Below are 122,709 nucleotides of genomic sequence, written 5' to 3'. Positions count from 1 at the left end.
CTCCACAGCGTCTCCAGACTCTCTCACGTCTGTCACATGTGTTCAGTGTGAACCTGCTCTCATCTGTGAAGAGCACAGGGCACCAATGGCGAATCTGCCAACCAAGATGTTCTCTGGCAAAGGTCAATCGGGGCTGCACGGTGTTGGGCTGTGAGCACAGGCCCCAATTGTGGACGTCGGGCCCTCATACCATCCTCATGCATTCTGTTTCTCACTGTTTGAGCAGAAACCTGCACATTAGTGGCCTGTTGAAGGTCGTTTTGTAGGGCTCCGGCAGTGCTCCTCCTGTTCCTCCTTGCACAAAGGACCAGATAGCGGTCCTGCTGCGGGGTTGTTGTCCTCCTGCGGCCCCCTCCACGTCTCCTGGTGTACTGGCCTGTCTCCTGGTACCTCCTCCATGCTCTGGACACTGTGCTGGGAGACACATCAAATCTTCTTGCCACAGCACGCATTGATGTGCCATCCTGGATGAGCTGCACTACCTGAGCAACTTCTGTAGGTTGCAGATACCACCTCATGCCACCTCTAGTGGCGAGGGCACTAGCAAAAGGAAAAACTAACCAAAGATCGGCCGGAAAAGATGAGGACAGGCAAATGGTCTGTGGCCACCACCTGCAAATCCATTCCTTTTATAGGGGTTGTCTTGCAAATTGTCTAATTTCCACCTGGTGGAAATTAGACAATTTACCAACAGGTGAAATTGATTCACAAATCAGTGTTGCTTCCTAACTGGACAGGTTGATATCTCAAAAGTGTGATTGACTTGGAGCTACATTGCATTGCTTATGTGTTCCCTTTATTTTTTTGAGCAGTGTATATTTCCCATACACTATACCATACACCATATGTGTGTCGGCCCTGTGATGGACTGGAGACCTGTCCAGGGTGTCTCCCCACCTGCCGCCCAATGACTGCTGGGATAGGCTCCAGCATCCCCCGCAACCCCGATTGGGATAAGCGGCTTGGATAATTGATGAATATATGTGTGTGTGTGTGTGTGTGTGTGTGTGTGTGTGTGTGTGTGTGTGTGTGTGTGTGTGTGTGTGTGTGTGTGTGTGTGTGTGTGTGGTGTGTGTGCGTGCGTGTGCGTGCGTGCGTGCATGTGCTTGGCTGTGTGATGTTGGATTGTTGATCAGTTCAAAGGGATGTCTCCATGGAGCTGAGTTGTCTCGGTCAGAGCTGCAGGTCAGAGGTCGTGAACCCGAGGCTAAACTCTGAGCCTCTACCTCCCAGCAGGAGAGGCTGACAAACAGAAAACTCTCCTCAGCAGATCAGCAGTGGCAGATCTGCCTCTCTGCTGCAAGGCTCTGAAAGGGCAGCATCACCGCGCTCATTACACATCGGGGCAAACTTGGGCTGTAAGACTTCCTTTACAGACGATTTCCAAGGTTGGGGTTTGGCAAGTTTGGCAGGGCTTGGGGGCGGGGGGTCAGGTTAAACTCACTCCTTTGGTAGAAAAGAGTGAATTTCTGTCTAAATCAAGATTAGACAAAATATGATTATATTGATTGAACAGCTTGGCCGTTTGACAGACATGTGGATAACAGGCCAAAAAAAACGTCATTTCATGCTGAAGACGCAGTCCTTACTACAGGTTTATGCTGTTGTTTGTTGTGCTTCCTCCATCCAAAACTTTTATTTTCATTCACATTTGAAGGATCATATCAAACCCCAGTATTTCTTGCCTCAGTACGGTTGAATGCCGTGATTCGCTGTTTTCTCAGCAATCGCAGCGGACACTCAAGACCTCATCAGCTCCCAGGGTCCCAGGGTTTGACAGTCTGGTCTGACTATTTGACAGTCGACACAGCAACAAACCTTATTAAATACCTATTTGGCTTCGAGATCAAGATAAGATAAGAAGAAAAAAAAACAATCAGCACAACCGGGATGTTGATTGAGAACTCTGATGATTTGGTTAAACTAGGAATCCATCGCCTCCCTCCCTCGGCGCTGCGATCAGCACAGAAAACACCTTATCCAGTCGATCCTCCAGGAAAAAAGAAAGGAAGGAAAAAAAACAGAAAAGCCGCCTCCTTTCCTTTATCCCCAAAGCAGGATAACAGCCCGCGTTAGGGGAATATCCACGCCTGCCAATTGCCGTAATGGCCCCTAATTCCAAATTAATTCAGTCTAAATGAACTGTCAGAGGGAGATTGATTTGTTGGAGCGGCTGTCTTGATGACTGCTGTCGTGGGAGGAGGTGATTAGACGCTGAGGCCTTGCGTTGCCCCCCCCCCCCCCACAGCCGGGGGCTAGATTTGCTGAGCAGACCCAGACCTGCGCAGCGGCAACAGCAGCTGTTTCCGGGATGACAGGTACGGGGGGGGGGGGGGACGCTTCGGCCACTAGGCGGTGACGTCCATTTACCGAAGTGGAAGTGGGAACTGACCGATTAGGCGCACGTTTTCTGTCAAACCCGACGCGGGCAACGGGATGATGTCGGAGTACCGAGATGAATTCTGAATTAATCTGGTAAAATGGGGGGGGGGGGGACTTTTTTCTTTGTTTTTACTCTCCGTAATGACCTGAAATACAATGAAGAAGGCCTTTTCATCCTCCATTCTTTCCGTAGTTGTGTTTTTATGTGGCGCTCTTTAACGCATCTCTATATTTACTATCTCCACCCCCCCCAACCCAACACAACCCAACACAACACTCTGCAGAAAGTTCCCCCCTTTAGTTTCAGTCTCTCACTATGGATGCAACCTTATTAATAGGCTCTCTTAAAACTTAATTAGCTGTGGAAAAGAGGCCAGGGGCAGTGGCGTTTCCACCCCAGAGGACTTTGGTATCCCCGCTGATTCCTGGGCTAGGCTAATTATTTCCCAATAACCTTACTTACTGGCCACGCTCGCTCCTCTGGGCCTGAGCCTAACAAGCGTCACCCCGGAGAAGAGAGGCTGTTCTGCTTGGAAGTTTCTGAGCCGTCTGCTGCCGTTTACCAGACGCCCTAAAGATGATTTCTTCATCTTCCACCTCTCGGGAAGAGGCGAGTTCAGAAGCTCCCCGAACCCCGTGCATGTGGAGGCATGAAGGAGGTGGCTTTCTGGAGGGGCGCTGTTTGATGTCGAAAATCAAATTCCTTCAAATTCGCCATTAACGCTATTACTTAAAGTATTGGACACACTCCCAAGTATCCCAATGGCATTATGTCTGCTTTCATTAATTTGGCCCACCCCTGTAGCTCCTGCAAATATCAATATCAAAAGGCAAAATAGTTAACCTTATTATTACTCAAGCTATTTTTTTTTTGCAGTTTACTTTCCTTTACTTATTTCCTTTCCCTGCCAGACCTGCTCCCACATACTGCACATATGAATAAATGTGTGCCGCATACGTATTCTGAGAAGTGGAAAGCTGTTTATCATGCGAAGGGGAGACATCAGAGGCTAAGAGGGGAGATGTCTAAAATAGGCTGAGCTATTAGAAAGGATAGCAGAATATTGGAAATTAAGTGTAAACTTATTATCCTTTGGCATACTTCATGATGAAAGGCGGGAGAATCCTCTCTCTTTAAGGGCCACGATTTAGATAATTGTCATCGTCACCGTTTAAAATGGCATTTTCCGGGCAAAGTTCACGGTAATTGAAACTTAGCACCTCGCCGTTGACGCGTCGAAAAGAGTCGCTATGGTCAGGGTGAGCGAAAAATGATTGACAGTCAGTTACGTGACATCCTGAATTTTATTTTTTTCCCCCGATTTGACCCTTTACATACACGGGCCTCGTTAAGTCCTGTATGTTGTTGTGTACACGATTGGCTGCCTCTGTCGAACGCCGAGCCTCATGGCGAGTGTTTTCCTCATATGCCGTGCTGCATTAATCCCTTTAAAGCTGGCCCTTAGCAATCCCCGCTAAGCACACTGGCCGAGGACACTGCTGCCGAAATGCACCGTCCAGTCACTGCTAGTGGCCAGAGAAACATGTTTGTTTTCTTCACTGACACTGATTATGACAGATTAACCCCGAGGTTTCTTCATAACAACCGAAGGATGGATATACATATGTCTCTCTTATGAAGTTGTTTGTCATGCACGCTGCTTTAAGTGTTGCTAATTCCTGCAAGTGTCCAGCACAACACCACCGTATAGGGGTTTGTTTTCCGACACTGGGGTCATGGTCTGAAAAATAAACATGTCTTCGCCCACGGAGAGATGTTTACTCACCGCTTCTGTGATCTTTTACCACCGCGGATATTTTTCATCGGCTCGGGTTCAGAGTCGAGGGGCAGTGAGGTGTCTTGCTGAGGCCGGGCCAAGCTCATCCAAATCGTCGTTTATCGTGTATATACATCACCGCCTCGGTCCAACAATCGCGTTACACCTTGGAATAGACATCGGTATCGCAAACAGCACACACATTGTGTTTGTGTGTATTCGTCTTTTCAGGTTCATGAAAATGCAAAACATAGCCGCTTAACTTCAGAGAAGCGAGAGCTTCTGAGTGGAAGCTGCACAGTCTCAGATCTAATTCTTCAACTCATCGTCACGGGAAATGTAAAGTTAATGCATGTATAGCCACCAGCCGATGGTGATACCCCTTATTTATGATATGATGATGACATCTTTAGGTACTCTTGTGATCCGTTTCAAGAAACGAGTGTAGTGTTAATTGTCTGTAGAGAAAGTCCTAGAAACTGCCTGAGAACCTGAAATAACAATACTATAGCGAATTCGGGGGACAACGCAACCACAGGAACTGCCGCGGCCGGGGAGCGAACCCGTCTCGCTCGCACCGTAGGAGGCATCGCTAACCGCTAGACTAAAGGGTCAGACCCGCCAGCCAGCTGCCAGCGTGTCTTCTTATCCATGCACGTTACAATACTTTGCTGTGACATAAGAACATTGTGGAGCTACTGTGGTGTTCGACGTGAGCCGTGGGTTTGGGCTGAGGTGAGCTTTCTGAGTGTTGATATGAAACCCTCCGTTCATTCATATCATCAGCTGGACACCGGGGACAGCAACGCCTGTTTTATATGTAGTGACTGACGGGGAGACAAACACACAGAAGCATACTATATAGCCAGATAAAGGGCATGGAAACAGATGGACGGCGTCCTTGGTGACAAAGAGGAGACAGCAGGTTCCTCCTGATGCAATATTACAATGATATTTTGGAAGTGATTTCAATACATATCACAATTTTTGCAAATATCATGGTATTATAGTTACAGCGATTCGATACTACAACTTTTTTTCAAGCTCCACCCTCTCTTATCTACAGTAAAATGTCAAAACTGCAATAATTCAGAGAAAATCCATCCATCCATCCATTATCCAAACGGCTTATCCTGCTCTCAGGGTCGCGGGGATGCTGGAGCCTATCCCAGCAGTCATTGGGTGGGAGGCGGGGAGACACCCTGGACAGGCCGCCAGGCCATCACAGGGCTAATTCAGAGAAAATGTACGGCCAAATTAATGCATTTCAAGCTCCATATATTACAAAAGAGTGAAACATAAGTGTGCCCCCCCTGTGTAAACATTCAGACCATTAAAATCCAAACACTCAGAGATGTACGAGTCTCTTCACAGCATGTTTTCATTGCTACTTCAACACTGTGATTTGAGGCAAATGCTGCAACGTCAACATTGTCATGGCTTAGTCTGTATGCCAATTTTTGCACTAAATCACTGCCCCCCCCCAACCCGAGTACAGCACATCTCTCCTGTATCTCAATATAAAGACAGGCGTGCAGCGATAAAGAAGATGCTGACTTTCATCATGGAGCATGCTAACATCTGCAGGTCAACACATTCAAACCTTCCTTCTCAAGGTACAACTACAGCACTAGTATTACACCGCAAAATAAATAAAGTCTATTCTGTCCTCTTCTGTTCTCTGACTATCATCCATTCCACCAAAATTTTCCTTTTGTCCTCCCATAATGCACCTGGGGCCATAACACAAACCGGGCGTCTCATTTCCCTGATGGACCTCCCCTCTGTCTGACACCGCTGTCCGCACACTCGTTAACAACTTTACTCCTCCTGTTGCCCCCGGCCAATCTGGGGATGGATAGACGGCACCACCGTCTCCTTGTCTAACTCTTATTTCTGTCTCTTTGCCCATCATTCCTCTCTTGCCCCCTCCCTCTCTCTCACGTCACCCTCTGCACTAAGTCAAGCTCTTTCCCTCCTCCTCGCCTCCTTGTCGAGCCAAGCTGTCATTCTTCTCTCTCATTGTGTTTTTCTCGTCTGGCCAAAACTGCGAGCCATTTCACTTGAAGTCCATTCTGTGATCAATACAGACTGGGGCTGTTCTGACTGCATACATCCTACGCCATGGCAGCTTAGCCTATCAATACTATTTAAATACTCCTCATGGCCCCAAACAAGCCGTTGCATTATTTAACAGTCCTACGGTCAATTGCACATTATCTGCACAACATCAACGGGCAAATGGCGCCGGTGCTGAATCCGTCTAACATCGGTCCTTGAGTGATGTCAGTGCAAGCATCTCTGTAACGTTGGCCAGTCGATACGGAGGTTTTAGCCGCTGAGACCAATATGTAGCATGTGTCTCTATCTGTCTCCAACTTTCCACGAGAGTCTCCTGCTCGTGCCTCAATGCTGGAATAACGACACGAAACGAACTGTAAGAACACACATAAGGATTTCATTACGGATTGAAGGTGCAACCCTTTCTTTTTTTTCTTCTTCTTTTTACTGTCTCATTTCCTCTGTTGGCGTGCCTGTCTGAAATTCTCCCGGCTTGCACAGCTTTTCTCTTATATTTGAACGTGCTGGAACAAAATGGATGGTGCTTGCTCAGTCCAGAGCAACAACACAGCCATAAGCGTAATGCACCGCCTAGATATACGTGGGAGGGAACGAGCTACAATAAAAGCCAGGTCTCGTTTAAGGTGGAAATGCGTCCCCGTCTACTGAGTCGAAAGGGGAAATATTCATTAAGGAATAAATCAAATGAGCCATGACTGGTACATGGTCACAATGGAAATTCAATTTGTATTCATAAACAGCCACAAGCAAGGGGGCGATAATTCAGAGGAGTTGGGTTATTGAAGCTGTGTACTACTTGTTATTTAAAAGACCCGCATCTCATGTGCACACCAATGTTAGCGTGTGCAGTTGCACTTGCGTGCACATTTCGGTATGCACGCGTGTATGTGTGCACGTGTGTGTGTGTGTGTGTGTTTGGATTTGTGTGCCTTGATGAACCCCCATCCTCGTAACATAATGAAGTCTCTTGGATGTATTAATGATGATCATTTTTCCAAGCATTGTTTAAACTTTAAACTCAATAACTCTAAACAAATGCTCGCGTTAATGTCATCGTTAATATAACGGAACACATGCTTTGAGAATGGCTATGAAACCCCTCAAGGCAATTCTTTATCGAAGGCGTAAATATATTTCCAGCAAGTCGTCGTGACTAGAACTTTTCATGAGGCTGACTTTGTTTCACTGGTTTGAACGAGGTTTTTTTTTAAACTCAAGTGAATTATTTTTGCGTATTAATGAGTTAAACTTATCAATACACATGGGACAAATGGCAAAGTAACATCCATCTATCTATCTATCTATCTATCTATCTATCTATCTATCTCTCTCTCTCTCTCTCTCTCTCTCTCTCTCTCTCTCTCTCTCTCTCTCTCTCTCTCTCTCTCTCTCTCTCTCTCTCTCTCTCTCTCTCTCTCTCTTTATCTGTCTATCTGTCTATCTCCCCACTCTGCATCTTATCCATAGCAGATATAAGTCATGTCTAGTTGCAGTTTGTCTGTAATGGATGGGGGTGCAGAACAAACCAGCAAAGAAGCATGTATCCAAATGTGTTGTTTTGCACTTTGACCCTGTAACTCTCACGATAAATGTGCAATGCAAAAGAGAAAAGGAGACATGGGGTATGTTATATGACTCAGTTGATGGGGGGGGGGCGTGCTACCCAGAGGTATTCCTTATCAAACAGTGAGATTAAAACACGGTGATGTGATTCTCATCACCGTGGATCTCCGTTGCAGCCATTTATACTGTAGTTGGGCTGGACATACAACCACAGGAGAGCTTACAGGCAGAGCACATCAACTCTCCTTGCTGCCAACATATTCAACCACTCTTTATTGCTCTTGTCATCTAAACTCTGCTTCTCATCCCGCAGCTTCTTTCATCATTCACAGACACATCACATCCTTCTCTCCTATGGCCAAGTGGCTGGTTGGAGAAGAGTATGGGGGGAGGGTGAACAAACATTTTTTAAAGCAGAAAGAAACGAGTAGTGGGAGAGATGGAGGGGGGGTGAGTTCTTTGCTGTGCCAGAGAGGCTGTCAAACCCCATTACCTAAGTGTCCTTTATCTTTTCCATATGCTTTTGTTGTCTAATCAGCTTTGTATCTCTCGAAATCCTGGATTCAGATAACAAACAAATGGATGAACCCCGTCGCTCTCTACAACCAAATGCGTTTCTCAGGACACCCGGGGTCACGCACACAGCCACAGCGCTACCTAGTGGCAAGGAGCGGAAGTGCATGCTTACCTCGACGTGAAAGGTAGACCGAGGACGCAGATAGATAGATGGATAGATGGATAGATAGATAGATAGATAGATAGATAGATAGATAGATAGATAGATAGATAGATAGATAGATAGATAGATAGATAGATAGATAGATAGATAGATAGATAGATAGATAGATAGATAGATATGTTGGATTAAGGGAGGACTGACTGAAATTGGGTGAGAAAATGGGCAGATGACTGGAGGAGCGGGTACAGGGACTAGGGAAGAGTGAAACACAGTGTGGGGAGATGTCAAGTTGCTAACTTTACTTTCATCTTTGAGAAATGGATCCTCTTCTTTGGCCCTCTATTCCCTAATCATCTTGCTCTCCTCCACCACCAAACCACCCCAACCCATTACAAACACAACACAACACAACACACACACACACACACACACACACACACACACACACACACACACACACACACACACACACACACACACCCCTCCCTCCTCTAGGTGTTTTAAGAAGGATTGGAGTTTATTCCATACAATCCACACCAGTTCAGGAAGTGGAGCGAGACAGACTCAGAGAAATGCGGGATCATGGACGGACTTCCAAGGGGAAAATCGCCTCACAATAGCGCTGGGACTCTTATCAGATTTAAGCGAAGGGGTTTGGGGTTTATAAAGCCAAGAGCTTGGGTTGTGTGCTAAACTTTGAAACAGACGGGGGATGTATAAAAAGGGGAGGAGGGGGTAGCGCTGATTATTGAAATGGGTTTGAGCCTTGAGGCAGAGCCTTAAAGGCCTCTAATCGACTGGACGTGAAACAGAGAGGGGATATGCGCGGCGCGGCTGCGCGCCATCACGATTAGCGCCTACCAGTGAAACGCAGTTTAAGATGTTTCCCCCTCTGCTGAAATGTCACGTGTTTATCACGTGTCACGCGTAGGGGGAAAGCCCGAAAATATTTTTACTCTTTTTTTTCAGTTTGTAGCAGAAAAAAAAACGACTTGTGAAAACAGACGAACGCACACAGCACACTCTTCTCCCCCACACACCCCCTCCCCTCCCCTCCCCTGTCACGCTGTGGGCTAAAATGGCTGGCCATTGGTCGCAGTCATCAAGCCCAGAAGCACTGGCATGCTGTGTGAACAAACATCCCTAATCACAGCCTCTTAAAGGCTCCTAATGAGTCTCTGCTAATTAGGCCTCTCTCCCCGAGTCAATCTTTTCTCTCTCTGCCGCAGTCTGTTAGCTCAGCCTCATTTGTCTGCTATAGATTAGTGGATGGAGAGGATGGATAGGCTGGGCCGTGTGTGTGTGTGTGTGTGTGTGTGTGAGGGTGGGAAGGTTGGGCTTAATCAGGCTATTGAAAATCATCAGTAGTTAAAGTGAGGGTTTAGACTGGAAAGTCATCAATAGTTAAAGAGGAGGTTTTGGGGCATTACAGAGGTCTATCGGATTTATTATTAACCACGGCTCGGTCGATCCAGCCAAATATTCTCATGTCAAGGCAAAACGTCATTTGTGTGTGTGTGTGTGTGTGTGTAAGAGAGAGAGAGAGAGACAGACAGACAGACAGACAGACAGACAGACAGACAGACAGACAGAGATGGTTTTGGTGCAAAATATAAATAACCCTTCAGTGTGTCCCAGTGTTTCTGTTATCTTTGAACTCGTCACACTCGCAGAAACACTCTTGTAAGTCCTTGTGGCCTTCCCCTTCCCCTGCAAGTTGCTTCCTCGGCCTCTCTGTTGTCCTCTTCTCTCTTTTTTCCCAATAATATTTTATTGGAAGGAACATTGGGTGTACCAAGAAAAACAACATACAAATACAATGGAAATGGATTTGGTAAAAAAATAGAAATAAAAAAAATAAAAATCAATAAACATAAGGGCAAGAGAAGAGGACAACATCTCTTTTTTTTTTTTAAATTCCTGTTGGGTGGGGGTTTAGGTAGCACATCTCTCGGCCCTTTTGCTCAGGTCTACACGTCATCAGGAGATGAGGGGTTTTTCTGGTCCCTGCTTGCCGTCTTCCAGCACATTTGGCTCCACTGCAGAGACAAAGGGCCATGCCAGCGGCACCCCAGCCCCCTTAATACTGGAAAACAAGTCATCTTGGATTGTGTGGAGGTGCAGTTTTAGATTTAACACTCAGAAACATCACCTACACACTAGAGTCAAAGTACAGCTAAAGCCACCCTTAGAAGCATGGTGCCCAAACACACCTGTGACCTGCTACAGATGAAGTCCTTGTACTGCAGTACACATGATGTGACAGATTGTGCTAGTGAAGAGTTCAGGGTTGTAATAATTTGAAATCATATTAACTTTATTGTAATTTAAAACATACATTATGTTCCATGGGGACACATTTTCTCCATTTATGTGTTCATATAATTATACAAAACTTTGGTGTGACATTTCTAAACGATTACTTCCCAAACAATGATTTTTTTTTAGAAATGTATTTGTGGGCATCTGGGTGGCATAGCAGCCTATTCTGTTGCTTATCAACACGGGGATTGGCGGTTTGAATCCCCGTGTTACCTCCGGCTTGGTCAGACATCCCTACAGACACAATTGGCCGTATCTGCGGGTGGTAAGCCGGATGTGAGTATGTGTCCTAGTCACTGCACTAGCGCCTCCTCTGGTCATTCAGGGAGCCTATTCGGAGGCAATAGCATGATCCTCCCACATTCTACATTAAATCACCTCATGCGTTCTCTTTTGAACTCGCTGAGAGTTTACCTCAGTTGTATCGGCCAGAATTCAAAAACAGGTTTCTAATACCGATCGATCATACTCGATACAGCCCCATGAATCTGGAAACGCTGCAGGATTTTCTCATGATACACACCTCGTGGGGTCAGTTTTGAGCCACTCAGACGTTTTTAAGGATTCATAACTAGGTCATCACTTCCTGCTGCGCGACACAGAGGATGAGCTTACAGAAACAGATACAAACCTCTGGATCCTCTCACACCAACAACCCCAATCCTGGCCAACAGACCGAAATACTGACTGCCCACCTGTGTGTGTGTGTGTGTGTGTGTGTGTGTGTGTGTGTGTGTGTGTGTGTGTGTGTGTGTGTGTGTGTGTGTGTGTGTGTGTGTGTGTGTGTGTGTGTGTGTGTGGAAGTGAGAGAGAGTGAACAGATCCCAGAGGAAAGCTAAGAAGATGAGGATGGCTTGCCCAAGGCTGCCACAAGCTCATCTTTGAAACAAGAACAGTTTCGACACTCAATTTGTCACCTGTCCCTCTGTCTTTTCTTTCTTTCTGTTGCCTGTATTCTTTCTCTCTTCTGTCTTCCTCTCTTGCCGTTTTTGTTCCTGCGTGTCTGATTAACGATCAGTGATCACATACTTACATTCATTTCTGGTGGGATGGGAAGGAGGGTTCTTACCTCTCTTTTCTACATTTATGGAGTGTAAGGACTGATTCAGTGGGGCAAACTCTATCCCTCGCTGAGCAAAGCATATTAATCAAGAGCTGCTTGAGCTATGTGATTATGAAGCCAGGATTAGTTTTCATAAGCCCAAGACTTTTCCTTTAGAAACACACCTGAGCAGATTCCCTGTGTCTCCACAGCCTTCTCTTCTCTGTCCGTCTCTGCTGGAGAGTCATGTACACGCACCGTACAGCATCACAGATCTGGGCCAGCCGCCCACAGCGGGGCTCCTCAGTCATTCTCATATCGCCGTCTATGCCACGCTTAGTAGGGCGATGATCACAGCAGCTCCCTGAAATAGCCCCCCTGCCGAAAATAAATTATACTCACATTCGTTCAAACAGAGTCCGAGTATAACACGTGGCGACCGGCATGCTACATGCCTTATTATTGAGCATGTGCTTTTAAGCAACAGATATCTTTGTCCCCCATGTTGTGTGCCCATCTGTAGCAGAGGTTTTCCTTGGCTGATGAAGACATAGGCTGCTCTATTCTCCATTCTTTCACGTGCTCTAAAGGCCAACTACTAGCACACACACACACACACACACACACACACACACACACACACACACACACACACACACACACACACACACACACACACACACACACACACACACACACACACACCATCATTATCATCGGCGGTCACTCGGGGTCGAGTATGACCATCCTCCCTCTGGGCCCCTCTGGGTCTTCAGGTGGGCATAGAGACTGAGCCACATAATGGGAAGACCCCAGCTTTGTATGTGGAGTGGCTGATGTGTCTACAGCCACCACATGGTCCTCAGCAGGGGACGGCCAGAGTCCAATGGCATGGAGAACCACCCTCTGTTGCAGCCTTCATCCGCCTTCACTGCCGTTGAGGTCTTTGTTGGATCGCACTTCGTCTGGAACCTCCTCCTTGACCTAACTGCCTTGGGTGACCCTACGAGGAGCCCAGCTCCGGGCGGCATAGCTCTTGGGATAATTGGTATACGCAAGCTTCTCCACCACGGCAAGGTGGCAAGCCAGGAGAAGGCACACAAATACACACATACACACATACATGCACACACACACGTGCACACATAAATCCATGCAGTGTAACACTGCCCACTATAGCGCTTATCGTGTTAGCAGGCTGCTCTGTGAAAGCAGGCACTAATGGCTTGTTGAGCCGCTATAAGGCCAGGCCTGGGGCTGGTTAGAGCCATATCACACACAATATCGATCAGCTCTGAGCTAAGTGGCCCAGAGCCCTTCCATACCTCTTTCATTTCCCTCTTCCCCTGTCCTTGATCCTGTAAACTTATAACTGTACTCATGTCAGCCAGGTAATTATCATTGATCTGCCACAAAGGGTGACAAATTCCACTGTTGCCCTGTTGCGGTTGATTTGTTCTCTGCCACGGCCCACTGCCCTGCATTCACCACGGTGTGCTGGATGGGTATTGCTGTGGCCGTTTCATCTGCCCTATGGAAGGAGGTGCAGCAGGGTTACTGTTACACCAGCAGAGTTACTCCACCTCTTCTGATTTATTGACATTAATTAAATCATTACCTGCTGTCCCATATGCATCAAAAAATCTTGTTAATGGGGGTTTATTGTTTTTGTTGTTCAGCCATCTAACCGATTCATTGTTTTCTACCGGATACCTCTATAATACTCTTGTGAAGAGGTGCCACTACCTGCACCCTGCTGTGCTCAGCCTCCCTTTCTCCTGGCAGAGAGTTTTCTGCTGTTCTGCCCCCATTCTGTTTTATCTCATTCATAGTCTACTGTGGGCGACATGGTGGCTTAGCAGTAACCAGTGTCGCCTCACAGCAAGAGGGTCCCAGGGTCAGTCCCAGCCTATCTGTGTGGAGTTGGCATGTCATCCCAGTGTCTGAATGGGTTTCCTCCGTGTGCTCTGGTTTCCTCCCAAAGACGTGCAGGTCTTGTAAGTTGGAGTCTCTACATTGTCTGTAGATGTGTGACTGGATGTGTGGGCCCTGCAATGGCTTTGCCGCTTACCCAGGGTGTCACACCCTGCCTTCAGTCTAATGCCTGCTGGGTAGGCTCCAGCCACAGGCGGATTATTATGAGAAAATGGGCCCCTGGGCACAGAACGCATAAAAGACCCCCCCCAACAGCACAATAGCTATCCAATAAATTCACCTGTATCTCAACAGGATTTACAGGGCACATACACACAATTAATGTCTACAGCATATTCACGAAGACATACATTCACCTGCAGCTTCCTTCAGTTTTTCAGTAGGACTTTTGGGGCTCTGTTATTGACATGAATGACTAAGCCCTTTGACTCTACAACAAGTAAATGCAAAGATAATAACAGTGACTTCACGGGGAGGCTCTGGCTTAGGGGGCCCCTGAGCCAGGGCCCGGTATGAGGCCCATTCAGTAATCCACCTGTGGCTCCAGCCCCCCGCAACCCTGAATTGGATTAAATGTATGGTCAATGGATAGATGGATGCTCTACTGCAAGGCACTGTTTACCGTCTGCATGCCCCGCAGTCAGTACTCTTAAACATGTTATACTTATTTATCTTTATGCATGCTCAATAATCCAGCTCAGGAAACTTCCCAGTCCTCTGTGAATACTACACATGTGAATACTACACATGTAGCTCTAATTAATGCTCACAGTAATTTGCATATGAAACTGGTCTTTGGTTTCTGTCGTTATGCCACTGTATTGGGTGGGGATACCTGCAGTCAGTTGAGACTGAAGAGGTCACCTAGATGAGCGATGAAACATTTCTGTCAATAAACGTTGTGTCCAGATGAACCAATTCACCTTTCTGTGACTTTATACTGATTTACTTTGAGCATATTAACCGGTGTCCTTGATTTAAACTTGTTAAACTTTTGTCCTTGAGGGTGGCCGGATCCTCACACCTGACCTACACAACCAGATACTGAACTTAAGTTATGGAGCAGATGATGGATGCCGGGAATGAGTTGCACCTCATATTTGGATACTTGACAGAAGTGCACACTTCTGCTAGTGATAAATAAAGTACTTTACCGGCCTTGTAGACCTACATGAAGTTCTCATCTCACCTATAGCTGCCGGTGTCACACTACCAGCAACAAGTTCATCATCATAGAAAGGAGCCTAGGCGGTGTCACATCGTAACAAATTAGGCAGACAGGGCAACAGGGCAGCAGATTGGTACATTTATCACGAGCGAAATAGATCATGTCATCATTGCCTGTGCTGTGAAGGCCTATCTGCCGTTCCCGTGGGTCTGTGGACAGAACGGCCAAGGTAGTACATCAAACACATCTGTAGGAAATGAGGCCTTCATGACACGTAATAGGTTTTATTGAGTGGATGATGAGTATATTATGTTTGAAATATATCAGCGGAGTGATTGGTAACCCTCTACCCTCTCCGGCATAGCTCACTATGCACTTGCCCACACAGAAAACACCCTCACTCCTCATACCCGCACGCTGTACGCGCTCCTCCCTGTTGGTCCAGATGTCTGATAGATGACTGATTAATGGGCTGAGCAGGAGGATTTATTAGTGTTTATCCAGAACTCTCTGGTCACCTGCGGCACTGAAACCCGGGCCCGCCACACCAGGACGCGTGCGCGTGCAAACATGAGCATGTGAAGTATGCATAGGCCAGTGTGTGCATTATGTATTTCCATAAGAGCTTGATTTGATATATCTCTTCTCTCTGTTTTTATACACTCCTGCTTCCTCTGCTTTGGTCTCTATAGGCTTTTCCAAGACAAACTACCTATCACCGCTTTCAAATCAAAGTATGTATTCGTTGTGGGGGGGGGGGGGTGAAAGTGCGGATGTATGTCAGTGTCGCTACATCCTTTTTGTAAAAACACTGCTGATAAATTTCCTTTTTGTAACCTTCACAGGGTTCATCGGCTGTACGTTCCACGTACGGCGAGAGAGGGAAGAGACAGAGAGAGAAAGCGGGACAGGCAATCATTTCTCTCCGCCCGAGTGGCGGAGTGGGTAGGCGAGCAGATGAAAGCCCATTTTCCTCTGATTAAGTCCCCCGAAAATATTCCATTTGTCAGTGCCATCGCGGCCGAGACAGGCCCTTGCCCGCGCGGCCAGCCGACTGTATCTGTTGACTATGTAGCTAGCACGATTTACATCGCTCACTGACAACATCATCATCTCCTGCTTTAATGTCCCCCCTCTACTCCTCTCTCCACCAACCCTCTACCGACCCCCCGCCTTCATTCCCCTTTTTCTCATCCCATCCACGGTGCTCAGAATCCACCGCCCCCCTCCCCTTTTCCCTGCCCCCCCCCCCCCCGACCAACAGCCTATTTTTGTTTGATCTGCCCTCATTGCAAGGTTGACTGCTACCAGAGAGCAAAGAGGGACCCGGCTCTGTCTCCGTCATAGTCATTTTCAATGTCATAAATTTCAATTTCCAATCTTTTTCCCTTTCCTTCATTCACTCCCCTCCCCTCCTCCTCCTCCTCCTCCTCTTGCTCTCCGAGCCCCCCTCTCTTCTCTCCTGGCATACACGTCATGGGAATTTGTCAATTCTGTTTCTCTCTGTTTCTCTCTCTCTCATCCATTCTCTCCTGATGCCTTCTCTCCAAACACCTATTGGCTATTATCCAGTCACATCTTCCCAGACTTCTGGCACCCAGAATGCAATTTTCCCCTGGCTATATCTGTGATGAGACCCAAATGAAAGATCGTTAATATTTTGTTCAAAAAGAAATAGACTTGTGCCTCAGATTTCTAATATCACCATTCTCTCGCCTTCGCCTGTCAATGAGATGTCCCCCCCCACCACCACCACCCCTCCTACACACACACACACACACACACACATACACACAGACACACTCAGCATCGGTGGTGTGCTGATGATCACAATGCTCTATTACTGTGGCCTCCTGCATCAAAAGCTCTGTGATGTCTGTGCGATGTGTGTACGCTGTGTGTGTGTGTGTGTGTGTGTGTGTGTGTGTGTGTGTGTGTGTGTACCATGGAAAAAGACAATGGCGATACAAATAGCCATCCCTTGTGAGGTGCCAGAGAAAGGTCTTTAACTTTGATGCATCAACAGCAGCAGGTGGAGCATCTCCCCGACTTTTGCTGCTGCTGTTGTTGTTATGTCAGAAGAGACAGAGTGGCACCATTAACTGAACCCAGGCCCAGTCTCCCCGTTAGACTGATAAAGTAATAAAGTACAGCACAAGAGCAACAGAGTACAGAATAAAGTGAGGAGAATAAGTAGGCAGGGTAAAGACCACCTCTCTCTCTCTCTCTCTCTCTCTCTCTCTCTCTCTCTCTCTCTCTCTCTCTCTCTCTCTCTCTCTCTCTCTCTCTCTCTCTCTCTCTCTCTCTCTCTCTCTCTCTCTCTCTCTCTCTCTCTCTCTCTCTCTCTCTCTCTCTCTGGCTCTCTCTCCCCTCTGTGTGTGTCTCTCTCCTTGTATATGTGTTTCCAATTAAAGAATATGTTTCCAATGAAATAATGAACACACTTGGGAGGGTATGGTAGACGTTTATTTTCTTTTCTTCCTCTATCTTAACCGGATCTTGATGCGGACGAAGACAAACACTCCCAAGAGTTTTTCCTCAAAGCTGTTGATGTTTTGTGGTGGAAGCAGTTGTGTGCAGTGACCAGAATATAATTAGTGGACAGCTTGAACCTCTACCCATTTTAGATCATCATCATCATCATCATCATTATCTGCGGTCACTCGGGGTCGAGTATGACTGTCCTCCTTCTGGGTCTTCAGGTGGGCGTAGAGGCTGATCCTGGAGCCACATAATGGGAGGATTCCTGTGAGTGACAGCTTTTTACATGGAGTGGCTGATGTACCTGCAGCCACCACATGGTCCTTGGCAGGGGGTGGGCAGAGTCCAATGGCATGGAGAACCAAGACAATTGGGGACCACCCTCTGTTGAAGCCTTTATCCACCTTCACTGCCATTGTGACCTGGAGACATCTTCGGCTAGTGACGCCGTTGAGGTCTTTGTTGGATCACGCTTCAACTGGAACCCCCCCCCCCCTTGACCTATCCGCCTTGGGTGACCCTACCAGGAGCCAAGCTCCGGCTGCCATAGCTCTTGGGGGATCATTGGTACATGCAAGCCTTACACCACGACAAGGTGGCGATCCAGGAGAAGTGCCCATTTTACACTCCTAAGCACACCTGGCCAGTCACTGCAGAAAGGTGAAGAAGACATCAGAATGGTGGTTCAAAAAGTTAAACAAGATGTCAGATGCCGACCAAGTCGTTCTGGCCCCCGACGCATCCAACTTCCCAAACCTACTTCCCTAAAGACAACAGGAGAACATTAGCTTGTCAGTGTTTCAAATGGCTGGACTGTTAAATTCACCAGAATCACAGGATTAAACTTCAACTCAAGAATCACCACCAAAGTTTAACTCACTTTGCTATTATCATGACAGGAGCCATTAACCCTGAATTCATTGGAGCCTTGACACCAGACAAGTGCACGTTAATGAGAAACGATACAGATGGATTATTGGAAAGCGAAATGATGGAATGAAATAGACCCCATGCACAACAGGGAAAATAAACAACAACCACGTTATGAAAAGTAATTTGGAAAATCAATTATCAGTCATTAGACCACAGGGACTTTCCCCTTGTCTCTCTCTCTTTCCCCCCTTCTCTGTCTCTCTTTCTCTGCATTGCTAAATGTGTCTCAGTGTGGCATCATGGGGAGCCCGCTCACTGCTCACCCAGGCGTTGCCCATTCGCCTGCTGTCTCACCAGCCAGCTCTCTAACCAAACTTTACCTCCACCCTGCCCCTTCGCTCCTCTCATTAGCATCGCATTAGCATTCCATTTCCACGGCTTCAGTCTTTGCTCTGATTCTCACATCGGTCTGTCGGGGTTTTTTCACTCCTTCACTCTTTCAGAAGCGCTTCCTTCCCTTTTTTATTTTTTTGGGGTTGAATTTTGTTCTGGGACTCCAAGCCGTGTGTGTGTAAGTGTGCATGATCATGTGCATGTATGCATGTTTGCATGCATGCATGTACGTCTCTAGTAATAGTCTCACTTATTTGTACATATCTAGTACTTTTAGTTGCATCTGTTTTTTTCCTAGGTTCGCCTTTTGTTTTTAAGTCTTTATTCTTACCTGCTGCTGCAACAACCAAATGTCCCCTGAATCTTTAAATCTGGGAAGTTTTTGGGAGAAGGAATTATACCAAAGGCGTATTCCGTTCACCTAATGCAACTAAACACGGCAGGCATCCACTGCATATAAATACCCAGGAAGCACAGATTTACCATGACCTACGTGTCATAACAACACGGCAGTTAACAGGCAAATCAATGAGAAGTCAGAGTACAAATCACGAAGAGACAAATTCACATGAGGATATTTTATTTATCAAACGTGACCTGTCTTCAATCATTAATATGCGCCCTTTAGACGGTGAGACAGTGATGGGCATATGAGGCTGTGTAATATTACTAGAAGGACAAATTTGAGAGGGGTCTGCACGGTACAGTATGACGACAATGTCAGTCACCTCCCGGCTTGAATGAAGTTGGATTCATTTCAATCTCCCACTCCAAAGACAGAGTAATTAGCCAGGTGAGTAGAGCGGGGTGGGGTCACGCTAAGGCAATTAAGAAAGTGACAGCCCATCCAGCACAGTGACAGGCCCAGGCCTTGACACACACGCACACGCGCGTGCGCACGCACACGCACACACACACACACACACACACACACACACACACACACACACACACACGCAAACACAAGTACATACGCACCAGCGTGATTAATGCAAAAGTGTTGGCTCTCCATTTCAGTCCTTTTATTCTGTGGCTCTTTCTCGTTTTCGCCATCTGTCCGTCTTCCTACCCCACCTATCCCGGTCTAGTCCTTTATTCCGAGCAAAAAAAGCAACGCAAAAAAATTGATACTTTAGTTACAAAACCTCACAAAAAACCACAAAACCTTTCAAGCCATGCTATTCATGAGACGTATTCATTAAACATTTGGACTCAACAGATCCCCGACTGTTCGGCGATGGGGTTACCGAACACTGAAGGATCTGTCATTGATCGCCGAAAATGAGCACATATATAGCAGCAAGGTGACTTGATATTTGTATTCTGCTATGAATCTAAATCACCCCTTCTTTCCACAAACACACACGCACGCGCACGCGCACACGCACGCGCACGCGCACACACACACACACACACACACACACACACACACACACACACACACACACACACACACACACACACACACACACACACACACACACACACACACACGCATGCACAGCTTACATGCAGCCATCTACATGACGGACTGGCGAGCTTGTGTGTCGGAGCTCACAGGCAAGCTGGACTCGATCACCTGTGACAGGTGTGATGTGATGTCCCACTCTGGGTGCGTTTGCATGGCGCTCGTCTGTGCAGTTGAGAGGTAATTGTGTGACATGAGCTGGGAGAAGGGTGCGCTCATGCTTTGTCTCCCATCTCTTCATCGTCACCCCAGCACCAAACTCTGTGTGTGTGTGTGTGTGTGTGTGTGTGTGTGTGTGTGTGTGTGTGTGTGTGTGTGTGTGTGTGTGTGTGTTCAAGTGCGTAGGTGTGTGTAAGCGGAGGTGAGGGTGGTGTGGAGGGTAGGATATGGCGTCAGGCAGTTATAAATGGCCATCATTTCCCAAACCACTCTGTTCTCCATTGTGGAGCGCATGTCGCCGCAGGGCAGGGGGGAGGTTGTGTGTGTGTGTGTGTGTGTGTGTGTGTGTGTGTGTGTGTGTGTGTGTGTGTGTGTGTGTGTAAGGGTGTGTATGGCGGTAATGGAGGAAGCAAAGGGGCTGAGAGTCCCAGAGGAAAACAGTAACGATAGTGAGTGGAGGAGACGCACCTCTAGGTAGCCCAGCAGGCTGTCCTGAAATCAGGCTGTGTGTATTAGTGTGTTGAAAAAAGGAGCTAGAACAGAGATAGAAAATAGTCAGAACAAAGATTTCTTAATTTTCCTAAGTGATTCAAAAAATGACAACTGCTCACCTTGGCCAACTCCATATACCAATGATATACAATACCTGACCATACTGTATTGTACCACAAATTCTACCACAGGCCCACCACACTACTCCATACTGTACCACACCACCATACCATATCATACAGTGCAATACCATGCCAAACCATACATGTTCTCCCCGGGTCTGCGTGGCTTTCCTGCCACCATCAAAAAGACATGCATGTTAGGGTTAATACTCCTGCCTGTGCCCCTGAGCAAGGCAATGGAAAGAAGAACTGGAGTTGTTCCCCAGGCGCTGCAGATGCCCACTGCTTCTATACAATAGGATGGGTTAAATGCAGAGAACAAATTCATTGTAAGAATACAATGTCAAATAAAGTGGCTTTCATTCATACTAGACCATACTATACTATACTATACTATACGATACTATACGATACGATGCGATACGATACGATGCGATGCGATGCGATGCGATACGATACGATACGACAATATACTATACTATACTATACTATACTATACTGTACTATACTATACGATACTATACTATACTATGCTATGCTATGCTATACTATACTATGCTATGCTATGCTATACTATACTATACTAAACTATACTATACTATACTATACTATACTACATCCAGTGAAGGGCTGTCTGGGCCATCAGGGCCTTCTCTACTGGCCCTGTAAAAATCAAAATCATGATTTGTTTTTCATAGTTAAATTGAAGTGTGCATGAAATGTGTCTGAATTCAATTACTTATTTTCTCTTTGGGCTGTTCCTACGTCATCGAAACGCATCACAGCTCCTTGGACCAGCACTAGTTAGTATTGCTAACCTTTCCCTGAAGCACAAGGCTGCAACCTGATTACAACTTTGAGCGACCGTATCATCAGCCAATCAAATGTTGATGTATAGTGACAGAAAGCCCCAGGGCTCTGCGATGTGGTGCTAGCCCTGCTGTCGTTATCTACTTTGAGCTTGAGCCTTTGGCAGGTTGTGAGCAAGCTAAGCACAGTGGTCACCGCATTCACAGCGAATGACGATCTTGTTGCCAAGCTACGTGTTTTTTACGAATTTGGTTGGATTGTGTACATTTTTACACGTTCTCCCAAACGCTGCCATGTAGTTGTGGGTGGGCCTAGGTGAGCCTGGGCCCACCCGCTTGGCACTCAGGCCCACCCAATCAGAAGGCTTCCTTTTTCGCTGGATCAATGGTGAATAGCAGTCAGTGAATACTGTTTCAATTATCTGACTATGAGACCAATAAAAATAAAACAATTCCTGCTCCTTGCTTCTTGTTTACCATATGATGATGATATTTCAGATGTTTTGAGTGGCAGTGCACTTGGCAAATGCCAGATTGTGAGCAGCCCCTCCTCTTTCACCTAGTGTACAGCCCGCACATTGCACAGAAGCTACTTCCTGCTAGCTAGCTGCTTGTAATGTAGGTTAAGATAAAAATCATGGCGAAACAAAGAGTTTGCTTAAGTTTTTCACAAAAGACATGATGTACAGGAGGAAGAGCATTCAGCTCAAGTTCAGGCATCATTCTAAACTCACCACTCACACCAAGCCCAGACTCCTGCTGTAATCATCACAAGCAAGCTAATTTACAATTTTGGACTGTAGTAGCCTACTGCATATTTCAATATTATTGTTTATTGAGTACTGGGTATAGTTTTTGTTGGGTGTACAATTTGGATTTTATGTTGATGTTGCTGCGTCGCCGTGTGTGTGTGTGTGTGTGACAAACAAGTCTGATCCATGGGCGCCCCAACTCGCAACCTACCGGACTTAAAGGATCTGCTGCTAACATCTTGGTGCCAGATACCAGACAACACCTTCAGAGGTTTTGTAGAGTCCATGCCTCGACAGGTCAGAGCTGTTCGGGCGGCATGAGGAGGACCTACACAAGATTAGGCAGGTGGTTTTAATGTTTTGGCTGATCGGTGTATCTCAGTATAAGGGTGAACAATGGGGAAAAATAATGGCATCAAACAAGAGGCCACTATCTTTACTCACTTCCCTCAAGGTCGTTATGTTATCACTTATCTTCATACTGTGAGCTTTAATTTCTATTGTTTTTCACTAGTATGTGTTTCGTATGTATTTGTAATGTAGCATATATATTTTTGATGTTGAATAAATATAAATCATTAACATTCCTTATCATTTCTTTGTAAAAAATCTCATTAGAAGGTATTGGCTTCCAGATTTTTTTCTCTGTTAAATTACACTTTAGAAAGAGTGTGTTAAGAGCAAATTGCTCATAACCTTGGCCATGCCTCGGTAATGAGTCTTGGTTAATTTTTGGTCTCGTTTAGTTTCACTTTCAATGACTTTGGTTTACCCAAAGTGTCACCCTGCATACTGTTAACCGCTGAGGACATCTTCAGCTCTGGCTAAACATCGAAATATAACTGTCTTTTGTTTTCCTGTTGAATCTTCCTCGCTGCCTCGCCTGGAACTGAAGCCAAGCCTATTTTTTCTCTGCACTGTACATCTGCAATCATCCTGACAATTTAGTGGTCTTTTGTTAGAGCTGTTTGGGTTTCATTTGGCATGCATAAACTTTAAGACTGGAAGTTCTTTAAGACTTGGCCGTGCTCGCTGACTATGAGCTCATATTATCCTCTTTTCTCTTACGCTCTTAAAGCAGTCCAGTTACTTCGAGTGTCCAACTATTGTGATTAGGGTTTGTCTATCAAAAGGAGGCTCCGAAATGAACTCGTCTTAAAAAAACCCCAACTAAAACTACAGCCAAGTTCATCTCATGGTGTGGATTTGAGTCTCTACTAAAGCTGTAAGATTTTTTTTAATGCCTTCGAAGACTCATTGTTTTTCTGTCGAAACAAAATAAAGTGGACTGCGGCTGCAAGGGAGGGGTAACAACAGGATCTCTCAAAGATTCTGTCTCACTGACTGCACCTGCAACTTCCTCTCTGTCTGTCTGCTTCTCTCTCGGACGTGTAGACATAAAAAGGACCCCCTCCAACACACACACACACACACACACACACACACACACACACACACACACACACACACACACACATACACACTTGCAGAGTTTTGAGTTGTATATTTTTCTTTTGTTTTACAAAGTAGGCCGATAACTCTGCCCCCGCCCCGCTCTCACTTTGTGAAATGACCTGTCTGTTGTGTGTGTGCCGTCTGTCCCTAGAGGCACTGTGTGTTAAATTCCATCATTAAAACCCATTACCAAGCGATCAGGACCTGCTGTAATTCCAGCTAATGACCTCATTTCCCTAAGGGTGACCCATGTCAGTCAGCACCTAGACGCTCAAGCTGGAGGTGGTCCAAATTGGGGACCCACGTACAGTATTATTTGACCAGGTCACCTTCTGCCCCTCCCTCCCTCCCTCTCTCTCTCTCTCTCTCTCTCTCTCTCTCTCTCTCTCTCTCTCTCTCTCTCTCTCTCTCTCTCTCTCTCTCTCTAACTCTCTATCTTTTACTCTATCTTTTACTGTAAAAAACATGCACTGGCACTGAAAACTAAATGACAACTCAATTCGGGGTCCCTTTAAATGAGTGTGTAGTGTCTGCACCATGCGTGCCCATCTGATCCGTCTAACATGAGCGTGTCGTTCTACTTCGGCCTATCAGACCTTGGGGCCTGATGTGATTCTGATACAAAGGAAAAGTCATGGAAAAAAAGAGGAGCGCTTTAAGGAGGGGGAAATGGCCACTGTTTGACAAGAGGCCTTTCTAAATCCCACACTCATCCATCATGGGTGACATTCTGTGCACTCTGAAGGCCTGATAATAGCCTTTTGCATTTTCACACAGTGCTTTGCCTTCTGGATTTGATAGGTGTGTGGGTCTGTATCTGTGTGTGTATGTGTGTGCGAGAGAGAGAGAGAGAGAGAGGAGAAAGGTGGAGAAAGAGCAGAATGGGATCGGGGACGTTGGTAGTTGTTTTTCAGTTCTTTTTTCCCCCCTCTTCCTAGTCATCCCACTCTTACTCCTCCAAGGCTCCTCTCCTCTCTTTCCCTACATATCGGAAAATCATTCTCTGAATTGGTAAAGGGACCCTGGGGCCACAGGCACCTGCTCCCTGTTCCCCGTCTCTCTGTGTGGATAATTGACTCCCATTGCCTGGTAATTCATCGCTTGCATATGCCAGCTAATACATCAGTAGAAGAGAAGCTGCCGACCTCACAACCTTGTCTGCCCAACACACACACACACACACACACACACACACACACACACACACACACACAAACACACACACACACACACACACAAACTTCACATCCCAGCCTTGCAAATTCTTTGCTCAAACATATGCATTGTATACACACACACACACACACACACACACACACACACACGCACGCGTGCACATGTACGCACGCACGCACACACACACACACACACACACACACACACACAGGCACAAGCACACACAAGTGTGCAGACAGGGCTCAGCACTCCCACTTTTGTGCCCCCCTCCCTCTGACTTGCCCCAAAAGAGCCAGGAGCTGGGAATGAGAAGAGGGAGCAAGCGGCTATTTGGTGGATGAAAACCCTGAGATGATAGATGGGACGCATTGTGGCATTATGAATGAATTATACCTCCCAAATACCTTGAGCAGTGCAGACTGTCAGCCTGTATCTATACTAATCTGGGAGAAAATATAGCTGTTTCCACATTAAAAGGGGCCGGCAAAGAACAGCCTACAGAATTAATTGAGCAATCAGGCCATTAGAGAGAAACATCATACTGAGCTCCGCTTCTGATGTCCCCACATTTATCACTGCCGACCGGCAGACTACTTCCATTCTCTTGTATTTTTTTCTCTTTTCTTCTTCTCTTTCCCCTTCTTTCTCTACTTCCTCTTTTCTTACCCCCCCACCCCCACCCCGTCTCTGTAATGTGGCCCCATCTTCAAACAGATTAGGATTACTGTGACAAGACAAAGGTATATTTTGTCTTTTCCATAGTGGTGTCAGTACTTGCTGCATTTATCATGGTTGTCGTCCATGTCTTAAGGCTTTCAGCGTGCACACCTCATCTCATTTGTCTCCCAGTGGTGGGCGGTGGGTGCTGGTTGGCGGGGTTAGCTTTGCAAAGAAAAGTTTATCATTGAAAACTGTCCCCTGATGAATTACTGGCTGGACTGCGGGGCACATGGTCATATTTGCTGTTTGTGCTCAGAGTACTGTTCACCAGATGTATCATGACGAACTAGGTACTCCATGATCCGTCTTCGATGTCATCTTGACATTAATGCACAATTCTAGAGGGTTTTTTGGGGGGTTGTATTAATAAATGTTGAGTGACGTTTCAGATAAGATGATACCAAAACAGAAAATAAAACAGACAGTATCCCAAAGAATCATTACACAGTCAGGACGACAATGAGTAACAATCCTCTCAACCTATAATTTCCTACTACTATATATATATTATTTAAATTACAGTGTACTGAGTCATGTGCATTAAATCTTACCAATTTTGAGGTCAGAAAACCAAACCCAGTATTATGGACCGTTATCAATCTGAGATGAGAAAACTACACGGCATCCAACATGAACATGAAGGACGCTCTTCATCATTTGAGCCGTTTGACCAAGTGTCATAAGGTACCAGTTCCAATTTTTGACGAGGGATATTAATTTTGAAAAAAAAAAACGTTTTTTTTCTTCTTTTTACTTGTGTTTGGTGTTGATGTAAAGTAGCGGGATCATAGGATATCAAGTTTTGTGAGCCATTCAGTAATGCCAGGTTTCTTCATCATCATCTGAATCATCATCACCCTCACCATTAAGATGATCCATCATAGAGAACATTTAAAATGCCTAACAGAGAAAATACTTAAAGGGCCTATTCCCAGTAGCATTGTTGGAAATAGCATGGTTGTGAAGAAAAAAAGAAAAAAAGGCATTAGTAAAATTTGAAATATTGCACCCCGTGTTGGAATATAGCACAAGATTAATTCCTCGATTGTGGCAAAACGATGCACTCTTGGGCCATTGATGGTTATCTGACATAACTGCAGATATTTGCATGACTGCCAAAGAAGAACCGCCATATTGGAAATGCACTGATTTTCAATCATACTTCGGTCCGTTTCTCTTTAATATGAATCACTTTTATAATTTACTCTATCGGGTGTGTTTATTTCGAATTAAAGTTTAAGGTTAATTGTGAATTATCAATAAATGATACGTGCTCATTGGAATATTAAATAAAGGCCTTCTCGGTTTTTTTCCAGAGCAAATACAACTGAGAATGGAGGACATGGTGTGTGTCCTATGTGCGCGCGCGCGCGTGCACAGGACTAAATATTGTCACGATTGCGAATGGAGTAGATTAGACGTTTGTGAAACTGTAATAAGTGGCCCCGTTATAAAAATACTGATGAGTTAACATCTATCCCCCTCCAGTGGCCAAAGAAGAGAACTGACCCTAGTTCCATTTACAGCTGCCACAGCCTACATCATTATGTACGATGAAACCTCACATATTTCATGCTTCCCTGTTTTCATTACAATTTTAGGGGTAAAAATATCTATGGCAAAAAAACTATGGTTCTTAAAACAGCCAACACCGAGGGTGTCCCATTCTCAAATGTTTATTCAAGAATATAAAACAACACCAGAGTTGTGTTGACAAGAATCAAGAATCCCCATCCTCCATTAACACACACACACACACACACACACACACACACACACACACACACACACACACACACACACACACACTCACACACACAAGTGCTAAATACTTCAATAGCTTGTTATATGTTGTGTTCATATTTGATGCATCATAAAAATCACATCTATTCAATTAAAATTTAAACTCACAAATAAGCCAAAGTTCAAGGTGTTAGATTGATTTCTCTTCAAACAACATATCTTGAAGCGTGGGGAGCTCATCTTACACTGAAATAATAACATTTTCAACAAGTTGCCATGACAAGGAGCTGCTCCTCGTAAAGTTGTCCTAACAGACACACAGAAAATAAATGCTCTGATTGTGGCTGCATAGTGCATGCATGCAACTTCAGCTGATGGGCTGAAGGTGCAGCAGCCGACCCCATAGCATATCTTGCCACGGGAATGAATTCACAGATCGGCTGTCTGTAGATGTGGTCTACTCCAGCAGAAAGACCAAGAGGTCACCCAGTAGTCACTTACTACGGTGAAGAGCATTTGTTGACTGGTCAGTTTTTTATTCATGAAAAAATGTGATTGCAAAGGTATTTCTCTTTTGCTCTGTTCCACTCCCCTTTCCCTGGATGCCATGGACAACTGTAGGTTCAACCTTGTTAGTGGTGCCAAGATTTAAATCACCAGATGACAGCAAATCTTTCCGTTGTGGCGGCTGCACATGGGAGCATGAGACGTTCACCTTGATGTTCTGCGGGCCCTTTAAGAGTTGAGGTTAGACGGGCCTCGCGAGATGAGAGTTCCGAGGGGTGTGGTTTCTTTTTTGGGGGGGGTAGCTGGTAGCTGGTAAACACGCTACATGCAGGTGTGTTTTGTGTTTAAGTGGGAGGAATAAAACGACCCGGCAAGGGGCTTAAAAGAGAAACCGTCTCGGTGTCTCTTTATTCCTGTGCTCCCGCATGTTGATTTCCAGACGAAACTACCAGTGCCGTCGTTTCCAATGGGGCTAACTCAACTGGCCGCGGCGCTAGCATATACGCCGTGGCGCTAAAATTGCCCAAATTCTGGCAGAACAGCCCCAAGATCGTGGTTCCGGCGCATCGAGGCCCAGTTCCAACTCAGGAGAATCAACGATGACTCCATGAAGTATTATTATGTGGTAGCGGCACTGGATTCCTCGACATCCGCACGGGCTTTTGGCTTACTTGACCCTCCGGGTCAGAGCCTTGCTATTGAAATCCTTCGAGCTGTCGGAGATGGAGAAGGCCGACTGGATTCTGTCGCTTAATGGCCTTGGCGACAGCAAGCTGTCGGACCTGATGGAAAGGATGTTAGCCGTTTTGGGCTCAGCTAATCACGCATTCCTCTTAAACCACGTTTTCCTGCGACAACTTCCAGCACCTGTGCGGACCGCCCTGGCCAGTTCACCGCTCTCCTATACCAAGGACTACCGCGCGTTGGCGGCGGAGGCATACAGGATTTTCCTTGCCAACCGTCAGCAGTATGTGCATGCGCCGCTACCCTCCCAGCCCTCACCGCCGCCACCTGGGGCCACGGCAGGGACCGCGGTAGCGGCGGCCGCCCGCCGACAACGCGACACAGGCCTGTGCTACTACCACGACAGGTTTGGCGCCAAGGCCAAGCGTTGTTGCCCGCTGCGCACCTTCAGCAGCCTGGGAAACGTCAGGGCCGGCGTTCAGTAACAGCCATGAGCGCTGACGAGAATAGCGGGCTGTTGTTCATCACAGACACTATCTCCGGCCGTCGGCTGCCGGTCGACGCACAACGTAGTATCCTTCCCGCATGGGCTGTGGACACTATGACTGACGGAGAAGCGCCCCCCGAACACTGCTAATAACACGCCCATACGCACCTATGGCACCGGGCAGTATGTGAAGGTGTTTTTTGGCGGGCGGTTTTCGCTGGGACTTCATCATGGCAAAGGTGTCGCCGCTCCTCCTGGGCGCGGATTTCCTATGCGCCTATGGGCTGCTGGTGGATGTGGTGAACCGCCGCTTGATCGACGCTGTTTCTTTCTGTTCGTACCCGTGTACGCTGAGAGGAGCGGGGACGACCGGCTGTTCAACATGCTTGCCGCCGGGGATGAATATCAACGCCTCCTCGCCGAGTTTCCAGACCTCACCGCACCTGTTTTCTCGTCAGCCAGAGAGGAGTTTGCTGCTATGGAACGCCTTGGATCGTGCGCCGCTCTGACAGCCCATGGGCTTCCCCCCTGCACATGGTAACGAAGGCTGGTGGCACTACCCTGTCCCACATATTCAAGATTTCTCCGCACCATTTTCTCCAAGGTGGACTTGGTGCGGGGCTACCACCAGGTGCCGGTCCACCCCCAGGTTGTGCCGGAGACAGCAGTCATCACGCTGTTTGAACTCTTCGAGTTCCTGCGGATGCCCTTCGGCCTCAAGGGAGTGGCGCAGACGTTCCAGCAGCTGGTGGACTCTGTGCTGCGGGACATACCATTCTTGTTCATGTACTTGGATGACATCCTCATAGCCAGCACATCCACAGAGCAGCACCTGGCCCACCTCCAGCAGCTGTACAAGCGGCTAAGTGAACAAGGGCTCATCATCAACCCAGCCAAGTGCCAATTCAGCCGGTCAGCAATAGACTTCCTAGGACACCAAATCACCAAGGAAGGAGTGGTCCCACTCCCCGCCAAGGTGGACGCCATGGCCAACTTTCTGCGCCCCAGGACCATGAAGTCCCTGCAGGAATTCTGGTCCTGGGGCTGGTGAACTTTTATAACAGGTTCATTCCCTGGGCAGCTCACATTATGTGGCCCTATACGAGACCCTGTGGAGTAGGAACACCAAAGGTGCGGTAGACTGGTCCCCAGAGATGGAGAAGGCCTTCGAGGATGCTAAAGCTGCGCTGGCTAACACCACCTTGCTGGCACACCCATCACCCACTGCTCCAGTGCCCTCACGACCAACACATCTGACTACGCTGTAGGAGCGGTGTACGAGCAGTGGGTGGGCGGGGCCTGGCAGCGGCTTGCCTTCTTCAGTCGCAAGCTACGCGACAATGAAAGGAAGTACAGTATTTTGAATGACCTCTGCAATAAGGTACTATACAAATAAACTTGCCTTGCCTTGCTTTCGTCCAGGAGCTCCTGGGGCTGTTCCTCGCCATCCACCACTTCAGGTTCCTGCTGGAGGGCTGCCGTTTCACTGCATATGTGAACCACAAGCTGCTAGCGTCAGCAATGGCCAAGGCTGAACCGCCGAAGACTGGGTGCCAGCAGCGCAGCTCTCGGAGATCTCTGAATTCACCACAGACATCCAGCATGTGGCCAGAAAACACAACTTCATTGCTGACTGTCTCTCCCGGGCTGCGCACCTCGACTACACTGACATGGTTGTGGATCAGGCGGGCGACGCTGACATGCAGGCTTACCAGTCAGCGGACACTGGAATACAGATGCAGGATGTGGTGTTCGGTGACATCGGTGCCACGCTCCTCTGTGACAGCTCCACAAGTCGAGTTCGACCCATGGTTCCCCCCGGTGGCGCCAGCACATCTTCGACACGGTCCACAGTCTCTCGCACCTGGGAGTGAAGCCATCTATGAAGTTGGTGGCTGCCAAGTTCGTCTGGCCTGGACTGAAGAAGAACGTGAGGGACTGGGCGAGATCCTGCATGGCATGCCGGCGTGCCAAAATGCACCGTCACACCAGAGCCCCATTGGCCCTTTTCCTGGTTTCGGAGAGACGCTTTGACCACATCAATGTGGGCCTGGTTTAGTTTAGTTTACTTTAAACATTTATTTGGGAAGGGACCTCCCCACTATGGTGAACAGACCCACCAGGTGGCCTGAGGCAGTCCCACTGTCATCAGTGGAGGTGGCCTGGGCATTCATCGGATCCTGGGTAGCCCGGTTTTGCACTCAGTCTGACCTCTTCTCAGACCAAAGCTCTCAGTTCACATCTGAGCTCTAGACAGCCATCGCAGAGGGCCTGGGAACACAACTCCATTGCACCACAGTGTACCACCCACAGAGCAACGGGTTGTGTGAGCATTTCCATCACCCCATGAAAAACGCTTTGCGGGCCAGCGTCATCGACACCAGCTGGGTCGACCAGCTTCCTAGGGTCATGCTAGGCCTACGGACCACCCCCAAGGAGGATCTACGGTCTTCGTCAGCTGAGCTGGTCTATGGCCAGCCACTATGAGTCCCGGGGGACTTCCATTCCCATCACCACAACTCCCTGGTCTGCCGTGCTCTAGCGGACTGCACTCCCGGAGTATGCCAGCGCCTTTGCTCCTGTTCCCACATCAAGGCACCGCCTGTCTGATGCCCATGTTCCTAAGGACTTACTGTCACTTGGGTACATATTTATTCAACATGAATAAATATGCTGTCCCTGCAGCCTCCTTACAACGGGCCCTTCCGTGTCCTGGAGGTGGGGACCAAATACTTCACAGTGGACATTGGGGGGAAGTCGGCGCGCGTCTCAGTGGACCACCTCAAGCCGGCCCGTCTTGACTTGAACAGGCCGGTGGAGCTGGCATTTCTCTCACGGCGTGGATGCCCACCTAACCCTGCCCCTACTCCACCTCCCACCACTTTCCCCGGATCCTGACTTGGCTTCTCATTGCCCCGCTGTCACTGTTTCCACACCCACTCCTATTAGGCGGAGCCACTATGGGCACCCTGTTTGGCCCCCACATCATTGACTGCTGTCTCCTGTCTCTTTGTTTTTTCCCTTGTTAAGGTGAATTCAGGGGGGGGCAAGTGTGGCGGCTGCACATGGGAGCTTGAGACATTCACCTTGATGTTCTGTGGGCCCTGTAAGAGTTGAGGTTCCGATGGGTGTGTTTTGGGGGTTTTTTTAGGGGAAAAACGGTTAGCTGGTAGCTGGTAAACACGCTACATGCTGGAATAAAATGACCAGGCAAGGATCTTAAAAGAGAAACCATCTCGTTGTCTCTTCATTGCTGCGCTCCCACACCAACATTTTGGAGAAAAATAATCAAGATAATGACAAAGCAAGAAATAACATCTTAACATGATCCCCTTTTCCCTGGCTACTATTCTTCAGGAGAGTTTCCATCCATCCATTATCCGAACCACTTAACCTGCTCTCAGGTCGCGGGGATGCTGGAGCCTATCCCAGCAGTCATTGGGCAGCAGGCAGGGAGACACCCTGGACAAGCCGCCAGGCCATCACACATGGCTGACGTACAAACACACCCACACACATTCACATCTAGGGACAATTTAGTATGGCCGAGTCACCTGACCTAAATGTCTTTGGACTGCGGGAGGAAACCGGAGCCCCCAGAGGAAACCAACGCAGACACGGGGAGGACATGTAAACTCCACACAGAGGACAACCTGGGACAACCCTCAAGTTTGGACAACCCCGGGGCTCGAACCGAGGACCTTCTTGCTTTGAGGCGACCGCACTAACCACTGTGCCACCGTGCTGCCCAAGAGTTTCCATATGTGTTATTAATTGGGTCCTGTATATTCTGCCCACTTTTTTTTTTTAAATGGTGAGTTTGCCACTTTCTAATGAAGTGTTACAATTAAAAATTATTCATGTACATGGTGCAAGCACAATTTATGGGTAACAAAAGAGCAAGAATCTTCCATACTCCATATGCTACTATAAAGGGTTTTACCGCCAAAAAAAAATAAAAATGAAAATAATGACATTGTGTACCTTTGGGAAAAAAAATGTTACAGGAACATTCACAGCACTGTTGCCTCTCAGCAAACAGGTCCTGGGTTCGAACCCCAGGCCGTTCCAGGTCCTTTCTCTGTGGAGTTTGCATTTTCTTCTCGTGTGCATGGATTTCCTCTGGATGCTGCGGTTTCCTCCCACCATCAAAAAGACATATATGTTAGGGTTAATAGTCCTTGTCTGTGCCCCGGAGCAAGGCAATAGGAAGAACTGGAGTTGATCCCCAGGCGCTGCACTGTGGCTGCCCACCGCTCCTTGCTACACATGCTACTGTAGTGTGTGTGTGTGTGTGTGTGGGATGGGTTAAATGCAGAGGAATAATGGGGATCAATAAAAGTATATCTTATCTTATTTACCTGTGCAGTGTGCATACAGGTGGATGTGTACTGGGCCCTCTACAGCATAGAAACAGATATTTTCTCCTTTGTGTTTGTGTGTGTGTGTGTGTGTGTGTGTGCTTCTACCAATTTGTATTTTGATATATAAGACCATAGGCTTTCATTATGTCACCCATGAATGAAACATTGTATCATATATAAAAGAAGAGTGGGTCATGGTTAGCTCATTATTCATATGAGCATCCATAATGCCTCCTAATTTACTGTATCATTACTGGTAAGAGAAAAGTCTTGGGAAAGGGTGTCCGAGGCTCTCAGTGGATGAATAAAAACATTGCAAGAGATCCCTGCATGAAAACTAAAATGGAAATGCTCTACAATTAACAGTTTTGATGTTTACACACCCTTGAATGACACTTAGGTATGTATCGTAAAGGTACTTTTTAACTTCTTGGGAATATTTCCTTTTACTCATAGGATGGAACTGGGGAGCATTTGTGATCATACAAAGGAGCAGCATCAGAAGAAAAGAAAAAAAAACTTTCAGACCTCAAAGTAAACCAAGTGTGTTCAGGGCCTCAAAGATTGAGACACAATTACACAACCCAAATTACAGAGATTGCAGGATAGGCTCTCTTTTTACCACAAAGCTGAAAGTTCTCACTGGGCTTCACCATCACAGTCCAACTAGGGCAGTCGTTGATGTCCTCAAAAACCACAGTATGTGTACATATCTCTCCATCTATCTCTCCTATTTTTGAAAACAGACGGCCCACAGTACAGTCAGATGTGTTTAACATGTTGAAAAGATAGCTCCAAACAAATATGTTTTCCCTTACTAAAGCCACGCCGTTAGCTGTCATACTACAAGTTTGCTGCTGTTCAAAAAATATTCTGTGACTGGGCTAGCTGTGAACGTCTGGTTTTCCATAAAAAAGGAGCTATGTCATGGTTTCTGAGGTCTTTTAACAATTGCTCCACTGGACTGTGCCCAGTGAGAAGATTCAGCAAAATGGTGTTTGTCATCATTCATGAAGCAATTGCTGAATTTTATTCCCGTTCTAAATTATGCCCAATAATAATGTACTGAGGCAGCACTGCCCAATTAAAATCATTTTCAATGGGGTTCATGGCCCACACATCTCTGCTCATGTTCACTGGCATCAATCCTGTAACCTCATATCACACACAAAGTGATGCTGACACAGCAAAGAAGATCATTTAATCATTTCCCCCCCTCAAAATGAAAAACCCGTAAATTAGAGATTACCAGGCACGCCGGGGATTTTCAGAAGAGTTCATTTCGATCAATCAGAACCCTTAGAAAGTGTTGTGGAAACTCTCCGCGAAACCTACAAGAAAACCCTTTCCTAGTTGTTGTTGGGTTTTTTTTTACATCAAACTGAATAAAAACGTTTTTCTTTTCTTTTTCTTTTTTTAATTAGCTTTATAGAAACGGGGAATCTACATTCAAATCCTGGAGAGCCCTTTCTCCGGGGGCATCAAACGCAACCACCAGGAGGCAACATATTACGCTTGAGCGCTGTGGACGTTATGTCGCCCGCCGCCTGTGTTGGGTGTCCGCTGATGGGACAAAACCCCCAAGTCTCGAAGGGAGTTTCAAGCAAACTTTCATGCATCCGATAACCGAAATCTAGACCTATCCCATATTAATTAACAAGTGGCGTTTGTCTGATTTCATGCGTAACGGAACTCGATGAACCGAAACGACGTTCCAATTAAGTGCAGATCTATACTGACTTATTAGGGGGGGAGGTGGGAACTGAGGGACTTGCCTGGCACCACGATTTCAGGTCAGTCCAAGTTGATCTTCCCAGGTTTCCATAGACGTGATGGGGCATTCTCTCTCGCCGGGTTACCTGACAAATGTCACTCGAGCGCGCGCGGCCCGGCAAGCATTCGACACGCTCCCCCTGCGGCCCAATCAGAGTGAAGGAAGCCCCGAGCGCCCGATCACTGTGATCCCCGCCGCCGTGCCGCAGATATAGGTGAGTCCTGCACAAACCTGTCTTTCGTAACTTTTTTAAAGAGTCTGGTGTTAAGTTTGATAGGGCAAAGGGTTAGAAAAAGGATAAGGGTCCACAAAGAAAGAAAATCCAAGCCACTACGCTCTTGGATTTGCCAAGAGCTGCGTTTTTGCGCGTTAACTGCTGGATTCGATGCTGTCAGATACAGGGGTGGGCGATCTTATCCAGAAAGGGCCAGTGTGGGTGCAGGTCTTTGTTCCAACTAAGCAGTTACACATCTGATCCCACCTATCAACCAGTGGTTTTTGCTGAGGAACTTAATTAGGAGACACGGGTGTGTAACTGCTTGGTTGGAACAAAGACCTGCACCCACACCGGCCCTTTCTTGATAAGATTGCCCACCACTGGAAGGAGACGCTTAATTGACGTCCGGGGCAAAGCTAAAATGGGTACGACATAATTTGCGGAGATTTGCATTTGACACAGTGCCAAGTACAGCGACGCTGCAGTTGGACCCTTCTCCACAGAGCTGGCGAATTTCTGCTGAATACATTTGGCCGTCGGCGGCCGCTGTTACTGGGCCAGTTGGAGACAAGCTCTGTCTGTGTGGCGATCTTTTCCAATCATCGTTGCTCATTATACTGTTGCCGTTGTTCTTCCAGCCAATCGGAACCCCGAGCATGCTCATAAATTAGCATGCAGCCAATGATCGTGGGTATGCGATCTTCTGGTGACCGCGACGCCTCGGAGTTTAGTTAGAAGTTGGCACGTTGCGGCTCAGATGACGCGAAGTGTGTGAGCGGTGTAAGTGTGTGCATAGTATTGTCGAGCGGTCCGACGGAAAGGAAAAAGTGGTTTAACGTTACTGTTCTGTCTATGGTGGACTTGGATTATACGTGCAACATGACTTTTGAGGAATTAAACGGGGATTACTCGCAAGAAAGGTAAATAGATGTTTTATTTCTTATAGTTTATGGGTTAAGTGAAAGCACAGTACCTCTTAAAACCAGTAGGATTACCAGTCTGCACGAGAAAGGGACTTGTTCGGTTGTGTATGCAGCGCGTATAGATAAATTATGCTTGGTACAAAAAAGTGCTTGTGCAGTTAGTTCATAAAACAACGAACACCACCGTACATATGCCAACCGGTAGGGATTTAAAAGCCAACTTGCATGGCAAAACTTTAGGACATTTTCTAGAGAATGCTTTGCATTTCAGCCGACGTCGCGGGACACTGCCGCCAGATAATTCTCACGCAGACGTGAAATAGCCTGAAGTTGCAGATCGGTTTCAGGTAACAGAAAAGAAAAAAGTGGAAGGGTACCTGAGAGGAAACTATGGCGTGTGCATCTTTTTGATTGTTTGTTTTCCTCGATATTCTGTAGCGATTGAAACGACTTTTCATCACAAACTCTTATCATGTCGTTTGACGACAGTCAATGTGAACGTCTGTCCGTTGCACTTGACATTCAGGCTCGGTCGGCTAAAGCACATCAGCTAGCTGGACAAGAGGAAGCCCAGCGTCATGTGGCGGCGATGTAATGCTGTCATTTATGTCATTTACTCATTTCTATTTCTTTTTTGCAGGATGGATTCTGTGGCGAAAGCTTTGGAAGAGGTCATCATCGGTGCTTTGCCGCAAGGCTGTATAACAGTTGGTGTTTACGAGGCAGCCAAGTCACTGAACGTGTAAGTGCAGTTATCAGTTAGTACAGAGGTCCCAAGCTCTTATCAAAGCTGGGTTTCTTGGGATCATATTGCCTCTTTTCACCAGAACATAAACTATTTAGTGCAACGAGCAGCCAGAGAGACAGCTTCGGATTCTTTTTGGCCAATGTTTTATCTTCTTCTTATGCACCCCCCCCCAACAGTTACATGAACTTTTGCTTGGGTAATATATTCAACACATATGCCTGTGTTTAACGTTTATTACACGTTTGTGTGTTACATTAGACTTAACACAGCTCTTTCTCCCCGCCCTTCAGAGATCCTGATAATGTGGTCCTTTGCATTCTGGCTACGGATGATGAGGATGTCAAAGACGTGGCCCTCCAGATCCACTTCACACTTATTCAGGCTTTCTGCTGTGAGAATGACATCAACATCCTGAGGGTGAACAACACCAGGCGCCTGGCAGAAATACTCGGTGGAGGAGGAGGAGGAGCAGGAGGGAAGCAAAGTGGGGGAGAACCCATGGACCTGCATTGTGTCTTGGTCACTGTAAGTGCCTTTTTTCTCATTAGTCTGCAAGATTGAATATTCTGTACTCTGTTTAAATAACCATGCTGCTTAGATGTTGAATAAGCACTAGTGTAAAACTTTCTGAAAACAGTTCTTAGGCTTAAAGTTGTTCCTACCTTTTGTCATTATAATATGAAGGTTATAGCAACAACTGATTTTTTTTTGGTTGCTCACAGTTTTGGCTACTTAAGAGCTGATGTTTATTTTATGATTGCACGCGTGGGATTGTAAGACACTTTGGGTAAAAGCAAAAGTTAAATGTGCAAAATGCAAATTGTAAATATGTAATTGCCAAAGAATCGCCAATTTTGCAAGTTGAAGTACAGCTGTACACAACCAGTGTACCTTAATTACTGTTGCATTTCACTAAAGCATAGAACCTACTTACCTCATGCATTGTAGTCCTGATTCCACTACACCTGCATTGTGTGGCCTAGTTCCTCCTGATGTTTGAGGGATTCCATTCGAGGAAAACTACTGCTAGCACTGCTGTAAAAGTGAAGTTTTTATCAGCCTGTTATAGTGGTAATCATTTAAGTAGACATAAATTGTGAAACTGCTGATGTTTCCCCTATCTTGTTAACATTTCTTAGAGCCCACACTCGTCTTCATGGAAGGATCCCGCTTTGAGCAAAGTGAATCACTTCTGCAGGGAGAGCAGGTGTATGGATCAATGGGTACCCATCATCAATTTGCCTGAACGATGAACAGCCTCATGACCAACAGCAAAGACCTGTCAGAGGACTGTTCTCCACACAGGAAGAGTTGTGTGAACCCGGATGGACACATAGCCACCCACAGACGAAATTCAATGGCACTACCGATGGGAGGAAAAACAGCAACATCACATTTAAGGAATTCGAAGGGGAAAAGATGACGACCCAGCCATCTAGATGGGATTTTTTTTTAAGCAAAAAGGTGGGGGATGGATTTCCAGTGGGACAGGACTGTTCGGAGTTGGGGCTCTTGGTTTGTGCAACCAAGATGGCGAGGCACTTTTTTATATTGTCAGAAGGATGGGAAGAAAAAGTATGTGCTTTATAACATGAAGGTGGACTATGTACAAAAGGACTGTATCAAGCATTTGTGTGTGAAAGACTTTGTAAGGGGACATGGAGAGAAAGTAGAATGGTGAGCTGTGTTAAGGCACTGTTGGGCTAGGCCTTTCTGTTCAGAAACAAAGTACTTGTTGAAACACTGGACCTTTGAAATTTCACTCATTTCTTTCAAGAGAAAATGTTGATGTTGTTACTATTGTTACTATTATTTAAAAAGGGAAGGGCTTGATATCTAATAGTAAAGAAGATATTCTGTGTATTCAGTGTTTCCTATGCAAGCTGGGGTTTTTTTCTACATGTGAAATAGTTCTGTTTTTTACAACAACATAAGTTATTTCTAATGATATTTAAATGTATTTATGTTTAATTTTTTTTTATTCTTTACTATTTGCTAAATCTATACACCAGTCAAAGATGTATTGTGGTTTAATAAAAAGTATTTTGGAGTCTGTCCTAGATGTCTTTTCATTTTACACTTCTAGAAATGTAACAAAGCATTAGCTGCATTTGGTCCCCCTGGCCAATCATTGTAAAACGAGTCACGTGCAGATCACAGGGGTCATGTTGGCCTTGGTGGCCTCAGTGACATCTCTGAGCTGGAGGGCGAACAATAATCCCCAACACTTTGCTGACAGTCAGCAGAACCATTTTCATTCACCCAAACAGCTTCCCTTTTCACTCATCCCGAGTGGTTTGTCAGGCGGTTTAGGTTTCAACTTTAACAGCTGACTTCCTTCAATGGAACATGTTCATGACGATCACACATGTTGCTTGTGGAGCAAAAAAAGAGGATACACAGCTGAGCGTTGTATCCCAGGCAATGCTGTATGTGTTGCATCACTCAGTTAAGGCTGCAGAAATAGTCCCAAATGCTGTCTGCTCACAGGCAGCGTATGGTTGCAGCCCAGTTGGCTCGGACTTCTGGAACAGGGTTAAAGGCGTGGCTTAGAGCATATGACTGGTAGCCTTTGGACATTTTGTAAGGGGAAGGATATTGTGTAAAGCACTTGCATAAACCACTCTGAACCGCTCCTTCTATACCCCCCACCCCACCCTTTCCCATTCTGTCACATGCTCCCGAATGTAGCACAAGCGGTTGTTGAATGTGCATGACGTCACACAAGTGATGCAAGGCAGGCATTCCCCGTGGAAAGTGCAGAGTCATGTTCAGGGGATAAATAAAGGCTTACTCACCTTAAAGGATCCAAACTGAAAATCTGGTTGACTTTTTCTTTCAAGATAAAGGAAATTGTGCAAGAGGTTTGAATACTGCTCAATGTGAACTCTGCTGAGGATTACTTAAAGCACAGCATCGGTGATGACATGTTAACTCACCTTGCGTTTTTAACCGTATACCTGTAAATGTTACCTGTTATGTTCATTCATCTGCCTGGAGGTCAGGTGGAGATTCCTGATCAGTGGTAAAAGGTTATGCTTCCATATAACAGGCCCTCCTTTTGGCTGAATTGGTTAGGACAAACTTATCTTACTCTGTGATTACATGAAACATTTTAAAATGCTTAAAAGTAAATGCACCCAGACTCACCATAACCGGTCACGGCCAGTCACCCTTACCCGAGATCGGTGGTGTTCGGGGACTCGTCGTTCTCCAGCGACCCCCCTGGCCCATCCGGGCGCCTGCAGCCAAGCGTTCTCCCTACGTCTCCTTCGCGGCCTGAAGGTAATGCAATCCATGCGAGGCTTCAGTATGGGCAGAAATATGTGTCACTAGGAATTGAATCTGAATTATTTATATGTGAATTTGAATTGCTCAACTTGAATACTTGTATTAAAAAACTGATTCCTAGTGACACATATTTCTGCCCATACTTAAGCGTGTAAAATAGCGAGAGCAGCCGACACGAGTTTGAAGGAGGCTGATGTTACGACTATCTCCTTCCTGTGGAAACGTGAGCCAGGAGAGTTGTTGGACAAGAGTTTCAGCCATATGCCATTGGGATAATCGGGTGGGATAAGGGGGAAAAACTAGAATTAAATTTATTAAAAAAAATAAAAAAGTAAACGCAAAGAAACATCGCCATCGCTTCCAGTGTGGGAAGATGGCTGCGCGACTTCACGTTTGTAGCGGCATCACCCAGTACCGGTGTGGGAAGATGGCGGCTCGAACTTGCTTTTGCGGGGCCTCACCCAGTACCTTCCATGCAGTGTCTTTGTCTGCGTCTAAGTTTGTGTTTTCGTTTGATGGCTGGGAGAGCTGGCGCTGGACGGGCAGGGAGAGCTTAGTCTGCTGCATGCTGTGGGCCCAGGGACCACGGCCCTGCCTAGAGCCGCACCCGAGGAGGAAACACCGAGAGCGGTCTGGCAGGATGTGGAAGCGGGGCAGGCTAAGCTAACTGCTAGCCCATGCAGACTGGCAGTTCCGATGACACCGGGGGCGGTCTCGCGGCGGCCTCGCCTAGCGTTGACTGTGTTTTTGGTGTCCTCGTGTGGAGTGTGTGTGGGGGCGGGGGGCGGGTCGAAGGTGTCTGGATGGGAGAGCTGGCGCTGGATCGGCTGGGAGAGCCTGGACTGATGCTGCCTGGAGCTGCGCCCGAGGAGGAAACACCAAGGGCGTTCTGACAGGACGCGGAAGCCCGGCAGGCTAAGCTAACCGCTAGCCCATGCAGTTCCGTCAGTCATCCTGGCGTTTGCTCCTTGGACAGTGAAAAACAATTTTTTTTAAAAAATTTTGTGTGGTATGTTGGATATATGTTTTTGAAGGTTTTTTGTAGTCTGGATATATGTGTTGTAGTTTGGATGTGTTGTCTTTGTGTTGCACTGCTGTGGGCTGAGGGAAATGATATTTCGTGTCATTTTACTGAATGAAATGGTGCATGGAATGAAATGACAAATACATGTTGCTGATTCCTGATTATTATAAGGCTTTAACAATAATCCTCAGTAAAGTGGTGCAGTCTGGAGCCCTAAAATGCAAGAGCATGCATTTTTGAGACATGGCTTCTGTCTGCTCATTTTCTATGGGATAAATGAATATATATATATATATATATATATATATATATATATATATATATATATATATATATATATATATATATATACATGTGTTTTTAATCATTTAACGTCCCAAATTAGAGCTGTAGTCTACACAAGCTATATGAGATTTGGACATTTTGTTCCATGAAATGCTGCTGACCGCAAAACGTACATTTTAAGTCATGAGGTGTAGAAAAGCAAGTTGCATACAAAGAGCTGGCTGCAATATGGAAACCCATTTCTTAATTTATCATCAAGTTTCTAGTGTGTCTATACAGGATGGGTTAAATGCAAATAATGAATTTCATTGTACGCATGTACAGCGGAAATAAAGTATCTTCTCTATCAAGTTTTTGCTCACCAACCATGTTTATGGATCAAAACTTGCAGATGCCTTGGTAATTTGCAAATATTTTTATTTTCTCATAGGAAAAATAGTCCTGATATTAAACACGTGTTTTGATCACAGAGCTGATTTCAGGCAACGACATTCATTTGTCCCCCAGGAAGCCACTGTGGAACTACGTTCAAGGTTTGTTTTGGAAAAAAATAAATGTCATCCTTGAGCTGGTCCATCGAAGTGTTGTTACAGTGGATCAAATGGGCCCTGTACGAAAGGTTGTGCAGCGTGTGACTGAAGGAAATGCTACTGACTGGTGTCATGTGCTATTGTCATGAGATGAAGGGATAGGCTATTTTAGGAGCAGAAGATGGCTAAGTGTAAGTGTTATGAAGGCATTTGCCCACTTAACCCCCCCCCCCCGATTAAGACAATAAACTGTGGTTGGGGTTCTTGATGTTTCCGGAATATTACAGTTTATTACCTGGGTATGGTATCTGTTAAGTGCAGCATTTGTTCATGAGACTAATCATCATGCCTTTGTCTACAGAGATACGATGAAGAGTCGGGCAATGTCCTATGGTCTGTTTGCTATGAAATTATCCTCTCGTGCATTATTTATTCCATTGAGAACATACAGAAATCAATGCATGATTCCCGGATGAGGGGGAAAAAAATAATCATCCACCAAAGATTATGTTGTTGTATGTTATCTTTGCAAGTCATGAGAGTAAAGTTATGCTAGTCATACCGAGAGATGAATAAATACGTTTCAAATCCAGAGTGCACCCAGGTTTGGAAAACTGGTACAGCTGTACAGGGGTGGCCCCAGAGAATTAGATTGGACATACCCCCACCCAAAACAACAAAAAAACAACAAAAAAACAGAGGTGCCACATCGTTCACCTCTATAACCCCCACCCAGCCTCACTCTCTGATCCTCTCGCTCTCTCTCCCCTTCCTCTGCCCCAAATCAGCACATTCCAGCACAATGACACTGTAACTGCCAAGCCAGATTTTAATAGTGAGACATGTGGTCAGTGGTTCTGCCCCTATCATTCCCACACAGTTGCACAATGACAAACTGGGATTACTGGATAGCCTATGCTCTGCTGGGTCACATACTTACTGCCTTTTATGTGCACTCATGCAATGAGGAATATCCTGTTCATATCATGGTTGTGCATAATGAAAATATGGCTAAGGCAATGCTTTGTGGTATGCACTGTGTACTTTCACTTCTGTCAGTGTAGACAAAAACTTTCAGGCTGAGCTTTTAATGTGGCTCTGTTGCTCCTGATATTATAGAACAATGCATTGTGAACCGATTTACGTTGCATTTGATTTGCATTTTGCAGCCAACCACAAACGACTACAGGCCAGTGATATGATTGTACAAATGAGGATTAAAATAATTTTGATCTACGGTAGCGAATATTATCCTGAAGCCTGATTAACCCAATTCCGGTCCACCTGGCTTTTCCTGCATTTTCCTCCAGATTTTAACTCTTCTTTGACGACAAAGTAATGCATGAGGGAAGGGGGGAAAAAGAGTGCAAGAGAAAACCAAGGCTTCTATTATTTCAGACAATCCCTACAATAGAAAATAGGTGCCAAGATTATTCCCGCTTCATTTTCATTTATGTGTGAGAAAAGACAAAACCAATTCAGTATTTTTACAATTTGAACAATAGCTGACAAAAGATACCTGATCTCCCTTTGTGTGAGAGAGAAAATGTGATATGCCGTTTATCCACCAGCTGGCCACAGACAAAGTCAGAGACAGCCAAGTAGTCACCAACAGAGAAGGAAAATAGGCCTTCAGACCAAGTCCAAGATTTCCCAAAATAGTTCCCCCACCCTCCAAAACGGAAACCAGGCTTCTGCACCATCTATATTTAGCTTTCTTTTTTCCTTTTCGTGGTTTAAACAGAAATGATGAGAGGGATGGTGTCCATCTTACCCTCAGCGAGGTTTGACCGATTGGCCAGAGCCTAATGAGAGGAAACAAACATGAGGATGGGTGGGGGGATATTTCTGGCTCCCACAGACTTGAGTCCATTTAAACTAAACAACCTACAAGAGACTATGGCAGCTATCATAACCAAAATCCTTTCCTCAACTATCTACGTCCTTTTTAGATATCCGGATTGGTATAATCAGACAAATGAGATTCTGTGACACGTGACAAAGCATGAACCGTTACTCCAAATACCAGCATTTTTATTCCAATAACCTGCAGACCTGAATGAGACTTTTGAAACTTGGTTTTGATTTTGAACACAAATGTGTGATGGGCCGTGTTAGCCACAACATGTTCAAGTTGCATCCTGTGTCATTTATAAATGCATGATAAAAGCCCAATCCCCCTTCAATATCAAATCTGGTGGTAATTCCAGATTAAATCCTGAGGCAACGCTCAAGTCAAAAGTCAGATTACACATATATCTACAGTTGATTTCCACATTTTGCTACTCATCCCCACTTTTCCCTTGGGTACCAATAACCCTATCTTTCACTCTATCTGTGGTAGAGAAAAGCTATGAAAACAGCAATAAGGACCAACACGATGCTGTATTAAACCCTCTTTTATTAACAACAGTAGGAAAGACTGTGCAACAGCAGAGAGACAAGGGCTCCATTACAAATTGACTGGATTTACAACACGTTCAAATTGGATTACCGCATGTCAATGCAGCACCCGTTTCAATGCAGCTTAGACAAGGATAAACCACTTGGATCTTTTGCTTTTCTTTTTCCAGTAAATGCAGTGGCGATCCAAACTTTGTCACATATACATCCAAATCTAGTAACCGCACGCAAAACGTGAAGGTAAACCCTTGTTAACTGGTGTGGCTGAATTCTACCAAATTAAGGTCACTGCTTTTTTATTTTGATGTTAGCATAATACAGTAATGCATGAATACTCCCATTTTAAAATCCCAATCATGTTCCTACACAGGTTGGTTTATCAACAAAGAAATTGTCTGATTGTAAAATTTGGCAATTGAAATTGTCCATTGGTCCATCAGTGGTGCAACAAGGCAATTGCTGGGGTGTTTAAAATAGACAGAAATTATGATGTGGCAGTAGTTATCTATAAATAGATCTGACGTGGCAAACGGAATGATTTAATATCAATACTAACACAAATAACAGGAAATGACAGAGTAAATCATAAAAACTATACACTCGGATGATAATATCACCAGCTCTTGCTGGCTTGAAGACCTGGAAGTACCTTTTAGAGATGGCAATAACCAGGGGTGCACATAACTGGTGCTCAGGTGAGCTTGCTTGGACAAAATAAAGGATGTGCAGCAGATAATATGGAAAGAGGCGCTTTGGCGTACAAACATTTTTGACACAGTTGCTTACTGAAGCATTAGGGTTTTCTCCATACATCGCTGGTAAGAGAGCCATTATGACAAATGTGTTATTGTTATATAAGCAGTTGTTAATTGTTTAACTTTTAGACTCCGTTATGTAGATGTGTTTTTTTCCAAGTTAGCAAGGTTAAAATTTTAGCTCTAGCAAATAGCTAGCTTACGTTACAACTAGTTTACATTACGCCGCCCAGCGACTGCTGGGATGGGCTCCAGCATCCCCGCGACCCTGAGAGCAGGATGAGCGGTTTGGATAATGGATGGATGGATGGTTTACATTACAACTAGCTTACATTGTTTCTCTGGTTCTAGGATTTTCATCCATTCATCAAAATGCCCAAGAAGCAAGCCACATTAAAGATGCAATAAACACTTAAACATGTTTTTTGAGCTGTAAACTGAACGATATGACTATATGGTGATGAAATACATCAATGCTGGTGTTAATATGGACATTTCTAACCAAATTTATAAAAATCGGCATTTCATAGATTGAAAATGGCTCAACACGCTGTCTACTGTTTTAAACCAGCCCTAAGCCTTGGCAAGGCCAATGCTTACGTAGAGTTGACCACTTGGAACTTACCTACATCATGAAATACATTTTGTAAAAAAACTTAGTGCCTTGGGTGACCCATCTCTCTCAGCCCCAACCTTGAGTGTGGGTCTGTGAAATCACACTCATTTATTTAATTGTAAAGCACTTTGAGTGGCTGTTGCAGCTAGAAAAGCGCTATAAAAAATCCAACTTGATTGACTGATTGATTTTCAAATATATGCTGATCGAGACTCATCATTCAGGGTTTACTTGCTAACCTTGCAACTTTATCACATTTTCCATCAAGCTTTTGAATTCTCTCAATTTACAATGAGTTATATTATTTCATCATTTTTAATTTTGACACAATGGTTCGGATTTGTGCCTTTGACAGAAGTCGCCCCATCGCCCGCCTCTCTCCGCCGCCGGAAAGCTGCGGCCCGTCTCGCAGGGCCCATTTCCTTCTGCGGTGCATTTGCACCGCGAGGCGTCTTCACTGGGTGGTGTCCGACGCCGTGTGGTGCAGGGGACTGGGTACAGTGCGGCGGCGATCCGGCAACTCGCACCGGGCCCTTCTCACAGATCCCTCTAGCTACTCCTGCTCATGCTCCTACCCCCCCCCCCCCCAGCCCCTTGGCCACTTTTGAGCATTTTTCTAAATTATACAGTGGGTGGAGTTAGGCTCATACCCGGGGGAGAAGTTACACTTTAAGAAATTTCTTTGGTATTCCATCACCTTCAAAGAAACGCCAGACTGAACCTGAACATAAAAAACATGTATTCACGGAGAAGTGGCTGCAGGAGCTGGCCTGGCTCCAAACAGATGACGGCCGACATGGCGCAAAACATGCCGTGAAAATCCCAATCCCGTGGATAAAAGCAGCATCTTTTATATAGGGACTAAAAATGTTCAGTCATCCAGCTTTTGAAAAGCACGAGAAGAGTAAAGAGCACATGATGACAGTCAGTCAGTGCTGCACGTGAGAAGGGATTTGCCACATCTCAATCTAGTTAAAAGCAAGTAGAAATCCTGCCTGTCTGACTCTCACCTCTTGTTCCTGATGCACATCCACTTGTTTTGACCCAAAGCCAGCTACTGACTTATGGATGCAAACAGCTAATTGCAAGCTCAACCAGAAAGACAGAAGGCCTACATCATCGTCTGCCATGTTTGAAAGAGAGGAAGATGGTGAGGAGAGCAGTCAGGAGGGTTGTGATGACAACAGGTAGTAGGACGACCATGCCGTGAGTACCAAGCAACATCTCAAGGTGCTCCCTTGAGAACCAGACCAAAACAGTTATGTGCACCCCTGGCAATAATACCACAACTGCTGAAAACAGAGCACCAGGTAATCACAAACATTTTGCGAATGACATCATGTAGACAAAACGATGGCACAATATAGTTACAAATCACTTTTATCACATATAGATAAACACATTTGATAGAAACATCCTCTCCTTTTTTTCCAATAAAGCACAAGTAAGACTGTTCTTCATAATACAAGGCAAAAATAAGTAAGGCTTTTGAGTGTAATAAGGAATTCAATTTATGCTATCTATCGTGTTTCTGTTATTAATTGGCGTTCATTTCTCTCAGCTGGTCAAAAAAACACGACATGTAATTTTTAAACAAGAGACAGAGCAGGGTCCCCGCCAATTTCTAATCTACACTTTAAAGAGACATTTTGAGAATGATCTCGGGAGAGCTGATTTATTTCACACAACCAACTGCACTCGTGCCGGTAATACTTACCCCAAAAAACACTTAAATACACTGGTGTACACACAGACTAGACTAAGACAGCTGTTGCCATGAATAGATCAACATGGCTCACAGTGTTGTGGAATACTTTCCATTAATTAGGTTGGCTGCTTCTTCTCATTCATATCGTATCCTGCAATAGTGTGTCCTGAAAAGACCCATTTATCACCAAAAAAATGGTGGATTTTCTCATTCATGCCGATATTTCAACATTATGAAATGCATTATCACTTAGTTGGATTTGGTCACAAGGTTGTGCAACACAACACACTGGCCAGAGTGTAAGCTGTGTGCCACCATAAAAACGACTACAAAATGTTTCTGCAGGAGCGCAATGGTCATCTGCTGTTGTCTGAGGGATGTCACAGGTACTGCAGGTAGCCTGGATGTGGGACATCATTTTAGCCCAATTATTCGGTGACATTCTTTTTTTCATGGGTCCTATACATACGTACACCCTAAGAAATACTACACTACCGGGCGTTCGGGTAGTGTAGCGATCTATTCCGTTGTGGGTATGTGTCCTGGTCGCTGCACTAGTGCTTCCTCCAGTCGGTCGGGGCGCCTATTGGGGGGGGGGGCTGGAGGGACTAGCATGATCCTCTCACACACTACATCCCCCTGGTGAAACTCCTCACTGTCAGGTGAAAAGAAGCAGCTGGTGACTCCACATGTATCAGAGGAAGCATATGGTAGTCTGCAGCCCTCCCCGGATCAGCAGAGGTGGTGGTGGAGCAGCGACCAAGACGGCTCGCAAGAGTGGGCTAATTGGCCGGATACAATTGGGGAGAAAATGGGGGAACAAGCCCAAAAAAATAAAACACTACACTACCTTCACAGAAGTTTCCAAAGGCGCTATAACGTTGAGATCTGAGGGTGGAAATGATTGTGTGGAACATATCTCGGGTTCACAAGTCAGTACTAGGTTAAAGAGACAATGGTAGAGCCCATTGCCAACACCCGGCAGGGAGACATGGATTGAGTGGGTGTTAGATTGTCATGGCCCTGTCTCCACTGGGTTTGCACAACTGTTGAAACTGCAAAGGGTTGCGGGGTAATTATAGTTATTTCAACACAAGATATAGCGAGATGACAGCACCCACAAAAACAGTAAATTGCTCTAAGTTCTGGGTGCGAGCTCACCATAAACCTTCACCCTGGATTAATTCAGCCGAATTACACAACAGCTGTACAACTCTTGTGGAATCAAGGTCTGTAAGACACGTTGTAACAGAGACTGTTATCCAACTTTACACAGTTAACACAGCTTTTAAAGGTTTGGAGGGAATCTTTGAAATCCATCAATTTGAACCGGAGAGATGCTATAACAGTCGTCGCCAAACACAGTCTTGAATCTGTGTGCAAAGGAAGGACCTGATCCACAACAACAGCGAGTGTGTGCCAGAGCTATTTTAAAGTGTTCAGATACCAACAATATCTTCCATCTGTAATTGTGTGAGACACCGGGGGTAGGTTTTAATGCCACAACATTGCAACTACTACAACAAAAGGCTTGTTAGTGGTTAGAGTTCAACCCGCAGAGCATCAGCTGCACTGCCAAGGAGAATGACTTTATGTTGAATAGTGTGGTGAGGCGGCTACGGCGCGCCTCACTACTTGGTTCGCTGTTTTTGAGAAAAATAGTGGTTGAATTGGTGAATTGTTACAGAGTGAGTGAAGGTTCAAAAATTAGATAGTGAAAGTATTTTAGATCACAATCCACCTCTGACCCCTCTTAACAAAAAGAAGACAGCAACATTAATAAGCAAAAACAAACATTAAGGCTAAATGGTGTCCACTACAATATAGTGCACGGTTTTTTATCCTTGAAAGGGTTTTCCGAAGCAGGGATGCCCATGAGGAGAGGGTCGTACTTGGCATGCTCACCACAGTAATTCATGAGGTCTGCCGAGGCCTTGGATACCTACAGGGCCAAACAAGGAGAACAAGTGAGGAGACCGAGCTGAAGTAATTACACACACATCTGCACAAACTAAAAATATAGCAAAGAAAAACTGATGCGAAATCCATTGCATCCACTCACTGATCTATGTGCGGCTAGCCTTTTTCACACCAAAATCCTGGACTTTTCTGGATTTCAAATTCTGGGATGGTTGATTGGTGAGACTTCCTTCATAGAGGCACATCAATTCAAGCTTTTTCAGATACACACAATATTTTCAGTCTTTTTTTATTTTTGGACTTTCCCCCCCCTTTTCCCCCCAATTGTACTTGGCCAATTACCCCGCTCTTCCGAGCCATCCCGGTCGCTGCTCCACCCCCTCTGACAATCCAGAGAGGGCTGCAGATCACCACATGCCTCCTCCGAAACATGTGGAGTCGCCAGCCGCTTTTCACCTGACAGTGAGGAGTATTGCCAGGGGGATGTAGTGCCTGAGAGGATCACGCTATTCCCTCCAGTTCCCCCTCCCCCCTGAACAAATGCCCCGACCAACCAGAGGAGCTGCTAGTGCAGCAACCAGGACACATACCCACATCTGGCTTCTCACCTGCAGACACGGCCAATTGTGTCTGTAGTGGGCATTCGGGTGGCGTGGAGGTCTACTCCATTGTCTACCAACACGGGGATCACCAATTCGAATCCCTGTGTTACCTCCGACTTGGTCAGGCGTTCCTACAGACACAATTGGCCATGTCTGTGGGTGGGAAGCCGGATGTGGGTATGTGTCCTGGTTGCTGCACTAGCGCCTCCACTGGTCAGTCAGAGCACTTGTTTGGGGTGGAGGGGGAACTGGGGGGAATAGCGTGATCGTCCTACATGCTACATACCCCTGGCGAAACTCCTCAAAAGAAGCGGCTGGCGACTCCACATGTAACGCATGTGGTCATCTGCAGCCCTCCCTGGATCAGCAGAGGGGTGGAGCAACGACCAGGACGGCTCAGAAGAGGCAGATAATTGGCTGGATACGATTGGGGAGAAAAGCGGGGGGGGGGAAACGTTTGTGTCTGTAGGGATGCCCAACCAAGCCGGAAGTAACACGGAGATTCGAACCGGTGATCCCCATGTTGGTAGGCAACAGAATAGACCACCATGCCACCCGGACGCCCCCGTTACTTGCATGTTTAATGTAATGAGAGCAAAATGTAACAGATAAAACATGCAAATGCTGGATTCTTTGGGACCCTTTCACGTCGACACCAATCTAGAAAGATGCTGTGCCAATGTTCAAGAAGATGGCTGTTCCATAACCAAGATACACACACACACACACACACACACACACACACACACACACACACACACACACACACACACACACACATCAAAATGTCCACGCCATACAAATCTGCCTATTATATGAGGTAACAACACTGTAGTAGTACTACAGTAATGTGTGTAGTAGTACTACAGTAATGTGTGAGTGTACCTTTATTCTCTCGATGCTGGCCTCTATCCTGAGTTGTTGCACCGTCCTCCTGGCATGGGCTATGTTGTTGGAGCTTGGTGTCTTTGAAGACATCCTGGGCAAAATAGCACTGCGGAAAGACAGGGCAAGCAGCACAGCAGACATCATGGAGAAGCCCGACAGAGCAGTTTCCTTTGTCACTAAGTCGCACACAATTCTAGCCGAGGACACACAAAACATGTCAGCTGAACCTCACAGTTAACCATAAATGATGTATATTACAAATTCATTCACCTTTTTGGACGACTTTCAGGTTACGCTGTGCAGAGCAGAGGACAATCCTGCAAAAACAAGAAGACCTGCGTTTACACAGGCTCACAGTCATGGTATTGTTGTGTCCATGCAAATGTATTGTACTGTGACATCCCAAACAGCAAAGAAACACACATCTTTCAAAATAGGAAGCAGACGTGGTGACGACACTTTGCCTGCAGCTTGGCAAATTACTGAGAAACAAAAACTGATGAATCATATGAAACGAACCCGGGATACACGCACACCAAGTACGAGAACATGGTTCAGTATGTTAGCTTGTAGAGACAGGATGTTTTGTGACCACCTTTCTGTTATCAGTCCATGCCTGCTGACTGCCTGCCTGAGCCAGAGTAGTTTAAATTGGGATGGTGGGTCTATGTGTGTGTTGGGGGGTGGGGGGGTTAGCTCATAGCAGCAGTGCAAAAAAAGAGCAACTCCCGTGGTTAGTACGGGTCAACGACTCCTTTCCCCACACTTCCTCTTCCTGGCCACTTTGTTCCCAGAAGTGAAGTCAGAAAGGTTTCCCCATCTTTCCAGGCACCAACTACTCGCAACGCTAAGTCAACATGCCCTGCAGGCTCACCTACGTTTATACAGAGTGACATGCATGTAAGAAAAAAAAAGTTAAGTACTGGGATATGTTTAAAGAATCCAATTCAATAAGTGTAACTGGAATGTCAAGCGTCGGAGCCCATACTAAGTCGTGCAGGATAATTAGGTGAAAGGTACTCAACCATGTAAATGAGTCTGTTTTGCATAAAATGAAATCACTATTCAAACAAGGAAAGCAGCAATGGACTCATTTGCCAAACAAAAAAAAAACAAAAAAATCTTGAAAAATTAAATTGCCGTGTGTTGACACGCTTGCTTGGCATCAAACTATTCCAGATCTCAGTGCGATGTATTGAAGTGAGACAGCGACGGGAAGCTTCGGGGAGAGCAGCGTCTGAAGGCGGCAGTCAGCAGGAGTTTTATCTCCAGCTTCTAATTCCACTCTGTGGTAATCATTTACAGGCATGATGGGAACATGCCTGGGCATTTTCTACACTCGCTCATTACCCGTGACTCTCAGCCACGGCGCTCTTGCTTTTTTGACTTGCTTGAAGTCAAGGCTCGAAGGATAGAGGGTGGGTCCACTGATGTTGACTGCAGCTGCCTGTTTTTCCACTGTTAATGTAAAGTCCTCTGACACTGTAACTGAAACTTTGCAGATGAACTTGACTTGATTTCACTCGACCTCGCTATTTTCTTATATAAATTCTTACATCGCTTTCCTTCTCACACTCGCATGCAATAATGCATGCACCAATGCATGCATGCACGCATGCAAACACACACATGCACTAATGCACGCACACACGCACACACGTCATTCATAATACACAGTATTTCTTAAATTAAGGTAGCCATGTCCATCTTGACAATTGCAGATGTTGTGAAAATCACTGTATAAATCCGCCACTTCTGCAGCCTTTGCACCATGGTCTAAGGGTAGGATGTTGTGTTGCTGTAAAGCCCACTGAGGCAAATTTGTAATTTGTAATATTGGGCTATACAAATAAATTTGACTTGACTTGACTAATGCATGCATGCATGCATGCATGCACACACGCACACACACACACACACACACACACACACACACACACACACACACACACACACACACACACACACACACACACAGCTTATTCACATCTTATCTTGCCCTCATGCTTTCGGTTAGACCAGGGAACAGAAAACTGAATGAAAAGCTTCTCAGAAATGATTTTCCGTAGTAAACTGAATGACTCCTGGCCCTTCACTGACTCTATTGGCCTGTCTGTCTGTCATCTTATCTATTTCAGGCGGCTGCCCACTTCTTTCATTTAGTTCAGAAGTAAAAGCTGACCGTTGTTCAGCTGCCAAGTATAAAAGATGGGCCAAGCCTTGCTCATTTGCCCCGTACAAAATGATGAACAGTCCTACAAATATTTCCTTCAGCACATCACTACCTGCAAAAGCAAATAATAATATTTGCAGAGACAGGGTCAGCCTGGTCAAAACTGTGAGCTTTCATTTAATAACGCATGCCTCTGCAACAGAGGGAGCGGAATGAAGAGGCGGCACATAACCGCATGTTGACTGAGCATAGTGTAGAATCCCATACAGCAGAAACACAACTTGGACCTCATCTTAACAAAACGTTTGCTCGTTAGACTCCATGTACTTATTTTGTCAGATCTTGTTTGTCTGGCAGGATGTGGTCCCCTCACAATGCTTTTGATGCTACAGCTGGACCATGCAGGTCCTAATCTGCTTCCGGAATCAACAGAAAGAGAGGAATAGAGACGCTCCTCTCCGCCGGAAGGAGCGGAAAAAAAGGAAGGAAGATTCCCATTTGTTAACTTGTGCTTTGGCTTTACTGATTACAGACTTACTGATTAAAAGAGTTAGACTTCCATATAAGCATCCATAGTGCAAACGACCCAGTGACCTGAGAGACAGATATGAGAGGTTGTACAATGCAAACTAACAACTAATCAACAGTTGTTCAGAGGAAACCTTTCATTCCCAAATTAGTTTTAGGATGTTACTTTCAGGGACCGGATCAGAACCTGACTACAATAATGCACTCTATGATTGACTACATTGGCTGTCTAGCAGCAGCAGTCCCTAACAATGAGGGGTGTGTGTGTGTGTGTGTGTGTGTGTGTGTGTGTGTGTGTGTGTGTGTGTGTGTGTGTGTGTGTGTGTGTGTAGTGGGTGTCAGGGAACCATCACAGGTAGCAATAAAAAGGTACCAGGAAAACCAGTTCTTCTTTATGGGATCCAACCCTGGGTAATATTAGGACAAGAATCAATGACTGGACCTGGAAACTGAGCACGACAGTTCCTGTTCATAAATGACTCTTTTTTTACCGTGAAAGAGAAAGCATTATTGTCAATATCCAAGTTGGACTAAGAAAAAAAACCAGAACAAAATGATAACAATCCTTGCCCGCCAATATGGGGAGGCGCAGAGACCATACTCGAACCCGTGCAGGGATGTAGTGCTGCTGCTGACCCTGTGCACTAAGCTCCTGTGGTGGCGCACAAAAAGAAGAATTTTCCCCTCGGTCATCAAGAGCTTATCACAAAATGCGCAGTCAAGATGAATTAGCTGGCTTTATATAGCCTTGGGAGTGTACGGTAGGGTTTCAAACCCACGGGCTAACACAAATGATTTTTTCAAACAACCCATTATGAGTCAAGCAAGCTATGCAGCCTCTGTGATGTGATGCCAACTGTGACCCACACCAGCACCACTGGTCTAACTGAGAATCAATGGGAGGGCACACCCCACACCCACCCTTATGTCTCATGCATGAACACACACACACACACACACACACACACACACACACACACACACACACACACACACACACACACACACACACACAAACCACCATGCAGGAGTTGTGCAGAAATTACCTCAAAGGATCTGAGAGACCACCTCACTACAGTAACAGACCCCACTCAACTAGACCACCTACTGCACCACTTTACTGTACCATATGTACACACGCCACACACACAAAAGCCACCCACACACATGCCATTCATTAATGCTCAAAAGGGCCAAGTGCAAGCAACTATTATGAGTCACTGCCGTTAATGCTAAGATGAGAGAAAGTGTGTGTGTGAGTGCGTGCGTGCGTGCGTGCGTGCGTGCGTGTGTGTGTGTGTGTGTGTGTGAGCGAGCCAAAGTCCTCGCAATTTCAACCTTGCTGCTGACTGCTAATAGCAAGGTGTGATTGGGGTGAAAGGGAGAGACAGTGTGTGGTCCTAGAAAACAATCTCAACTGTGGTCTGTCTGAATGGGTCAGTCATCGTAACACCAAACGAGCACTTGCCAGGTCTGGAGGCAAACTCTCCTGCAGGGGATTTGTGTCAGCTGCACATGCATTCTAATAGATACTAGGTGCTGACAAGTCAACCAGGAGGAAGAGACGACTGCAGACTCGATAACACAATGAAAAGCGATTGTTTCGCTCTTCTTCTGGCATGCATTGTTTTCCCACTTGGCCACTAACCGCCGGTTTGTGTGAACGCTAGATATTCCAGCAGGGCGTACACTATAAAAAGCTCCCATATAAAGTTGCCTGCAGACACAAACAAGAAATTAAGTTTGCTCTAACATGGTGCCACGGTTGAATTAAAATCGATAGGCAAACATTTCGCTGACTGTGAAATGCATGAAAATATTCAGGGGCCAACATGAGACATTTCTGGCAGATAGCGACGCTAACAGCCGCCACTCTTTCTCATGGAGACTGACGGAGAACGGGTCCGGGAGAGGCAGCGCCTGGAGTCTAGACACACGTCTGCTGCTTTGAACCCGAGGAAGTTCAAAGACTTGAGCCGCAGCCACAACGCAGAATACTATTTTTTCCGCGTCTCTCAGACACAATCTTTTGTCATACACACACACACACACACACACACACACACACACACACACACACACACACACACACGAACACAGTAAAAGTAGGACTTTCCTAGTCTGTTGGCGAAGCTAAAAAGCAGCCTTGTCCCCCAACATACCCCCCCTCCCCTCACCGCCACCGCTCCAGGCAGTCAGCACTTTTACGGCCGAATGAGAAACGGTCCTGCTACCAGCGAACCAACGGCAACATGAGCCCGCACGGTGCCGCAGCTCTCAGATCAGATCAACCCTGCTGTGCGACGTGCTTACTGCTTTGCTATAAACACAGACTCGTCCTCACCTGGTCACCGTGCTTATCACAACCCAATAACACTCAGTCATCAGTCCTTCTGCTGAGCACGGTGGGATTTGGTGGGAGGAGAGCATAGCAGAGCTGGCTGTTGGTCTGCGGAAGAGAGGGCGAGCGAGGGAAAGGGAGGTTTGCTGACGGTGTGACCAAGTGCCTGCTGCTGAACTGTGAGAACCACCAAAGACTGTTCAGAAAGAGAGAGTGACATCACTCCTTTTCCCACCACACACACAAAAAAAGGAAGGAGACTGCGACTCTGAGTCGCTGCTTTGCCTTTCGTTTGCCAGGCAACCGTCGACATGCCATTGACCTGGGAGACATCATGACAGTTTTATTAACTCTGGGAAATTGGGTGCCTGGAGGCTTGAGAACCCTAAGCACAGGCAGAAAGTGCTGAGACAATAAACCGATGCAGACTACACCACCTGCAAAGCCTCTGCATGGGAAAGTTTAGTACGGCTCCATCAGCACTCAGGTTTACTGTTTACTGGCACAAATCAGTTCTAGGCGAGACGTCTGAGCAAATACAGGGGAGAGTAGTCCTGATTCTGACCAAATGAAGGGCGTCCGGGTAGCGTAGCCGTTTATTCCTTCGCCCACCAACACGGGGATCGACGGTTCGAATCCCCGTGTTACCTTCGGCTTGGTCGGGCGTCCCTACAGACACAATTGGCCGTATCTGCGTGTGGGAAGCCGGATGTGAGTATGTGTCCTGGTCGCTACACAAGCGCCTCCTCTGGTCGGTTGGGGTGAAACATAATGAGACATAAAAGTACCACCAAATCAACTACATTTAGATGATAGACCTTAGCCGACCCAGATGTTGTTGTTGGTTATACAGTGCAAGTCCCAGTAGGCTTAACACTTCATGGTCTGCTTGGATGCATCTTGCAGTTTAGCTATTTTAGTTTTAGTAAATATAAGCTTTGTTTGTGCAAACGTGCAATACAACTCAAGAAAGCAGTGCATGACAGCAATAAGAAAGACAAGGACCAAGCTAATCAGCTGCATACAAACACAAACTGCAGCAGAGAGCACACAGCAGAGGGAGGCAGGGTCCTAGATCAAGTTTTCTTAAGGGGGTATGAAGAGGGGCAGCACCGCCCTAGTGTGGCAGATATGGCCACTGAGATAACTGAGGCTAGTAGGACTCCTCCCTAGTCACTGTCAGCAGCATACTCAGTATTGACAGAATACTGGGAAATGTAGTGTAAACATGCTGGGAAATGTCGAGCCTGATATATCATCTCTGTGAAGATGTCTGTGTAACCATTCATTTTGAGTTACCTCTGCATCATACTAAAAACAAACACACAAAACCTTCACTTGAACTTCAACACATATTGGCTCCCAGTGGGTCTTACACACAATCCTGCAAGTTGTTACCTAAGCAAGCAGGAAAATCCAGCAGGTCAAACTGTAGCACAGAAGTACATTGTCTAGACAGAAGACTAGTGGAGGAACTAGACCAAAGTGAATTCAATTCACTCATTTCAAAGCTTCCAATCCTAAATTACCACATAATTACTGTCATCACTTTGTTTTACGAGAAGTGATGAGGTGAGAGTTAAGAGGTTTGCTAGTAGTCTGGCAAGATTTTTTTGCCAAATAAAAACTGCTGCCAGTCCAACTAAGTAGAACTTGCAGCAAAACCCATCTTTTTCTTGAAGCACATTAGATAATAAACTATGCACACCCAGAAGATAACAGGCCAAGAGGACCAATTCGTATCTTCAAATGTGATGATATTCTGAACAAGATTAGGAAAGAACATCACGGCACTGCACAGACAGTAGCTAATAGTGGCACAGGGCTGAAGAGAAGCATATAGTATGTCAGGGTACAGCAGGCTGATAGATAATGGTGATGAGATCAGGGGACTATAAGGCCTGACTACGTGTGGACTAAGCAGAATGAGTAACAGTTATGACATTCTGCTGCCACCTTGACTGACTAGCATGTAGTGTCAAAGTCAACTCAGTTACTGTACTACACGCTCATACTATTGCCTAATTATTTTAGTGTTGGTGCAATGCAGATTGTTCTCAATGTTAGGATGTTAAGAAACTCATCTTCCTCCTTTCATCCTTTCCCATTTGCTTTGAGGGATCAACATATGTGAGCAATTTCACATCCAAATACAGGCACAAACACCACCCCTACCTTCTTAACCTAAGTGCATGTGTAGGTCTAATGGCTATAACTCACATGTGAATGGAAATTGAGGAGAATGGTTTTAAGGACACCAGAATTTAGTACAGTGGAAACCGCTAATAATGATCACTGTTATAACGATCAGTCGCGTGTACTGATCAAACATCACTGGACACAACACATCCTGGATGGATGTGATCACTTTAAGTGGTTTCCACTGTATTGCACTTCTCCTGGATCACCACCTTGCCATGGTGGGGAAGCTTGACTGTATCAATGATCCCAAGAGCTATGCCGTCCGGAGCTTGGCTTCTGGTAGGATCACCCAAGGCAGATAGGTCAAGGGGGAGGTTCCAGATGAAGCGCGATCCAACAAAGACCTCAACTGCGGAACTGGCGGAAGATGTCTCCAGGTCACAATGACAGTGAAGGCGGATGAAGGCTGCAACAGAGGGTGGTTCCCAATCGTCTTGGTTCTCCATGCCATTTGACTCTGGCCACCCCCTGCCAAGGACTGTGTGGTGGCTGCAGGCACATCAGCCACTCCACATAAAAAGCTGTCACACGCAGGCATCCTCCCATTATGTGGCTCCAGGATCGGCCTCTACCCCCAACTGAAGACCCAGAAGGACCCAAAGGGAGGACAGTCATACTCGACCCCAAGTGACCACCAATGATGATGATGAGTGAACTTGGGCCTAATTCAGTATCGTCGATAGGAGGCATCTAATTGATAACCCGAGTGACATAAGCACCCTCACCCTCCCAATTTCCTCTCAGGGATGAATAAAGTATTCTGATTCTGATTCTGATTCCAACTTTCCCTAAAAAAAAAAAAAAAAAAATCTTAAAGGTTTCAATGCTGGCACTCCTTCCGTTTTCAATAGTTCAATGATTTTCAGTTCACAAGGAATACGTCTGAAGTGTTGGCAATTAAGCCAGGATTTCTTGGCAGGACACTCAAAACACTGGTCATGATGAAGGGGATTTTCAGCAGTCTGCGTAAGCTGTCTGATTCACAGTGCAGTGTGGGCCATGGAAATTTACAATGGAAGGGTCCAGGGGAATCCAGTTAAAAATAGCCCTTGTGATGTCATCATGTCACCTGATGGATTTAGTATTCTGCCTCATAGCAGAGGAATTTTCCTTAATGGGAAACAGAAATTCAGATCATGTGATTGAGAGAAAGAAAAGTAAATGACACAAAAAGGCGAGAGGTTAAAGATTAACTATATTGAACGTCTTGGCCTCGCCCTTTCATTGGTGCAACTGTCAACTGATCATCTCACATTCTTTCCATAGGTGCGTCACAGAAGAAACGACACAACTTTATTTAACCATTATGGGCAATGAGATTTGAGATCAAGATGAGATCATAAAATCTTCTGATGCCTTTCCCACCTTTACACACAGGATGTCAGGCATATTCCTACACCATTAGGCAGAAATAAAAGAGAACAGCCATCATCATAATAAGGCCAGATTTCAGTCTCCTAAGAGCCAGTGCTAAAAATAGCAACCTGGAGTTAGTTTTAGCTACATGCTACCCCCCACGGTAGTACACAGACGTTGCGATGCATGCCAGCTGAGTAGCCCCCAGATAGCAGGTTTCCTTTTCAGTTTCCACTGAGGTGCCAAGGAGCTTCTGGTCCCCCAGTAATGGCCCATTATCACGCCCGGAGCTGCCCAAAACAAACAGAGGCCTACGGCAGATAATGCCCTTCAGACGTCACTGCAGACGCACAGAGGTTGGTTGACATGCAGGAGCCACGGCTGACCCAAACAGACAGGCTGCTGGGCCATGTCTTTCTGCACTGCTCCTCAGAAAACAAACAGCATTGTTGTGAGAAAGAACAAAAAGGGAAGCTTTGGTACAGAGAAAACGAGGTTAGCTGAGAATGATGCCGGGAAGGCGTGAAGGGGGTAGAGCATTCTGAGAGTGCATGCATGTGTGTGTGACAGAGAGGGAGATAGAAATAAATAAAGAGAGAGAGAGGGAGAGAGAGAGAAAGAGAGAGTTCAACAAGAACGTGCAAACTATGCAGCTGTGTGTATGTTGCGATTGGTCCCCTGCCAAAAATCTGCTGCTGGCGACAGGAACGCTGTAAAACTTAAAGCTATTGTGAGCGTCCCAACCACCCTCTTTCTCGCCTCCCTCCCATGTCTGAATGCTACTATTCATGACGAAGGCAGAGAGATCCCATACAATGGTTCCCCATCTCTGGCCTGACACTGCCCGGCCTATATGGAACAATAAACAAACCTAAGTCTGTCTTTCCGGCCCCTGCTCTCCGCGTTGGCCCTGCTGCATGTAGATTACCACTGCAGAAAGGAGTTAAGTGGCATTCAGATGAACGAAGGTCAACTATGTACGCAAGCTAATCTGGCCACCTACTCCTCCTCTTTCCTTCCGGGGTGGGGTTGGGAAAATGTGTGTGGGGGGGGGGGCAGAATACGGAGCACAAAGGTAAAGAGAACAACGAACAATATGGGTGGAAATTCTGATATGGAGGTGGTGGTGTTAGGGAGGGGCAGCAAGGCACGGGTAGTGTAACAGCTCAGATGTCACAAGGTACGTTGGACGACACAGCAAAGGTTGTAAAAAGAGTTTGTTTAACAAGAGGAAATAAGATTAGCAGGAAGATGAAATTGGCTGGACTGGATTTTGTCTTTGCGTGTGTTTGTGTTTGCGTGCATGTCCGGGCATGGGCGGCACAGGCCACGATCTGCACAGCAAAACAAGCGCTTGGAGCACGGTGCACCGAGTGTTCATCAAAATGCAACAAAATAACACGCACATTTGTCTTTATCGGTATTTCAATATGCACAAATTGTTGTGTACCGTGCTCCTAATAACGAGCATACGTAAGGTCAGAGGTAAAGACGGTGATCAGATTTCAAACACTTCTCTACCAGATATGCTTCCTATATTTAATGACACACGGGGAGCTTTTCTGACAGATCTTCATGAATCCTCCAAGTCCAGCATTCACAACACTGGTCAGTGCACGAATAAACAGACAGGAGAGGAAGAGGTAACAACAACTTGCTCACTTCTGAAATCAACAGTAGGCATCAACCCTGGAAAAGGACAAAGAGAATGTAGGTCACATTACTCACAGGGAGGAGGCAGACAGAGACAGACAAAGGTGAACGAAAGTGTGATTAAGCACCAGTAAACATGCATGTCGCCGCATTTACTAAGCATTAATCAATGTCCTCTGACTAAGATTTGTATCATCGTATTGGAGCCGCATGTTTGAAATCGGAGAGCATGCGAGAAGTGAGGCCCCGTCCAGTGCTTTGTTCAGGAAGATATGTGTCTGCAAACTCCTGACCTCTGTCCCTACAGGTCAGAGTTCAACTGGCTAACATAGCCAAATTGGGTATCATCCTCTTCTTCTGTTTTTCGCCCCCCTCATGCGGACACTGAGCAGTTTCCCGTTTATATGTATCACCTCTCTGTTCAGAAGGGGAAGCACGGGGGGCTGCGGATATGCAGCACGGCGAATACCAGAGAACCCATGTCCAAAACACATGGGGTGAGTGTGTGTGTGTGTGTGCGTGTGTGTGTGTGTGAGACGATTCTGAGAGTAACAAGCCCTCTACATGAACAACACACTTTTCATCTACCCGTGACACTTCTGCAATGAGTGGGTTCAAATTCAATGTTTCCCAGCCAAACACTTGATACCACAGGTGAATATGAGAAGTGGGTAACGCGAGGAGCCGGGTTGCTCTTGAAAAGACGGCAGCATGTTACTCGGTGACAGAATCTGAGGCAAAGTGTCCATCTGTTGTGTTGGCTTTTGTGCTCCGCACGCTGATACAACTCATTTACAGGAGGGTAAGCCGCCAATGCACCACGGTAAAAAAAACAAACAAAAAAAACAACAACAAAGAACCCCAAGACACCCCATCTGTTCAGCCTTTCTTCAGCCAATCAAAATAGTTCTGCAGGAAGAGACAGACGTCTTTGAGAGTGAGCGATGATGCAGAGAAGTAGTCTCATAGTCTCTTTATCTTAAGTAGTGATCACAAATAAACAGAACACACTCATATTCATATTCATCAATGCGTGCACGAGGATGGTACAGTTTTTAAATGTGATGCCACTGAGAAAATCCTGAGGGGGAAATTCAGAGGGACTTGCCATTTTTTCTGGATTTTTACCCAAAAAAAAGCGTGGCTGGTCGAACAAAGAACTGGACTTTACACCCTCTCTGTAGCAACTGTCAACATGCTTGAAGAACTACAGTGCATCCAAGTTGATTTATGAATGCAATACACAGCCTGGGCTTTTAAATTTCCATGATGTTTGCATTTGGATAAGATTCACCATGGTGTTGCCTCGCCATTATTGGTGTCTCCTAGCATCACATCTGATTGAGTCCATGCAGGACAAGCTACACACTATTGAAGCCAAGCCAAACACTTCATAGAAGAACATGACATTGGCAAAGGCCAAGATTTTTTTTTTCTCCCCATTTGTACTTCACCTATTACCCTGCTCTTCCGAGCCGTCCTGGTTGTTGCTCCACACCCTCTGCCAATCTGGGGAGGGCTGCAGACTACCACGTGCCTCCTCTGACACACGTGGAGCCGCTTCTTTTCACCTGACAGTGAGGAGTTTCGCCAGGGGGATGTAGCACGTGGGAGGCTCATACTATTCCCCCCAGTCCCCCCCCCCCCAAACAGGCATCCCAACCAACCAAAGGAAGTGCTAGTGCAGCGACCAGGACACATACCCACATCCGGCTTCCCACCCGCAGACACGGCAAATTGTGTCTGTAGGGATGCCCGACCAAAGTCGGAGGTAACACAGGGATTCGAACCAGCGATCCTCATTTTGGTAGGCAGCAGAATAGACTACACTACCCAGACGCCCTGAAAAGGCCTAGATTTAATGTCTGTCATACCTTGTTTTATCTTCTATAAATGATATAAATATATGTAGAGACTGTTCTGAGTAGAGAAGGCCCGCCAGCTACGTTTATGAAGTTTTACGTGGTAAATGCGCCTGTTAAGGGTGCAGTGGACCTTGCTAAGCACTAGGGACATTTCAACACTCCTGCACTGAAAAAGACAGCATACTACATAACAAAAAGTCATGTAAACATCAGATGCAACGACATGTGATCCACTCATGCCGTTTGAGACACGTGCATGCACACAATTCATATTAACAGCAACCAACATAGCCCAGATGAGTTTCCACTCCCCAGAAGCAGAGCAGCACCATAAAGTCTTGTGATTACATTCCCTCAGTGCCGTGCGACTGACTGAATAATTACTTTATGACAGGTTTGAAGGTCTGCGCTGATGGGAAAGTGGGAAGGTGATCAGGCCAAGATCAACAAGGACAAGATCAACAAGGAAAAGAAGAACGCCAAAATCAAGATCTTAATCACCGAACCTCATGTCACTCAGATTAAGGTCAAAGAATGCTGATCAACTGTTTTCTTTAACCCATCACATAGCCATACATTTGTTTTATGACCTATCTGAAGTACTTGAGTTTTGCCGCATAATAAGGGCAATGGAGATAGAGTCAGGTAAAACAGGATATTCATGTGGCGTGCAACTGTGTGGAATGGAGAGGAAGTAATGCCAACGCATCAGGGAACTTGTCCAAAATCTCCACATCATTCCTCATGTTGCACGTACATTCCTTGGTTGGGGGGGGGCAGTTGTGCCGGTGAATCATTCTACTTTTGGTTTTGCTGTTTACGTGTATTAAGAGTTAGGTGGAAGAGGGAGAGTGCAGAGAAGCAAAACAGGAGACTTGACCGACCCTACCCACCGCCAATCACCCTGCATCTGTCCCAGAGACCCCATCCTCTGGTGTAATCCTGCGAGAGCAGATATATGTGTTCAAACAAAACAATGGCAAATCAATGACACAGTCACATTTGATACAGTCAGACTATTTCAATTTAAGACTGCCACATGCTGATGTAGTGACATTTAAAAGCAGACTTTGTTGCTTATGCACGGCTGTTTGTTTCTCAAGCTTTGCTGTCTGCATATGCATAGTTGTGTACACAGCTCTAACACGCACACACAAGTATAAAGCCGAGCTAAAATAAATCAGCTGCCAGACGAATGGCTCCCCCCACCACCGTGAATCTGTTGATCTCAGAGAATTTCAAAGACTCGCTTGGTGGAGCAGGAGACACCAAGGGTCAAACTGAGGCCATTTCCAATAGAGGCCACTGTGATTTTCCCTAAAAACAACCCTCCCTTCTCCACTTCCTGCACCCAGCCCTGTCTCCTTCATCCTCTATCCATTTCTCAACACATGCAGGTCAACTCTGAGGCCACAAGGTCCCACCCTTCTTCAAACCAGTTGACTATATACTACCAAAATATATATATATATATATATATATATATATATATATATATATATATATATATATATATATATATATACCCTTGCCTGTAGTAATGTACATGGTGAAGAAACATAGGATGTGATTCATCTTTTTTTTTTCATGGGTATATACTTTTTTTGGACACAAAACTCCATTTCATTTCAAATGGGAGGTCGCATTTGTCCCAATTTTTTTCCTGTTTAACACAACTATGCATACAGTACAGTAAGTACTTTGATAATAATTAACAATTTCAGAATGTAGAACTTGCCCAAATGTGTTTATTGCAATTAAAAAGAAACAAGAACAAGATCCAAATGGAAGAAATTGGCCACTTACTGATGAGGTAAATGAGGTAAGTGCACAAGCAGCCTGTGTAAAAGAGCCCTTTCTAGTCAAGAAAATGTGAGGCCTTGTTCCACCAAGCACCAAAAATATTCAGTCGCTTACACTTTAGACTATTTGACTCGGGTTCATGCAGCACCTGATGTCAGAGACCAAGAGGACACCGAGACAGAAGAGAAGGAGACACAGACTACATTTATGCATCTCTTGGACACCTGTGTCTAAATAGCCCACTCTTGACACGTGGGGCGACATGAAGACAAAAAACTTTGGGGCCCAAGAACTTGACGAGGCACCAAAAAAGGGGGGGGGTGAACGCTTTTTTCCAAACACCAACATGTGCAGCAAGCATATGCATTCCTGAGTGTACACACAATTACACATTGCATGCAAGCGCACAACCATGCACACACGCGCGCGCACACGCACACACACACACACACACACACGGCTACAGGTGTCAAGTTCATTGCCCCGTGCCGTGCTCACACAGAAGCACGGCCCTATCTAGGTCTCAACAAGGAAGCACACACAGGCCTTTCTTTGGAAGCCAGCCAACTTCCCCGTAAAGTCATGAAGGCCTCAAATAAATGAAAGCATCAATAACACTGACATGTTTGTCAGTTGTGCAACAATCACATGCCTTTACCCACTGGTACCAGTAAGGGGCATCATCGTGTGCTGTCTAGTTAGTTTAGTTAACGAGAGCATTTGGTTTGAATGCATACCTACGTTTTCTCACTGGCCAAAAAACCTGCAAAAAACCCGCTGATGTCCGCCTTTGGTCAATGTAAAAAGGCGGATGTTAGTGGGGTGTTTTTGGCCAGAGTGAAAGGGGTGTAAGTTACACTTTCAGGAGAATTCCTCCGCTATCTTCACAGTGAACATCGCCCACACAACACTGCACATTGTCACTACTGAGATCTTCAATAACACGAGCCATAATGCATTCTGCCACACGTGAATCTTGTCTGATGACGTCCTTCCTTACCTGTAGGGCAAGAAATTAACATTTTTCTAGTTGCACGCTTCCTGCCCCTTGACAGGAAATGCCCATATTAGGCTAGCAGGGTTAGGAAACGCTGTGTATGGCAAAGGTAGTATTATGACAGGTGGGGCTAAAGGTGAAGTCCTTTAGAAAGGCATCTCTTCCTGTGAGTGGGAGTGCTTCAGGGCACTTCGTGCATGTGTGTGTGTGTGTGTGTGTGTGTGTGTGTGTGTGTGTGTGTGTGTGTGTGTGTGTGTGTGTGTGTGTGTGTGTGTGTGTGTGCAATTTCACATTAAAGGCTGAAAAAAGTTCTGACATCATTTATCTTGGTTTCATTTTTTTTGCATCGCAAAGACCTACCAATTTAACAGGGATGTGTGGGCTTTTCAAATCCACTGTGTATTACAAACAGCTACAAAGTAATTCTCCTTTTTCAAATTTACACCACCTGCAGTAGCAGCGGTGACACATAGAGGTCAGCATTATTGACGTGACCATCCAGCATTCATTTTTACAAGAAGGAGACCACTTACACTGTATTAGGAGTGTTCATGTATGAAAATGTAAATGAAAAATAAGGTGTCGCAACATTTTGGGGAAATGAAAGAAAATGGTGTGCAAACAAATTCTAAAAGATTTCAATTTCAAACCATGATTTCTCACCAATTATCTTGTATTAGCGAAAGAGTAAACGTGACCTTGCTATCAAAGGAGGTTGACTCGGTTCATCTGGACACAACTTTGATTTCCTTACCTGGATTATTGAGCGTGCATCAAGACATGACCTGGCCTGGCTATAGTATATGTCAGTTATAGCAGCCTTCCAGAATGGAAACCTGCCATAACAAACATGATCCACAGCTACACGAACGACACCGCCAGAAATGTTCCAGCTGCAGCAGCCACCAATGAGACACACGTAACACGCATACTACTACTGCACATATGCGACAAATAACGCACAAATACATCAAACTGTTTCTCTTAGAGATACTTCACCAGGTAGCCAAGACACAGCATAGTTCACACACAAACCATACACCCCCCCCCCCAACACGCACGCACACAAGCGCTATCGCTGTACGTGAATATAAACGGAAGTAACAAATGAGTTTTAAGTTTACTGAAGCTTATGGGCCACCTGGCAATGCTGGAGTGGCAGATGGGGTGTGTGTGTGTGTGTGTGTGTGTGTGTGTGTGTGTGTGTGTGTGTGTGTGTGTGTGTGTGTGTTTGTAAAGTGCCAAATAAATAAATAAATAACACGGTAAAACACAGAAACGTAAACGTAGACGTGACGCCATCTGCATTTGTAAGCCCTCCCCCACAGCATCCTACCCTGATAAGCTTCGTACAGAGAGCTAATATACACTACACACAGTTTTAACCAAACAAAACGGAACACAGAACCAAACATGTGACTTTCGGTCTCATTTAAATAAGCCGGCATTGCTGTCACTGATTCTGTAGCACAAACGAAAAGCACTCAACGAGTCACGTTTTGCAGACGTTGTAAAACGTTTGGACAACTTGAATCGTGCATGGCAGGAAATTGTGGCCACATTGTGCCACCACGTGGTAGAGGGGGGAATTGCAGCTTGCGTATCGCTAAACTGTGACAACTTCCAAGACGACTAAAATTCAAACAAAACCAAAACCCGAAATGCTGTAATCTGTCTCGCCTGTCACTGTTGTCTTCCACATTTTAAAAAGATAGTTTTGATCAAATACTTTCCAGCGTTATGCATCTCTCCAATGGTTCTGATTAACCACCGGGGAGAAATGAGACCACCACCCTGTTTACAGCAGTGGTATAAAGTGAGCAGTTTACACATTCATTATCTCGATGCATTACAGGACAAACACTACACACCATGCGCTATAGGGGTCGACATATGTCCTATTCTATATCCTTGCAGACAGTAGTGCATACAGGACAGAAAAAACGTCCACTGCATCACTACAAGTAGGAAGCACAGCATCTGGCCAGAGGTTTTCCCTGAAAAGGGCAACTTCTTTGAAGAATAGTGGCAGTTGCATTTTTTGCTTCCCTAAAATAAGAACCGACCTCTCGTTACAACATGGTAGCAATACTCCCTTCAGCTCGCTGAGGAACAACTTTATCTCTCTCGAGTCCTTCGGAGCAGTTCTGCTAATCATCTCTAAGGATTACTGAGTTCACATATGTAAACGTGCTGGAATGCATGTGACATGCATGAGATGTGATAACCAGGGCCCACACCAGCGTGCTACAGGTGTCCAGCGGAGGAGTTTTAACTGCAGGCCAGATTCTGCATGGGACTAAATGAAGCATAGCTCTTATACGAGAGCCTCAGAGAGCCATACTTTATCATCTTCGGTTAAACTATGCCGGGCCCAGGGAGATAAAATACACTTCTCGGAAGATTTGCAGTCAATTCAGTTACTTTGCAGAGTAATTTTCGGTGGAGCGGCATTTGCAAGGTTTTCTTTGTGGAGCTTTCCCTCATCCGCATGGCTGGTGAGGCCAAAGACAAACTTCCAGCCCTGGCCGGACAATAAAGTTATAAAGTGAGGCAATGTAAAGCCCTGTGGGACTGGATTGGCATTTAGGACTATACAAAATAAAATTTGACCCAACTTGCTGAGTCGCAAACACTTCCAAGTTTCTTCAACTATCTCCTTTTAAAACGTTTTGCATTATTAAAAGACCGCAATTCACTGATTTATAATCTGAGGATTACGATCAGTGTTTGATGTACAATGTGACAAGGCATGTGAATCTACACCCGAGGAGTACGATTCAAAACAACAAATAACACAATATGCACAAACTGTAAAGCAACAGTTTTTAAAAAAAAATGTGTTTTCACACCAAAACAGAACAATATTCTTCAAACCTGCCCAGATACAAACCCTGACCTTACTAAGTAACACCAAAAAAAAAAAGTCAACTTGAGGGCTATAGGCCTACAACATGAAACCATACCAATTATTTTCGCTTTGCATAATCTCTGTGAGCAGAGGAACTGGGTAACAATCCATACACACTCTGAGAGTCTGAGATAGCTGAAGTGATAGTGTGAAAATCACTGCAAAAAGGTAAGAAGCATGTACAGGTACATACATGCCTATGTAAGGTCTCATTAGCCTGATGGAAGTTGTGCAGTTATGAAATATGGAGTTTGTGTGTGTGTGTGTGTGTGTGTGTGTGTGTGTGTGTGTGTGTGTGTGTGTGTGTGTGTGTGTGTGTGTGCGTGACACTAAACCCTTAAACACCAGGTGGAGATCAGAAGTGCTCTCTGCATGTGGCAGTATCCACACAGCAACACCACCTCGCTGTAATAATAGATCCATAAATAACTCGCATCAGCTGTCAGCTTGCATCTTCACACCCATCTACACGTTATTCTTTTGTCTGTCCACTTGCCATACCCCACCCACCCAACACACACACACACACACACACACACACTCCCATTGTGAAGGACAGGATTCTGAGAAACGTTGCAGGGGAGGTCCTTTCTTTCATCATCCCTACACCTCTCACTTCCCCTCCCCCCTCCTCCACAAACATGCACATACACACAAATACACACGCAGATGCATACACACAATTCACACAGCACGCTCTAGAGTCTAGACATTTACCCACTGTCTGTATATAGGAAGTCATGTGTTTATATACGGTCTGTACACAGAACTTTGCACAGATAGTTTTCGCAGAAACAACATATCGCCGCCATGTATTGTATGTTGTATATTATACAAAGTATTCTTCGTATTGGTTTATCTTCTCTTTTTATCTCTGCTTATATTCATTTATTTATTTTTATTTTATTTTATATTGTGGGGGGGTTTTTTTCTCTCCTGATAACAGCATTCAGAGCGGAAGGCAAAGGAAGAATTTCTTTGTGCAGGGAAACTTGTTTTTAACCGTGCATATGACAATAAACAGTTTGACCTACAGAGAAAATTCAAAACCACTTCTTCAGACCACATCCAGGGGGCTACATCATTCACATGTACTGGCTGGAAAAAGAAAACACGGATATCCATATTAAGCTGCTTCTTATTTCGTTTTCCCCCTTCCTCATCTCCGGAGCTGATCGTTTCATCCGTCGACATGGCAGCCTCACTCGGAGGGGGGACGGCATGACACTTCACAGTTGAGTAGCCCACGAGCACTAGCCCCCCCCCCCCCCCCCGTCTCATTTCCTAACCTTACCCGTTTTGTAAGACATTTTTGAAAACCGACCCCCCGATCAGTGTCTGCAGAGAACGTCACCCTTATCCATACTTTGCACACCAAACATGCCTATCTTATCTGCCTTCACGCTGCTGTCCAGTGAGAGGCGGCGATGTGGACACCTCAGCTGGTTAGCCAGGCTGCAAACCCAGGCCTAGTGCACACCTCATACGAACAACACAAGTTCAGGAAGTCTTCGACACCCAGTAAAAATGAAAACGTGCCCTGATTTCTTTTCTTTTTTTTAACGATTTATCTCTGTGTTCACTTCCACAAAGGGCTCGGAGGCACAGGGGTAGGTAGGTGTGTGACGGCAACTCCCAAATTTTGGCAGCTGCTCCAGTTTTACAAGGGAAGCAGTGGCGGTGAAACACTGCATGGTTTTCTCCCATCACGTAGTGAGTATTCCTCTTTTGGGTGGAGACACCGGTTCTGCCTTTCTGTTTGATGACTACCAGGTCTGCCAACATTTTCACTCCAGCAGAACAACATTACAGATGCCAGCCACCCTAAAACCAGTTAAGGGCATTTAGGATGTTTAGCCCGTCTCGGCCTCCAAGGGAATGACATTATATACCTTTAACAGAGGTGGATGAAAAAAAATAAATCAGCCAACACCACCTCTTTTTTTTCATCTATCCTAGATAACTGCTATGACAACACTTCCTGATATCAGTTGGTGCATGATTCGTATCAGATTCAAATACGCGTGTTAACGCAGTCTTACTTCCTGAGGCCAGCAAGGACGTAAGGTTTCATCAACCGTGTGTCCTTCCCCCGCATTGTAATATTCTGTTTTCTTGAGTTTTTAAATGTTCATACGATTTCAAACAGATGGGAAACAGTGCATTATTTGGCCAAATGTTGCGTTTCAGACTCGTCTGTCTATAGGTCTGTTTAGTCTAGTCTGCAGCTAAAATAAAATCAGGCATTTCGGTACCTCGTAAAAGAGAGTTATTCCACCGCAAAACCACAAGATGGGTGTGCCTGAGTATCTGCACTGTCACCAATCTGTTCTGAGCACCTGAACCAAACTGGCCAGCCGGAGGACGCTTGGACCCGGTGCCAAGAGATGCACACAATGCAGACCATATAGAGAAGTATTCAAGATTCAAGACTCAATACTTTATCGCCATACAACTTAGTTGTGGGGAATTTGCCTCAGCGTGCTCATGACAGAACAAAAACAGTCACGGCATGACACGTAAAAACACACAACACATAACCCCCCATGCTATGAAACATTACGTTCATCCGTGGATGTAAGATCTGGTGCAAAATAAGAATATTCAAAATACAAACTACGATAAAATACAGTAGTGGTTAGTGCTTTGCTTTCATGAAGTGCTGATGCAGAATTGCAGAGCCATTTAGTAATTGGATGGTTGTGCGGTAAGTGCTGCTGAGGAGATGGGATGTCTTGGTTTTGATGGCCCTGAGTCTTTTTCCTGAGGGGGGAGTTACTGAGAGGGGCTTCTTGGCAGGGTGCATGGAGCTCTGTAGTATTTTTAGACCCTTACGCTGAATGCGGGTCTCGTAGATGGCAGAGACAGGGATGAGTTTGCAGCTGAGGATTTTTGAGGCGGAGCAAACAATATTTAACACCTGTCACACACAACACCTATTCTATCAAATATTTAAGCGCACACTGTTTCTTTGGTTATCAACGCACACTGATGTTGCTATACTCTGTCTGCACCGCTCTGTGCAATGGTTACAGAGGTCAGGACAACATGACCAGTTATCCTATCCTCGACAGGGTCTTGTCTGACCCTGTAATGATGTCAGTGATGTGTTGCAAGGCACTAGTCACTAAAGATTACACACTTACTTGTTTTTTCAACACTAGTCACTCTCCTGACTGTCACTAGTCACCATTGTAAAGTCACTAGTTGCTACGGTTTAGACACTAGCTCTGTTAGAGTAAAGACTAGATACTAATTTGATTATGACAAGTCACTTTTCTCTTTTACTCGTAACAATTCGATTAACACAAGCTCTTTTATTTTAGTGACTAATACCTAATTTAAAGTAACTAGTCACTATAGTATTCTCACTAGGAAAATACCAAGCCACTTATCAACTAAACCTTATGAAGTGTCACATACTAGACATCAACTTTTCATTAACCACTAGTCACTATTTAAATAGCACTAGTTGTTAATACAGTTCTACTAGTCGTCATATATCAGTCACTAGAAACTCTTCATCAGTGACTAGTTAAATAGCACTAGTTGTTAATACGGTTCTACTAGTCATTATATATCAGTACCTAATAACTCTCCATCGGTGACTAGTTGAATAGAACTAGTTGTTAATACGGTTCTACTATATATCAGTAGCTAGTAACTCTCCATCGGTGACTAGTTAAATAGCACTAGTTGTTAATACGGTTCTACTAATCATTATATATCAGTCACTAGTAACTCTCCATCTGTGACTAGTTAAACAGCACTAGTTGTTAATACGGTTCTACTAGTCATTATACAGTCACTAGTAACTCTCCATCGGTGACTAGTTAAATAGCACTAGTTGTTAATACGGTTCTACTAGTCATTATATATCAGTCACTAGTAACTCTTCATCGGTGACTAGTTAAATAGCACTAGTTGTTAATACGGTTCTACTAATCATTATATATCAGTCACTAGTAACTCTCGATCGGTGACTAGTTAAATAGCACTAGTTGTTAATACGGTTCTACTAGTCATTATATATCAGTCACTAGTAACTCTCCATCGGTGACTAGTTAAATAGCACTAGTTGTTGATACGTTTCTACTAATCATTATATATCAGTCACTAGTAACTTTTCATCAGTGACTAGTTAAATAGCACTAGTTGTTAATACGGTTAGACTAGTCATTTTATATCAGTCACTAGTAACTCTTCACCTGTGACTAGTTAAATAGCAGTAGTTGTTAATACGGTTCTACTAGTCATTATATATCAGTCACTAGTAACTCTTCATCGGTGACTAGTTAAATAGCACTAGTTGTTAATACTGTTCTACTAGTCATTATATACCAGTCACTAGTAACTCTTCATCAGTGACTAGTTAAATAGCATTAGTTGTTAATACAGTTCTACTAGTCATTATATATCAGTCACTAGTAACTCTCCATCAGTGACTAGCTGCTATTCTGATGTTCTTGTCACAATTACATTGCTAACTAGTTGCTATTCAGTATTGACAAGGAACTTTTTAATGAGATCTAGTTTCTATTCCAAATAAAGATATCAACATGTATGTTTTTACACCACTTATGAATCGATATGACTAGTCACAACTAGATGTTGATATCAGAATTTCAGATTTAATGAGTCAAAATTAAAAAGTTGATAGTGTCAAACTGAATACTCGGTTTTGAAAAATTACTAGGCTTTATTCAAAAGCAACTAGTAACAGTGCGACTTTCGTTAGTTACTGGAATGGCAAATAGCATTAATAAATAGTTACTAGTGTGACAAATATATCATTAGCAGTAGAATTGCCTTAGAGACTAGAAAACATGTATTTTTAGACCTAGTATATACGTCTTAGCAACTATTAACTTTACAGTAGCGACAAGTGACGGCCAGAATAGTGATTAGTATCTAAAAAAATAAACACTAGTGTGCTGTGTTCGAATTACGTGGGAGCCAATGGGAGCTGAGCTCCCATGAAGAAGGCATTAGCTCCCTTGAAAGCTGTAAAACTCTAGATCTGTGGGGGTCTCTAACAAAATATTTAAAAAAACATTATTTGATCACAAATAATGTATCTTTCAATGTTATTAGGATTCTTTATGTTAGTGAAATAAATTGTTTTAAATAAATATGTTTTCGAAAAGAACTACGCGCCATTATTCGTCCGTGAATAGGACATTTGGCTGCACTTCACCACCGAGACACTGCGGGGCGCTGTAGGGTAGCCTAAAGCAACCTTGGTTTTGGGAAACTCGGTATGCATGGAAAGGTTGACCAGGGCGCCAAGGCACGGAGATGGAACGTTATTAATGTTGTCTTAGTATTGTCTTAGCTAGTCACATCACGTAATGTGCAATATTTTTCACCATGCATCCTCCTCGGCCACCAAAAAGACAGCTCACTGCAAGCCTGCTGGACTTTGGTTTTAACAGCTCAAAAGCTAAAAAAGTTGCTGATTCAGAAAAAGTCAGCGACGTTAACGTTAGCTCGGCTGCTGCAAGCAACATTTCTGAAGAGGACTCGACCACCACTAACGTTAACGAGGTAAGACTTGATCAAGTCATTTTTCATTTTCTACAGAAAAGCATGGCTAGCTAACACTTTCAGATTAATTTTGAATTTCCCGTTTAGTTAGCAGTGTTTAGTATACGTCAATGTGCGTTTATGTAAACTAACGTTATGCCTTCCTATAGGTTCGCCTGGGCTCTAATGTTAGTGAAGTAATACTTGGGGTAGTATTGGTCGAGGATCAATGACCACACCGGGTTATAGAACTCAGGTTTAATCGTGGCTCAGTAGGCAGACGTAATAACCATACATGGTAGTGGTGTAACCATAATAACAGTCCGGGTAGTACATAACACCTAGTGTAGTTCCAGCGGATATACATGGCGTTATATCACTACATCCCCCCTGTTTAGTTTTCAATTTTTTCATTACACAGAGGTTGCCTTCTCTCTTTTTTTTTTTTTTTAGACAACACACTCAGAATTGTCCATCTCAAAAAACAATAAACATATTCAGAGCCCTCCTTTTGTGTGTGATTGTCTCTACTCATAGTCCTTGTAGTGAGCTGGTTTGGAAACAGCTCTTCCATATCTTATGCGTACTGTCTTGTGTGTTTCACAGGTTTGGCTGGAAGAAGTTCCAGCTGCATGAGTGTCCCGTTGAGGTTCTGTGAAGCGGGTTCTTGCGCTCCTCAGTGCATGGGGGTGGTGAATTTCCCGCAGGTGGCTCCTGCCACATCTGAGTTTGTTTCCATTTGATGTTTGCACAATGTAGCTCCTTGGCTCATCGCACTTTTGTACGACGGTGGCTGGATACCAAGTCCCTTTTTCCTTGTTTAGGACAGATACGTGCTGTCCGAGACCGAGTGGAGGTAGTTCTCTGCCACTGCTGCGGTCATGATGTTCCTTCATGTTTGCTGTTCTCTGCTCCAGGTGGAGTCGGTTTTCCTCCTTGCCTGGGTCCCCTCGACTCGGCAGCAGGGTGGTGACCAGCCTTCCGAAGATCAGTTCTGCTGGTGATGGTAGTTTACTGTCGATGGGTGTTGCTCTGACCTGTAGTAAGGCCACTTGTATGTTACCTCCTTGTCTCATGGTTTTCTTCACAATGGATTTGATGTGTCGCACATGCCTCTCAATGAATCCATTGCTTTTTGGATAGTGGGGTGAGCTTGTCACGTGCCTGATTCCCCAGTCAGCCGTGAATTTCTGGAACGCGTGCCCTGTGTACTGGGGTCCATTATCTGTAAGTATCTCGTCAGGCCTTCCAAAAAGAGACATGTACATTTCCATTTTTTGTGCAACTGCCCGGCTGGACACAGGCATGGGCATTTCATCCACTAGAGGGAACTTAGAATATCTGTCCACAATCAGTAAATACTGATGTCCATCGATCTCGAATAGATCAGAAGCTAGGGATTGCCATGGTTTTGACGGTGTGTTGTGTGGGTTGAGAGGTTGCTTTGGATTTGCATCCTGATGTTCCACGCATACGCTACATGACCTGCAGACTCTTTCGATGTCATCGTTCATTCTGATCCAGTAGACACTTTCTCTCGCCAGTCGCCGTGTCTTTTTGATGCCCTGGTGTCCTACATGCAGCTGTTCAAGTATAGAATCAGTCCTGGAGTCTGGGATGAGCACCTGTCTTCCTTTGAATATGACTCCTGCTTCAACTGCGAGCTCATCTCTGAATGACCAGTACTCACGTAGTTGTCTTGGTAGAGCTTTGATGTTGTCTGGCCATCCCTGGTGGATCAGCTCTTTCAGTGCATTGAGTCTGGGGTCGCTGGTGGTTTCCGTGCGGAGTGCGTCCTGTTTCTCGGGAGAGAAGTTTATCATGCAACAGTGAGCATCTCTGGATCCTCGACTTCTGCCTCTATTCCGTCAATGCGCTCGTCCAGCTCGATGTTGCTTTCGTTCTCAGGGTTGGGTAGTCGGCTGAGTGTGTCTGCCAGGACTATCTGGCTTCCTGGTCGATACGTGACCTCGTAGTTGTATCCTTGTGTTTTTATCAGCATTCGCTGAAGCCGTGGCAGGGCGGCATGCAGTGGCTTTGTGCATATGGTAATGAGGGGTTTGTGGTCTGTAACTACAATGAATGACTTCCCATACAGGTAGGTATGGTTTCGCTGCATTCCATAGACTATGGCCAGCATTTCTCGCTCTATGTTGCTGTACCTGGATTGGCAGTCGTCCAGTGTCTTTGAGCCAAAAGCTATGGGTCTTTTGTTCTGCACTAATGCCACGCCCAGTCCTTTCTGTGATGCATCGACCTCAAGTGTCAGAGGTGTGCTTGGATCATAGTACTTCAGGCAGTCATGTTCATTGATAACTGATTTCAGGTCCTCAAAGCTCTTTTGGTGGTCAGTGTCCCATGTCCAAGGCACGTCACTTTTCAGCAGCACCCTCAGTGTGTGTGCTTTGTCTGCGAACTTTGGGATGTAGGGTGACAGGTAGGTCAGCATTCCCAAGAATCTGCTCAGTTCATCTTTGTTCTGGGGTGTCGGCATTTTCAGGATGTCCCTGATTTTGGCTGGGTCAGGTTTGATACCTTTGTCTGTGTACAGGTTGCCAAAGAATGAGATGCTTGTCTGTTTGATTGTGCACTTGTCACTGTTGAACACATTACCTGTCTTGGCTGCTCTCTCCATCAGGTTGGTCAGGTTCCTGTCATGCTCCTCTTCGCTTGCTCCGTAGACTGCGATATCATCGGCTATGCTGACGACACCGTCGAGCCCCTCCAGGATTTGGTCCATCTTTGCCTGGAAGAGATCTTGAGAGTCACTGAGACCAAATGGCAAACGTTTCCAGCAGTATCTACCAAATGGAGTTCGGAATGTGGTTAGCAGTTGTGACTCTTCCTCTAGGTGTATTGACCAATATCCAGCTTTTGCGTCAAGTTTGCTGAATATTTTTGCATTTGCAAACTTCGGGCTCAGTTCCTCCACAGTAGGAATCTTGTGTGGGCATCTCCTAAGGCTGGCATTAAGCTTTTGGGGGTCTAAGCATATGCGAAGGGAACCGTCTTTCTTTGTGCTGTATGCCAGACTCGAGCACCAGTCTGTGTGCTGTTCTACTTTTCTTAACACATCTTGTTCGACTAGGTTATTCAGTTCATCTTTCAGTTTGTCTTTGATGTTAATGCTGCACTTACGTGGTGGGTCTATGAACGGTTCAGCATCCTTTTTCAGGAAGAGCTTGGCCTTTCCACTGAAGTTGCCAATTTTGTCAAACTGGTCTGGGTATGCTCTCTTTAGGTCTGCACTGTTAGATATGGTCATTTTGGGTTTTGTCTGTCTTGTGTTGACTTTTTTCTGGTTTGCATGTCCTTTCTCGGTCACTGCATCTACATTGACAGTCACTAGGTTTAACAGTTCACATGTTGGCAGCCCAACTATGGCTGGCCCTGGTACGTCTACAACATAGAACTTTGCATTGATCCATTTGGATTCTTTGTACTGGCATGGAATGTCAATGGTGCCTAGGCAGGGGATGGCGTGACCACTGTATGCAGATAGCCTCCTATTGGTTTTTTTCGGTCGTTTCTGGGTGCATGCATTTTCACCGTACATCTGCTTGAAGGTACGCAATGGGAGTGTGTTGCCTGACGCACCTGTGTCTATCTTCAGACGTAGTGTGTATCCACGACCAGGTAGGTCAGGTGGTGTCACCTTCAGGACTGTGTACGCCTCCTCTCTGGCCGGCTTGCTGTCTATGCTATGCATGCACTTTTCACTGATAGTTATGGAGTGGAACTGTTTCTGGTAAGTACTTTCGTTCTCACTGTCTGTTTCACCGCTACTCTCTACAGCATGTATGCGAGTCCTGCTCTGTTGCTTTTTGTCTATATAGGTTTTGCGCTTGTGCTGTTTGTCTTGTGGTGTGTGGGACTTACTTCCCCCGCTCCTGCTCTGGCTGGAGTGTTCCTGGCACTCTCGTTTGGCCTTCCTGCAGCACCGCTCCCAGTGACCTTTTGCACCACACGCATTGCATTCATCATCATATGCAGGACATCGACGTGGTTTGTGGCTTCTCCCACAGTTACGACATATGCGGTCCCTGTCCACAGCGTGGATTCTCTCATTGTGTGACAGGCTAAGTTTGTCTAACTGTTCATTGCCTGCTGTCAGGGCTTCATATTTTCGTCCCTCGGCCAGAACCTCTGCTAAGGAATATCCTTTTGGTTTGCTGTATAGATCATTCCTCAGGGCATCATGGGGAGTGCTCGCAATAATAAGCTCAATCATATGCTCGTTAAGCTCTTCGTCTGAAAACTGACATTTCTGTGCTAGTGTTCTGGCTCTGGTCACAAAATCATCAATATTCTCATCTGGTTTCTGTCTGTGTTGCATCAGTTGCAGTCTATGGATTCTGAAATTTACGTTCAACTTAAGCTGTTTTTCAAAGAAGTCCCATAGTTTGGCAGGCTTTTTCTTTTCATCATCGGTGAGACCACTGGCGTTCAGTCTTTTTAATCCTTCATCTCCGATTCCACGACATATTCTCCTAGCTTGTTTAGCTGCGCCATTTATTTCTTCATCTTCTAAATACAGAGTCATTTTCTGTTTATACAGTGAAATTGCCTCACCCAGGTCCGGGTCGGACCAATTCATTGTCGGTAGATGCGATGCCATGACGTCTCCTGTTACTAGCTAGCTAGTTAGCTTTGTGGCTAGCTCAGCTCCGGTGCACTCTTGCTTGAATGATGACAGAAATTATCCACGGACAATTTTATCAGTCTATCTTCATTCTTCATAGAGAGCACTTTACCGCTGCCACCATGAAGTAATACTTGGGGGTAGTATTGGTCGAGGATCAATGACCACACCGGGTTATAGAACTCACTACTACCATGTATGGTAGTGGTGTAACCATAATAACAGTCCGGGTAGTACATAACACCTAGTGTAGTTCCAGCGGATATACATGGCGTTATATCACTACAGTTAGTACAAGTACTAACGTCGGGAGTGGGACCACAGATGGATACGTTGGACTTCCTTGTCGCTGGCCGCTGTGCCATGCATTTGCCATTTACGTGTGTGAGTGAGTGTTAGTGATCTCGACTCTCGAAGTAAGCAACTAATTGTCCTTGATTTTAACATGACAACTGTTTTTTGTTTTGTTTTGGGTAAAATAAAAATATTGTTATATATTTTATATATAAAAGGCCTATATAATATTGTTTTGTGTTTGGTAAAATATACCAAAGTTTGGTAAAAAAAAATACTCAAAGTCCTCCACTACAGTTTAGTAGTAGGCCTAGTAGCTGGTTCTAGGGCATTAGGCTAAATATTCGATTTCCTTGACACGGTGCTCGTGTCAGTGCTTATCCAGTCATACACTGTAATAAAAAAAAAGTCCCATCGCTGTGTGGGCATGAATTGAGCGCATGTGTACTTTTTTTTGCCCTGTTTTTTGGAGACCCCCACGAAGCTGAGTTTATAATTTGAACCCTGCTAGTGTGTAATTTCTAGTAACTAGTGTCTAATCACCTCAGCCATTTCTTTTACGGTGGGTTGCATTTAGCTGGTGGACTATGGGCTGTTTAGGCACTACACTGTAAAGTCTAAAAGTTAAGTTTACTTAAAAAAGAATTAGGAAACCGATTACACTTGGGAAAAGTACGTAGATGAACTTAATAGTGTCAAGTTCATTTCACATAAAATCATTTCGCATAACTTGACACAATTAAGTTCATTTACTTACTTTTCCCAAGTGTAATCAGTTTCCTAATTCTTTTTTAAGTAAACGTAACTTTTAGACTTTACAGTGTAGTGGCTAAAAATTAAACACTAGTACTTACTCTTCAAACATTAGTTGCTATTGTGAAGTTACTAGTTGCTAAAAGTAAATACTTGAATAAAAGTGACCAGTGCTTTTCAAGTGTGTTACTAGTAAATTAAAGAACTAGTGCTTACTGTATTTTTCGTACAAGAGAAAAGTGACAGGTCGTGATCAAATTAGGAACTAGTGCTTATTCTAACAGAGCGAGTTTCTAATCTCTAGGAACTAGAGACTTTACCGTAGTGACTAGTGACAGAAGAGTGACTAGTGATTAAAAATAAGAACTGGTGTCTAATTTTTTATTACTAGTACCTACAAAAGAATGAATACTTAAAACGGCCTACCATACTGAAGCTGGTCATACCCTCTAACTACATACAAGAGGCCTTCAAGACAGACAGAGCGAGAGACACACACACACAGTCACACACACAGGCAGGCAGGCAGACAGACACACACACACACACACACACACACACACACACACACACACACAGGCAGGCAGACACACACAGCAACACAGACAGACAGACAGACAGACAGACAGACAGACAGACAGACAGACAGACAGACACAAACAGACAGACAGACAGGCACAAAACAGACAGACAGACAGACAGACAGACAGACAGACAAACACAAAGAGACTTGAGAGAAATTAAAATATTCCAGTGCTCTCATGTTCGATCATCCACAAAAAATGTTGAACTAAAAGAGTCACAAGACGCTGAAGATGCAGGTATTAACGGTATAGGGTGTCTGCCTGTGTGTGTGTGTGTGTGTGTGTGTGTGTGTGTACAGATAACTGTGCCCAACAGCAAGTGAAAAAGAAAAGCAAAGAAAAAGAGAAAGTCACAGGAAAACCACCGAGGCATATGCACAGTCATACAAACAAACTCCCAGTTCCTCAAACACAACGGAGGACCTCGGGGGGAATTCATACATTTGTAAGGACGAAGCAGGTGTGATTCGAGTTTTCATTTTCCCTTTTTTCTTCTTGTTATCGCATGACACTTTCATACCTGATGTTCTAGTTGTGTGATATTCAAGCAGTTCTGACTCAGCTCTAGGTACTGTACAAGCTCTCTGACCTGCCACATAAGTGTATCTTTTCAAAGTGTACTGTGGAGCTTTGTACATATCCTATGTGTACACATGGTGTATTTTCTATACGCAGTCACGCAGTTACTATGTTTACTAATCTGCTGAGTATATTATCATCAGATTGTCTACACTGATGTGAAGTTTTGTATGACGGATCTGTCTAATATGTATGCATCCCATTTATCTATCCATTTACGTATCCGATCCAAGGGAGCCTATTAGAGCCAGGCGACCTGTCAAGTGACCTGGCTTAGTAGGTATCTGAAGGTGTGCCTCCATGCTTCTTTGTCTGAAGAAGAGCTTAACGCTTGAAACCTCACAAGGTGGTGTACCAATAAATGTTCATGGGAGCATTATCTGGTGTGCGGACTCTATTTTTCCGTGATCGGAAGCTCGGCCTCCTTCGGTGGCGGCTGCTAGTGGGTTGTCCCTGTACACTGACCAGGCTGTTCGTCATAACTCGCCGACAGAGCTGTCGATCTAGTCTGGTAACATTCTCCGTCAAAGGGGAAACACTAAAGTACCGGTTAAAGTCGTGTGTGCCGCTCCACCGATTACACCAACAATTCCTCTACTGTTTCAGTTCCGAGTCGTATGGAGATGAGATGTCTGTGTGTGTGGGGAGGGAGGGAGGGCTTGACACTGCTATGCTATACTGTATGTCCCCCCCCCCCCGCCTTTCAGGACCACATGGGTGTTCCATCATACAAACCATTTATTTACCCTTATTAAACTAAGCACAAATAAATGAATTTCTCAACTACATAAACCCCTCATTAGCCATCACATGTCAATTTATATGAACGTGAGATCAAATCTGGCCAGTAAATCAAGTTAGCCTGAATTATTGGTCAGGTTTCACAACTCCACAAACACACACACAAACACACACACACACACACAATGTATTTTCCCTGATGGAGAAAGGCAGCGAGTTGAATAATTAGAGCCTTTTAGTGTCAAAGGTTAAGTTGTTTACATCGCCACCGAAGTCACTACACAAACCAAGAAAAATGACATAAAAACTAAGTAACCAAGTAACAGAGCAAAGGTTTGTGTCTTGCACACACACACACACACACACACACACACACACACACACACACACACACATACACACATACACACACGTGTGTGTGTGTGTGGGGAAGGGATGACATTGTGGTCGAAGGGGCAGTGGCCCCTGAGCCATTTCCTGAGGAAAACTGGGTACCCCAGTCCTCAGGTTTGCTGCGTTTGTTGATTTTTCATTGACCTCTGCAATGGGCCACCTTAAAACAGCATTTCTTTCCCCTTTCTAAATGTTAGCCCTACTAAAACCAGCATATAATCTCGCTTACGCTATTGATTATCTTCATATCTTGTTAGTAAGGGAAATTTAAAAGGAGGGGACACAAAAAGGAGACGGTTACCATGAACCTACATGCTTTACTAATATAGTGGACCAGTGTTTGTTCCAAGGAACTGAACTGAGCAGCCTTATGACCAAACTTGACAAGATTAGACAAGGCAGCGCATCATTAATGTCATCATTTCCATTAAACAACTTACTCACCAAACATCATACGGCCGCATACCTCCTCCGAAACCACTAATGACGCCGAGCTGGTGTATTCCTGTGTAAGCAACCGTGTCAGCGTGTGTGCATCCCAAGCGTGGAGTTGGGTCGAGGTGAATGGGTGGTTGATTTATGACAAGAAAATTAAAAATAGACATAGCGTGAAAGAGAACTTTGTGCAATGTGCCGACTCTGCTATACTGCAACCTCTGCTATACTGATGCATCAGTCGTCCTCTGGATCATTGCATGTTCTCATACACCTTCAACATGACAAAACTTGTCGTTACAGTACACCAAATGTGTATGTCACAATGAAGGCCTAGAGGAAGGGAGGCAGGAAGTATGTGATCCACAGCACCCGATGCGGTGAGCCTGCTCATCCTAATGGGCATAGAGAGGAGACTTTGATGGCAGTGAATGGGGTACTAATGAGTTGGCCTTATCAATGGCCTGTCTGTATTCTGTCCTTCTAATGGCCAGGGGACATCAACAGGGCTGTTGATAGTTCATGTAAACATCTCAGTCACATCCGCGTGTGGGGCCTCCCCTTTGACAATCATAGCAAGCAGAGGCGTAATCTGTCTAATTGGTTCATGTTGGACTGAACTGGTAGCGCTCCAAGTCATAGATTGCTATTGCTTCACATACTAACGAGAAGGGGGTAGCTGCTTTACTCAACAACAAAAAATATTATTTTCCAACGTCCTGTTTCATTTGCACATCAGAAGTCATTATGCCATGGGGCCTACACCACCTAGTGAACACAGATGTAGAAAATGATAACGACATGGAGGCCCGGTCCTTGGAAAAGAACTGGCCCTAGTCTGTCACCTGTTGAACACCAACCGGATGAGGTAAACCTCATTTTCGGGTCGTTTTTTTTTTTTTTTTTTTGCCACTGCGTGTACAAATGTGTGACAACTGGCCACCAAAATTAAACACTGTCGCCTTTTGTGTGTGTGTGTGTGGGGGGGGGGGGTTCCCCGTTACTGTGAAGACACAAGCGCTGGCAAAAGTGTAATTTTATCAGTTCATTTTCAGACCGCCTATGTGGCCAACTGTGGCATTGCCGATGACTATAGACAAGAGCGTCCATTCTTTAATACGGAGGTAGATATCGCTACACAGGGCACACTTACCTGGCGGGGGTAACGCACAGTCAGGTACAGTCGGTCTCCTTCCACCGCAGCTAACTGTATCCGTCAGTAAACTGGGAGGGGACCTTTTTTCTCTCGGCTCACGCGCAATGTCACAAGTAGACCGATTCTGTTGACACTAAAGGCGAAGACCACACGACGGACTCTCAAACCGCCGATTCGTGCCGCTTTCACTTCCTGCTGGTGCCGTTAATCTTAAATTGTCGTTTTACTTCTTTTTCTTTTTTTTCCCCTCCTTCCTCGTATGACTCCTACCTCCTTTCTGCTTTTCCTCCACTTGAACGCTTCGTGACGGGAACAGCCGAACTTGGTCGGGCAGAGTGAAGCTGAACGATGGGAAGACTAGCGGATGTTCAGAGAACAGAAAGAAAAAAACAAAACAAGAAACAAGAGTCGGTGCTACGCCAAATTGTATATCCCCAGAGGAATATACATCCCTAATACCGGCAGGGCACATGCGTTCACTTAAAGAGGAGTTTGATTACAAAATGTTGTGTATTTCAAATGAGGAAAGGAAAATGGCGATAGGCAGATTGGGGTTTTTTTGTACCATTTTTTTAGATTATTAACCGATTTACAAGCCAAGTAGCGTCCCGGAAGCACAAATGTTTTTCCCAAAAATGTTCCTCTACTTTTGGTATGCTATTTTTAAAAAAAATCTTTTTTATTGATCCTTTTTGCAGACATGGCATATTCAGTACAATAGCTGCAAGACATATCAAAGGTGTCTGTAGTAGAAAAAAAGAAAGAAACATACTAATAAAAACCTCATTCCCTCCCACCACCTCATGTTGGTCATGGCCACAAAAATTAAAATAAAATAGAATAAAATAAGTAAATAAATATAATGAAGCATAAATTGGAATAAAAGGGTGACTAAATAAACATGTTTTAATAGCGAGTAACTGCAATAAATAATCAAATGACTAATTAATAAATGCAAAAAAAAGGTAGATGAAATGTAAAGAGAGGTTGCAGAATAGACAATAAATAAAGAGAATTGTAGGGAAGAAACAGTGAGGGTTCCTCTCTCTCTCTCTCTTTCTCTCTCTCTCTCTCTCCCCATGAGCTCTACTGAGGAAGCACCTTCAGTATCAAGAGTAATAGTGAGGTCATTAATAAAGACAAGCAGAGGATTCCGGGTCTTCTGAAAGGATTTCAAAGATCCTTTCAGTGAAAACCTTAATTTTTCAAGTTGTGTGCATTGTAAAAGTTCATGTGTTTGAGGGGAGGCATGTTTCCATTTGAGAAGGATAGAACGTCTGGCCAACAGAGTGGTAAAGGCAATGACATGCTATATTGTAGAGGGTATGTTCTGAGTTGCGGGGAGACCAAACAAAGCAGTTAGTGGATTAGGGTTTATTTTTGTGTTGAGGGCCTGTTCAAGAGTTTTAAATATACTGGACCAAATGTTGGTCAGCTTCGGGCATGTCCAGATCATGTGTAAATGGTCAGCTGGAGATTGCTTACATCTATTACAGCCATCGCTTCTGTTGGGAAATATTTTGTATGCTTTTTTTTTAAACGTGTTGATAACCTAAGAATAGCGACAAAAAGATGGCCTAAAAATAATGTTTCATACACCCACACACACACACACACACACACACACACACACACACACACACACACACACACACACACACACACACACACACACACACACACACACCGATTAGCCAGAACATTAAAACCACCTGCCTAGTATTGTGTAGGTTCCCCTCACGCCACCAAAACAGCTCTGAGATGTCGGGACATGGACTCCACAACACCTCTGAAGGTGTCCTCTGGTATTTGGCACCAAAACATTAGCAGCAGGTCTTTTAAGTCCTATAAATTGCAAGGTGGAGCCTCCATTGATCAGACTTGTTGTTCCAGCACATCCCACAGATGCTCGATCGGATTGAGATCTGGGGAATTTGGAGGCCAAGGCAACACCTTGAACTCTTTGTCATGTTCCTCAAACCATTCCTGAACAATTTTTGCAGTGTGGCAGGGCGCATTATCCTGCTGGAAGAGGCCACTGCCATCAGGGGAAACCGTTGCCATGAAGGGCTGTACCTGGTCTGCAACAATGTTTAGGTAGGTGGCACAAGTCAAAGTAACATCCACATGAGTGCCAAGACCAAAGGTTTCCCAGCAGAACATTGCCCAGAGCATCACACTGCCTCCACCAGCTTACCTTCTTCCCATAGTGCATCCTGGTGCCATCTCTTCCCCAGGTAAATGATGCACACGCACCCAGCCTTCCACATGTTGTAAAAGCAAACGTGAGTCATCAGACCAGGCCACCTACTGCCACTGCTCCATGGTCCAACCCCGATGCTCATGTGCCCATTGTAGGCACTTTCAGTAGTGGAGAGGAGTCATCATGGGCACTCTGACCAGTCTGCAGCTAAGCAGCCCTATACGCAGCAAGCTGCAATGCACTGTGGGTTCTGACACCTGTCTGTCATAGCCAGCATGAACTTTTTCAGCAATTTGAGCTACAGTAGCTCTTCTGTGGGATCGGACCAGATGAGCTAGCCTTTGCTCCCCACGTGCAACGATGAGCCTTGGTTCACTAGTTGTCCTTCCTTGGACCACTTTTGGTAGGTACTTACCACTGCATAGCGGGAACACCCTGCAAGACCTGCTGTTTTGGAGATGCTCTGACCCAGTCGTCTAGCCATCACAATTTAGACCTTGTCAAAGTCGCTCAGAGCCTTACGCTTGCCCATTTTTTCCTGTTTTCAACTCATCAACTTCATGAACTGACTGTTCACTTGCTGCCTAATATAGCCCACCCCTTGACAGGTGCCATTGTAAAAAGATAATGTTGTCAGTGGTTTTAATGTTTTGGCTGATTGGTGTGTATACATATATATATATATATATAGAGAGAGAGAGAGAGAGAGAGAGAGAGAGCGTTTTTTTCTGAAACCATCAATGGTGTTGATAGAAATGCTCAACTAATGAGGAGCAGAATATCAATACAGATGCAGGAAAAAAGTTTTAATACAAAGCAGTACAAGCCTGTTTCATGCATCGCGCACTTAAATATCTATATATCTATATTTGGTATTTGTATGAACGGGTTATAGGAGAAGTTTGCCTTCAGGGCTTTCTGCCAGAAAGCCTTCCAACCCTTTTCCTTCAGCAGCCAGAAATTAGGTTGTGGGTTAGCCAGTGTTGTAGTCGAGTCACTAAACCTCGAGTACGAGTCAAGTCTCGAGTCCCAAGTGTTCGAGTCCAAGTCCCCAAAGAAGAGTCCAAGTTGAGTCTGAGTCAAGTCCCCATTACCTGAGTCCGAGTCGAGTTCCAAGATGGGCTCCAGTGCTCCACTCTGGCACCGTAAAAAAGCTGACATACAAATAAAAAAAGGTCTACATTAAAGAAAAATGACACAGCTGTCACCATCTCAAAGGGAGTTCATTTACTTTGTGACCCAATAGCCAAACAAATGCACTCGCAAGTATGTGCGCACACACACACACACACACACTTTCACTCATACATGCTGTCACATAAGGTGCATTAGTGCAGTGATCTTGCTGGAATTTGATGTAAAATCCATGTAAGCAAAGCGCACAATTTGGGGCATCTCTTTAGGCATCTTAGCACTAACTGTTACTGAACCTGAGGGTATCCACATGAATCCGCGTGTAGGTGGAACACACGTGCCTGCCCTTGCACGAAATTTAATAATGCTACGGTGCTAATATAGCTATTAATATATTATGCCAAATTATTAGGGCCTATTACAAAAAAAAAACAGTCTTCATCAATTAACAAGTCTGAGATCTCATCTCTAACTTCCGAGTCCAAATGCGGTCAGTGCTCGAGTCCAAGTCCGAGTCATCAGTGCTCGAGTCCAAGTCGAGTCACAGGACTCGAGTCCGAGTCCTGGACTCAAGTACTACAACACTGGGGTTAGCATGGGCTAGCTAATGGTTAAGTTAAGGTTAGCCTAAGAGCTTTTTGGCGAAAGCCCTGCTGGTGATACAAAATTTGGCACAACTTCTATCCCTGGATGAATCCAGGTAATATGGTCATTTTAGGCCTCGTGAGGTCTAAATTTAGGCCTCGTGAGGTCTAAATTGAGCATATTGCCGGGATCCAACGTGATCCAATGTCATATCTACTAACCAGGCTTTGCCATATTTGTGCCAACATCAACAATCAATATCAATAAATATCAATAAACTTTTTCCAACTGTAAACTAATAAAACTCTTAAATGAACTCAAATACAAACTTAAATGCAGGCCATTCATAGCAAATAGCGAAGCATGGAAGACACAGACCTATAAACTTTAAAGTAAAAGATTTTATTTAAATTAGCATAAAAAGCACAAAATAACTAAGACCTATGTGTACTAGGCTCCAGTCACCTTCAAACCTCAAGGGTTTTCTTTCCTTTCCCATCAGATGATACAGCTTGATGCATATTTCATAAAGTTGAAAATAAGCACTTTATAAAAATAGATATCTACAGTGTAACGTAATGAACTTAATAGCATGGACTTCCCAAAAAGGCTATGTGGACTTTACAGTTTCGCCTTTTATAACGACAGGCGCTCCGCCACTTGAGAGAATGATAAACAAGATGACAGGCAGTAGTCTGTTGGATCTACTTTCAGTGGAAGTGTATAGGTGTGAGAGAACACCGAAAACAGGCTAAATATTCACGAGTGAGAATATTACAGGGAAACAAGCAGTAGAAATACATTCTCTATCAAACCCAAAGTGGTTATATAGTAACCAATGAACCTTGTTGTCCTGTGTCAGAGTCTTTACATACAAAGCAACGATCAATATTACATCCAACAGGAGTTTCGATCCCCCAGTCTGCAGCTACTTATCTTAGCCACCACTAGATGGTAGCTGTTCCTTAGACTCAAAATTTTTCTCCCAACATAAAAGAGGCTTTTCTGCAACTCTCACCTGCTAGCGTCAATAAGGGAGAGCCGTGCAACATTTACAGACCAACACTTCACATTAAAATATCAAACAGAGGAGGAAAAGGAACAAAACTTTGAAATGTAAAGACCAATAGAAGAAAAAAAGGCACTAGAACGACCGGGATTTCACTCCTGCCTAAAACGACCATAGGCGGTCAAAATGACGGTTTTTAACTCTATATTCTGTCAAGATAAATACCCAGTTGAGATATTAATGCATTGCATATGTTAGTATGCCTGTTAAGAAACGACTGACACCAAAATTAACATTTTAACAACTATAACACTATTTTTAAACAATTTAAACTTCGGAGACATGGTCGGACTTGAACAGCAAAATTGAAAAACTGAAAATATTACCTGAAAAACAAAATGGAAAACACATATTGCCAATCTAACAAGCGTAACAAGGCCTATAAAATGTGAAATCTAAAAAAAGAGCCGAAAATGAATATTGAAACAGTCCCAAACAACTATTAGAACGACCATGGGTGGTCAAAATGACTGCCCACAGTTAATAAACTGTATATTCTGTCAAGATAAATACCCAATTGAGATATTAATGCATTGCATATGTTAGTATGCCTGTTAAGAAACGACTGACACCAAAATGAACATTTTAACCACTTTAATACAATTTTTCAAACAATTTAAAATGGCCGCTGTCCAACGCCTGTAAATACTGCAACGCCTCGGTGATAGTCATGGCGCGTCTAAAACGGCGTCTGTAACCAGACATGTTGGCAATAATCAAAAATCAAGTTTAGAATGTTACTCTGCACTGGAGAACACTAGTGTGTTTCTAGAACAGAGCAATGAACTTTGCGAAGGAAATGACACAACCAACACACGTCATAAATAGTAACATGACGCACACTATCACGCGCAAAATTACGAGCCACCTATTGACCGCTCATGGTCGTTTTAGGTAGATCTTATCATAACTTTTTTTGTGCAATTGATCTAGAACTAATTTTAATGCAAATATATGCAATTTTAGGAGCACTGAGGGAGTGGCAGGTCTGTACCTTTTTTTCCCCCACAAAGTTATTAAACTTTCAAAAACCAAAACCGTCAAACTGACCAGCTTGGTCGTTCTAGTGGCAGGCAGATGCATGGCGAATGGTTAACACTGGTTCATGACCATGTCCAGAACAGATGTGAAGGAATGGTGGGTGGGGGTGTTGGAGCAGCAGGTAGTGGAGGAGAATCCAAAGCAGAGTGGTCATCTGTAAGGCTTACTCCTGGGCCTCTTTGCCAGTCATCTTATAGAGCTCAGTTGGGCCATCTACATGGGTGATGGTTGTAGTCAGCTGGATGTCCTCTCCACTGCTGGTTCCAGCATCTCCTATATGACAAAAACTACTATATATTATTTATAGATATATGGGTCATCAGCAATAGTATCATTTCACATAATGTACCAATTATGCACGAACTATCCAAGACTGTTTCAAAATTAAGTTTGGACGGCCGTTTCCGTCGCCTTTTTCTCTGAAACAAATAAGCCAGCCATTCTCGGGAGGAAAATCGACTTGATTTATGAGACTTTACAAGAACAAAGTCAAACAACAGAGGATAGTGCCCCTCCCATGAGTTTAGCTGACACATATCAGGGAAAGCTTCCAGGACTTCCAAAGGTCCACACCCCACGTCCCCCCTTTCCCCGGTCGCCTTGTCACCGACATCAGGAGATGGATGGTTTTCATTACCCACCCATACCCCATCCAATCCCTCTCTTCGCCTTTGGAAGGAAGCCTGACGTCCATTAGAAATACCCTCTCGAGTCAGAGAGACCCCCCCCCAGCAATTCCCCCCCAATGCAACCTCGTCAACCTGACACACACACAAACACACACTTTAAACTCTATGTGAATAGGCAGCTTGATGGTGGACAGCCAATTTACTCAGTAGCAGAATAAATTAGATCCTACCAGGACAGCTGCAATTCAAGAATTTTACAAATAGGTACACAACCAATACAGAGCTGAGCTATAGTGTTTAGAGTTTCTATCTTTAAACAGGAATGAATTCATACATGCTACATGCAAACTGGAATCACAATTGCTGCAGATGTTTGCTGAATTTTCATCATTACTTTTCAGTTAAAGTAAATAACCCATATGTGAAAAACCCGTTGCTTGCTGTTCGAATAATTTCTCCACATGGATCATTCAGGTTTTAGCACATTGTAATCGATGGAGCACAGCTGTAAGCATTTTTGAGTCCAAATTCAGTCTAACCATCAAACCTGATGCACAGTAATCTGACAAAGCGAAGCAGTTAGGAATGATGCACTAACCAGTGGACTGCTCGTCTCCGTAGCGTTTGTGCGAGGGGGCGTAAAGGAACATGATGGCGAAAACGTACAGGTTCCACATGCCGTAGATTCCTGTGAAGAAAGCGCTGTTCACCTGTACCGTGTATTCCCCCCAGTGCCAGTGGCCTTCATTTACCTGGAGACAGACAGGTAGATGTAAACATACTAAAGATTAGAGAGACACATGCACACACAAACGCTAAATAATATTCAGCTACTTTTTTTTTTTACTACTTTTATTAATCCCCGTGGGGCAATTTTTTTTCTGCATTTAACCCATCCTAGCTGTGTAGCTAGGGGTAGTGGGCAGCTGCTGGTGCAGCACCCGGGGACCAGCTCCAGTTCTTCTGCCTCAGTCAGGGGCACAGCCTGGAGTATTAATCCTAACATGCATGTTTTTTTTATGGCGGGGAAAACCCGAGCACCCGGAGAAAACCCACAGTAGACATGGGAAGAACATGCAAACTCCACATAGAGGATGACCTGGGATGACCCCCAAGGTTGGACAACCCCGGGGTTCGAACTCAGGACCTTCTTACTGTGAGGCGACAGCACTAACCACTGGGTCACGGTGCCGCTTTTGGGGGCCTGACTAGACTCACCTGACTGATGATGAAGAAGATGACAGTCAAGGCAGCGCAAGCCAGAGTAACCAGCATGAGGAATTTAAACCTAAAAATCAGACCCTAGGCCATAAAGTGCAGGAGTCAGTACAAGCATGACAAAAAAGACACATGGCAGACCAACATTATTTTACTGACATAATGGAGTTCTTTGCATTTAATTCCCAAAAGCACATATGTAAAATCTCTGGCAAACTAAAAAAAAGATTTAAATCCAAAAAGGAAGACAAAACAGACACAAACACACACCTCGTAGTGCAGCCGCCTGGCCTTAGACATTGCAGGCAAGGAGGTCCTCTTGCCACTGATGTTTCTGAAGACTTGGAAAACCATGAAGCACAGGAAGAGGAAGTAGAGGCAGGCACAGATTCCTGCCACAATTATGAATGCCATCTAAAGCATTACCAGTCAAGGAAACAAGATGCCAGATGGTGGTGTACCATGTTTACACACAAATGCCTTGACATCATGTTCCACTGATCAAATGAAAAAGGGGAGAACCTCTTTTCAAGTAGTCAAGTGGTGCTGTGTAGATGTACTATACTATGTACAATTGTACAATATGTATTTCAGGTAAAGGCACTTGTCAATTAAAGGCCTCCCCATCAGGATTACTGATGGTAGACTTCCTGTATTCATATGTAGTTTCAGATTTACATCAACAAGAATTCAGTATTAGGCGGATAATAATTCCACCCCCCTCCATTTTTCTCCCAAATTTTATCCGGCCAATTACCCCACTCTTTCAAGTCATCCCAGTCGCTGCTCCACCCCCTCTGCTGATCTGGGGAGGGCTGCAGACTACCATGTCTCCTCCTATACTACATGTGTAGTCACCAGCCGCTTCTTTTCACCTTACAGTGGGGAGTTTCCCCAGGGGGACATAGCGCATGGGAGGATCACGCTTTTCCCACCCCCCAGTTCCCCCTCGAACAGGCGCCCCTGACCGACCAGAGGAGGCGCTAGTGCAGCGACCAGGACACCTACCCACATTCGGCTTCCCGCCCGCAGACACGGCCAATTGTGTCTGTAGGGACGCCCAAACAAAGCCAAAGGTAACATGGGGATTCAAACCAGCGATCCCCGTGTTGGAGGGACCATGTTCTTTAAAGAATTAGTTTCAAAATATCAATGATACTCGTGTTTAAGCTGTGATGAATAACTGCACTTAATAATGTGACAAATGTGTTCAGCCACTTTGCCTAAAACCTGGACTTGCTCTCTAGTAAAAGGCCAACTAGTAACTCATTGGTGGTAGACCTGATAAAGGTTTGATGACGCAGTTTATAGACACTGCACAAAATGTCTCTTTCAGACCCTCCAGTGTTCCCAAAGCACAGCAAATGTCATGTTCCATATATCAGCTCCCCGCTCACTGGGTCCCAGCAACAGAGAGGGAGGAAAATGTGAGCGGTGGGGGGGGGGGGGGCAGAGAAAGATGCAGAAGGGTGTTCTGCCTCTTGTTTTTCCACACAACATTGTGCTGATGAATCTTGCATCACTCAGCCTGGCAAGCAAAGCAACACATGGGAACACACACCGGCAATGTTGGGAAAACCTTGGGCAGTACATTCACATCTGGCATTACTCAATTATTCTGTCTTAGCAGACCGAGCATCACCGTGTTCAGTGCTTCTCAGACTATGAAAAGGGGAGATCCTCTTCTTAGCAGAGTAGCGGTAAAATTAATTCAGCAATAGATAACAGAGGTTAAACAGTAACCACAAAATAGCATAGAATAATTGATGACAATTTTAATAACGTATGAAAAAAATGCATCCCAACAACAGAAGGGCAGTGTTTTTTGGATGACGAAGCAAAATGTGATAATATAATATTCTGTAGTCACTATTCTACTAAATGCAAAGTTTAGCTTCAACTTAAAATAAAGACTTGTTTTGAGTTAGATAAGGCATTTGTGTGGGGGATGAAGTGGTTTGTTGCAGACTTGCAGTCGCAAAATCTCCGCTGTTACTTTCCCCCTTTTTCTCCCCAATTCTACCCGGCCAATTACCCCACTCTTCCAAGCCATTCCGGTCGCTGCTCCACCCCGTCTGCTGATCCGGGGAGAGCTGCAGACTACCACATGCCTCCTCCGATACATGTGGAGTCACCAGCCGCTTCTTTTCACCTGATGGTGAGGAGTTTCACCAGGGGGATGTAGCTCATGGGAGGAGCACGCTATTCCCCCCAGTTCCCCCTCACCCCCTGAACATGCGCCCTGACTGACCAGAGGAGGCGCTAGTGCAGTGACCAGGACACATACCCACATCCGGCTTCCCACCCGCAGACACGGCCAATTGTGTCTGTAGGGACACCAAACCAAGCCAGAGGTAACACGGGGATTCGAACCAGCAATCCCCATGTTGGTAGGCAACGGAATAGACTGCTATGCTACCCGGATGCCCCTTTTTTATATTAATAAAAGGTCACATGCAAGGTTAGGAAGGATACAGCCAACTCAGTTCCAACATCTGAGGCCCAGATACTGTAGAAAGGGTTCGTCAGCTGGACTCCCCTGCAGACAGAAAATAATTTTTTTTTAAAAAGTTCTAGATGTTACTTCAGCCGATAACTTCAGTTCAGTTCAGTTCCATTTGATAAACTTCACTCATCACTAAGGGACAATTAATTGGTAAGCACCAACACATACATGGAAGTCAACCCAAATGAAACCCAACACAACATCCAGCAGGGGTGAATGACAAGCCCAGTGAAGTGCCAAAAAGCGCCATATAAGATTGATTTATTATTATTATTAAAAACCAAGGGTGTGAGGTGGTGTTGCCAACATCAGAGCCAGCCAGGGGGAAAGCATTTGCTCTTCAGTAAATATGTCAGCTCCAGAAGCAGAAACAGTGCTCCGTCCTACAGTTTTGCACCCGGGGCAGCGGAGGTGCTGACCAGAGGATTAGCGTGCAGTCTGTGTGTTGGATTGTCCAGGATAGAAAGGACTTTATCTATGGGTTTACTGCGGGTGACCAACGTGTGAGACTTCGGAGTTAGCAGCCAACGACCTCGGAGCAGAAGGTGGCAAAACTCTGGAGGAGATTCTCATTTTGTTGTGAGAGTTAAGTTGAACCGCTGGATGAATGAAAAGGTTATTGTGCTTTGATGAACGCATGGTAGATGGTGGAGAGGATGTCCTGGCTCGCTCCAAAAAGAACCTGCCAGCAGAGAGAGGGTCTTTTTTTTCCTCAAAAAAAAAAAAAACCTCTCTCTACTGACATTTCACAGCATTTTCTGGCATTTGGGGGGAAAAAAACTCACAAAAAACAGGATGAAGGGAAAGTGAAATGGAGAGTAAAGGAATTTTACACGTCACCGTTTATCGTGTACTTTAATGGTTAACCTTTTTTCCCCCAAAATAAGTGTTCAAAGTGATCTAAAAAAAAAAAAAAAGAAGGGTCTCACCGCTCACACATGTCAAAGATGAAGAGGCAGAAGGAGCCAAAGACGATGGGTCCAACCTGCTTCCAGTAGACGGAGAAACGGTTCCTCTCCATCTGATCCTGTCAGCGGGGAGCAGGAAGAACAAGATGGGTTTAAGAACAGGTTTGCATTATTACCTCAAAGATTTAAATGTAAGACATCAAATATGGAGATGGCAATAAGTATTTCAGAGGACGACAAAATCCCTTGGGCCCAATAACAATGCCCATGAAGCCCTCTTGGTCAAGGTGCTAGATTGCTTTTGGTTTTTTTGTCCTGCGGCCCTGCAGATCATTGTGGTTTCTGTTCAAATAGGTTATGTGAAATTTTCAAAGAATATCTTGATATTGGTTTAACATACATAATTTTATTCCGATTAGTGCTGTTAAGAGACTACTATGAAAACCACTCTTTTTGCAGTGGCACAGGGATTAATGCTATCAGGCACTATGCAAAGTTTTACTGCTTTCAAATGATATTCTCTCAGCTTCTACATGCCTGGTCACATAAGCGGTGTGGTTCAGAGAAATGAGATGAGGAGACAATTGCACCCGCCCAACAAGCACTGAATCTTGTTGTGCATGGTTGAATCTCTACATATTTGATTTCATTCATTCATTAATCACTAACCAGTACCACATACACCAAAATATGTTTGCAGTCATTCTGACTTTGACCTACTGCAAATGGACTCTCAGTCAGACAGAATTAGGAGGGCTTTGGCACAAAACCTCTAAAGTGGCAGCTATAGATATAGGAGTTAGAAAGACTGCTACGAAGGATATACTAAATGGCTTCCGGTACAGTACCATGAGATGCTCCCCACAGAAGATGATCCAGAAGGAGAGCAGCATGGAGTAGAAAATGCCCTGTCTGATGTCCCCGAAAAGCAGCATCCAGGTCCAGTTGAAGCCAACTGAGAACCACTCCACTGGGATGTTGATGAAGGTCATGGAAATGCCCAGAGCAAAGATGACCCTGAAAGAAAGAGCAGGAATTAAAATGTGCAATTCACCACCATCGTTTCAAATATTATTCAAGTTGAAATACTTCGAAGCCAGCTGAAGCTACAATCATTTTCATGGTCAACACTAACAAAGTTATATTTGCCATGAATTTACCATTCGTTTTTGGGGGTTTTTTGGACCCCCCCTTTTTTCCCTAATTGTATCCGGCCAATTACCCAACTTTTCCAAGCTGTTTTGGTCGCTGCTCCACCCCCTCTGCCGATCCGGGGAGGGCTGCAGACTACCACATGCCTCCTCCCATACATGTGGAGTCACCAACCGCTTCTTTTCACCTGACAGTGAGGCGTTTCGCCAGGGGGACGTAGCGCGTGGGAGAATCACGCTATTCCCCCCAGTTCCCCCTCCCCCCCGAACAGGCGTCCCGACCAACCAGACGAGGTGCTAGTGCAGCGACCAGGACGCAGACCCACATCTGGCTTCCCACCTGCAGACACGGCCAATTGTGTCTGTAGGGACGCCCGACCAAGCCGGAGGTTAACATGGGGATTCGAACCGGCGAGCCCCGTGTTGGTAGGCATCAGAATAGACCACTACGTAACACGGACACCCCGAATTTACCTTTTGTATACATGCTGTTTGATAAAGATAATGTACTATAATCTTCTTGTAAACCAGTCAATTAAAAATCCTAAAGGGGTATAATTCATGCGGCATAAGCAGCTTTGTGTATTCAACTGGAAAAAATGATGACACAAGCACCAAGATAACTCGAAGGAATGTTGGTTGGATAAAGTCAGAATTTTCATAACAAAAAGCAGCACTGAACAATGTTGGCAGATCTCCAATAGCCCTCACACAGAGTCTGCTAGTTCTTCATAGACCTCGTCAGACATGTTTTCTTTTAAAAGAGAACTTTAATCAAAAGAAATCATGTTCTCCAGTACAAGGGGTAAACCACTTTCTCTTCAACCTTGCCATTTTGCTTTGTCACAATACTCAGCACCTTCCACCTGAGCTGGGAACTGACCAAGCTAGTTTCCACGAACCTGTGTGATAAACCAAACACAGAGATGACAACAACCAACTTTCAAAAGACATTATAGAGCACAGCGAGCCCAAATAAAAAGTGAGAACAATCGGCCTACAGACAGCTCCAACCCTTGCTGCGGGTCCCTGCATGCCACGACTAGATGAAAGGCTAATCATAAACAGAGAGGAGGAGGGCGGAGCGCCGGTGGCAGAGATCGCTTTGGTGGGGGAAGAGAGCGCAAGGATATCAGCAAAGATGAAGCAGTAAGTGTCACCGCTCAAACGTGTCTCGAACGCGCCATCTAAAGCAGTAGATAAAAGCGATCCAAGTAAAGCGAGTTTGGCAAGAAACGGGTTCAAGGTGTCTGCATTTCAGAGAGCTCGGTGTAAACAGTTCCCTGCATGTTCTCCCAACGCTGCGAGTGAAACCACATTGAGTTGGTATGCAGGGAATGTCCTAAGCACCGCCAACACAGACAGAAGAGCTGAGGCCTATATCAGTGTGTGTGTGTGTGTGTGTGTGTGTGTGTGTGAGACAATACGGTTTGTAACAGAGACAAAGGTAATGAACCAGAAGTTGGTTGTAATCTAGATAACTGCAGACTATGCAAAAACATCTGTCTGATTCAAATTTTAAAGCAGCAACAGGTAATTTGGGGGATTTTGGTAACATCTTTTACATCAGCTAAAGCAAAGATAACCAAGGTCTTTTTTTTCCTTAAGCAATACGAATATCATCATCAGCGATCACTCGGTATGACCGTCCTCCCTTTGGGTCCTCCGGTGGGCATAGAGGCCGATCCTGGAGCCGCATAATGACAGGACACCCAAGCATGACAGCGTCACCCCCCCCCCCTTTTCTCCGCAATTGCACTTGGCCAATTACCCCACTCTTCTGAGCCATCCCGGTCACTGCTCCACCCCCTCTGCCAATCCAGGGAGGGCTGCAGACTACCACATGCTTCCTCTGATACATGTGGAGTCGCCAGCCACTTCTTTTCACCTGACAGTGAGGAGTTTCACCAGAGGGACGTAGCCCGTGGGAGGATCACGCTATTCCCCCCAGTTCCCCCTCCCCCCTGAACCGGCGCCCCAACCAACCAGAGGAGACGCTAGTTCAGTGACGAGGACACATACCCAGATCCAGCTTCCAACCCACAGACATGTCCAATTGTGTCTGTAAGGACACCCGTACAAGCTGGAGGTAACACGGGGATTCGAACCGGTGATCCCTGTATTGGTAGGCAACAGAACCGACCACTATGCTACCCAGACGCACACATGACAGCTTTTTATGCGGAGTGGCTGACGCGCCTTCAGCCACCACACGGTCCTTGGCAGGGGGTGGCCAGAGTCCATGGAGAGCCAAGACGATTGGGGACCACCCTCTGTTGTGTTGCAGCCTTCATCCGCCTTCACTGCCATTGTGACCTGGAGACATCTTCCGCCAGTTCCGCCATTGAGGTCTTTGTTGGATCACGCTTCGTCTGGAACCTCCCCCTTGACCCATCACCTTGGGTGACCCTACCAGGATTAAGCCGGACGGCATAACTCTTGGGATCATTGGTACACACAAGCGTCTCCACCATGGCAAGGTGGTGATCCAGGAGAAGAGCAACAAGATACATGCATTTATTTACAAGCCATAGCTCAAAAGACTATAGCAGTAGAAAAACAGCTATGATCACAGACTAGGTAAAGTAAAATTGCTATTCTTACATGTGTGCTGGAAAGCAATCCCTTTACCTCAAAATACAAACACAAAATACATAGTGAAAATGAGGCTTCTAGGGAACTCATCTGAACGGCAGTTGCATCATTCTCCCATAAGCATCACACTATGCCACCAACATGAATTTAATGATATTTTAAAGCAAAAAAAGTTACCTGGTATTGCTTTTAAAAAAAAGTTTTGAACATCAAACAAGAAAAGAATATCACCTTTGTGAACTATTAATTTACTGAATTCCCTTATCCTATGAATTAAATAGATCTGGACCATTTTCTAAATGGAAAGTCATGTGTGATTGAGACTCTGAAAAAGATCTGTCCCTATCCATTTTAAGAATGGGGGGGGGGTCGATTCAGTGCAAAAACTCATGATACTATGCCAGGACTATTTTAGCACTGCAGCATTTCCCCTAAATCACAATGTTAATGCACAGTGAACCGATGCTATGAAGCGGTTTGATATGATTTCTGCATCTCAGTATTTGAATATGAATCATTTGAACGCTCACTCAAGGAGGCAAACTCAGGCGTCCATGTAGCGTAGCATAGTGGTCTCTTCCATTGCCTACCAACACAGGGATCGCTGGTTCGAATCCCCCTGTTACCTCCAGCTTGGTCGGGCATCCCTACAGACACAATTGGCCATGTCTGCGGCTGCAGGTGGGAAGTCGGATGTGGATATGTGTCCTTGTCCCTGCACTAGCACCTCCTCTGGTTGGTCGGGGCGCCTGTTCGGGGTGGAGGGGGAACAGCATGATCCTCCCATGCACTACGTCCCCCTGGCGAAACTCCTCACTATCAGGTGAAAAGAAGCAGCTGGTGTCTCCACACGTATTGGAGGAAAGTGGTAGTCTGCAGCCCTCCCCAGATTGGCAGAGGGGGTTGAGCAGTGACCGGGGTGGCTCAGAAGAGCGGGGTAATTGGACGGATACAATTGGGGAGAAAAAAGGGAGGGGGGAATCCCCCCCCCCTCGAATAAATTCGTTTTTTGGTACATTTTGTTTGGATCATTGCAGATTTCAGATTATACTGTAGATAAGAGGGGATGGAGCCTTAAGGACAAAAAATTCCAACACTGAATCACAATATTTATAAAATGTGACATTTGAAAAATCACAACATGTATCAAATCAGCACTAAAATAACATTGCAACAGCAAATTGGTAGTTCCCTGCCAATTCCCAGCCCTACTTAATAAGTTCTCGAGTCTTAAAAAGAGCTCCCTTCCGGACACCTCAGTGGAATAGCATGACAGACAGCTACGGAAAAGCTTTTACAACATGAAAAAATCATCTGCTGTCCACAAATAGGGTACAAGTAGCGCTTCCTGAGAGCCTGCTGGTCATTTGGGAACGAGAGCTGTGAGCCGGAGAAAATGGAGAGAAGGCAAGAGACATAGACTGTGTGTGTGTGTGTGTGCGCGCACGCATACTTCAGCGAACCCGTGTGTAGATTTGTGTGTGTGTGTGCGCGCATACTTCAGCGAACCCGTGTGTGTGTGTGTGTGTGTGTGTGTGTGTGTGTGTGTGTATACCATAGGATGTGTCGGTTGAGTGCTAGCTGGAAGATTGTGTAATGTGTTTCACGCTTCACTAGACCTTCCTATGGCGCTGAACACAGCCCCTTACTGATCTGTCTTCCCAGCATGGCAGGGGGTTAGACAAACACCGGCCTCTGAGCATAGCTTCACGTACCGCAGCACAGCAGTCTAGCAATCTGCTTCAGGCAGTGTGCCTTCCCTACCTGTCTCTGACCCAGTTATGATGTTCACAGACTTGATTTCCATAAAAGTAAACCTCAAAGCAAAGCCATGAGTAATAACCCTCAATCTTTCGAATCTTATCCGTTTTTGTTTTTTTTTTTGCATAGAAAATAAGATTTCATGACAAAGAACCCTTTTCAGCGACAACCTAGCAGGAGACATGTCTTGATGCATGCTCAATAATCCAGGTAAGAACATCAAAGCAGGTCAAATCAGTTCATCTGGATACAACGTTTATTTGCATATGAAAGTGGTCGTTGGGTTCGGTCATTATACATCCGTCGCCCTCCTACAATGCTATGACTGCAACATTCCCTAGTCCTCTGTGAATAGTACACATGACCTTTGAAGCTCTAGTTAACGGTCACACCCAGATTTACATATGAAACTGGTCACTGGTTTCGGTCGTTAGGCAACTGCATTATACTGTATTGTTTACAAAGGTGGGGGATACCTGCAGTCAGTTTAGACTGAAGATGTCACTTAGCTGAGTGCTGAAACGCATCTGTCAATAAACGTTCAATCCAGAGGAACCGATTCAACCTTCTTTGACTAGCAGGAGACAAGCGCAAATATTTGGTGCGTTTTTAATGGTAACTAAGGAAATTTGGCCCCCATTTGCATATCTTCACAGAGCTGTGTTAGCTCAGTATCACGTTCTGGAGAACACCTCAGTTCTTTCATCCACCATACATCTAAATGGAAAAACGCTGCTTCAGGATCTGATTGCATGCCACATCTTGCCTGTAGAAATAATTGAAACCTGATTGTAGACCTTCCGACGCATTGAAATAACACCACCCTGTGATCCCAATCCCAAGTAGGCTATCCTAACATACATATATACTACTTCATCCATGGTTAATCATAGTTGTCCTCAGGGAGTAAATGTGCTCAGGCAGAGCGTCAGTGGTCTCCAATGAGATTCCTGGGACTTCCTTGTGTTCCTATTAACATGCATTATTTATCCCTTTCCTTTCCCCTTGCCTCAAAGTAACCAAGTGGGATGAATGCTGAAGTGAGAGCTCTTTTAATCACACCTCTCATATTGAGCTTCATTCCTTTGTGTGAAACAAGTAAAAAAAGAAAAAGAAAGAAAAGGAATCCTTTGTAAAATATTTCTATCACTGCATAGCTGCTCCTGGAGGTGCCATGATGCCAAAGAACAGAAAATATAACCTTGAGAAATGTGTTGAGGACAACGCTAAGGGTGGTTATTGCATACTATTACGATATAATGTTTTTGGAAGGGGGTTCCTTACTTCTCCAGCAGAACAGGAGGTCTGGTCATGAGGGTGATACGTCTCCAGTACCAGATCATGATGATAAGGATGCTGGGTGTGAGGAATGTCTTCATAGCAAACCAGACCTTGGTGAAGCCTCCGTTCTGGTGGATCTCCTGCGAGCAGAAATGAGTATTATCAGTGTATCTCACTCCCTCTTACGTATACTGATTGGTTAAAGAATAAGCCTAAGTTGTGTTGTCACATTTGCAGTTACGGCACCATTTCATTACACCGTCTCCAAGCGTTACAGAAAGAGCCCCGAGTTGTTGACACTAAGTATCCTGTTTATTCTTACTTTTCCACCCATCTAAGTGCAAGCACAGGTCAAGTCATGAAACACATGATCACTTCTCACTATCAAAGCTGAAGCCAAAATTGACAACATACGATATCTATGATATCATCATTAAACGCAAAACGGCGTGGGCATCCGGGTAGCGTAGCAGTCTATTCCGTTGTCTACCAACACGGGGATTGCCGGTTCGAATCCCCATGTTACCTCCAGCTTGGTCGGGTGTCTCTACAGACAACTGGCTGTGTCTGCAGGAGGGAAGCTGGATGTGTGTCCTGATCGCTGCACTAGCGCCTCCTCTGGTTGGTCGGGGCGCCTGTTCGGAGGGGAGGGAGAACTGGGGGGAATAGCGTGATCCTCCCACATGCAACGCCCCCCTGGCGAAACTCCTCACTGTCAGGTGAAAAGAAGCGGCTGGCGACGCCACATGTATCAGAGGAGGCATGTGGTAGTCTGCAGCCCTCCCTGGATCGGCAGAGGGGGTGAAGCAGCGACCGGCACAGCTTGGAAGAGTGAGGTAATTGGCCGGGTACAACTGGGGAGAAGAAGGGGGGTGGGACGCGAAATGGAAAGCTCATTTGGGCTTAAAAAATAACTTAAATCAAAGCTGAAAGCAGTGTTGAATGGGCCCTCGCACCCCATGCGTGTCAGCAGGAGTGGCAGCCATGGCAGTGCTAGTGCAGGTCAGCTGACATGACTGAATTTTCAGGACTATCAGACACTGTTTGAATGGGTTCCATGCCAATACATCAAATTGGTGTTGAGATAGAGCTTAACTTCCTGTTTGGCAACAACACCATTTCTTTTGCAACAGACTGTTGTGGGAAGTCTCAGTACATGGCCAACAGATCACAGGAATAGTTCAAATTGCAACATACCTCTTTAAATATTGGAGTTTAAAGTATAGTACACCCCTTTAATGTAGGCAATGCTATAACTATGCCTCGTGACCGTCACATAGGTGTGATCAGGAGTGGTCCAGCAATAACCATATGAAGTGTGAAACTGATCAGCTAGAGCATTGCTGAGTTATTCCCACTTTGTGTTCTGCATGATGTCATGCATCTGAAATGGCGACCCCCTTCAACACATCAACTATACACTTTCAGTTTAGAATCAGACATGCTTGTACGTTGTAGTGATCAAATTTGAAGTAAATAAAAATACCCTTGCGCAGAAGTTTGAAGTGTAGTACAGCTCTTAAAATATAGGTAGTGCTAGGGGCGCCCTGGTGGCTCACCTGGTAGAGCATGTACCACATAAGGCTGAGTCCGTACTGCAGCGGCCTGGGTTCGAATCCGGCCCAGGCCCTTTGCTGCATGTCATCCCCTCTCTCCCCTGCCTTTCCTGTCTCTCTTGACTGTGGCTATCGAATAAAGGCAGAAAATGCCAAAAAAAAAAAATCTTAAAAAATACATTTATATATATATATATATATATATATATATATATATATATAGGTAGTGCTATAATTATGCACCATAAATGCCACATAGATTTGATCAAAAATGGTCCTTCATTAACCATATAAAGATTCAGACTAATAGGCAAAAGCATTGCAGTTATTCCCACTTCCTCTTTGGCATCAAGTGTCTGGCATGTCATCCTCATTTGACACATCAAATATACCTTTACAGTGTGTCAGGCATGTATATAAGTTTTGGAGATCAAATTTGAAGTCAATCACATCAACACCTGTAGGAGTATTTTGACGTGCAATTTCCCTCTTAAAATATAACTATGCTTCATGAATGTCACATGGGTGTGATAAGGAGTGGTCCTTCAATAATCATGACGTTTAAGGATACTCAATTGAAACACTGCCAAGTTATTCTGACTTCCTGTTTGGCCTGGTGTCATGAGTTTGCCATGGCAACCCCGTTCAACACATCAACAGATGTTGCTGTATATCACATGTAGACCACACAATGTATATTACATGTCTCAAGTTTGCTGCATATTGGACAATGTAGTCAAGCTCCAACAGCTTCCCGTTTCCTGTTGCCAAATGGTGGCGCGATAGTTTGAGCGTATCAAGCAATGCATGGCAAATTTATGACACATTTCCTGTTTGTGGCGAGACACAAATTTGTCATTTCGCCATTTCAACACCTTCCAAGATATTAAAAAAAAATCCTATCGCAATTTAAAATTCCATCTTCCCACATCGGAAACGGCGTGAGAAGATGGCTGCACAAATTCACGTTTGCAGAAGCCTCACCCAGTGCTGGTGTCGGACGATGGCGGCGCGAATTCACATTTGCGGCGGCCTCACCCAGTACCGTCCATGCGATGTCTGTCCACGTCTGCGTCTACGTTTTGTCTTCATTTGATGACTGGGAAAGCTGGCACCGGGTTAGCTGGGAGAGTGGGGCAGGCTTCGCTAACTGCTAGCCCATGCAGACTGGCAGTTACGATAACACCGAGGGCGGTCTGGCGACGGCCTCACCTGGCATTCACTGTGGTGTTTTTGATGTCGTCGTGAGGAGTGCGGGGAAGTGTGTTGAGGGTGTCTGGCTGGGAGAGTTGGCACTGGATCATCTGGGAGAGCTTGGTCTGCTTTGTCCAGTGGGCTCGGGGACCACGGTCCCTGCCTGGAGCTGCGCCGCTGCGCCCAAGGAGGAAACGCCGAGGGCAGTCTGACAGGATGCGGAAGCGGGGTGGGCTAAGCTAACTGCTAGCTCATGCAGACCGATGGTTCCAACATTCATCCTGGCTGGCGTTCATTCCCTTGGACAGTGATTTTTTTTTTTGTTTAGTTTTGATACATGAGTTAGTTTGGGTATGTGTGTTCTTGTAGTTTTTGGATGTGTTTTTGTCTTTGTGTTGTACTGCTGTGGGCTGGGGCAAACAGCATTTCATTTCATTTCATGCACTTGCGTACATGCAGTGAAATGACAGTGTTCCTGATTCCTGATCCTGATTCCTGAATATCAGCAACATCTTGACCTCATGTACACCAAATCTGACATGAATCCGATGAATTGTTTAGGAAGAGTATTTCCAAATGTAAAACATGTCAAAATGCACAAAATCGAAAATAACTGACTTCCTGTTGGGTGTGGCTAGTGCAACGTACATAACAATTTTTTTCGGCTTGGGGAGACCCACATGCCTATCAAATTTGGTGTGTGTGTAGGCAAATCTATATGCCAGGCAAAAGCCTCAATGACATATGGGAGCACTATGGAGTCCCTGGGCCAAGCGTCTGTCCCTGAGTGTTAGAAAGCCTACATAGTTATGTAATAAGTTTGCCTATCCACTGCCTTATAGGTTTAGTTTGCTTCGTTATGATAGCAATTTACTCCGTCCCACCTAAGTGAACTCACCGGAGCTGTTATTTACAGATTGTCCCTGAACGTGCAGTGTTACGATCCGGTGACATGAAGTCTAGTTCAGTTTTCGAATGTGTGGTTGATATTGAGACAGCGACATTTTTCCTCTCCTGTTTTCGCTATCCACCTATACAATCTCTGTTTATTGCCGTGCGTAAATGCTCAAAGGTATGTACTTATATTTATAACTGTAAACCAGATATTAGCGCGATTATTCGGTAACTGCACATATATCTCTGCCGGTAATTTCTCTAGTTTATAAGCCTCGTGGGGGGCAGTATGCTAACGGTGATTTGTTGTTGATAAATTTGATTAATAATTACAGTCATCTGCATATGATTATGTTCTCAGTATTATTGCTTGTTATACTGATAGCGTTCCCTTGTTTGTATCACTGTTACAGACCACAGCCTAAATTAAAGCAGCATAACTGGGAAAGTCCATGTTCTCTAATCGGGACACACATCTGTACCTTGAGCCAACTCTAACCACCAGATGCCCTGGAAACCCCATCTCCTTTTTACTGAGTTACTGTCACAAGCACTGACGTGTGTACTGTGGAGTTAGAAAACAACGAGACAGGAGACGTGAGAGTAGACGTAGTCGAGGTAGTTTACTAGCTCCAACTTTGCATGTCATACGTTCGACAACGACACTGAACTGACTGTGAACCGGAAGCGGAAGTGCATTATCTGACCCCTCGCCTCTTCCCTTAAAGGTACACCGTCCTCTTAGGTGAATGTCTCTCGATATATAGATGTGGGTCACCACACAGGCCCCCCCAGAATTCACCTAAACAAAACAATGCAAAACAGCAAAAGTGCAAGTCATGAACATAAAAATAGACTCTACAACAGAACAGTCAATGACATAGTGCAAAGTCACGGGGAAAACAGGTGACGAGTCGGAGGGCGGACCCTGCGGCCATAACGGCTGCGCTTCACAGGAGGGGAAACAGATGGGGCCGAAACCCGGGCCATAGGCGGGGCCGAAGCAGGAACAGAGGCAGGTGCCGGGGCCGACCTAGGAGGGCGCCCCCGCCGTGGGGGTAGGGCCAACTGCATTGGCTCCCCAATGTCCAAGTGAGCGGGCTTGAGACGGTCTATAGCGACCCGCTCCGGCCTGCCCCCCATGTCCACCACAAAGTTCTTATCCCCCGCCTCCAGGACGCGGAAGGGCCCGTCGTATGGGGGCTGCAGCGGGGACCGATGGCTGTCGTGCCTAATTAAGACATACCTCGCCGATGGCAGATCCTTGGGGACGTAGGACCGGGGGAGGCAGTGTTGAGACATCGGAACGGGAGCGAAGGCACCGGCAGCGCTCCGGGACGCACTGAGGTGAGAGGCGGCCGACCAGGGAGCCGTAGCATCCGGAAGAAACTCCCCCGGAACCCGCAGGGGCTGGCCATACACCAGCTCAGCGGAGGAGGTCTGGAGGTCTTCCTTCGGGGCCGAACGCAGGCCGAGCATGACCCACGGGAGCCGGTCCATCCAGTCGCAGCCAGTGAGGCTTGCCCGCAGAGCGGCTTTCATGTCCCGATGGAACCGCTCACAAAGTCCGTTGCTCTGCGGGTTGTACGCCGTAGTGCGGTGGATCTTCATCCCCAGGTGCTCAGCGACCGCCGTCCAGAGCTCCGAGGTAAACTGGGAGCCCCGGTCGCTTGTGATGTAACCAGGCGTGCCGAAACGGGCCACCCAGCAGCCGATGAACGCCCGCGCTACCTCTGCTGCCGTCGTGGAGGACAAGGGAATAGCCTCTGGCCACCTGGTGGCCCTGTCCACAATAGTGAGGAGGAACGTATAACCACGGGAGGGGGGCAGGGGACCCACCAGGTCAACATTGACGTGGTCAAACCGCCTCTCTGGAACCACAAACGGCGCCAAAGGGGCCTTGGTATGGCGGTGCACCTTGGCGCGTTGGCACGCCACACACGAGCCGGCCCAGGCTCTAACATCCTTACGGAGCCCAGGCCAAACGAACTTGACGCTCACCAGCTTGGTCGAGGCCTTCACTCCCGGGTGGGAAAGGCCATGGACGGTGTCGAAAACTCGGCGCCGCCAGGAAGTAGGCACCAGGGGGCGCGGTTGACCGGTGGAGATGTCACAGAGGAGGGTGGTGTTGGCCGCGTCGAACGTCACTTCCTCCAGCCGTAGCGCCGTAGGGGTCGAACGGTAGTCTTGAACGGTCGCGTCCTTGGCTTGGTCCGTTGCCATAGCGGCGTAGTCGAGTCCCAAGTGAACGGCGTTAACAACTGCCCGTGAAAGGCAGTCGGCGACGAAGTTATCCTTGCCCGACACGTGTTGTATGTCCGTGGTAAACTCGGAAACCGCCGCGAGATGGCGCTGCTGACGCCCAGACCACGGTTCTGAGGTTTTGGCCATACAGAACGTCAGCGGTTTGTGGTCCATGAAAGCGGTGAACTGTCGGCCCTCCAATAGAAACCTAAAGTGTCTGGTTGCGAGGAAGAGACCCAGTAGTTCCCTATCAAAGGTGCTGTATTTGCGCTCGCTCTCACGGAGTTGTTTACTGAAGAACGCCAACGGCTGCCAACCCCCCTCCACCCACTGCTCACACACGGCCCCCACGGCGTAGTCGGAGGCATCCGTTGTAAGGGCTATGGGGGCGGCAGGCGACGGGTGAGCTAGCAGCGCAGCGTTGGCCAGCGCGGTCTTGGCGGCCACAAAAGCCTCGTCCATCCCCGAAGACCAGTCCAGCTCGTCCTTAGACTTCTTACCCCGCAGGGCCTCATACAGGGGACGCATGATGTGGGCGGCACGGGGCAGGAAACGGTTATAAAAGTTCACCATGCCCAGGAATTCCTGCAGCGACTGTACAGTGCGGGGGCGGGGGAACATGGTGACAGCCTCAACCCTGGCAGGGAGGGGAACGGCCCCCTGTGGAGTGATGTGGTGCCCGAGGAAGGTGATGGACGACTCCCCGAACTGACACTTAGCTGGGTTGATGATGAGGCCGTGTTCGCTGAGCCTGTCGAACAGCTGTGTGAGGTGCGTCATGTGTTCCTCCGCCGACGCGCTGGCCACGAGGATGTCGTCTAAGTACACAAACAAAAATGGCATGTCGCGGAGCACAGAATCCATAAGGCGCTGAAACGTCTGCGCCGCCCCTTTAAGGCCGAAAGGCATACGTAAAAACTCAAAGAGCCCAAAGGGTGTGATGACAGCCGTTTTTGGGACATCCAGTGGGTGGACCGGCACTTGGTGATACCCCCGCACTAAGTCGATTTTGGAATAGATGGCAGCGCCCGCCAGGTGGGTAGAGAAATCTTGTATGTGCGGTATGGGGTACCGGTCGGGGGTCGTGGCATTGTTTAGGCGACGGTAGTCCCCGCACGGGCGCCAACCCCCGTCGGCCTTAGTAACCATGTGAAGAGGGGAAGCCCACGGGCTGTCAGAACGGCGGACAATGCCGAGGCGCTCCATAGTCGAAAACTCCTCCCTGGCTATTGCGAGCTTGGCCGAGTCGAGGCGTCGGGCCCGGGCGTAAACTGGGGGGCCCACTGTGGTGATATGATGTTCCACGCCGTGCTTGGCCACCGCCGAGGAGAAGGTGGGTGTGGTGAGCTCGGGGAAATTTGCGAGCAGGCGTTGGTATGGATCCCCGGTGGAGAGTGTGTTAGCGAGGCACAGCGCTCCAGCGCCCCCAAGCGTGCAGGGGTATGACGCAAAAGAGACGGCATCAATCACGCGACAGTTTTTAACATCCACCAGCAGGTTGAAAGCACAGAGGAAATCCGCACCTAGGAGCGGGGTGGATACAGCAGCCATCACAAAGTCCCAGCCGAAACGTCGGCCGCCAAAACACACGTCCACATGTCTGATACCGTACGTCCGAATGGACGTGCCGTTGGCGGCGTCCATCTGGGGGCCGTGACTGTCGGTCATCGTGTCCACAGCTTGTGCTGGTAGTATGCTGCGTTGAGCGCCAGAGTCAACCAGCAGCCGTCGGCCCGACAAGGAGTCTCTGATGAACAACAGCTTGCAGTCACGGCCGGCGCCCATAGCCGTTAACGAGCGCCGGCCTTGGCGTTTCCCGGAACCCTGTAATTGCAGGGTTTGCGACACCGTTTTGCTTTTGCCCCAAACCTGGCATGGTAATAACAGAGCCCGTCGTCGGGTTGGCGGCGGGCTGTCACCGCAGCCGCGGTGTCCATATAGTCGTACACAGGTGGTGGTGGGGCGGTCTGGTGGGGTAGCAGGGCATGCACAAACTGTTGCCGGTTGGCCAGGAAAACCCTGTCTGCTTCAGCAGCCAGAGAACGGTCGTCCTTGGAGGCGGCGAGAGGAGAACTGGCCAGTGCTGTGCGTACAGGTGCGGGGAGCTGCCTCAGAAAAATGTGTGTGAAAAGAAAGGCCGGATCAGCCGATCCCAGCACAGACAGCATTTTTTCCATTAACTCAGACGGTTTGCCGTCGCCGAGGCCATTCGGGGACAGTAAACGGTCTGCCTTCTCCAGCTCCGACAGTTCAAATAGTTTCAGGAGGAATGTCTTTATAGCATCGTACTGGCCAGCAGCTGGCGGAGCTTCCAACAGCGTCATTGCTCGCGCCGTTGTCGATGCGTCTAACGCCGCCACTACGTAGAAGTACTGCGTTGCATCCTGCGTTATCCCTCTCAGCTGGAACTGGGCTTCCACATGTTGAAACCACAGCCGTGGATTATGCTGCCAAAAGTCGGGTAGCTTCACAGTAGCGGTGTAAATGCTAGCGTTAGCAATAGCCATGTTGTTAGCACCGGCGTCGTCGTTGTCAGACATACTCGTATTAGTAGTTCGATCACGTCGGGGTCACCAATGTGGAGTTAGAAAACAACGAGACAGGAGACGTGAGAGTAGACGTAGTCGAGGTAGTTTACTAGCTCCAACTTTGCATGTCATACGTTCGACAACGACACTGAACTGACTGTGAACCGGAAGCGGAAGTGCATTATCTGACCCCTCGCCTCTTCCCTTAAAGGTACACCGTCCTCTTAGGTGAATGTCTCTCGATATATAGATGTGGGTCACCACAGTACCCAATTTAATGAGTTTTCACCCATGGGAACCACCTCAAATATGGCCAAATCTTGAAGAAAAAGAAGAATAAAAGTGCATTTTAACCAAATGTGAAGCGGAATTTACGTGCGGTGCAAATACATGAAAAGTCAATGGTATGAGGTGGATGGGCGGAGTTAATCGGAGCAAAGCTGCGAGCGTTGCGAAATGGGTGAAATGAGTGCTCGCTTGAATTAAAAAAAAAATTTCAACTCGAGTGAACATTTTGCTGGTGAAAGCCAATCACCTTCAATTAGGGCTAGAAGCCACGCCCCCTTTACCGAAATCTCTTTTACCAAGTTACATCCGTCCACACCATCCTCATAATTGTGGATGTAACTTGATATGTACAACTTGAAACTTTCCACCCGTTTGCTGGTAGGTGCAGGTGAAAGTTTGTCGACAATTCTGTGCATGTCGTTGACATTCATCCATGGTAAATCTGGCAGGCAACACGAAAAATATGCCATTGTCAATAGAACATGCCAACAAACAGCAAACTGGTATGACCGCTGCATTAGAAACCGGAAGTCAGTGGACTACAGTTATGCACAGAGCCGATTTGGGCCCTCATTACAACACGGCTGACTTACAACCAGACGGATGTCCTTGATCTCTCCTATACCCATGTTGATCTTCTTGCGTTCATTGACAGGCAGGCGGATATTGAGGAGGTAGTACTTGTGGGCCACGCTTCCCACTTCCATGAAGGGCAGCATGTCACACTCATAGTAACGTCCCTCATTGTCAGAAATCTGGAAAACACACAATAAGACATGGTGGCTTGCATTATCTACTGACACGAGTGAGGTACACAGCACTCAATAAAACTTTTCCCATTTTTTTATCCCCCAAAGATGTATTGAAGATCTGGAGGTTATATCTGTGTCAATACTGGAAGAGTAAAATTACCAAGTTTGAGATGGTGCAGAGAAATTGCATCCAAATTTGTCTTTCATGGGAGAAATTCAGGTGATCACATACTCTTAGGTAATTTTTTAGATCCACTTTTTATCCACCAGGATAAGGAACTTTTTATCCACTTTTGGATTTAGAAGTGTGAGATATACGATGAGATATGATGATATATGTCATATATGTTTTTAGTAAACTAAAAATCCCTCTCATAACTAAAAACTCATTTAGTCATCATTTTTTTCTACCTTGGGAGTGTTGAACTTGCAGTTGAGCTTCCTCTGTTCTAAAGAATGGGCCATCTCTGTCCACTCGCTGAACAAGTCATCTCTGTAGGCCAGACCCACATCAATGGTGACTATTGCTCCATCCTCTAGAGAACAAGAGAAAAGAAAAAAAAAACACCACCATCAGCTGGATTAATTTTTCATTTGCCCCTCATTTAAGTCACTTATTTACACCTGCAACTCCTCCCACCCACCTCTGTCGACTGCCATGTCATCGCAATGATTTGACAAAATTGGGCCTTGTTGACTGACAAGTCACCCATGGCCTTTCCAAGATGAGGTCAGAAAAGAAAGAACATCACAAATGCTGAAAAGGGAGCGTTCACCAGTATCAACATAGACACTTAAAAATGCGATATAAGCCGCAACTTTTTTTTTTAATTCGCAAATTGCCGTGTTTACTTGGACAGTTGTAATATTTCCCTGCTAAAGCATCAAATTGTGCAGGAATAAAAGTGAGAAGGTTTTAAGTGCTCCAATCCTCATGGTAAAATTAGCCACCTCGCTACTTCAAAGCACCAAGTGCAAGACTCACATCTCGAACCTGAGCCACGAGACAGGTGCCACAGTCAGCGTTGACTCGAAGATGGATGAGGCACTTCCCGTGGCCCAAAACTAGGTTTGCTTCACATAAAAATTAAAACGGAGCCATAAACCTGGCCTACGATAGACTGGCCCAGAAAAACTAACAAAAACATCCAAAGCCAAGCCATTAAAACTGCAGCTTTAGATCACATTACAAAGCCAAGTGGTCTCTCCTCCAGCCCTCCAAAGTGCCTCTTGTACAATTACGAAACAAGCTGGAATGAAGAGAAAGAAACCCAGTGGCCTGCACTTGGATGAAAAAAGCAAGGGGAGGAGAGGGGAGTGGGAATGAGAGAGATGGTTATCGGCAGCCAACTGTCCCTGCATTGCTCTCCCCCATCCCTCACCCCTTGGCTGAGTCAAGGCAGCAAGGCGCCCTGAATGTCAGCTTATTGCATACAAACATTCCTCCCAAGTCCAGCGGCCATCACCACAGAAACTAAGCCTTCTCAACAGCTGTGTTATTGCTGAGTGGCTGCCAGAGGGTGCTTGGTGCAGGGATGGAGCGGGGCAAGTAGGTGGAGTCATTACTAAGGGGCAACTCTTCCTTGAGATGGGCATTATAAACACAGATATGGTGAAGTAGTCTGCTTTTGTCCATGGTCATGTGACTGCCCCCACATCCACAGGGAAATGTCCTGTAGCATATTGCTGGGCGATATAGAAAAATCATTAACACGATAATCAACGCGACTTTTACAATATGACAGTGATATACATCATGACATCTGCTTAGACATGCAAAAAAACATTCAAGAATCAAAGTGAGGCTCATCACATTGAACTGTTTGTTTAAGTGTACTATCAAACTGAAACTAGACTTCTAATAATACTCCCTCCAATATTACAGACTTCATTTTGTGATAAATTTCAGGTAGTAAATTATTATCATTAATTTAAACAACAAAATTGTGCATTGCGATATGATAATATCTAAATTTCATCTCAATATAATACCAGTGAAAGGCAATAAACTATAATATACCTTATCACACAAAGACTTGAGTGAGCTCATGACAGCTCCAGGGGGACTGCCCATTGTTATTTTTTTAAGCTAATCTCTCATCTACTTGCTTCTCTGTGCAAAGATTTTTGAAACGTTTAAAGAGACAGCATGTGATCTCCTTTTACTTGAAGAAAGTCAAACCAGCCACATGGCCTTTTTGTTTTAAATTACATTGAACAACCAATCTGGGCAATACCACCTTAAATAACAATAATTAATGATTTTCCATCTTAGGTCCTCAACCAAGTTTTCACTAAACCTGAATTTGTATCAAATGGAGGCCATCCGAGAAACAGGATTAAAACAATACAAACACAATGATACAAGCAAAACGGCACATCAAACAATCCTGCCAGCTTTCTAAGCCCAGATGGATCACAAGTGGAACCATACCTTTCCCTCCATCTCATCTCTACTCACCACCCTTGACTTCTGCCTGACCTATCGATCCTATCTACCTGGTTTTTGTCATTTCTACTAATTTTTTCCCCATGTGAATATATAGCCCACCTAGACTGTGATTTGGTGCTAGAGAGATAAGCTGGACTCAGTGTGGAGAGATCAGAGGGAGTCTACAGCATCTGGCAGATAAACCTGTCTGTGACACACACTGAATCACTCTCAACTCTATCATAGCAGTAAACAACCCACAACCCCCCCAAAATATTTCCTCTGGAGTGCAGGAATGTAAACAGGCTAATGATGCTGATGACTGGGTCACCGTTACAAGGTGGTTGTTGAGACCAATCTTGTCATCGCGGCCGGGAATTATGAAGTTACGTTCCAACCTTTTGATGTTTTGTCACGACTCACGCTCCTTTCATTCATGCCGACATGTTCCTTTTGATGAGAAGATTGGCACAGAGTGGATGTTCATTGGGGTTTGCAGGAATTTGGTAAGTTTACAAACTTGACTAGACGTGTCGGATGTTTAATACTACCCTTCCTCCGTACTCCCCCATAGCCCAAGCAGATACACAGGTGCACGTATGGAGAAGTGAGGATGACTGCTGAGTATTTGGGCTATTTTCCCAGGCTGTCCCAGAATGCCTGTCGTTCACTGGCCCGCTATACTCCCCTTCTAATCCCCTCTTTCATGGCCCCAGAGAGTACACACACACACACACACACACACACACACACACACACACACACACACACACGTGCGCGCGCACGCACGCACACAGATAGACACACACTTAATGACATTCAGGCCGGCATACACGAAAAAGACTTGAAAAATACTGCACGATAACTGTATACTCAAGACTTGCAGTAGATAATTTCCTAAAACAGAAGACACACACACGTGCGCACACACACACACACACACACACACACACACACACACACACACACACACACACGTTCCTCCTCTCTTCTGTTCACTTTGAAACACTGAGACATTGTAGTTTTATCTGTCCACTCTACATTTGAGAGCAGTGTGGTCAAACACTGGGTGGGGACTCAAAATGAGCCACAGGCCAGATGTTAAGAATTCCCCTCCTGATAAAAAAAAAGAAAAAAATAAGTAAAGATTGAATAAACCTCGGTTCAAGAGGCATGGCTAAATCTTCACAGCATGGGTGAAAACACTGAACAAGTGTTATATATATATATATATATATATATATATATATACACTACCGTTCAAAAGTTTGGGATCACCCAAACAATTTCGTGTTTTCCATGAAAAGTCACACTTATTCACCACCATATGTTGTGAAATGAATAGAAAATAGAGTCAAGACATTGACAAGGTTAGAAATAATGATTTGTATTTGAAATAAGATTTTTTTACATCAAACTTTGCTTTCGTCAAAGAATCCTCCATTTGCAGCAATTACAGCATTGCAGACCTTTGGCATTCTAGCTGTTAATTTGTTGAGGTAATCTGGAGAAATTGCACCCCACGCTTCCAGAAGCAGCTCCCACAAGTTGGATTGGTTGGATGGGCACTTCTTTGAGCAGATTGAGTTTCTGGAGCATCACGTTTGTGGGGTCAATTAAACGCTCAAAATGGCCAGAAAAAGAGAACTTTCATCTGAAACTCGACAGTCTATTCTTGTTCTTAAAAATGAAGGCTATTCCATGCGAGAAATTGCTAAGAAATTGAAGATTTCCTACACCGGTGTGTACTACTCCCTTCAGAGGACAGCACAAACAGGCTCTAACAGGTACTATTTAATGAAGATGCCAGTTGGGGACCTGTGAGGCGTCTGTTTCTCAAACTAGAGACTCTAATGTACTTATCTTCTTGCTCAGTTGTGCAACGCGGCCTCCCACTTCTTTTTCTACTCTGGTTAGAGCCTGTTTGTGCTGTCCTCTGAAGGGAGTAGTACACACCGGTGTAGGAAATCTTCAATTTCTTAGCAATTTCTCGCATGGAATAGCCTTCATTTCTAAGAACAAGAATAGACTGTCGAGTTTCAGATGAAAGTTCTCTTTTTCTGGCCATTTTGAGCGTTTAATTGACCCCACAAATGTGATGCTCCAGAAACTCAATCTGCTCAAAGAAGTGCCCATCCAACCAATCCAACTTGTGGGAGCTACTTCTGGAAGCGTGGGGTGCAATTTCTCCAGATTACCTCAACAAATTAACAGCTAGAATGCCAAAGGTCTGCAATGCTGTAATTGCTGCAAATGGAGGATTCTTTGACGAAAGCAAAGTTTGATGTAAAAAAAATCTTATTTCAAATACAAATCATTATTTCTAACCTTGTCAATGTCTTGACTCTATTTTCTATTCATTTCACAACATATGGTGGTGAATAAGTGTGACTTTTCATGGAAAACACAAAATTGTTTGGGTGATCCCAAACTTTTGAACGGTAGTGTATATATATATATATATATATAAAACATTGTCCATCTTCCCGTGTTTGCTCGGATCTTGTCAGGGATTTTATAGCACTTGGTCGCCAAAGGCAACGGTGCCACGCCATTTCCATGTGGTCAAGCGGGAAGCTCTTTAAGGCTGCGTCATGTTCACACGTTGATGAGGCATGGAGAGCGGAGGGAAGATGTCTTTGAAAGGGGATTAAGTCAACGTGCCGTGTTACTCAGTTGTCTCTGCAGCAAAGATGAGTGGAGGCTGTAGGAGTGACAGGTGATTAGAAATGCTGCCACGTATCCAGCAGCATCTCAAACATCAAGAGGATGTAAATCATTTGGTTTTCAGTATAGCTTTGCGTAACAAGGGAATTTCATTGCTTGGAGCTTAACTGTGAAATAAGGCCAGATTCCCCACTCTCCTTTCCCCTCACATCTGTCTCAAGGGTACCCATTAAGCCCTTGTTACAAAGCCCCATGGGTATGTATCACCATAAAGAAGTAACAGCAGGACATCCATCATTGTTAGCAGCCATTCACAGAGTAAGAGAAATCCAATCTACTGAGAGAGAGAAGGATTCACATTCCTGTGGCTTCCTTGTGCGTTCCACACAATGGACTGAAATAGAAGCTCACAATATGTCTGCAATGACGTCTTGGTGCAACGGTAATCTTAGAAACATAAATATTAGTTTTACGGTAAGACTCACTTCATACATAGATTAAGGCTGAGAGGGACTGCGAGTGGCAAACGATTTAAAATATTTCATTGACTGGCTTGGGCGAGTCAGTTCTACTGAAACAGAGTACAATATAAATATTTGCTAACAGACTGCAAAACTAAAGGCATGAGAAAGGCTAAAAATAAAATGGGCAAAATGTAACACACACACATAAATCATCAAAAGTAACAGAAAGCAGAGATGACCCAAATGTATAACACAATTAGCCACGCTGAGCTCTAGATAATTAGTACACGCTGGCCTTCTCAAGAACTGTATTTTAGGTACCGAACCACATGCAACTGGACACTGCGGTTTAACAGGATATGCATCTTAATGGAAACTCAATGACATGTCATGCATTTTTGCTCTTCTGCTCAGTCTCAAGACAGCAACGTTTTTTAGGCCTTATACACAATAACCCTCTTTTATCAATGCCAGGTTTAGTAGCAGTCAGGCTGGCACATGCGTGAAAGACTTGAAAATTACTGCATCCTCTGTACCCCCCCCCTTTTCTCCCCAATTGTACTTGGCCAATTACCCCACTCTTCTGAGCCGTCCTGGTTGCTGCTCCATCCCCTCTGCCGAGCCAGGGAGGGCTGCACTGAAACTACCACTTGCCTCCTCCGATACATGTGGAGTTTGTCTCCAGCCGCCTCTTTTTACCTGACAGTGAGGAGTTTCGCCAGGGTAACATAGCGCATGGGAGGATCACGCTATTCCCCCCAGTTCCCTCTCTCCCCGAACAGGCACCCCGACCGACCAGAGGAGGCGGTAGTGCAGCGACCAGGACACATACCCACGTCTGGCTTCCCACCCACAGACATAGCCAATTGTGTCTGTAGGGACATCCAACCAAGCCGGAGGCAACACAGGAATTTGAACCAGGATCCCCATGTTGGTAGGTAACGGAATAGACCGCTACGCTACCCGGATGCCCACATCCTATGTGCTCTAACTTGCAGTAAATTATTTGCTCAAACAAAGCATGCATCACTGTGGCCCTCTTTTCTAGTGGGTCGGATCTCTTGAAGGCAAAGTGCTGCTTCTCACAGGGATGGACATATTAGCATTCACCATTCACATAAAAGCCAGCCTCTCACTCCTTTCCACGTTCGAATTTTGTTCATCATATCTCAAGCGCAGAAACATGAGCTGCCTTGCCCTCGCCTCAGGAAGAAAGAGGTACCAAAAAAGCCCAAGCTCTCACCTATCTCATTGTGCATCTTGTAGGCGATGTCAAACTGCAAGATGACCAGCATAAACTGGAACCATGCGCTCATCTCCATGTTGGACGGAGGAATATGGACAGCAAACACTATGTTGTTGGCCTCAATCTTTTTTGCCATCGCCTCGTCAAAGGACCGGATCTTTTCACATTGGTTGGAACCCCAGGGCATAAACCACTTGGTGCTCTGGTGGTGCTTGACCGTGTCCACACACTTTGAGGCCACATAGTTGACCGCTGTGGTGGGGCTAGGAGCTAGATGGGAGAAGACAAGAGATCGGATTATGTAACTAACATATTTGAACTTCAACAGATAAATCTTTCAAGTTGCTGTTAGCATGCACATTACCCCAAGAATTGTATATGACCATTAATTAGAGCCAGTTTAGGCAAAGTTATTCAATAAAACTTCAACATGTAGATTAAATTGAGCATGGACAATAAAAATGTCTTCACAGCCATTAGGAAAAGCCAAACAGTTTAGGTTGGAGACAAATCCAGTCCAAACAAAATGGTGATTAATTTAAAAAGGGTTTAGAAAAAGTCCTTGTAGTTAGACACTCACTTTGAAGCAAAACGGAGGGGAACATTTCTGCAAGCATTCAAGCACCAATTACATTGCATACTCAAAGAGATTCATGAACTCGATGGGATCTCCGGAAATAGGATATGAACAGGGCTAAGGAAAGCACCAATCATTATCGTGCAAGCAGAAAAGCTTTGTCCTGCTGTAAAGAGGGCCCAAGGTCGGACTTAAATGAGACCAGAGAGGCTTGGGAGTGTTAGTGAAACCAGTTGAAAAGGCAAATCTATAACTATGATATTTTTCATCTAGCTAACCATATAATTTAGTGGTCAAGAGACATTTAAGCCTACATTTTCTGAGCGGGTTTCAGCTTTATCTTCTAATAGGCTATGGAGAATGTGTGAATTACATGTATTTTGAAGGTATCGGTAGAAGTATGCAAATTCTGATTTCTGCAAGGGAGGGATGTTCTCAGATCAATATTTGACACAATGCCTATTTTGGCTCTCGTATCAATTATCCAACTCAGATTCATGTTAGAAATGGGGTTAGGGATGGCCCAAGCTCAACATATGAAATTTTGATCCGAGAACATCCCTTACATGCACAAATTGAGACATGCATAATTCTAGTTTTACCTCCAAAATGCACACGGGTAGTTCACATATGGAAACTATACATATGGGCAACAGGATACAAGTGGGTCACCAAAGTTTAGCACAGAAAAACAAACAGACTAAGCAGCAACATTACAGCAACAATGACCCCTGGAAGAAAAAATCGTGGATCACCTAACGTATGATTTCAACACATGCAAATTTGACTCCTTTAGTACAGATCATACTGACATGATTCAGTTTCTAAGATCAAACCCAAAAAAAAGTTAATCTAACCTATTTCTGCAGTGGTTTGCCAATTTAAAATTCAATAATAGTTTGTTCCAGGGAAGATAAAGGGGCATTTCACAACGAAACATAGAAAATCATGGCAGAGGCCATCTTTAAGGGCCAACCACTGATGTGTGCGTGTGTTTGCGTGTGTGTGTGTGTGTGTGTGTGTGTGTGCACACGTGCGTCTGTATACAATTGGGTGTTTTACCTCTCCTATCTATGTGAGGTGTCATCACCTCTCCAGCACAATGGACTGAAAGCACACCCATAGTAGAGACACGCTCACACAAAAACACACATGCACACGTACTGCACCAACAAGAGGACACACCAAATTGAATTAAACCCAGCTATCTGGAACCCCTTGGAGTTCAATAATCCAGTGACCCTAGGAGTCCAGCAGAACACCGGCTCCTCCAGTCTCCAACGCAGTGTGTCCAGAATAATGGCCGTCCCCTCGGCCGACTGACCCCATGCTGTGTTCCTGGGCTTGTTGGGAAACAAGGGGGAAAAAAAACTCTTTCTACTCAATTACCCCTGCCGCCCTCAGCCACCAAGCAAACACAAAGGAATCTGGCTTCATTAAAGCTATCTCAGCCAGAAATGAACCAAACAAGCTAATTTATCACCAGCCATCTAGTGAGTGAGAGTGCAGGGGCACAGAAATAGAGAGGAAAGAATGGCTGGTGTTTGCAGACTGAGAAAGTTCACAAAGATAGGCACCTTTCAGATGGTTTCAGCTTCAATCGGATTTGCTGTGTGTGTGTGTGTGTGTGTGTGTGTGTGTGTGTGTGTGTGTGTGTGTGTGTGTGTGTGTGTGTGTGTGTGTGTGTGTGTGTGTGTGTGTGTATTCATGAGTGAGTGGGTGGATTTGAAAAATTATGACAGCAGCTCCGCTCCAATACAATCCTTGAGGCAAACTGCAACTTTGACAGCTGGATGCACTTTGTTTGTGTGTGTGTGTGCGCGAGAGAGAGAGAGAGAGAGAGAGAGAGAGAGAGAGAGAGAGAGAGAGAGAGAGAGAGAGAGAGAGAGAGAGAGAGAAACAAGCAAGAAGAAGGAAACGTGAATGTGATAGGAGGGGAAAGGGATTTGGGGAGAAGGGGGAACAGACAGAGAAATGGTGAAAGGAAGGTAGAGATGCTGCCTGGGGCCACAGAGCAGACAGACAGGGAGAGAGAGAGAGGGAAAAGACGGAGAAACAACTGAAGGAGAGGGAGAAAATGAGTAGGAGGGGGAAGGGAACATTCTAGGCTGCATAGAAGTTCCAACTGAGGATTCAGGTGTCTCTCAATTCAGTCAGAATGCACACAGGTTTTGCACCAGAAATAAACTCAAAGCAAAGTATCCTACACGATTTCCAGTCAGCCACAGAAACGAAGTCAGGCAGTGAGTGCGGTATGCAAACAGAGTCGACCAACGGCGGCGGAAAACACCTCGGGTACAAAGCAGTGATTTTGCTCAGCCACCTCGGATGCCTTTTTCTGCACAACAATGTGGCAGTTTAGGGTGTCGTTATCACACAAATCATCGATCTCAGAGCCTCTGCATTGTCCGTGCATGCCACAGTCAAGTCCTCCGTGGAAAACACACACACACACACACACACACACACACACACACACACACACACACACACACACACACAATGGAAGTTAATCTTTACTCGCATTTCTTTACCTAGGTAAAATAGTTTGCAAAGCGTGCGTGTACGCCCGTCCCCCAAATAGTCGCGGTAAGAAACTTTTCGTTTTTACAAAACTAGGTTTAAACGATGATAACGTTTCCAACCGGCGCATCTGTACAAAGAAAATCTCCAGCCCAAAAAATATCAAAGTGGTGGTTTCTTTAAAAGAAAAAAAAAGAAAATCAAGCTTACCAATCAAACCACCGACCATGAAGGAGAACGCCTGGAACAAAAGCAGAATAACTCCCACTATTACCAACTTTTTGGTGCTCATATTTTCAATAATAGCCCCCGCCATCGTGAGGAAAGGTTAGAGTTGGGCTAAAAGAAAAGAAAAGACAATCCACACCAAACCCGAGATGTATCAAGAACAACGTGAAAACGGAACGACTTCACCGCATCTACGAGCCAGCCTACTTCCAGGGTTGAGGAAAGGCAGGCAGAGCTTTTTTGCTTTGCCTTTCAACTTGGAAGGAGGAAAAGAAAAAAGGAGAGAGCGAGGGAGAGAGAGAGAGAGAGAGAGAGAGAGAGAGAGAGAGAGAGAGAGAGAGAGAGAGAGAGAGAGAGAGAGAGAGAGAGAGAGAGAGAGAGAGAGAAAGAAGGGGGGGGGATCACATGACCCAATAGCACCCTGCTCGTTTCTGCCCATACAGCCCTGACACACAGCAGGGAAAGAGCCGCCGAGCGCCACCGCATTGCAATAGAAGCTGGTAATGCAGGTTACCGTGTCATTGAACGCCTGTAATAGCGCCCCCGGGGGCTATTTAAAGCGATATTTCATAAGTCTTTTTGTCCACGTTTGGTTGACAATAATCTCCACGCGTTATCCTTCACGTTGTCTCACATGCCTATCATGTATGTATGGTGACGATGTTGCTTTTATCCAGTGCTCGAAGTGGGCCGGTACTCACCGGTACACAGTACCGGCACGTCTACATTTTACTCTTTGGTGTGCCGTGACTTTTTCTTTCTCTCATTTCTCACAAGCTTCCGG

At 45.4% G+C, this 122,709-nt stretch overlaps 3 protein-coding genes across 4 annotated transcripts; 1 reads left to right on the top strand and 2 right to left on the bottom strand.

Moving 5' to 3' along the window:
- The first annotated feature begins 36,334 nt into the window (after window positions 1-36,334).
- Window positions 36,335-39,349, top strand: gadd45aa (growth arrest and DNA-damage-inducible, alpha, a). Its single transcript, XM_056292849.1, has 4 exons — window positions 36,335-36,547; window positions 37,191-37,292; window positions 37,589-37,823; window positions 38,438-39,349. The coding sequence occupies exons 1-4, from the start codon at window positions 36,480-36,482 to the stop codon at window positions 38,549-38,551; spliced, it is 519 nt and encodes a 172-aa protein (XP_056148824.1). The 5' UTR covers window positions 36,335-36,479; the 3' UTR covers window positions 38,552-39,349.
- Window positions 39,350-45,095: 5,746 nt separating this feature from the next.
- gng12a (guanine nucleotide binding protein (G protein), gamma 12a) lies at window positions 45,096-84,755 on the bottom strand. 2 transcript variants are annotated; one of them, XM_056293221.1, is made up of 4 exons: window positions 84,250-84,755; window positions 51,591-51,637; window positions 51,318-51,426; window positions 45,096-49,852 (listed from the first exon to the last, which is right to left on the bottom strand). In XM_056293221.1, the coding sequence occupies exons 3-4, from the start codon at window positions 51,408-51,410 to the stop codon at window positions 49,727-49,729; spliced, it is 219 nt and encodes a 72-aa protein (XP_056149196.1). In that variant the 5' UTR covers window positions 51,411-51,426; window positions 51,591-51,637; window positions 84,250-84,755; the 3' UTR covers window positions 45,096-49,726. The 2 variants fall into 2 exon arrangements, with proteins under 2 accessions (XP_056149196.1, XP_056149197.1); XM_056293222.1 differs by lacking the exon at window positions 84,250-84,755 and adding an exon at window positions 51,840-51,932.
- Window positions 84,756-88,555: 3,800 nt separating this feature from the next.
- wls (Wnt ligand secretion mediator) lies at window positions 88,556-122,179 on the bottom strand. Its single transcript, XM_056292963.1, has 12 exons — window positions 121,908-122,179; window positions 118,595-118,867; window positions 112,201-112,325; window positions 111,631-111,792; window positions 102,337-102,473; window positions 96,394-96,562; window positions 95,567-95,664; window positions 94,607-94,670; window positions 92,402-92,545; window positions 92,132-92,215; window positions 91,512-91,665; window positions 88,556-90,557 (listed from the first exon to the last, which is right to left on the bottom strand). The coding sequence occupies exons 1-12, from the start codon at window positions 122,011-122,013 to the stop codon at window positions 90,448-90,450; spliced, it is 1,626 nt and encodes a 541-aa protein (XP_056148938.1). The 5' UTR covers window positions 122,014-122,179; the 3' UTR covers window positions 88,556-90,447.
- Between the last annotated feature and the right edge of the window lie 530 nt (window positions 122,180-122,709).

Source organism: Lampris incognitus, chromosome 14 (assembly GCF_029633865.1).
Source record: "Lampris incognitus isolate fLamInc1 chromosome 14, fLamInc1.hap2, whole genome shotgun sequence".
Classification (NCBI taxonomy): Eukaryota; Metazoa; Chordata; class Actinopteri; order Lampriformes; family Lampridae; genus Lampris; species Lampris incognitus.
Note: the sequence above shows the minus strand (reverse complement) of the source record. Positions and strands in the feature narration are given on the sequence as shown.

Bases quoted from the DNA above. Each gene is read 5' to 3' on its own strand.
- gadd45aa (XM_056292849.1), top strand. From the start codon at position 36,480: ATGGTGGACTTGGATTATACGTGCAACATGACTTTTGAGGAATTAAAC. The intron at 37,293-37,588 runs GTAAGTGCAGTT...CCCGCCCTTCAG, and splicing joins GCAGCCAAGTCACTGAACGT to AGATCCTGATAATGTGGTCC. The intron at 37,824-38,437 runs GTAAGTGCCTTT...AACATTTCTTAG, and splicing joins TGCATTGTGTCTTGGTCACT to AGCCCACACTCGTCTTCATG.
- wls (XM_056292963.1), bottom strand. From the start codon at position 122,013: ATGGCGGGGGCTATTATTGAAAATATGAGCACCAAAAAGTTGGTAATA. The intron at 95,665-96,393 runs GTACTGTACCGG...CCCCGCTGACAG, and splicing joins TCTGTGGGGAGCATCTCATG to GATCAGATGGAGAGGAACCG. The intron at 92,546-94,606 runs GTATCCTTCCTA...GTAATGCTTTAG, and splicing joins ATGTTGGAACTGAGTTGGCT to ATGGCATTCATAATTGTGGC.
- gng12a (XM_056293221.1), bottom strand. From the start codon at position 51,410: ATGTCTTCAAAGACACCAAGCTCCAACAACATAGCCCATGCCAGGAGG. The intron at 49,853-51,317 runs GTACACTCACAC...TTGGCCCTGTAG, and splicing joins CCAGCATCGAGAGAATAAAG to GTATCCAAGGCCTCGGCAGA.